This window comes from Melitaea cinxia, chromosome 24, assembly GCF_905220565.1.
Source record: "Melitaea cinxia chromosome 24, ilMelCinx1.1, whole genome shotgun sequence".
Lineage (NCBI taxonomy): Eukaryota > Metazoa > Arthropoda > Insecta > Lepidoptera > Nymphalidae > Melitaea > Melitaea cinxia.
In genome coordinates, this window is record NC_059417.1 from 4864564 (window position 1) to 4978436 (window position 113873).

Here is a 113873-nt window from a genome sequence, read left to right on the forward strand (position 1 = left end):
GCGGTTTAGAGCAATGCCAACGCAACTCACTAGCTACTGAAACTTTCAGAAAACTCAAAGCAAATGTAGATTGAGATACTTAGTGAAACGGTTATTATTGTTTGTGCGAAATAAGATTTCTTTTATGTCTCATGAGAACTTTTTATAAAACTTTACTTTCTATTTATTGTCCGACAAATATTATTTTTAAGTTTCATTTGTAACACTTATTCTTTAGCAATTCTGAGATTTTGACAAAATTTGTCGAAATCTCGAGGACCGATATTTATGTATGTTAAGTGCAAGTCAAATATGCATTTTTATAATAAAACTAGCTGACCCCGCAAACATTGTTTTGCCATATATGTTATTAACCTCCTTAACACCCCCCCCCTCTCATATAACTTAGGGGTGTGAAAAATAGATGTTGGCTGATTCTCAGACTTTCATAAAAATCGGTCCAGCCGTTTCGGAGGAGTATTGTAACTGACATTGTGACACGAGAATTTAAATATAAGATTTGTTTTCATCATTCATGTTAGTAAGATACAAAAGTATTACACGACCAAATCAAGAAGACGCTGAACAAACATTCGAAAGTAATGTCACGAATGATAAACAAACTAAAATCGATATAAAGCCGATGACACGTTACGTAGAAGTATAATATGGGATGTGTAATAACATAATCACACAAATATACAATAACAGAAGACTTTAATATATGATATTTAAAGAATAAGTAAGTTAATATTTAAATAAGCTTTATAATACACGAAGGACAAATACAGTATATTGACTTTTACAAATGAGTCTTAACTATGTATATATATGCAATTGACAGCTTTATCGCTTACTATACGAGTATATCTCCGGCAACCGTATTGCGGAGGTCATTATGACCAGTGAATATTGATTGGAGTACTTATAATAAATAAAACATTATAGTTATTTATTTTGAGTAAAAATATATCCGTATACAATGTATATAAAATATTTTTATTTAGGTTCACTTACATGAGAATAGCATAATAAGTGTACCTAGTATACAATTAAAATAGTAAATATTAGATATACATAAGCTAATGTAGGCCTTAATATGTATCACAAAATGATGGATCATTTTAATTAGAATTAAGTAGATTAAAGGTAGAATAAAATAATGATATTTATTTTACTAGCTGACCTATCGACCTTTTTGTTTATTTATTTTTTATACTAAACATCATTTTGACAATAAGAACTCAAAAATATAATTATCAAATTTGGTACATTGTCGTTCGTAAGCTATGCACGTACACATATTATTGCAAATAATTTATATTTATACATGTAGATAAATTACACCAATAAAATATTACCAAAAGCTATTTTTTTTTTAATTAATTTGAAGGCACATATAATAAGACCTACTTACGAGTAAATATGTGAGTATAGTAGAAACAATGTACAAGTATGATACAAATTAATTTATACTTGTATTACACGCCTCCGGCTGTGCTTGACTCTCGCAAAATGAAATATACGGGAAGGGCTTACTTTTAAACCTCTATATTTTTATAACAATGCATGAATATGGTATAAATTATACACTTTTATACAAAATACACATGGAGCTATAAAAAAAAATTGACTAAATAAATATTATGTTGTACGTAAACATTTTGGATGTACATATGATAGCAAAATAACGCGAGAACCAATTAACAAAATAAGTTGATTTTCTATTGTCAGAAAACTATTAACTAGAAAGCCTAATTGAATATGAGGAATGAAAAATTCTTAATTTTTTTTAAATAAATACTATTAGTTTTACCATAATAAAATCAGAGCAATCTGTGATTTTCTGCAAGAACATAATCAACGATCGAACGGTCGATCATTAGATAGAGAGATAGAATATACTTTATTGCACACCCCTCAGATTTTTTTTACATAAAACAGCTATTTACACATAAAGATAGTAATGTAAAAAGGCGGTCTTATCGCTTAGTAGCGATATTTTCTGTATATAATTATATATCATCAGTTCCTAAACGAGCTACTAGAAGGCATGGAGGTATACATTTTTTTTCCAAATATTTCTGTTTACTGTACACAATATCTTATTAAGCCGGCGTTTGGTTATTGTCACAGGTGGCGAATCTCAAACAAAATGACGCTATTACTCGTACTGATTGCAAGCTGTCCAATTACTGATGTCGCTTGTTACACTTGTAGCTTACTAATTATACTCAGTTAATTAGTTTTATTACCAAAATGTACTTCAAATCAATTATTCGCCTTATGGCATTACTCGACTAGAAAAAAGGTCAGGCTCAACCAGATCATGTATCTGGACCGGATCAGGATAGAATGAGGCATGCCAGATCCGGCAAGCTCTATCAGGACCGATACGATTTTTCCTCAAAGTACGCGGGTGAAACCGCGGGGCACAGCTAATAACATATATAAACAATAAATAAATAAATAAATAAAAAAGCCTTTTATTCCATGCATTTACAGAATATTTAACAAAATTTAATTCAAAAATTACATGCTTGATTATTATTTGATTATTATTATTATTATTATTATTATTAATATAAATCTAAAACAAAAAATTAACAATCAACAATAAAATTAACAATTAACAGTATATAAAAAAGATTCAGTTGTATGTATCTTATAGAAAAATGGAATAATCAAATATATTATAATATAGGTAAATTATTAATATTCAAGTTATTATTATTATTATTCAAGTTATTATTCTATTTATTATTTTAGTTTATTCCTATTATTATTTTAATTAATTCTTTTCATTATTATTATTCCAATTTATTATCATTTATTATTTTATTATTATTTATTATTTTAATTTTTATATACATGGACCCCTCTCAGGTGAAGGCCTCCTCCAAAGATTTCCACTTGTCTCTGTCTCTGGCGACATAAATCCAGTGCGGTCCAGCGATTTTTTTAATGTCGTCCTCCCAGCGTGTGTACGGTCTACCTACTCGCCGCTTGCCCTGTGGACCGTCCCATGTAGTTATTTTTGATGTCCATCTCTTGTCGTTTAGTCTCGCTACGTGGCCAGCCCACTTGAATTTCAATCTTTGAGCATATTTGACAGCATCTACGGTTTTGGTTAAGCTTCTTATCCTTGTATGACGGATTCTGTGAGATTTTCTTATATTCAGCATACTTCGTTCCATTCCCCTCTGGCGCGTTATTATTTTATTCTTGATGTTATTCGTAAATTTCCATGTCTGGCAAGCGTATGTAAGACATGGTAAAATGCAAGAGTCCATCATTTTTCTTTTCACTTCTATTGGCATGTTACTTTTCATTACTTCTCTGTAACTCCAGAACTTATTCCACGTAATTCTTGTTCTGCGCTCTACCTCTAGTTCGTTGCTATTGCTGGCCATTGTTATTTGTTTCCCCAAGTAGATATATTGTTCCACGTACTGCAAAGGTTTATCTTCTAGTGAGATGATTCTTTTAAAACTGTTTGTCATGGTGTTTGTCTTTGTCAGGTTTATTTCCAATCCAACTTGTCTGCTGGCTTTGTGTAATGACTGTATCATTAGCTCTAAGTTGCCGCCGGTTTCAGATAGCAGTACCAAGTCATCCGCGAACCTTAAGTGATTCAGGTATTCACCTTTGATATACAAGCCGTACTTTTTCCAGTCTAATTGTTTTATAATAGATTCTAATACTGCAATAAATAGTTTTGGAGATAGCGGGTCCCCTTGTCTTACTCCTCTATTGATGCTGAAATCAGGGCCAGTTGAATCCAGTTTGATTTTACTGACGCTGTTGCTGTATATATTTCTTATTACTTGTATGTACTTTTTTTCTACTCCTTGTTTACTTAGTGCTTCCAGTATACTTGTGTGTGAAATTGTGTCAAAAGCTTTCTGGTAATCTATGAAGGCTATGTAGAGTGGTCTTCGTTTCTCTTGGTATTTTTCAATAATAAGTTCCAGAGTGTGTATGTGGTCTATGGTTGAATATCCCTTCCGAAAGCCAGCTTGTTCTATGGGCTGTCCCTTTTCTAAAGTTTCAGACAATCTTCTATTAATTATAGAGGAGAAGAGTTTGTAAACAGTTGGTAGAAGGCTTATTGGCCTATAGTTGGCGATGTCATTGGGGTTTCCTTTTTTATAGAGCAAGATTATGGTGGATTCCGACCATTGTGCAGGTGTATTCGCAGTTTTGAGTATTAAATTGAATAACGAGGCCAGTGGTGATGCTAGTATTTCGCATCCATATTTAATTGCTTCATTGGGAATGAAGTCTGGGCCTGTGCTCTTCTCCAGTTTTAACTTATTAGCTGCTTGTATAACTTCCAGTTCGCTGATATAGTTTATATTATTTTCTAGGTTTTCGTGATTGTTGTAGGCTTCCTCTTTATTTTCAATTGTCTGTTGTGTATTCAAACTGTATAAGTTTTTGTAGAATTCTGTAGCAATATTTATTATTTCTCTACGGTTGCGTGTTGTTTGTCCTGATTGGTTTAATCCCTCAATCCATACCTCATTTGTTCGAAGTTCTTTAATCGCTTTTTTGAAGCTTTTTCCTTGTGTAAGGTATGTTTGTATTTTTTGATTCCGGTAATTTTTATAGTCATATTTGATATATTTACTTGTTAGTTTATATAGTGCGCTAAGTTCGTTCTTTTCTGATCTGGATTTGACTGGCTTCTTTTGTAATATTTGTCTCCTTTTTAGTAGCGTAGTTGTCCTCTCTGAGAGAATTTTGTGTCTAGTGTGGGTAGGCTTAACTTGTCGTGCTTGTTGTAGACTGACGTTGATTACATGTAATAATTTGTTATAAAAATCCTGCACTGTCGTTTCCAATTGATAATTAACTATGTTGGATATTTGATGCCTCAGATTTTGGATATAAGCTTCAATTTCTTCTCTCGTTTTTAAAGTACTACTTTGGTTGCTGGTGAATCTGATTCGGCTTTTCTTGGTTTTTTTTAAAGTTATTGTTGCTCTTACTATTCTATGGTCTGTAGAGAAGTTAAGGTTCAGTGTTTCTATATTTAGGAATAACTTAGGTTGGTTGGACAGTATATAATCGATTTCATTTTTGTATTCTCCGCTGGGTGAACGCCAAGTCCACCTGTGACTTGGTTTTTTTTTGAAATAAGTATTTATCACTGAAAGTCTATTTTCAAAAGCAAAATCTATTAACCTTTGACCTCTGTCATTTCTATCCCCATATCCATATATTCCCATAATTATATGTTCATCTTTTAGTGGCTGGCCTATTTTTGCATTAAAATCTCCCATTACTATAAGATTCTTTGAAGAAATCTGAATTGCTGTGTCTAAATTTCGATAGAATTCTGTTATCTCTTCTTCGCTTGAAAGGGTTGTAGGGGCATAGGTTTGTATAATGGTTATGGTATATCCTTGAATGTTTAGGTCAAGCAGAGCGACTCTTTCCGTAAAGCCTATAAATCGTTCAATATAAGGTCGTAAGGATTTCTTTATTAAAAAACCCACACCATAAAGTCCTGGCGTGTGGCCTACATAACATAATATTGTACTATCATATTCTTCTATTTGGCTGCCTATTCTTCTGACTTCTGACAAACCGATGACATCATACTTTATTTCTTTTAGGGCTTCTTCGAGTTCTAATAGTCTTTCATATGAAGACAGTGTCTTTACGTTGTATGTTGCTATGTATAACTTGTTTGTTGATAGATTTCTGGATTTTGGACTAATTTCTAATTGTTTCTTTGGAGGGTGGTGGTCAATCTCTTCCACGGTGACCAGCCGGCTTGGAAGATAGTTTACTGTGTTGTGTTTTTTATTTATTTTGCTTTTGAGAGGGGGAGCTGAATGCTATTGGTTCGGATTATTTTTTGGCAGCACTAGGTTAGTTGCATTTTTATAAACAATATTGAATTAATAATTAATTGCTGTACATCTAGATATTATTTATGTACAACACGATTCCTATAATATTACGGTAAGAAAAGTAGCCTACGTCGACACAATAATTTACCAATATAAGAATACAAGAATATTGTAAAATTATAATATCATATATGTTAATACGCTAAGGTTAAGATGTTTGCCTCTCTTTTTAGAAAAAAACCTCAAGAATACTCTACTTAAATTATTTATCTTTTTATAGATAAAAATAAGTTGTTACTCTACCGGCAGCAACAACTAAAAAAATTATTGTTGCTTTTGATTTTGTAAATTAATTAATTATTAAAATTATAAATATGACGGCTTTGATTTTGAAACAACGTCAACGATTGACGATCGGTAAATTTTTTGTTTAATTTCAAATCACCTCACGTATAAATTCTTTTTTGTAATTTTGTAAAGTGGTAATTATTATACTTATTTAGTGCGAATTATTCGCATGGGTATAGAGCTATTATTAGTTATTTAATTATAATAAAAGTCAGATAGTAAAATACCCCAAATCAAAAATACTTATAACCTTTTCATTATAAAACGCTTAGAAACTATTATGTACCAATATTACTACAAACCGGTTAATACCGGTTTTAATACAGCAGACATATAAACTACATATAACTTTATTTACGTCCCTTCAAAATCCTTTGAAACCGGGTTTCGTGATTAATTGCTATGACTCGATTGTATTGTGAACTTTAACATCGACTTGACTTGACACAATACAAGTGGTAGCGAACTTTGATTGCTATACGTCATATGATTTACATTATAATTTCAACTGTAAATTTGTATTTTATAAGTGTTAATTGACTATTTGTTTGCTTGGTATATTTTGTTTATTAGAAAACTACTAAAGCATTTATTTGGGTAAATATTATATCTTAATGGAAGAATAAATCAAAACACATGAGTTCACGTTATTTTTGGCGTAAACTTGTGGAGGCCTATGTCCAGCAGTGGACTGTATAGGCTGTAATGATGAATGGAAGAATAGCGTCTCATTTAACATTGTACTTCTAATATTATTTTATGTCGATTTTTTCGCTAATACAAATAACTTATTTTCATTTTTGATTTCCATTCGTCTTATTTTAAGTCCAGATTGAATTGATCTTCTAGTAAAATTAGATTTATGATATCACTCTCTCGCCACGAGCAAACGTGTAAACAAAATAATTTCGACACATATTTTATTTACAAGGGATAACACAGCGATTACATGTGTGGAGACAATCGTTTTTTCATACAAGGTGGTGAATTTTTCAAGCGAGCGTGGAAGCGTAATTTTGAATCAAGAAAAATAGAAGAATACATTTAGCAGTCTCAAAATTATTTAGAAAAAATATTTTAGTAAGAAATTGCCAAAAATAATTTAAAACAAAAATATTCATAGCTAAGTGGACTATCTGACGGAACTACGAACAAAACAATAATTTTCGTGAGCAAGATTAAAGGCCCTTCCTAACTCTCGTCTCGTCTGCACGCTTAAACTTACCTTATTACATTCAAGTCACCATTCTTGTAATTATAATTATTTGAATGGAAGACAAAACAATATAATCGTGTGACTGACATCTGGCGCAGTGCATTACGTAATATGATTAGGGTCACTCCGAAGTTGCAGGGTGGCTGTCGATTAGCAGTGTGAAATGTGTTTGTGATGAGATGAGAGATGTGTTGAGTATACTTTGTGCTGAGCTGAATTGTGTTGAGCTGTTAAATAAATTTATTTCTCATAAAAAGTGTTTAAATGATCTTACATTATAAATGATGATGACATTAAATAATTGTGTTTGCTCGCAAACGAAAAAAAAAAACCGACTTCAATTACATCGACGAGTAATACAACGTAGATCGACGAAAAAATAGTCAAGTTACTACGCGTTATCAAAGATTACTCGTAAAGTATTTATCAAATCTCAATAAAATTTATATGTGACCACATGACAAACATCAGCTTTCGATTAAACTAAAAATTATTAAAATCGGTACACCCAGTAAAAAGTTATTGCGGATTTTCCAGAGTTTTGCTCGATTTCTCTAAGATCCCATCATCAGATCCTGATTTCCTTATCATGGTACTAAATTAGGGATATCTTCTTTCCAACAAAAAAAGAATTATCAAAATCGGTACACCCAGTAAAAAGTTATTGCGGATTTTCAAAAGTTTCCCTCGATTTCTCTGGGATCCCATCATCAGATCCTGGTTTTCTTATCATCGTACTAAACTTGGAATATCTCCTTTCCAACAAAAAAATAATTATCAAAATCGGTACATCCAGTAGAAAGTTATGCGGTATAATACAACGTAGGTCGACGAAAAAAGCGTCAAGTAAAAACGCATTATTAGATATAACTCGAAAAGTAGTTGTTGGATCTCAAATAAATTTAAATGGGACCAATTGGCAAACACCACCTTTCGATTAAAAAAAAATTGTCGAAATCGGTCCACACGGTCAAAAGTTCTGATGTCACATACATAAAAAAAAATTAAAAAAAATACAGTCGAATTGAGAACCTCCTCCTTTTTTTGGAAGTCGGTTAAAAACTATTTTAATTCAGTGATTCCATTATAGGGAAGTTTACAAATTACCTTTGTCAACGTAATGGCTGAACGTGACCATGATTTATAATGATATAGAAACTTTGATTAAAAGAATTTTCTCAAACGAATATTTATTTAAAGAACTTTCTGCAAATATTTGTACAAACTTAAAAGCGAACAAAGAAAAGGTAAAGAACTCAAAGAAACTAAAACTATAAGAAGACAATAATAATTGAAAACTCGCAAGAAGTTTAAAGGGTGGAACTTTCTTCCGCAGACTCAAACCCAATGGAGAACTTAGCTGTCTAGTACCAACTTCCACACGAATAGAACTTAATCAGTTGTAGTCGTGTAATGTATTCTAATTTCATAAACTAGCCCAAGTTTAATCTATTTATAGATAAATAATTAAATAAATCAATATCTATAACATACACCATCTGTTTCTAAAGTAAGCAAATTAAAGCTTGTCTTATAGGTAACAGCCGACTGGTATAGCTACATTTTTTTTCTATAAACAAACATATAAATATATATATAGTACACCCAAAGTCGGGCTGGGATCGAAACCACAACCCCCAGAGCAGAAAACAGGGTCACTACAAACTGCGCCAACGGACCAGTCATTTTTTTATGACTTGAATTTTTTAACAAAATCGTTAATGATTATTATTGATATGAACTTTAATAATTCAGTACTTATTTTATTTATTTATTTATTTATTCTTAATGTACACCAAAATATAGACACATATAAAGAAAGATACAATACAAGATGTACAAAGGCGATCTTATCGCTAAATAGCGATTTCTTCCAGATAACCTTTGGGTACTGGACACGATACAGTAGCAGCGGTTAGAAGTGTGCACAAATTAAGGAGAGAAATCAATAATAAATAGATAAAAACTACGATATGATAGACTTACATCATGAAAAAAAAAACATATAAATGTGTAAATATTTTAGTGTATACTATATAATACACATATACATACATACACATATAAAAATATATACATACACACACACACACACATAAATATATACATATATGTACACATAAAGTAAACTACAAATCGCGACAGTTATGACTTAATGGGCGACAAATAACTACTAACTAACTACTTACATAGTATGGTGTAGAGGAGAAAAGAGATAGAGAGGTAAGTGACGAGAAAGTGTAAGTGAGCAAAGGGAATAGAAGGGGGGATTGGAGTGAATATAATATAGAATGAGAGATAGTCTCTTAAGGACATGCAAAGAGTATGCAAAGCTGAAATTCATTTGTAAAAAGAGTGCAATTTTGTTACAGATTCCTCTCTGAAACTGGGAATTTGCTTATAAGCATGCTCTCTTAGTGTTCAAATTATTCGAGATATCGAGTTTTATCTCCGATTCAAATGACATTTACTTGTATAATATAAAATTATTTCAATCCATGCACTTTATTGTGTACATCTATATTCAAGTCAATCATTACTTGCTTCACCTCTATATTTGTCATAAAATATTATTCGTTCATATTCACGATTTATTACGTTAAATAATACATTCATCTGAACATTTCTTAATAAATTTATATGTTAAAGCTTTTTAATAAAAAAGCATGCGAAAACGTCAATTTGATACATTTTCTATTTTAACAGTAAATGTTAACAAAGAGCGTCGTTGTTTCAAATGCAAAAGAAAAATCAAACAAAGAATCCTAAAAACGCTCTACAAATATGTACTAATTTTTCATTTAACATTCAAAGAATAATTACCCGTTAAATAAAAAATTCTAGCAAGCGTTCAGAATGAGAGAGAACAAACAAAGAGAACCAACCAACCGTCGGTCATTCCGTCCATCGTCAGCTTCGTTTAACATAACAATCAACGGCTGTTAATTAAAGATTGTTGAAAAATTTTATGGGTAAGTAATGTACACTCTATAAAATAAAAATGAATCACTAAATGTGTTTCTAAATGCTAAAAATAAATAACGCTAAATACGCTAAATATTTCTAATACTTTTGTACGGGCTACACATTGAACAATATGGTTGTCTTGCAAACTAATAACCACTTTTAATTTAGCTTATTTATTATGAAATTGTTATTAGCCTGATGCAGATTTCTTATGAAATTGTCATTGGTCTGATGTGTATGAGTGCGTATGATTCTGTGTAGGTAAAAGGTTCTTAGTTAGTTTATTAAAAGGTTCTCACGGAATAAATGTTAAAGCAATAGCGTAATAAAATACTAATTTTTTTTAAAAACGTAATTAAACTTGTTGCCTCATCGTTGCCTTCACTGGTGACAAGAGGGCTGGGGCATTTTTTGCCCAGAAAATCGGCATAGCGGTTCAACGGGGAAATGCTGCCAGCATTCTTGGCACAATTCCACACGGACATGATTCATACCATAACTATCTGTAAATATTTAGTTCTTAAGTTGTGAATTGTAAATATGTATAGTATTGTAAAATAAAATAAAAAGATATATTTTTTTAACTTAAATTGTTAGCTAATACGCGCAACAGGACCGTTGTCCTGTTGCGCGTATTAGCTTGATACGTTTATCAAGTTAGCTAATATCAAATATATAAAAATCTCATATTTGCATTTTTCTGAGATTGTTCGAGCGATTTTTATGCATTTTTGAGCACATTCAGTAGACCGTGTGAGAATAGGTCGTAAATTATTCTTCTCATTGCTAGGTAATTAGGATGTCCTTATTCAATTTTTTTTTCTTCAATTTTACTTTTATAATTCATTATTTTTTTAATACGCCTTTGTCGCAAATACGCCTTTGCTGCAAGAAGGAAAACATTGGTCGAGTCAGCTGGTAAAAAAAAATATGTTCTGAGGTCTGAATGTAAGTTAAGTTAGAATGAAACGATAAGTTTTTATATACCCCTTTTATACATCCTAAGGGGATATAAAGTTCAAAGCGGAAATTATTAAACTTCTGTTCGTGAGTGTGGTGAGTTTCCTTTCTTTTAAACTTTAAGTTTGTCGTTCCAAGGCGAAGAAGAAAAGGATATTTTTACTTGGATTATTACATATCCTCCTTATCCTGCATCATTTTATATTGTTTTTTATTATGTATAATTTACTTATAGGTAATATATTTATGCCGTGTGGTATCGGCCGAGTAGAATAGCACCATGCCCTTTCTTCTCTTGGGGGTTGTAAAAGACGACCGAAGGATAAGCCTGGCTCAAAGTCATCAGGGTTCTGGAGAAGGAAAACTTCATTTGAAACCGGGAATGGGTTCTCCGTCAAGCATTCGTGGCATAGCTCTAAAATGCAAAAGACTCCTGCAGCCGAACTGGCTCCACACGTATCGACTCGTCGATCCTGTGGGCCTAGCCAGTGAGGTCAAGAGGGTGGCGCAGAGCTTAGGCAACTCTGCGTTTTCCTGAAGAGTGTTCTATGCGACACAGTGTCTGTCTGACACTGTCTAAATCATCTGCAATAGACGGACTAAGGCCAATGATAAAAATATTTACCTAAGTTCTTTTATGTTTAAATTGCTTTAAGGAATAAACAATGGAAGAGCACACTGGTTCATTGTGTCTCAAGTTTTTGCCTATCACAGTAACCAGGAAACTCATTATTGTATGTAAATATTTTTTTTATCAATAAAACATTATTATTATTATTATTTTTAAGGATCGCTTTAAATAAATTCTAATCGATATAATTTTATCCAAAACACATGGACCTTATTTATGATTTATTATAAATTGTGATTACCTATATATAACAGTTGTTTAAATTTTCCACTATAATATCTTCAAACACACACACTTCATGTCTTATATATATATATATATATATGTAGGAGATAAAACTATGCCTGGCCTTAAATTCTTGGAATAACGAAACAGCAACTCCTACGTGAAATTTATATTCAGTAGTTCCCAGGAATTTTGTTAGTGTAACGAAGTTATTATAACTCTATTGTCTGGAAGTTTTGTGATATGACATTTTATGAAAATTAAATGCACCAAATTTATTATTAAATTAATAATACATTAATTTATTTTAAAAATTTTCAGGTATATTGTAACTAAAATGCACTAAGTATAGGAATCTATTTTATCTAAAATAATTGTCGAAAAAATAGTAAAGGTATCAAAAGGTATCAAATTCCGTAAATTTCCAAACAGAAGCAGTACTAAAAGTTTCTATATATCTTGAATTATGATTTTTTGTACAATTTTATGCATCGTTTTACTTAAATCACAGACAAGTAGAGAAAGTTTATAAGTAAAATATAAAGTAATTTATGAAACACAAATGTATGTTAATATGTTTTTTTTTAACTATTAAAGAGATTTTAATGCATTTTCATTTACGAAACATCAACTTGACCTTGAACTTAAACATGAACGTGTAAAACACGTGTCGATAAAGTGACTTTGTGAAAAAATGTCATCCCACGAAACAACGTCACACTGGCTGCATTGACGGCTTTGGTGAGAACCTTTTTGCGCCTTTTACAGTAATGGACATTGACATTTTAGTTTAGCGAGCGGACGTGCAATCAATGTGTGTTTGACCAATCTCAGAAAGTAATAAAAAGCTTTTAGATTTTATAAATTACTTTTACTGTGGGCGAACATAACTACAGCTGGCAAGTGTTGACCTTTTGATTTTGTACAAACTGCACTGGATAATATTTTAATGTGACTTAACTTATTTAAATACACACTCTTAACAAAGGCTATTTGTTTTTACCTTAGTTGGATTTTGTCACGAAGTGTTTAACAGCGACGCCGCGTTGGCGCAAAGGTCACAGCTATGGATTGTGCCTGTTGCGCTGGCGGTTGTTGTTGGTTCGATCCCCGCACATGACAAACATTTGTATTGGCCATACAGGTGTTTGCCTTGGTCTGGGTGTTTGTGCAGTCCTTGTGGGTGTCCCCACCGTGCCTCGTAAAGCACGTTAAGCCGTCGGTCCCGGTTGTTATCATGTACACCTGATAGCGATCGTTACTAATAGTAGGGAATATATCCGCCAACCCGCATTGGAGCTGCGTGGTGGATTAAGCTCTGATCCTTCTCCTACATGGGGAAAGAAGCCTATGCCCAGTAGTGGGATATTACAGGCTGAGGCGACGTCCATACAAATGTTTGCCGTGGTCTGGGTGATTGTGCAGTCTTTGTAGGTATCCCCCCCGTGCCTCGGAGAGCACGTTAAGCCGTTGGTCGCGGTTGTTATCATGTACACCACGGATGTATGTATCGGATACACTTCGGAGAATGTGCGCAAGAACTTCATGACCTGATTCCCCCCTCCCCCTTCCATCATCGTACAACCAGACGCTCTGCGTTACGTCACCCTTATATGGTTGACATTCCCCCTATACGCACTAAGCGATTCGCTAGTACATTCTTGATCCGTACGGCCAAAGAATGGAACTCTCTACCAGCGTCTGTGTTTCCTGAAAGTTATGAACTAGGGATCTTTAAGTCGCGAGTGAATAGGTTACTTCTAGGTAAGCGTGCTCCATCTTAGACCGCATTTTCACTTATCATCAGGTGAAATAGTGGTCAAACGCCAGCCTATCTATGTATAAAAAAAAAAAAAAAAACACCTGACAGCGATCGTTACTTATAGTAGGAAATATATGCGCCAACCCGCATTGGAGCAGTGTGGTGGATTAAACTCTGATCCTTTTCCTATATGGGGAAAGAAGCCTTTGCCCAACAACGGGATATTACAGGCTGAAGCGAGCGAGTGAGCGAAATATATTTTAAATTACGTAAATAAAATATGCCGTCTTAGGTTCAAAATCGATTAAACGTCCTTGCCTTTAAAGCTTTAGACTGTACAAATTGATAGAGAGAATACTATCATAATATTATTAATTCAATCTATTATGACTAAAACTTAGTATTGATTGAATTTCGATTTTAGTTTTAATTTTCATTGAATTTTAGTATTAATTTTTGTTTGGTTTTTGATTTTAATTGCATTTTAGATAGAATTTTAGTATTGATTCTTTTTTAATGTTAAATATTGTAACTTTGGTTGAATTTTAGCATTCGTTTTAGTTTTTAATTTTAAATATTGTATAATATTGATTGAATTTTAGTATTGAATTCGGTGATGATTTAAATTTCGGTATTAATTGAATTTTATGTAATTGATGATGATTTTAATTTTAGTGTTGTTTGATTGGATTTTTGATTTAGTATAATTTGTTTTGTCACAATTATTGAAACTAACATAGTTAAGGAAAAAAAATGTAACTAACAAAAATATGGACATACGTCTGAAATAAATTATTATTATTATTATTATTATTATTATTATAAAAGGTAAATTCTTTTACAAACTTGAATGCAAAATATCTAAAGCTACACATGTCATTTTTAATTTAATATCGCATCTTAATTAACTCAACCCTTGTTGTTTATGAATATTTTCGATTTAAATATTGTAATATCAGACTACAGAACTCTTAATTCATAAAGTTGTACTTAAAAATATAGTTAACTATAATACCCCTGGGATTTCACCCTCTTTGATATTTATGACTACTATTTCCTTACGATAAGTTTTTGTGGTATGGGATAGCCGATTTCCTATGGGAACGGCCTTGGCCGATGATAAACACTACCTTTTCATGCATTTATATCTTTGCGATATATTCTCTTTACAACACTTCCTTTATTACATATTATATAAAACTTGGTCCTTTTCCATTGAAGAAAGAGGCCTATACCTAGCAGTGTAATGCCACAGATTGAATCGTGATATACTCGTTCACAGACTACAACTCTTTAACAGAACATACACCAGCCTATCGCAGTCCACTGCTGCACAAAGGCCTCCACAAGTTCGCGCCAAAAGTGGCGTGAACTCATGTGTTTTGCCCATAGTCATCATGCTGGGCAGGCGAGTTGGTGACCGCAGGGCTAGCGCGGCTAAGACGCTAGCAGAAAGACATATTATTTAGATCATAAAAGAAGAGTCAACGCTAACATTAGCGTTGCTAAGATCCAAGTGTGATCCTTACTTTCAAAAAACAGTCTGAAAGACCAAGGCAACACAAAGCTCTTGAGTTTTCGCATCTAATCAAATTCCAATTAGGATAGGAAATCAAGCACGTCAAAGTGGTCCAAAATTGCCGAATTCCGAACAAAGTATTGTGCGACTTCAGACTTTTGTTTGGGCTTAAATAGCGGTTATGAGGCTCTGCCTCGTACAATCACAGAATACCGTTTTTATATTGAAAGCTAAACCATTCGACTATTTTTTAACGCCACTACCACTGCTGGGGATAAGCTTTTTGGGGATGAGTCTACTCCTACTATCCATTGGATAAATCAAGAGGTGAAAATATTAAAATCTCTCAATTCATGTAATATTGGCATACATATAGCGTATTACGTATGGCCACATATATGTAATACAACTTTAGAAATGAATTCATAAAACCTACTCGATTGGACCGCGGGACGTTTATTGTGTTCATACAATAACGTATAAATGAGTGCTTAAATGAAATTTATTTTTACTATTATAAATATGGCAATGAAACATAAAGAAAAAAAAAACGCGTGTGCTTTAGACCACACGTCTGAAGTAAAACTTCTTTAGCAATAGGCCTGTACTGTCTCTTAGATATAAGAAACCTAACTGGCTATGAGAGAAAATGTGTGCTAGATATAACAAACCTAACTGGCTAGAGAGAAAATGTGTGCTCCCACCTCTCTATCTCTCTTGCTCCGTTTGCCCCGCACAATGACACTTCTCGTAACGCTCTCGTCACGCATTCACCTGCTTACACCCCAAGTCAAGCGTGTGTAAAGAAGTTTTAGTTCAAAAACAAACTTACTTGATGTAATATTTTTAAATACTTCATAGATTCCAGAGGTATTTTTAATCACAACCTAACTTTGCCTAGTTGCGCTGGCGGTTGTTGTTGGTTCGATCCCCGCACATGACAAACATTTGTATTGGCCATACAGGTGTTTGCCTTGGTCAGGGTATTTGTGCAGTCCTTGTGGGTCTCCCTACCGTGCCTCGGAGAGCACGTGAAGCCGTCGGTCCCGGTTGTTATCATATACACCTGATAGCGATCGTTACTCATAGTAGGAAATATATCCGCCAACCCGCATTGGAGCAGCGTGGTGGATTAAGCTCTGATCCTTCTCCTACATGGGGAAAGAGGCCTATGCCCAACAGTGGGATATTACAGGCTGAAGCGCTAACTTTGCCTAACGTAGAGTAATAGCAAGGCCTTTTAATATCTACTTAACTTTACTTCCATTCCAATCATCTACCACGGTTTCAATTACGATGTCAGTAGCTTCGTGTTAAATTAGCCCGTACAAAATCCAGCAACTTAAAACAAATGCGTACACACTAAGCTGTTTCACGTACACAAGGCGGCAACTAGGAGTAGATGAATATATTTTGTATATTACAGAAGTATTTGCAAAGAGTTCTAGATAATATCTAAATTAAGTTTAAATTAAGGCCCTTTTAAAAGGAAAAGCTTGGCAAATTAATCTAAGATAACATTTATATTCATAAAATTTTTGAAATAAATTAAAATGACTTTATTTATACAAAATATTATACATATTTACAATTCACAACTTAAGAACTAAATATTTACAGATAGTTTTGGTATAAATCATGTCCGCGTGGAATTGTGCCAAGAATGCTGGCAGCATTTCCCCGTTGAATCGCTATGCCGATTCTCTGGGCAAAAAATGCACCAGCCCTCTTGTCACCAGTGGAGGCAATAAGGCGAGGTGTTATCTCATTTAAAAAATTTTTAGCACTGCTACTCCAAGGTCCAAGTGTTTCGACTGCAAACGGCACAAAGATGTAATTTAGAATTAGTGACGAATATTTGTGCCGTTTAGTCGTTTTAGCTTTTTCCGCTGCGGCTCCCGCTTTTAAGGCTGTTTCCCTGACATGAGACGGAGCAAGTGTGTCAACGCAGGTTGCGTCCCACAAAAGCGCCCGTCCCCTTTCCCAGGGAACCAACGTCAATCCATCAGGTCTCTTGCCATCATTGCGACTAATTCCAGTTGGCTCGATAAGAGCAGGAACGTCGATGGTGGCAAGAGCCCTTTTTATGGTATCGTTTAGGGAACCGTGGCGGGAAAACCTACCTGAACTCTTGTTACAGGAAAGGCCGTGTAGTCCGGAAGAATCGACCTCTTTTCCGCACGGACATCTGTGTTCAAAGCACAGTGGAGCTCCCAACCGGAGACCGAGAGCAATCCTAAAACTTTCATTGTCTAAAAGTGTCCCAAGATTTTTTGACGGCATTGCGTGTAACCAGTGACCTGACTCTTTATTTGACACAGCTAGAAGCCTGGCACGGTTTTTGTCACTTGTAAGATTTTGCGTCAAACTTATATGAGTATTGTGAACTATTGGTATATCCCAAAGTTTTTGTTTTGTAACGTCCTTTGGGATATCGCCATTAGGACACATTAACTTCCAGTTTCAGAAGCAAGAAACGCAGGAAGAGCGACACTAGAAATTTTTCTCACGCCGATGCCACCATCTCTAATTGGTAAAGTAGCTTGGGTCCATGAATTTTCATCAAAAGATAAATTTAGAATTTTTTCTAATGAATTTTTTAAAGTGGCATCAAGTTTTTCGGTCATTCCAGGAAATTTCCAAATTGGGCTTGCGCGTAAAATATACATAAATTTTGGGACAAATAGACAATATTTTAATATAGTGTAGGCAATATGAGAATTTAGAGTGCCCAATTTGTCAGTGTTTTCAACAAATATTTTAATTTTATTATCCAAAATTGGCTGTATGCCTTCATCAAAAAGCGGTGCACCTAGAAGACAAAGTGTACTTCTTTGAAGTATTTTTAAATTAGGAGCAATTTTATTAAATAATTCCGTTGCCAAATTAATTTTGGAAAGTGATAGAATATCTGTGAAGAAAATTTCACATTTTGAAAAATTTAATTTGAGACCAATTGAAATAAATAAATTAATTATTAATAGACAAAATATTAAGTGTTCTCGAGACGAACATACATCCTTTTACCTTTTTGATTATGTGACATTCCATTCTTTACGCTTTTCGTGCATATGTACTGAAATAAATGTTTGTTTTAAATGTCAGTTATATGAAAACGTTCACGTACAGACAACGCCTCGATAAACTTTTGCTAAACGTATATATTTATATCATTCAAATTTTTCACTCAACAGAAACCCACAAGTCGTTTGAAAAGCCGAGGACGTAGAAAATATTAAAAGGATCGTAGCGCTGATATATCTAGAGATTTAAATGAACAAACCATTTGAAACTGTATGTTTAGACAATAAGGTATATTTTCTGTTTATTATTTATTATTTTATTTATTTATTTTATATTATGCTTCGATAGAACAAATACTATTTGTAAAGAGAGGTCCACTAGACAGTCAATACTTATATCATACTTATATTTATTTCCCAAATAATAAAAGCCCATCGAAATGTTTTCATAGAAATAATATACGATGAATCGTATCAGGCTGAAGCCTGTAACATCCCACAGCTGGGTATAGGTCTTTTTCTCCATGTAGGAGAAGGATTGGACCTTAATCCACCACGTTGCTCTACTACGGGTTGGTGGAAAGAAATATTTGTAAATACAAATATCATTTTGAGCGGGAATCGAACCCGCAAACCGCCCGTGTGTAGGCGCCGACACGGCACACGCACCACTACATCAGAGCAGTTAGGCAGAGTAATGTAGGTACATATACTTGATTGTAACATTGGCGGGGTTTTTTGTACAATCTGACCGTACGGCAATCGGTCTCTATCGTAAAATTATTAATATTTAATTTTTACCGGTTTTAATAAAGCAAACATACAAATTATTAATCTAAAAAATGTATTTATGTATCATCAAAAGCCTTCCAAAGCGGGATCTGTTGTCTTTGGCTGTTTTATTTAGAGAAACAAAAATATATTTTCAGTGAAAAAAAAGGTTCTCTTTTTATTATTTTTATAGTTTCTTATTAATAAAATTAAAATTACCTATATATAATTCTTGGTGTACAATAAAGTAGGTATATTTCATTATTCAACAATATAACCTCTTTTTTTCGAACTTCTTTTTTTTTCTTTGTTTTTCATTGGAAATAGTCAGTGAAGAGTATTCACGTTTGAAGCTAGTTTTCGAACGACTGAAACATTTTCCAAATTGATTGATGAACCCGGAATGCTTTTTAAATATTGTGAAAAAAGATTTTAATAGAAATTTATGTGTGCTATAATTATAAAGGAAGATGGTCCAGTAAAAGAATGTGTAGTCAGATAGTCACATTCATTAAAAACTGGTACTGTAAATAATTTTTCAAGCATTTAAATTATAGACAATTGCTTAAAATTATTATATACTAGCTGACCCTGCAAACGTTATTTTGCCATATAAGTATGTTATTAACCCACTCAATCTCCCCCCCCTATTACTTAGGGGTATGAAAAATAGATGTTAGCCGATTCTCAGACCTACCCGATATGCACACAAAATTTCATAAAAATCGGTCCACCCGTTTCGGAGAAGAATTTTAACTAACATTCTGATATGAAAATTGTATATATAAGATTATCACTTTCTAAAACATAACAAAAAATGTCCTTTGCTTGGCGCTAGGCTAGACCTTTTTTCCAATAAAAGGCACTATTTTCAATAATAAAATCATGCATGTGTGTGTGCTTTTATCAGAAAAATCGTTGCTCACAAACGAAAAAAAAAAGATTTTAACTTACATCGACATTTAAATACGCATCATAAAAAGTAACCCAAAAAGAAAAAGGATCTTCAAAATTGGTCATTATCATCATCATCATTTCAGCCTAATTCAGTCCACTGCTGGACATAGGCCTCCACAAGTTTGCAGCACAAATGGCGTGAACTCATGTGTCCTGCCTATAGTCACCGGGTTGGGTTGGTGACCGCAGCAGGGATGGCTAGACGCTGCTGCACGTCTTCAGCCTACGTGTTTCAAAGCCAGCAGTTTGATGGCTATCCCGCCATCGGTCAGCTTTATAAGTTCCAAGATGGTGGTGGAACTGTGTTATCCCTTAGTCGCCTCTTACGACACCCACGGGAAGAGAGGAGGTGGCTATATTCTTTAATGCCGTAGCTACACACTTCAAAATTGGTACACACAGTAAAAGTAATGAGTTTAAAATTATGTTATGACACAAAAAATATACAGTCAAATGTAGAACCTCCTCCTTATTTGAAGTCGGTTAAAAGCAACAAAATTTAACAAATCTATATAGGTATTATAGATATATTTTATATATGGTCTGTTTTCTCGCTGCAGGCTGTAAATATCGTGCCGTTGCTTACAATACGCACGCATTAAACGAACACAGAATAGCCATTTGGCGGGAAACTTGACAGGTCATGTCGCTCCGTTATAATGTTATTTTAACAAACATTAGTTATTAATTTTATGTCGAGTCATTTAATGGTGTAATTGAATAAATGATATGGCTTATTAATATGTTTATGATTATGAAATATTACTTTATACTAGAAAAACTGAAGTTATTACGACGTTTAGGCTTTTTTTATAGGTAGGTACGCTTATAAAAAAATCGTTCCTACTTAATTAAATAATGCCATTAATTCTTGATTAATTATATACCAATATTTATGTTCTTATTATTTTTAGTAAATAAATGTAATATTTATTCAAATTACCTGATAAAGAACCTTATTTATTCGTCCTAATAATAAATCACTAAATTTTCTTTAAAGTAAAGTTTTTTTTTAAACAAGTAGGTACATAATTATGTAGTTTGTTAAGTTCTTAGAAAAGACAGCGCTAAGATATTCTCAAAAGTCTTACAATTATTAGATTACAAAATTTTACAGTGTAAAAAAACTAAAAGATTTTTTGTCAAATTTTTTTTTATAATTTTTTCTATTGAGGTATGTCGAAAAACATTATTTATTAGGTAATATAATCAATTATTAATATATTTTAATTATTACGTCCATGAAAATACACATATCGCGTATTTTAGATTGTAACGAGAGTCGCAATAAATGCCAAGGCTATTGAATATATCGCTACCATTTAATCCAGTCTCTATTGGATATAGGGCTGTAAATGTTTTAAACATATATCATTTGTGATATAAGTATTCTTTTAATTTTATACGATGTCTATGATTATGATACCCAACGATAAAATTTTATTGAGGTAGGTCAGCAGAAAATATCCTGCTCAATCTTTGGAGCAGCCCAATTTGGAAAGAACCTCAACCTTACAGAAGAGCACAGCCTAATAATGTTATTCTTAAGAGGAAAGGGTACCCGAGAGACTTTTGAAAATAGGTAGGTATTTGAATAAAATGTTCCTTACTCGCTGTACGCCGCCGCCGCGCCCCGAGCCAAGAATGGGACAACTGCAGTTCAGACCGTTTCAGGTAGATAATTACTGACCAAAACAGCATTTCGTAGTCGACTATTTTCTCCCCAAAACATACTAATTTAAAAAAAATTATATAACTAAAAAAAGACCTTCAGCTATGCCCCCTATGTTCTCGTTTTTTTTTTTTGTAAATATGCGTAATTTTTTTAATGAGTGTCTGAAATGTATTAAAAATTAGGCAATATTTCTAGTTTTTGAAGACTCCTAATAATAAGACTACACGTTCTATACGTTCACGACTATACGTTCTAACTGAGGTAGGGCACAGCAGGAATTTCCTGCTCAAAATATGGAGCAGCCCGACTGGGGTAGTACCTCGACCTTACAGAAGATCACAGCTAAATAATACTGTTTTCAAGCAGTATTGTGTTCCTGTTGGTGAGTAAGGTGACCAGAGCTCCTGGGCTCATTGGGGATTGGGTCGGCAACGCGCTTGCGATGCTTCTGGTGTTGCAGGCGTCTATAAGCTACGGTAATCGCTTACCATCAGGTGAGCCGTACGCTTGTTTGTCGACCTAGTGACATAAAAAAAAGAATATGAATAAAACCAAGCCATAGGGTCATGGCAGTTAAAGGTTTTATGGTACAAAAATATTTGATCTAGTGTCATTATCCAGGGAGGAAACAGTCGAATACATTTGTATGGAGAAAAAGCCGGTATCCTTTCTTCTTAAGCAGTGTTGTGTTCCTGTGATGAGCAAGGTAGCCAGAGTTCTGTGGATAAGGTCGGCAACGCGCTTCCAATGCTTCTTATCATCCACTTTTATTATCAGGCAGACCGTACGCTTGTTTGCCACTTATTAAATGTATTTTCTTTCGATACATAAAGACCTAATATCTTAATGGCTATTATTAACAAATTTATATTATTCTTATATCCGTATGCATACCCGTGTCTGTCGACAACCCTGTAACGCTGATCCGATTGGACCACAAAGGGTACTGATAGATTTGTGTGCGTCTTTGCACGTTTGACCTTTACCCAGTTCCCGGATATATGGATATATGATTATTTTTTTTATTAAATTATCTGTAACCGTCAACTCATACTGGACATGCAAGTGTGAAAGATTAAGGTTTAGTTCTTTTTTATATAATAGTGTTGCCACTAAATAACCTTTTCAGTTAAGTAGTGAATATAAGTGTATACCTATTTATGTAATGTGTGGGAAATACCCCATAACCTGAGAATTAGTGATTGCATCCGGTGTTGTTTTTAATCCGGCCAGATCCGGTCAGTATTTCGTCAAATCCGGCCGGACCCGGCTGCCCTGATTGATCAAACCATAACAGCCTAACTTTTGTTTTTCATTCTGACATAAGTAGACCTTTAATAAAGCGTAAAATACAGTAGGTACATATTATGTATTTTTTTTTTACTTCTATGTTATGACAATTTTTAACAATACCCAGCAATGAGAATCTCAATTGGAGCTAATTACAAATTTAGTTTGGGAATGACTTTGCAGTTTGTACATTTGTCGAATTAAGCTGTTACTTTATTTAAAAAAAAAAAAAAAAAAACAATTTGTTTTACCCATGAACAGCTCCATTTTAAACACACCGTGTTAACACGTGGTAAGACAAACTAAAGAGCTGGAATCCTAATTTTAGTTCAATGTTTCAGTTTTTTTTTCAAATGTAGGTTATTTATAGAGTTCAGACATCTATTCAGTATTATTTATTAATATTTTTCATAATTTTTTTTTTTATGTATAAGTTGAAAAAAATATATTAGCATTCTGCACTACTTCTCTATATATTATAAGTGTGCAAAATTTTATACTCCTCCGTCCGCGCAATTTTCGTAGAAAGAGATACAATGTTTTTGCTTCAAGTAACAATATGTAGATTATTGTTACTAGTTTTGCTCAAATAAAAATAATATTTTTTTCTTTCAAATATATTAATGACTACCTATGCCCCGTGTTTTTATCTGAGTTTATTTGAGGAAATAACATACTTAATCATATCAAAGGATGGCCTGAAAGAAATTACGTGAACTGAGCCTGAATCGCGCTATTAATATTTTTAAGCGCACTTAGTATATATATATATATATATATATATATATATATATATATATATATATATATATATATATATACAGTTATCAGGACAGTCTAGGAGGAAGTCCATTTATACACAGTGGAGCAGTCGTAAGTAATAGGAAATAGTTAATTAGTAGTTAATTATTAGAAGTTAATGAATAAAATTTAATTAATAATAATAATTAATTAATAACATAAAAATAAATAAAAATAACTAATATTTAAAGTAAAAACATAAATAAATAACATATTGGAAAACATAAACGGAAATAAATATCATAATAATTATGTTAATCATTACAGCCTATACAGTCCACTGCTGGACATAGACCTCAACAAGTTTACGCCAAAAATAACGTGAACTCTCATGTGTTTTGCCCATAGTCACCACGCTGGGCAGGCGGGTTGGTGACCGGTGAATTATGTTAAGTAACATATTTATAATATCAATTCGCTTTTTTTACTTAAACAATTTTTTCAAGAATATACATTCCTGTTTTTTAAAAGGACCGCACCAAACCGGCTGATCAGGATGAGATGAGATTTCCTGATCTGGACCCGATCAGGGAATCTCATTTCATCCTGATCAGGTCCAGACAAATCATCTGCGTTACATGCCTTATCTAGTCCTGATCAGACATGCCTGGTCCGGTCCTTCTAAGGAAGACGAAAAATTTCTACTCGGGATATTCTTTAGCCTTCCTAGGTAAATGGACTATATTATGAAAAGAATTTTTAAATTCGCCGGTAACAGTAATTCCTGTAAAGTAATTCCAGTAAACTCTAGCTAATGTTAGTAGTATAGGTACAATTTTTTGTACAATATCAACATCAGATTTAATGATAAGTAAACCCTAATCTTACTGTACAATAAGTAAATAAATTAGTAGGTATAATTATATTTCCTCTCGTAGTTAGAGTGAGCCTTTAAGTAGGTGTAATTCAGTCTACCGCGTAAGTAGAATATTTTTCAAGATAAGACCTTTGTCCACAATTTAATTACGACAATTTCTCGATTACTTTCTTCATTTTATTCATAGTCTAGCGAAGGGTATTAGTACTTTTACCCATCTTTTATTTCTATTAAATTGTTCATTTTTTTATTAAAATACGAAAATTAGGTTGATCAGATTATTTGCTTACTGTGTGACTTACGGCAGTTTAGAATATAGCCACCCTTTCTCTTCCCGTGGGTGTCGTAAGAGGCGACTAAGGGATAACAAAGTTTCATTACCATCGTGAAACTGGTGAAGATGACAGATAGCGGGATAACCATCCAACTGCTGGCTTTGAAATGCACAGAACGAAGACGGGTAGAAATGTCTACGGTGCAATAAAGCCAACACTACGGTCACCAACCCGCCTGCCCAGCGTGGTGACTATGGGCAAAACTCATGAGTACGCGCCAAAAATTTCGGCCTTTATTATATTATATATAATCCCGACAGCCCCACTCTTCTTGTGGAAGCCTACGTCCAGCAGTGGACTGCAATAGGCTGATGTGTATGTGTGTGATATATTATTTGAATTTATTAATAGTATGGTGTCTTTTGTCATTACACATATGATTATTTTTTTTTTGAAAGTACATTTTATTCTCAAAATTATATTGAAAAAAAAAACTCATATAGAATTATGTAAAAAATAAGATCTTAGTATTTTTTATATCTCGAATTTATAAATAAAAAAATACCTAAGTGAATACGTCTTATATCCATAATGAAAATGTCACTCCTCTAAGATAATTAGACGATATTAAAATAAAAACGACAATTATATCTTTTTAACACCACTGGGGTGGCAAACAAGCGTACAGTCGCCTGGTGGTAAATGGTTAACGTAGCCTATAAACGCATGCAACACCAGAAGCGTCGCAAGCACATTACCGACCCTACACCTGACCTTCCCCAGAAGCTCTGGCCACCTTACTCACCATAGGAACACAACACTACTTGAAAACAGTATTATTTTGGTACGATATTCTATAAGCATGAGGTGCTGCCCTAGTCGGATAGTTAGAAACTGAGCAAATTAATGTAATAAAACAAATTATGTGCTATTTAATTTTATTATCGTACAAAATATACAAATCACATTATTAATGCAAGTTTATTATACAATTTTTTAACATTATAAACATTACAAAAGAAACTTTTTTTTAAACAAACATTTTTGGTTTAATAGCTTTCAATGATACTATAAGAGTGCATGCAGATGATTTCACCAATGTCACTTAGAGCTTAAAAAACATACAACATACATGATACGCGTTTTGACATGTGCTTCAAATATGAGTCAAAGTAAGCTGTCAAAAAATCAGCAATTAATGCTGAAATTTTAAGCCTGCTCAAAAATGAGACTATTTATATAATACTAACTTCGATGTATTTTATTTCACGACATAAAAATTCTTGAAACGATAAACGTCTTTATAGGTTATGTCGTTAGTGTCATTGTAAGTGATATTCGTTTGCTATTTGAAATAGTAAAATAGATAATATTGATTTATATTATAGTTCAACACTATAGTCATTAATTTTATTTAGTTATTTAAACAGCAAACAAAATTACAACGATTAATTATTTTATTGTAAAAAATATATTTCAAAATATAATACAAATAAATCTACACTCATTTCTCAAAAAATATATATAAAAAGAATAATTTTTATATTTCCGATGTCAATAAATTAAATGGAATAAATTGTAATAGGAAAATCAACATGATAATATTATCATGTTGATTTTAATATAAAAATAAACTTATAAATATATATATATTATTAAAATAAACTTATAATAATATATATATATATTTATAAGTTTATTTTTATAATGCGGACACTATTATGTATCAGCTTTAACTAACGTGTCCCAAGTAAATGTTTGGCTACTTGGGCTATAACTTACAACGCATACATACAAAAGCGTTAAAATATATTTTAAAAACATACAATCTTTGATTAATTAAATTATAATATTGTAAAAAAATAGCGTCAATTATTGTTAATATTTATTATACACATTTTTCAATTACACTACAGCTTATACAACTATTTTGAACATATTAACAGCAGATCTGATCAAAAAGTTCGAAAGCCAAACAGGTATTAGTAATGAAAAGAAATCCTTATTATATTTTTTTAAACTTTAGAAGACAGTTTTTACACTAATCTTGAAATCAACCAATTTAAAAAATGTATTTTTTTTATGTATAACCTTTTTTCATAAAGATGTAGATTATCAACAGAACATCATTGATAATTTTTGAGGTCAATGTTTTTAGCTTTTTTTAACGAGAAATCACAAAATGACGATTCAAAAGTGCTTTTGAAACCTAATTTAAAATAGAAAGTATGAATGATTAACTAATAGCCTTAAGCATAGGTAAAAAGAGCTTTAACCGAACTTAAGTTTCATAATCTGCCATTAAAGCATTTAAAACCCAACAACTTACATAGAATTCATATAAACAGTTTGTGTATTTATTTGTGTGTTTATCAAAGTTTATTTGCGTTAAAAAAATGACTCACCTCTATCACTAAACTTAGCCACGTTCATTAAACAATTAAATCCTAGTAAATTCCTGCCTGTCTGAAAGACTTACATCAACTGGTTATATGAACAGTCAGCAGTCAGTCAGCTCAGCCTATTGCAGTCCACTGCTGGACATAGGCCTCCCCAAGTTTGCGCCAAACATTCCGGTTTTCCGCAATCCTCATCCAGCCTACACCGGCAATCTTACGCAGATCATCGGTCCAACGGGCTCGTCCAAATTAGCCACCTTCAAAAAGTTGTAACGTGAACGCCGCGGAAACTAAAGCGACGACATATAGGTTTTTATGTACCATCAGAAAGGTCTTATTGAGACCTTTCATTTGACACCTGTTCTGGATTTTTGTCGCGCTTGAGCGCTGAGAAATAAGCAAAAAAACAAGTATCACGTTTCCACGTGCTCCTACTTCCCGAGGTGCGAGGGAGACGTGCTACACAACAAACGACGCGACGCGGCGAGGTGATTGCAACGGCGTTTTCAGCACCCCAAAAAGATAAGTACTTTTGAAGATATTCAATTTTGAAAATTACGTCGCTTTTCATTTAAATTTTATTCAAAAAGGAAAGCGACGACCCCCCCCAAAAATTTATTAAATTTTAATTGTCTCAATTAGGCCTACGTATATACAAAATTTCATAATTTTTGGATTAGTAGTTTTTATGTTACAAATTTTTGAAGTTAAGGGTGAGCACGAGGGGGTGCTCCCCGCGGTTGGATATCGTCAGAAGTAATTTTATAAGTTAGATATAAGTTAAAATAGTTGCCTCAATTTTTTATAGAATTTTTGTACCATTTTTTGTAATTTTAATTGTAATTTAAGCGTTAAAATAGTAGTTTTTCCACCCCCAAAAATCGGGGGTTGGTTTTAAAATTTTCTTTTTAGTCTAGTTTTGTAGATCATAAGAAGCCCTATCACCTGATACCAAACACGGGTCATTTCGAGTAACGGGGGCCGAATCGGGCAATTTTAATTTTCGTGGCGGCCATATTGGTCGCCATTTTAAAAAACTTAAAATAGCCATAACTCCGTTGATTTTAATCACATCAACTCGGGGTTTTCTATAGTGTTATTGTCGAGTTGAGACCTGTGGCTAGAGGCACAAAGCGGCTCTACGTAGAGTCAACATCCCGATCCTGTTTCTTGGACCGGGAGTGGACGGAGCAGCTGGAGACCAGCACGGAGAGCCGTCGCACGGGTTTCTGCGATCAGCGGTTCCCGAAATATCGAATTTCTGTTTTTTAAAGAAGTAGTTCGGGTCTTTAGGGCCGTTTAAGAACGAAATTAGAAGATAAGATATCTCGGGAACCGCTGGTCGTAGAGCGACGCGGTTTTGACTACCGACTGTCCCTCCTCTAGGGCTATCTCTTTGACCGGGACTTGAGACTCTACGTAGAGTCGCACACAAAGAGTAGAGTTTTCTCTACTTTTTGTTAGTTTTAAGTTAGAATAAGATAAGATTAGGACTCAGGCACATCGGCCTGTTATACAATACGTGTAGGAACAATTTCCGTCTTTAACAACCGCTATTGCGGGAATTATAAATTTCGACATTTCTTTTATTTATATTTTTTATTTGTCTATATTTATTTTAAATTATTTATATTATTATTTGACGCGCCTCCGACATGTTTGGCATACGCACCCCACCCCAGAACAAAGCCAAACTGGCTCAGGCCAATACACCTGAGAAAAAGACGACTGACGGATCAGCCTCGGGCCCCCTGACACGGACGAGCCCTGTCAAAAGGTTCACGCCCACATCGAGTAAACTTAAGGCGGGGGTTTAAGGTGGGGGATTCGGGGTCACCGAAGGAAGTTGTGCTCCACAGTCCTCACCGACTGCCCCGCCAACTTATTGAGGACAGAGGGACGAAGTCCAGGTTGGAAGAAGGCGACGAGTGGGTGCAACTCGGCACGGCGGCCTTAACCACCTCAAAAAATTTAAAACGCAATATAAAGCATGATCTCGAGAACGCTTTGAGCCGCTTGTATGGCCTGCTTAGGAGCAGTGAGGCGGAGCTCGAGGGGCTAAGGGCTCACGAGGCCGAGGGGACCGCTGCGGGGGAGGGGCCGGCGCTCAAGCAAGCCGGCCTCGCTTCCGCGGCGGCCCTAGACCTCTCGCGAGTCAAACGCTGGAAGAGCACACTCGCCTCCTGCACGAAAATGGGCAGCGGCTTCGCGATTTGCAGGAGCAGATCAATAGACGGGTGGCCTTTGAGCAAAGATCATACGCGAGTGTGGCGGCGACTGGTTCCACGCCAAGGGGTCCGGCAGTGTTGCCGGGACGTACAGTCCTACATTCGGTCGTCGTTACCTCGAAAGACGAAACGGAGTCGGGGGAGGAGGTGCTCCAAAGAGTTAGAACGGCAATCGATGCCAAAGAGGGGTGGGTTAAAGTTGAAAGGTCAGAAAGGCAAAAGATAGGAAGATCATTATGGGGTTCGAGTCTGCCGAGGAAAGAAAAAAGGCCAAAGAGAGAATGGGTAAAGAGGGAACGGGCCTCAAGGTCGAGGACATTATGAACAGAGACCCGCTTCTGATCCTCAGAGGCGTCCTGATATCACTCAAAGACGAAGACGTAATTAAAGCCCTGAGGAATCAGAATCGGGGCATATTTGATGGCCTTGGCCCCGGGGATGACCGACTACAAATAAAATATCGTAGAAGGCTCAGGAACCCGCACGTGGCCCACATCGTGCTCAGTACATCGCCCACCCTCTGGAGGAGGATAACTGGCAAAGGGTCGGTTCATATCGACCTCCAGAGGGTGAGAGCGGAGGACCAGTCACCACTCGTCCAATGCACACGGTGCCTGGGATTTGGCCACGGGCGAAAGTTCTGTAAGGACCCGGTTGATCTATGCAGCCACTGCGGCGAGCCGCACATGCGGTCGGAGTGCCCGGGCTGGCTGTCGGGGTCCCCACCCTCCTGCCGGAACTGTCAAAAAGCTAGGTCAGAAAGGACAGAGCATAATGCCTTCAGCGACGACTGTCCCGTCAGGAGAAAGTGGGATGACCTCGCCCGCTCGTCCATAGCATATTGCTAAGGACAGGCCGGTGAACGCAGTGGCTCTCAACATCCTCCAGGCAAACCTCCAGCGCAGTAAGTTGGCATACTCCGACTTCCTGATCGAAGCCTCTAGCCTGCGTACGCGGATTGCTTTGGTACAGGAGCCATACGTCGGCGGCATAAGGCGTGTGAAGAGTCAGAGTGGGATCAGAGTCTTCCAGTGTGCGGACGATGGAAGTGGGACTGTCAAGGCCGCAGTCATCGTATTTGACGCGGACCTTCACATCACACAGTACCCGAAACTCACCATGAATAACATCTCTGTGGTGGGGATCCGAGTTCGCAGCTGGGAGATCATCCTGGTCTCATTTTACTTTGAGCCTAACCTGCCGATGGACTTGTACCTGGCACATCTGCGCCGGGTGCAGCGCGAGACGGGGGGTCGGAGTATTGTTATTGGGGGCGACTCCAATGCCAAATGCGTCTGGTGGGGTAGTCCCGTGACAGATCGCCGCGGCGAAGAACTGCACGGGTTCCTGGAGGACCTCGGTCTCTGCCTCCTGAACCAAGGGGAAACCCCCACCTTCGACACTATCCGGGGCGGCGAAAGGTACAGCAGTTATATTGATATAACTGCTGTATCGTCTGACCTGCTTGGCTTGGTGGACGGCTGGCGCGTGCGCGAAGACCTGACCAACTCGGACCACAACGCCATCACCTTCCTTATTAACACAAAACACACTAACACAAACACCATCAGATACACAACCAGGAAATACTTCACAAAACTTCACGAATTGGGCCCAGTTTCGTGAGAAACTGGGTCAAATTAAAACGCAAGAACACTTCACAATAGACAATTAAAAACATACAGACACAAGCACAATTAGATTCCGTAATAATCCAACTAAACAATATAATAGAAAAAACTTGCACAAAAACTCTACCACCAATAAAACACAGGGAGGTCCTTTCGATGCCGTGGTGGAACGAGGGGTTGGCAGTGCTTAAGCGCGAGGTGGCCACCAAGAAAGGTAGGATCAGATGCGCGGCGCCGGTTAGGCGTCGCAAGGTTGTGGGAGAGTACCTGGAGGCGAAGGAAAGGTACGCGACCGAGGTAAGGCACGCGCAGACGCGCAGCTGGGTCGCCTTCTGCGAACGCCAGGATGGGGAGTCCTTGTGGGGAGGAATATACAGGGTCCTCGGCAGGACCTCCAGGAGGGACGTTGACCCACCGCTGGTGGTGAACAATATAGGGTTAGATGCCAGGGGCTCAGCCCGACTCTTGGCTGAGACCTTCTACCCGTAGGACTCCGAAGAGGATGACTCCGAAGAGCACCGCCGGGTGAGGGTCTTGGCCGGGCGGACTGACATCGAGACTTCTTCGGGCCAAACTGACCCTCCCTTCACTCACATAGAGATGAAGTTGGCCAGTCGGTCCTTTGACCCGAAGAAGGCTCCAGGTGCGGACGGTTTTACTGCCGATGTATGTCTGCACGCGATCCAATCGGACCCGGACCTCTTTTTGTGCGTCTTCAACAGGTGCCTCGAGCTCCGATGTTTTCCTAGGCCCTGGAAGGAGGCGACGGTGAAGTTCCTCCGAAAACCGGGGAAGACTGATTACACAACACCAAGATCGTATCGTCCAATCGGTCTCCTTCCGGTGCTTAGGAAGATATTGGAGAAAATGCTGGTCGCCAGGTTAAAGTACCACTTGCTGCCCAACCTTAGTACTCGCCAATTCGGCTTCATGCCCCAGCGGAGCACCGAGGACGCCCTCTATACCCTAGTGAAGTATATTAGAAACAAGTTAGAGGAAAAAAAGATAGTTGTATTGATCTCGCTGGATATAGAGGGCGCCTTCGACAACGCTTGGTGGCCTAAAATAAGGGTAAGGTTGGCTGAGGAAAGGTGCCCCGAAAACATTCGGCAGCTCTTGGGCAGCTACTTGAGCGACAGACGTGCCAGAGTGAGGTACCTGGGGGAGGAGCACATAAGAGACACCGGGAAGGCCTGCGTGCAGGGATCTATCGGTGGGCCGATTTTGTGGAACTTGCTCCTGGATCCACTACTTCAGGAGTTGGAGGCCAAAGGCGATTACGCGCAGGCGTTCGCCGATGATGTGGTGTTGGTGTTCGAGGGCAAGACGGCCCTCGAGATCGAACGTCGGGCCAATGCCGCCCTCGAACGTGTCAGAGCGTGGGGAGCATCTAATAAACTTCGGTTTGCGCCCCACAAGACAAACGCTATGGTTGTGACGCGCAAGCTGAAGTATGACACCCCGCGTCTTCACATGGGCGGGGTCGACATTGTCCTGGCGAGCGAGATCAAGCTGCTAGGGGTCGTCATAGACCACAAATTGACCTTCAACGCCCACGTCGCGAACGTCTGCAGGCGCGCGCTCGCCTTTTACCACCAGCTGGCCCGTGCAGCTAAGGCCAGCTGGGGTCTCCATCCTGAAGTAATCCGCACTATTTACAGGGCGGTGGTTGAGCCCGTGATCTTGTATGCGGCTGCCGTCTGGGCGCCGGCCGTGGACAAGCTCGGTATTCGCAAGCAGCTGAACGTGGTCCAGCGGGGCTTCGCGCAGAAGCTTTGCAGGGCATACCGAACCACCTCTCTGAACTCCGCATTGTTGCTCGCTGGGATACTCCCCCTGGACCTCCGCGTCCGCGAAGCCGCGAATCTGTACGAGGCGAGACGGGGGGTCCCCCAGCGGGTGATAGGGGATCGAGAGGTGGAGCGGATGTCCTCGGCTCTGCGGTCTCCGCACCCCGCCTCTCATATCGACCTCGAGTTCAAGCGCCTGGCGGACCAAGAACAGTTCACCGCCAACAGCGAGCACGCTTTTAATATCTTCAGCTTTCGCTTATGGGCCGGCGCCGCCGAAACCAAAACCCTCAAGCTTGCTTTGCCGTCCTATTGTCTATTATGCCTTATGTCAAACAATTATTACCTACTGCATTGCATGTTGGGGTGGCGTTGCTTCTTCCGCAATAAAACCGCTGGAAATAGCCCACAGAGCAATATTGAAGGTAGCCACATTTAAGCCTATTATTTACCCAACTACAGAACTTTACAAAACATGGAATGTTCTCAACGTCAGACAGCACTATATTTTACAGACTATTCTTATGCAACACAGAAAGACTCCCTTTATTCCGATCCGAAAACGACGAAAAGACAAGATATGTACTATCCCACAGTCGAATTATGCCTTCACAAAACGATTTAATTATTTTCTCGGGCCATATCTGTATAATAAACTAAATATAAAATTACCTATCTATTCCTTACCCTATGCAACTTGCAAAAGAACCGTCCGTTCCTTTCTTCTTTCTAAAACTTATGACGAAACTGAAGAACTCCTCAAACTGATTGCTTAATTCGGTCACCATGTAGTGCATCCACCAAATTTCCTGATAAAAGACATATCAGCATACTTGCACACACACAAATATACACAGAAACACAAACATACACACCAACACAACCACACAACAAAACATATACCAACACACACTTACATACACGCACACACAAATACATATTGGTAACTCTTAGTTGAAATCATGCAGACATATCTGTTACAAAATTACTATTTTATTTCATTTTTTTTTTTGTTTGTTTTTTGTTTTTTATTATTTCACTCTTAACCTACTTAATATTAAAAATTATGTATGTTATCTTTTGTAGAATGTAATGTAACTTTATAATCTATAATGTAACTTTGAACTCTGAACAACTCGTGGCAAACTAATGAAAAGTAAAAATTGTAGAATTCTTGGGAGGCAAATCTCTTCTCCTTAATACAGATAGCTCAGCTACCTAGCTAGGAGAAGTAGAGATCAAAATAGTAATTGCTTTCAAATTAAACCTAGAAATTGATTGTTCCTTTTTTGTCACTTGTTACTTGAATATGTTGTGTAAATACGGAAATAAATAAATAAAATAAAAATAAATATCATTGTACGGTCGACCAGGCGGAACTCTTGGCGATATGTCGGGCGGCACGGATGGCCGCAGACACCTTGGCTGGATCAGTCGGGATTTACTCCGACTCCTTGTCGGCACTGCTCACGCTGGAGAACCCGGTAGCCCCCCATCCCCTGGCCGTTGAAGCGCGGGGACACCTGCGAAGGGCTCTGCTCCGGGACAAACGTGTTAGTTTGTTCTGGATCAAAGCCCACGCAGGGCTAGAGGGCAATGAGCGTGCCGACCATCTGGCCAAAGGGGCTGCGCTGAAGTCTAAACGCGCTTTTGACTACGACAGCTGCCCGGTTTCGTTCATCAGGCGGAGCATTCGCATGCAATCGCTTGATGAATGGAACCAGCAGTATCGTGCCGGCGAAACGGCTGGTGTCACCAGGGTGTTCTTCCCTGACGCGATAGCCGCATACAGAATCACGAGCAAAATAGGGGTGGACTGGTTTGTCACCCAGGCGTTGACGGGGCATGGCGGATTCTCCGAATACTTGTACCGCTTCAAGTGTAAGGAGAGTCCGTCGTGCGTCTGCGACCCTGGATGCTCCGAGTCCGTCCTCCACGTCCTCCTGGAGTGTCCAACATTTGCCTACGAGAGGCTACGTTTAGAAAACCAAACAGGCGTACATTTAAAAGAAGAGAACTTGTGCGAAATAATTAAAAATAAGTTAACCAGAGAATTGTTCCTACAGTATTGTATAAAACTAGTTAAAGCTGTAAATATAAGAAATAAGACTTAGCAATATTATGTTTTCTCAATATAATAGTATATTAAGCATAACATAAGCAATTAAGACATGTAAGTAGGAATAATAGTAAGAAATTAAAATAGCTTCTATATGTAAAATTAGTTAAATTTCTCCTAAGAAGTAAAAATAGTATTTAAGAGAACCTAGTATTGTACAACCCCTGTAATATAGAATAAAAGTAAAATAGAATTAAGGAAAGTATGTAACATGTATATACAAGAAAAAAAAAAGCCTGTAAATAAATTCATTATACCTAAACCCCACTCATTTCCCAAGTGTTTATTAGTTTAAGTAATATAGTAGAAGTAAGCAATAGATTTGATGGGAATCCACCCAGTGTGTGAATGTGGACAGAATGAAAGAAAGAACTAGTATGAAGAATGAAAGTGCGAGAGGCATAGATGCGAGAACTGGTATGAATGAGTAGATTAGCACAGGCTCCGACCCCCATGTCGGAGGTATAGAGAAAAAAAAAAAAAAAAAGAACGGGCCGGAGGACGTCCCACACTGCGTTTGCCAAGACGCAGTCTCCACTCCAGGACCCGTCTGCTCCAACGACCATCGGTCATGTGAGACAGATGACCAGCCCACTGCCACTTCAACTTGCTAATTCTGTGGGCTATGTCGGTTACTTTCGTTCTCTCGCGGACAGTCTCATTTCTAATCCTATCTTTGAGAGAGACCCCAAGCATAGCCCGTTCCATTGCACGTTGAGCGACTTTAAACTTGTGGAGCAGTCCCTTCGTCAGTGTCCACGTCTCGGCTCCATATGTTAGCACAGGCAGGACGCATTGCTCGAAGACTTTTGTCTTCAAGCATTGCGTTATATGAACACGACATTCAAATTTATCTGAAGTGGTAACAAAACTTCTATTGTCACTAACTTACATAGACAATGTTTATGGTGTTTCTTATAACATGGTACTAATTACTATAATATCTACCTTTTAAATTCCCATTTTCTTCATTGCTTATTTAATCTTCTCCTAGCCTGAAAGCAGGGTTTTTTATATATGCACACAATCACACGAGCACACACACATACATACACACGCGCGCAAAATTCAATATTTTTAATTTACTTGTATATTGATTAACGTTGTAAGCCTCGGTGGGTCAGCCGGGTACCCAGTAATGCGGAATGCCAATACTAATCGATATTGTATTTTTATTTTATATTTATTTTGTCCTCATTACGTTTTTACGCTGTTATTTATGCACTGTCTATCCCGCTATATGACACTCTCATAACGATTGGTTGATAGCAAGAGATCTCTTCTAGTGATAAGTCCACCTTCGCTATTAACCACTACTTACTAACTATATATATTAATCAAGGGGCGTGGCTAGGCTAAGTGACAAAAATGAGTCACTATTTTCTTAACGTAAATACATTATAAGTATACATAAACACTATCAAGTAATTGATTTAATAATATTTCTGTACTATAAAATAATTTCGTGTTTGAAACTCCTCGTGAGATGTTTGTGTGGTAAGACAATTGAGTTCAGAAGTATCGTCTCGGGCGGTACCACTACGCTTGCACCTGGAAAATAATTAATATTTTACGTAAAAATAATTTTTATTATTTTCAAAAAAAAAAAACGACTTCAGTTTACCGATTAGTATAGTAATAAAATATTAGGGTATTATTCAAAAACCATCCGTCAGATATCGCTTAAATTTAAATGGGACCAACCGACAAGCACCGGCATTCGATTGAAAAAAAGATTGATCAAAATCGGTACTTCCATATAAAAATACAGTCTAATTGAGAACCTTATCTTTTTTTGAAGGCGGTTAATTATAATTAAATATTTGAGCCTCACATTGATAATAGAAGGTAATTTTCAAAACAATTCATCTCCATTTTTTCTCATTTCCACTTATACTACCTAAATATTTCAATAATTATAAAAAGGATTTTTTTTTATAGGAACAAACTTCAAATTGTGTTTAAGGAATTTATATCATCATCATCATCATCATCATCATCATCATCATCATCATCATCATCATCATCATTCCAGTCCTATTGCAGTCTACTGCTGGACATAGGCCTCCACAAGTTCGCGCCAAAAATGATGTGAACTCATGTGTGTTGCCCATAGTCACCACGCTGAGCAAGCGGGTTGATAACCGATTTGAATTTATATTATGTTACACTTGATTTGATAAAATTGTTTCCAACAGTCCCAATATTACAAATTTAATGGTGATTACCAAATTTTAAAAATTACCTCCTATATTAACAAAAAACGTGATTTTTTTATGTAATGTTACAACTGTCACCAACTGTTGACTAAAGATCTCTCCAGGAAAAAAAAAAACAAATACTTAAAAAAAAAAAAACAATACAATAATTCTAACCTAATATTGTGATAGAAGGGTTGAGCCTCCCATCGTTGTTGAAAAGCGGAGTATTGTCCATTTTAGCGAAGGGTTTATTGGGGTCTGGATCTGAAGGAGTCCCTTCGACACGAGACCACTCGCCTACTGAAGCGTCTTGACCAACTGGAAGGAAATAAAGTTTGTTATCTGAAATATATTTGATACACTAATCCTAAACTGCAACATATGTGTATTAATGGTAACGTATGTATTTATCTAAAAAACTTGTCAATTTTCTATCTTTAGAAATAATTTGGTCTATACCATCAGTAAAAAAAAAAAAAAAACGATTGTTCTTTAGACCACACGACTGAAGTAAAACTTCTTTAGCTCCATCTACTATATGATGTATATATGAGAGAAAGAGAGAAAGAAAATGTGTGCTCGCACCTCTCTCTCTCACACTCTCTCTCTCTTGCCCCTACAGTAATACACGAAACGTAACTCTATCTTCTATCTTCACTAACGTATTACTCTCTCAACTTCCGTTCGCCTCGCTCGATCACACTTGTCGTAACGCTCTCATCACGCATTCGCCAGCTTACTGTCCAAGTCAAGCGTGCGTAAAGAAGTTCTACTTCGGAAATTAACAAGGTATCGTTTTTGATAAAATTATGTCTAAAAAGTCTATGGTCCATCTATCCTTCATATTGTTACGTGTTAGGGTTCGAAGGATTTGGAGAGAAAGACCTGCTGACACCAACACAAAGCACTAGGTTCAAACACTAAGCACTAACAATGTCCTATGTCGTAGCCAATGTCGTAGGTTTCGCTGGTACCACTCTTGATCACTAGTTTTCACTTTGAAGTCGCCTCGAAGATCGCTCAAACTGAACTGAACTCGCTCGCCTACCTGCGGCTATTTATATCGGCCGACACGAGGCCCAGACCATTCTGGAAAGTTCGTGCATGTACCCGGTTTTCGAGACTATACTTCTATATTGTTCCACAGTAGTTCCTCTAACGCCATCTAGTATTGAGTAGAGAGTTTCATGCTATCGCTGTCTTTGTGTGGTTTCAATGGTTACCGCTAGATGGCGGTAGTTTCATTGTGTGTTCGTAACACCACTCCCCTCTTAGAGATGCTCGACCCGAGCATCGTTGTTACTGCCATGGTAACGCGCCAAACGGTCTATGTGTACCACTTTAAATTTCCTTTTAGGTTGCTTTTGAATCCTGTAAGTCACATCATTCAGTCGAGTAACTACTTTGTATGGGCCGTCCCACTTGGTCTGCAACTTTGGAGATTTCCCTTTCCGGCGGGTTGGGTTATGCAGCCACACCAGTGACCCTTCCTTGAAGCCGCTCGTGTTCGATTTCCGGTCGTATCTGGTTTTCATGTTCTCGCTTGACTGTAACCCATTTTCCCGAACCAAGGCGTGTATATAGTGCAATTTTTCCCTTAAATCGCTGACATAGTCTTGTACGGTATTTGGTTCCTCCGGTGACCCTCCAGTCAATAGGTCTACTGGTATTCGTAATTCTCTACCGTAATTGACATACGCCGGGTAGCTTTTATGCTCTCATGCTCGGCGGTTCGGTACGACAGAAGAAAGAGTGGTATACTTGTCCCAATCCTTTTGTCTGTCGTCTACCAATTTCGCCAAATGTCTCTCAAGGGTCTGGTTAAATCTCTCAACCATTCCATCAGACTGTGGATGGTACGCGGTGGTCCTCGTCTTATGCATGTTCAAAATTCTGCACACTTCTTGGAGTTCTTTTTGTTGCTTTTGTAATTCTTGCAATTTTAAACTTGTTTGCTCTTGTAATTCTTGCAAAGCACCACGAATTTCAGCCTTTTGTTGCGTTTGTGATTCTTGCAATTTGAAATTTGTTTGCTCTTGTAATTCTTGCAAAGCACCACGAATTTCAGCCTTTTGTTGCTCTTGTGATTCTTGCAATTTGAAACTTGTTTGCTCTTGTAATTCTTGCAAAGCACCACGAATTTCAGCCTTTTGTTGCTCTTGTGATTCTTGCAATTTGAAACTTGTTTGCTCTTGCGATTATTGCAAAGCACGAATTTCAACCCTTTGCAGCTCCATTAATTTAATTAAACTTCCTAATTGAAGAGCCACTTGAGAGTCTGTAGAAGCTATGGTGCCGCTGGTGGGCGTGGTAAGGTGGCCGGATCCAGTGGGCGGGGCTTGAGACAAAGTGGGCGGGGCTTGAGACAAAGTGGGCGGGGCCTGAGCCCTAGAGGGCGGGGCCTGCGTCCGAGTGGGCGGGGCCTGCGTCCGAGTGGGCGGGGCCTGCGTCCGAGTAGGCGGGGCCAGAGGGGCGTGGTCAGTGGGCGGGGCATGATAGACGGGGCAGTGGGCGGGGCTTGGTCCACGGTGGGCGGAGCTTGGACCCCAGTAGGTGTGGCCTCCGCAGTTCGTTGTGCCTAGGTCCTGACGCCCTTGAAGTCCTTGAAGTCTTCTCTCGGAGTTAATGGCATCTCCAAATCCCACTTCTGACACCAGTTGTTACGTGTTAGGGTAACGTGCCAACACAAAGCACTAGGCTGAAATACTAAGCACTAACAATGTCCTATGTCGTAGCCAATGTCGTAGGTTTCGCTGGTACCACTCTTGATCACTAGTTTTCACTTTGAAGTCACCTCGAAGATCGCTCAAACTGAACTGAACTCGCTCGCCTACCTGCGGCTATTTATATCGGCCGACACGAGGCCCAGACCATTCTGGAAAGTTCGCGCATGTACCCGGTTTTCGAGATTATACTTCCATATAGTTCCACGGTAGTTCCTCTAACGCCATCTAGTATTGAGTAGAGAGTTTCAAGCTATCGCTGTCTTTGTGTGGTTTCAATAGTTGCCGCTAGATGGCGCTAGTTTCTTTGTGTGTTCTTTCTTTCTTGTCGATCCTATCCTCGACCCTGCCCAAAAGCTCTGTACTTTACTCACCACAGGAACATAATACTACCATTATGTATCAAAGAAGCCAAATCACTCCCATCGTTCAAAAGATTAGTTAAAATACATTACCTTAATACTGAGAGCGATTCCAATTAAATTTATTTATTTATTAATTTTTATTATTTTTTTTTATTTATGGCGAAATTGATTGTAACTGCTATGAGATACTGTTGTTATATTTATTAGTTTATTTTATTATATTAATCAAATGTATATATATATGTATTGCTTGTAAGTATTAATGTGTACATATTTGTATGTAAGTTTATTACAATATAACTGCACCACCTACCCGATCCTCAAATAAATAGTATTCAATCCTATTTCGGGTTGTCTGGAAGAAATGGCTAACTAGCCATAAGACCGCCTCTTGTACTACACATTCTTAAGTTGTCTGTATTATTATTATTTTGTATTTGCATATTGTGGTGTACAATAAAGAGTAAATAAATAAATAAATAAATAATACTAATTGTGCAGTATTATTTATTTTTATCTTTTATTTATTTATACTCCATTGGACACCACAGCCTTTAACACATGGCTTCCCAAGTAACGAAAGACAACCCAGACAAGCCAAGTAACGGAAGATAAATTTATTATTAGCTCAAGACAGGGTACAGGCTACAGGCAAATATATATGTACATTAATTCTACAGGGCGCTGTTGGTTGTGAAGCGTTTATTTATTTACATACCAAATATATGCAGTAGATATTATTTATCTGTGATCTTCTATAAGTAAGCACCTATAGGTGCTTCACCAATCGAGCCGATCCAAATTTTGTCCAAGATATTTCCTGCTGTGTTTTTACCTTTATATTATAACTTTTCTGTTGTCATTTCCTTGGTAAACAATAAATACTTAATAATACTTCAAATGAGGTAAGGCACATCAGGAAATTTCCAGCTCATAATCAGCCCAAATGGTACTGCTTTCAAGCAGTGTTGAAATCCTGTTGGTGAGTAAGGTGACCAGAGGGAAGAGGCGGATAGGGGCGGCAAAACGCTTCCGATGCTTCAATTTTTTTAGGCGTCTATAAGCGGTCATCGTTTACCATCAGGTGAGCCGTACGCTTGTTTGTCGACCAAGTTGTATAAAACTAAATTATATTATAAAGTAACTCACCAACGGAATACATGACAAGCGCATGTTCCCGTATAGTCGCGTTGTTCAGTACGATTGACTCCTTGATTCTCACTCCTGCCTTCACTATCACTCCAGCGCCGATAGACACGTTTGGACCGATCTATGTAACAATAATAATCATCATGATCTTTATATACGATACATTATACAATTCATAGATACGTGATATGTACAATATACAGATATGTGACTTAAAAGTGTTGAACTACATAGAGTTAATAATTGTGATTGCTCATTAACGGAAAAAAACCGACTTCAATTACATAGAAAAATAATACAACATTGGTAGACCTCTCAATAAAATATGTACTGTAATCTTCTAGATCGTTTTACGGTTTGAAACAGACCAAATGTAAACCAATAACACAATAATACAGTAAAATATTTGATAAAAATCATACTATTACATACCACAGCGCTACTGTCGACAACAGCAGTGGGATGTATGAACACATCCGGTATAATATTGCAAGGAGAGTGGGTTAATCTTTCTCGGTAGAGTTCCAAGTAATGACGGTTGGCGTATATCGCTGACCCCGCAGTTTTCACTTGTGACCACCAATTTGATACCTAGGGATATGTATATAACTCTTGTAATAATGATAATAAGAATAATGATGATGATTTATTGCGGACAAAATAGTCCAGTGTTAGTAATTTAAAAAAAAATGTGTGTCCAAAGTGTGTGTCTGTTCCGACACGCGACTGGAGTTCACTCCTTAAGTACGAATACGATTATTTATTTAAAAATATATTTATATCGCTCTCGCAAGAAACGTTGGGTGGTAAAACGTCACTCTTAGGCCAGATTTCAGTATCACTGCTCAGAGCTATTATTTCACACAATTTCACTCTCCACATTTTTATACCATAAGCTTTATATTTTTTGTTAAGGAGTAAACTCCGAAAAAAGAGGAATTAATGTTTTACATACTATTTGAAGTTTGCTAATGATTTACAAAAAAATATTATCTCAATACAAGTTTTAGATAAATACAATTAAAGCAAAGTACATTACAAAACAAAAACTAACAACACAATGTAAATCTTGTAATCTTTTGAATATTTTAGGACTAAATTCATATTTCTTTTATGTATTTAATAATCGATAAGGCCTCCTTTTGTTGTTTTTATTATTATTACAATTTTTTCTCTTGTAATGTTGCTTATCTTGGTGTTTAATAGTTATTATCATTAAAAAATGAGTCTAAAAATGTTATTCTTTAGCTTCGTTGAAATAATCTAAACTATGAATAGGTAATTATTTATTATTATTACAGAGGACCTGACGTAGAGCATAGTTATTATAAATACGATCCTTTAAACCAGCTTGACAAACAAACATTTATAAGATAACAGTTTTAACTAACAGTGATATTAACCTGATTTGCATACAACTTGTTAGTGCCAGCAAGGGGTGCCAATACATCTTGTTCCCACGACATATAACCGGGGTGGGGACTGCCATGACCGTTACCACTAGAATTATACATTAAAATATTGATGTTTTTTTTTTATCAAAACACAAGCAACAGCTAACATTACTGAAATGTGTCTTATATGATTATATATGAACATTTCTCATATATTTCATGTCATGTCAAAGTTTTTATATAATTTAAAACTTTATTTATATAAAAACTTCTTACCTATAAAACCCATCCTGCTTCCGTTGAAACGCATCAGCCATCGTGTGGAACACTTGCAATGAACACACATACACTCCGCAATTGATAAGTGTTGATATATAGCTACTAGGTTTTTCAACATAGTGTGTTACAGATTTAGTAGTTGGTTCACGAACCATGCAACCGTAGTGCACCGACTGCTGTCGAGTTGCTTCTGTTCCCATTATTGTTACCTAAAACATAGTAATTGATGTTATTACAGTATATACAGTTTCACATATTAGAAAAATTGTCTGAAAAACGCCTTTAACATTTCTTTCCTCAATTGTTATGTAAGAATTTTTTGACAGCTACGTCAAAAAATAATTTTTAAAAGCCTTTTTGTCAAAAAATACTGACCGTTCTACGGAAAAGGTGTAAACACTTTAGTGGAGCACCACTAGAGCGTTCACTCCTCAAAATATTTCCGTCTTGTAGTATTCTAGCACTACGCCAAGTCTTAAAGTCCGTTTCCTACCTCGTGCCCTCTCCTTGTTAGTTGAAAATGTTTAGAAAGCGCTTTTTTAGTTAGTGATAAAATCTAAATTCTTGACTAGAAACATTGGTACATATTTAATGTAAATTTTTAATTAATTAAAATTAAACCTTGTTTTGACACCCAACCAGACCGACCCTTTTTTTTCGCTGGGAACATGTTTTACGCACCCTGCCGACGAGGCCGGCTGGAGTGTATGACTCCTGGCCAACTCAGACTACTCACTAAAATCCAACGGTGCCCTCATCGTCATAGCAGGGCGCGACATCGCTTATTATTATTAATCAATTAAATTATTGATTAATTAAAATTTAACCTTGCTCTCTAACTTACTCACCACAGGAACCCAACAAAACTTGAGAGCAGCATTTAGCTGTGATCTTTTGTAAGGTCGAGGTAATAACCCAGACAGGCTAATCCAGATTTTGAACAGGGTATATCCTGTACCCTACCTTCATAAATAGCAATAATAAAATTACCAAAGCATTAGGCCTTTCTTCATGGAATTCCCACAGTTTTTTAAGAGGAAAGTCGGCACAAACATCACCATTAAGCAGAAAGAAGGCAGTGGGATTTCCCGCTCTGATTTGATCTCGGAAATGGTAGAGACCTCCTCCAGTCCCAAGGGGAGTAAACTCTTGTAGATATCTGTAAAACAAATATGGTATCATTACAATTATATTATATAGGTATGGGTATAATAAAGCAAGAGATTGTTGGTTTGATTCAATACTTTTGGGTTTCAAAAAAAAAGAGAAATTATAAAGAAAAGGTTAAAGGCAAGAATTTTTGAAGCACCAAACACATCTAAGAAGCTAGCGTAAATACCTCTTGACAAATTAGACGTTAGAAGTAATAATTAGTAAATTAGATAGTATAGATTTTAATTTTTTTACATTTCTTAATAACAATATAAGAAGACACATTGATGCCATCATATTAAATTATAAAGCTAATTAATATTAACAAAACAGAAATTATAAGCTTTTGCTCCTATACCTAGGATTGTCTGGAGATCACTGATTTAGAGATAGGGCAGTCTCTTGTTGAATTTTCATTTAACTGTTGGTATAAAACCTTATTGGTGTACATTAAATAGTATACACAAGTAAATATTCTACCTTATTATAACATGGTATTCTTTCTGCATCTCACTGATAAAAGGCGCCATTGTTGTTGTGGTGTAGGAGCCAATGATGAGAATCTCCTTACAATCTGCAAGTTTTGTGCATGCTGCTATGTGATGCTGTATTAGTGGCAAACCAGCTATTGGAAAAAGTGGCTTTGGAGTATCTAGCGAGAGAGGACGAAACCTTGTGCCTGGAAAAAATAAAATATATAAATATTACTCATTCTTAACAGATTTTTCAGTTAAGTCAAAAATAGATTTACGCAGTATGTTTGTAAGTGCAATACACACTTAAATCGACATTACAAATATACAGCAGTTTTAATTAATTGATTAATTATAGTTATTGTGAAGTTAACACGGATTAAGAATGCACATTAAGGTGAGAATTAGCAAGTGCTCAACCGTTACTATATTAAAAAAAAAAAATATCAGTCACCTATTCTGCATAATCTACTGAGATTTCAAACTAACGAATTCTTTGGAAATTTTGTTTTTTTTTTCTTTCTTGAATCTCTTTTATGGAAAAGTTATAAATAATTGTAAACGCAAGCTTATAGCATGAAGTTTATTGTAACAATAAAAATTTAACAAATATCTAGTTATTTTAGCGTTTTCTGTTCAAAAATATGAATTTTGGCACAGTTCTTTTCATAATAATAGGCATATAATATAATATCCACGCCTTGGAATTCATATCAGATTGATAAAAGCCGGTGACGTCTAACTATTCAAATTTAAAAATTTACCTTTTTGAGGTCCACCTATAAGTATCACAGCTTTCAACATTTTAATGAGTCTATCTACGAACTTATATATTATTTTTAAATGTGTTCGGATTTGATATACTAATTTTATTTAACTTTTATCGTAGCGATGTAATAACCATAACCCTTTTAACGAATGTTGGCAAACAAAGATTAAAATATACACGTCAGTCAAAGTTAGTAAAGGTGACAATTGACGTTATACAGGCGCGTTCCATCTAAGGCCTACAACGCCATCGATCACGACCGCTGAAATTGCCGTTCTACTAAGTCATTAAGATAAACAAAGCCGCGTGTTGTACTTGTAGATGAATTTTATAGGTGGAATGCATATTTGGCTGCTGTAAGGTGTCATTATAGCGGCATGGAAAAAATGCAGCTGTGGGGGTTATAAGTGAATATTTCGTGAGGATTGGAGTAAAAATTGATCCGCGACTTGACTTCATCCGCGTGGAATTTAACAATGTTTATTCAATTCATAGAGTTATAAAATAAAATAAAAAATCTAAAATAAAAGTAGTCTAAGTTACTCTTTAATACATCTGTGGCGGTTTCTATCTCGCGACATACAAAATAAGAAAACTGACGTATCCTACATCGCGATAAGTTATCAGAGCGATTGAGTATATATACAAGAACCCGACAACAATCGTTGGGGGCCGGTAGCCCACGACACACAACACCCGTTTGATCGGAAGATCCTCCCTTTTCAATGATGGATAAGGAACTATACATCCTGTTCCCCAAACGTCTATTTATATTTTTGCTTATTTAGTAAGAACTACCAACAGAATTACATGTTTAAAAAAAATACAATCAGTTATATGCCAAGGTGTTAAATATATATATACTGACTAGCTGACTCGGCAAACGTTGTCTTGCCACTAAACGCTATTTAAAAATAGGGGTTGGTGGTAGAAGGGTGAAAATTTGGGTTGTATGTATTTTTCAACGCCAAATCATAATAAAATAAAAAATAAATAATTTATCTAAAATTAAAAAAAATTTTAGGGTTGGACTATCCTTAACATTTAGGGGGATAAAAAATACAAAATTTCATGAGAATCGGTCAATCCGTTTCGGAGGAGTTTAACTACAAACACCGCGACACGAGAATTTTATGTATTAGATAATTCCTCTTAAAGGTAGTTACAGCATACGCTTTAGACAATTAAGTCATCTGTATCTTTAAAAGATATAAACGTCAGCTATCTGCCAGTGAAAGTCACGTCAAAATCGGTACAGATCGGTTGAGACATTAGCTGGATTAAAATGTACCTTTATTACATAAATATGAATTTAGTAAAAAGCAGTTATTTTAATATTACAAACAGACACTCCAATTTTATTAATTTGTACTTATGTATAGATATATAATAATTATTATTCATATTTTAATATAGGCAATTAGGTATTCTCAATTCTAATTATTCAATGCAGCCGCAAATTATGCACTGTAACAAACTTTATCAATAAAATACAATAACAAATTAACAATGTTAAGTAACGCCCTTGTTACTAGATGGCAACGACCTCAGTTACATCACGCTATTCTAGTTATGCAGGCGAATGAATATACCAATTATAATGAGAAAGAAACGAGAATGGTACTAGTAGGCTACTACTGTATAACACATCTGGTGGTATACTGGTATTTAGCGTTTAGTTTGGCACACTCTTCATTAAGTGTCCTTGCTGTATCTATTGACCGGTTGCTTTCAAAAGTCTCAGGTTCAATACGACTCTGTATTCATCTCACTAGAATAACCATTATTGTATGCAAAGTCCCTCTTCTTTTGTCTTCCTTCCTTTCTTTTCATCTTGCCGTCGTGTCGTCGCATCGTCTGCTTCGTGTTATCTTGGCGTACCTGTATAACTGACATCTATCCCTTAGTACACTTTGTTAACGCACTATATTTAACAAAGTTATATTTATTCATAGTTTATGCTGTTTCTCGGTTTTTGATTGATCCCAATATAATTCATGTATCTTAATCGCTTTTGTTTATAATTTTATCACATTGCATACGTTTTATTTGTTAACTTCAAACATGATGAAGATCTCATATAAATTGAATTGTAACGTTTTACCCCTGTCTTTCTGTGTACAACTCTCACGCTTCTAACTAATTGTTGAAAGAACTTTATTCATTAAATATTTAAGTACCAATGCACTAATTTTCATAGAACTTAACCAGATAGGAGCGGAGCGAGACGAGGCGGAAGATGTGAATGGATAGAAGATATAGCAATAAATTCTCAAAACCATTTTCAAGTACGGCTAAACGTGCTAATATATAACGATAACGACCGGGACCGACGGCTTAACGTGCTCTTCGAGACAGGGTGGGGAAACCCACACGGACTACATAAACACCGACACCACGGCAAACATCTATATCGCCAATACAATACTGTGTTTGTCATATACGGAAATCGAACCCGCAACCGCCAACGCAACAGCCACAAACCAATGCTATGACCGTTGTGCCAACGCGTCGATCCCCTGATTCAACAAACTGCAAATGAATTCTATTGATACAATGACAAAATTAAATAATAAGTTCTCAAAGTTTGAATTGAGACCATTTTCGTGGAAGGTCAAAGCAATTAGCAATTTCGGGTTTTTCTTGTATAAATTATTCAGTAAACAAAAACCTGTATTTATACAAAACGTTATATAGTATATAATTTTCATTGTTTTTGTTGATAATTTAGAAAAGCCCCAACTTTATTTAACCACGTAAGCGATAGAGTGTCTATTCTATCTGTACCATGTCCGAACAATTTGCTGTCTCACATAGGCATTTTGCCTGTTCGCGTCCACTTAGTGCAGTTGGCAAGTTTGAAGAAGAACATAATAATGTCCCAGCACTAATTTCTATGAAAATTTTATTTACTGTGTTCATTATATAGTCTATTTAAAGATTCAGTTTTGTTCGAAACATCTTGTTATTATTTTATTTAAAGACAAACTTCAGAATTAGGCGATTTACCCAGTTTGCGTCCATAAAATCCAATTTGCGTCCACCCGCTGGACCACTTCGCGTCCACCAGCTTAGAAAAGGAATAAAGAGGTGATATTTTTATGATAATGTAAAGAGAGGTTGGATTTTAATAATTTATTTATTGAAGAATTATAGTTATTTAAAAATCAACATATTAACATTAATAAATCATTATATATCCGAGCGCATAGGCGGTGGATTCGGCACGGTAATCCCAGAGACTACGATGAGTTTTCTATTCTACGTAAGCGACAAAAGAAAATCCAAGCAATATGTTACGATTCGTATCAAGAATATATACAAATAAATCTTAAGAGGAACCCTAAATACCTGTGGTCATACCTAAAAACATTACGTAGCAACAACACAGGATATCCCAACGTACTAACATTGGGTGACAATTCTTACCGCTGTGAAGCGGACGCCTGCGAAGGTTTCAGCCGTTTTTCCGAAAGTGTATTTCAAAAACCAGCTTCTCAATATAATCTCCCACCACTAGCAGAATCAACTGATACAATTCATAGGCTGAGCGTTTCTGAGGATGTGGTTTTAAAATTGCTAAAAAATATTGATCTTAACAAGGGCCCAGGTAGTGATAAGATCCCTCCAACGTTTATAAAAAAACTCTGCTTCTTGCCTAGCTAAGCCGTTGACCTTAATTTTTAATCTTTCTTTGAACGTTTTTGGCACTTTTCCTAGTATCTGGAAAGAAGCGTTAGTTATACCCATTCATAAAAGTGGTTCCCGTGGTCGGATTGAGAATTATCGGCCAATCTCAAAATTAAACTTATTTTGTAAAATCTTCGAAAAATTAGTATACCAATCTATAAGTCCGTTAATTCTCTCTTCGATCCCGGATGAGCAACTTGGATTTATGAAGAGGCGTTCCACTGTAAGCAATTTAATGGTATTCACAGATTACATCTTTTGCTCAATGGATAGTGGTATTCAAGTTGACGCTATATACACAGATTTTGAAAAGGCGTTCGACAGGGTTGATCACGTAATTCTGTTACACAAGTTGCATGCCCTGGGTATAAGAGGTGACCTTTTTAGATGGATAAGCTCGTACGTAACAAATAGGAGTCAAGCCATAACTTTGGGAAGAGTGCAAAGTTCTTACGTTTCAGTTATTTCTAGAGTTCCTCAGGGGTCTATACTGGGTCCATTACTCTACAATGCGTATCTCTACGATATTGGTTCATGTTTAACTTACTCTAAATTTATAATGTTTGCCGACGACAAGAAGTTTTATTTAAAAATTAATAACATCACTGATTGCCACAAAATACAATGTGACCTAAATAATCTATACACATATTATTTAACTAATCGTATCACTGTAAACACAGCTAAATGTCATCAAATTACTTTCACTCGTAAAAAGAATCCTATATTATATACTTATGCTACAAACAATGTCCCCATCGTAAAAGTATATTCTATTCGAGACCTAGGGGTGATACTAGATTCCAAAACGACTTTTATAAATCATATCGATACAATAATTTCTAAAGCATATAGTCAACTAGGTTTCATATCACGAGTTTGCAACACATTTAAAAATATAGGTTGTATCAAAAGTTTATACTTCTGCTTCGTTCGAACTATATTGGAATACGCTTGTAGTATATGGGCCCCTGTATACAATGTACACATCGACAGGATTGAATCACTCCAGAAAAAAATTATAAAACTTTTAAATTTCAAAAGTTACAGAATCTGTCACACCTATGTTGATTCATGTAAACACTACCAAATTGAATCCCTATCCCAACGTCGTAAGCAGTACGATATTATCTTATTGCATGATATCGTGAGTGGGAAAATAGACTGCAGTGAGCTTTTATCCCAGATTGAATTCCGAATACCACCAAGACGCTCTAGACATATTAAACCATTGTTCCATACACCTCGAGTAAGAACTAATTACGCACGTAACTCGGTCCTCTGCCGTATTGTCAATACGTATAATACGCAGTATCCAAACTTAGACCTGTTCTACCTAAGAACGAAGACGGCACTTAAAAAAGAAATCAAAATGATGCATTTTTCATAGTATCATCAAAAATATTCAAAACCAGCACCTACAGATTTATACACAAACCCACACTAATACACCTTCGTTTTACATGCACACCTACACGAACACGCATTCACCTTTTCATGTCTTACACTCACCTCTAACTGCAGTGGAGGGGACGGAACATAGCCATTTACTTTTTATTACTTTCTGTTATTTTTTAAATATAGTGTCTAGTTATGTATTTTATAAAGAATAATATTTTTATATATCAGTGTGATCCTATTTTAGCCATATTTGTACATTATATTGTAACATACTATTGCAACATAACGCTGTCGGATTGCCTATTAAATAAATAAATAAATAAATAAATAAAGAAAATAAAACACCTATTTATAAATATTGATAGAACTTAAAATTTAAAAACAAATTAGGTACCTATGTAGTAAGTAAATAGTAATTCCACCTTTAAAATTCAACAATAATCTGTTCCGTGAATTTTAAAGGGATGTAAGTAAGCTAAAGATCAGCCTGCAATCACAATCACAGCAGCCTTTCGCAGTCCACTACTGGACATAGGCCTTCACAAATTCACTCCTGTGTTTTGCCCATAGTCACCACGCTGGGCAGGCGGGTTGGTGATCGCAGGGCTGGCTTTGTCGCACCGAAGACGCTGCTGGCTGCCTTCGGCCTGTGTATTTCAAAGCCAGCACTTGGATGGTTATCCCGCCATCGGTCGGCTTTTTAAGTTCCGAGGTAGTAGTGGAACTGTGTTATCCCTTAGTCGCCTCTTACGACACCTACGGGACGAGAGGGGGTGGCTATATTCTTTGATGCCATAACCACACAGCACCTCCTCGGAGGGGACTTGTCACTGCCGAGCGTTATCACCGCGATGCTCGGTGACGACGAGTCCTGGAAGGCGATGGTCTCCTTCTGCGAGACAGTAATGTCCCAGAAGGAGAACGATGAGCGGATGAGAGAGGAGGCCGCCGACGAGGCCTCCGTCCGCAGGCGACGAACGGGGGTGCGTAGGAGGCGCTACTTAATGCGTTTCCAGTAACGCCCCTGTGCCCATGTCGGGCCGGGATGGGAACCCGGTCCTGCTAGACATGGCGTCGTCGGGATTGTTCAGAGGTGAGCCGGACAGTCCCATGGAGGAGAAGTCTGGTCTTTTCGCCGAGGCCAGCCTGTCGCTGGAGGTATCCTGTTGCCTGCAGATCCGGGACCCTCCAATTAAAGCGGCTGAAGGCTCCCGCAGGGGTTTTGGTCGGTAGTGCACCTCCAAGTGCTAAGCCGACATACGGTACTAGGAATGCCTACCCGGGCATCCTGGATATCACCCGTAAATGGGTTACCCTGCGATATCAAAAAAAAAAAAAAAACCACACAGCACCACAAAGACCAGCCTTGATTAATAATAATACACAAACTTGAAATTTGGCAGGTAGGCTCCTTATAAGACGTAAACATCCGTTAAGAACGGATTTTACGTAAATCGACCACTGAAGGGGTAAAACGGGGGTTGGAAGTTTATATGAAAGTCCTATGTTTTTGAAGTCAGAGACTTGAAATTTAAAATGTGTGCTCTATAGATAGTGAGGCAGTGTCCAAATAACGTATCTTTAGAAATCACCTCCCTTTTGGGGTTAATACGGGGGATGGTAGGTTGACTCACTCATCACGAAATCTCCGAAACTATAAAGGCCACAAACTTGAAGTTTGGCAGGTAGGTTCCTTATAGGGTGTAAACATCTGTTAAGACCGGCTTTTACGAAACTTGACCCTTAAGGGGATAAAACGGGGGTTGGAAGTTTATTTGAAAGTCCTATGTTTTTGAGTAAGAGACTTGAAATTTAAAATGTATGCTTTATAGATGGTGAGGAGGTGTCCAAATAATGTATCGAAATCTATATATATAAAAGAGAAAGGTCACTGACTCACTCATCACGAGAACTCAAAAACCGCTGGGACCATCCAGTGGTTTTTAATCCATCCAGGATGGACAAAGATGAAGTTTGGTAGGTAGGTAGATTATAGTAAGTAGGCGTCTGCTAAGAACGGATTTTCCGATATTCCACCGCTAAGAGGGTTTAATTGGGGATGATAGTTTGTACGAAACATAAACAGCAGCTATAAGTTCGCCTGATAGGTTATTTATACTGCAGCCTGAAAATAAAGCTAAAAATGTGGTGTATAGAGAGGTTTTATAAAAATAACTATTAAATTATACTAAATTGTGCCTTTTAAAAAGTTACTCAGTGTGATAAGCATTTCAAGTGACTGAAATAAAAAAAAGTTTGCGTTAAACATCTTAATATAAAACAAAGTCCCCAAAAGCGTATGTGGTCGATTCCCTCAAAATCTACTGAACGGATTTTCATGCGGTTTCACCAATGGAGAGAGTGCTTCAAGAGGAAGGTTTACGGAATGAATAAGCCGATTTTGATGAAAGTTTCACTGGAAGTTTGCCGGTAAAACTTTTTGAAACACTGATTTCAACGCGGGCGAAGCCGCGGGCACAGCTAGTCTATAATATATGTAAACGCGAAAGGTCACTCATCACGAAATCTCCAAAATTATAACATCTAAAAACTTGAAATTTGGCAGGTAGGCAGGCTCCTTATAAGACGTAGGCATCCGCTAAGAACGGATTTTATGAAAAACGACCCCTAAGGGGGTAAAACGGGGGTTGGAAGTTGGTGTGAAAGTCCCATGTTTTTGAAGTAAGAGACTTGAAATTTAAAATGTATGCTCTATAGATGGTGAGAGGGTGTCCAAATAATGTATCTTTACAAACCAACTCCCTTTTGGGGTTAAAACGGGGGATGGTAGGTTGACTCATTCATCACGAAATCTCCGAAACTATAACAGCAATAAACTTGAAATTTGGCAGATAGGTTTCTTATAAAGTGTAAACATCCGCTAAGAACGGTTTTTCGATACTCGATCCCTCAGGGGATTAAACGGGGGTTGGAAGGTTGTATGAAAGTCCTATGTTTTTGAAGTAAATGACTTGAAATATAAAATGTATATACGTATATATAGATGGTGAGGAGGTGTCCAAATAATGCATCGTAATCTATATATATTAAAAAGAAAGGTCACTGACTAACTCATCATGAGAACTCAAAAAACGCTACAGGGTCAATCCATCCAGGATGAACCCTCCAGCCATTATAGTTAGTAGACGTCCGCTATGAACGGATTTTGCGATATTCCAGCGCTAAGTTGGGTTTAATTGGGGTTAACATATTTGTATGAAACATATACAGCAGCTATAAGTTCGCCTGATAGGTTATTTATACTGCAGCCTGAAAATAAAGCTAAGAATGTGGTGTATAGAGAGGATTTATAAAAACAACTATTAAATTATACTAAATTGTGCCTTTTAAAAAGTTACTCAGTGTGATAAGCATTTCAAGTGACTGAAATAAGAAAATAATTTGCGTTAAACATCTTAATAGTAATGCATAGCTTCTTAGCCACTCGGATGTAGTCGCGGACAACAGTTTTAGTGTATTATAAAACAAAGTCCCCAAAAGTGTATGTGATCGATTCCCTCAAAATCTACTGAACGGATTTTCATGCGGTTCAAGAGGAAGGTTTACGGAACGGCTAAGCCGACTTTGGCGAGATTTTCACTGGAAGTTTGCCGGGAAAACTTTGTAGCACACTGATTTCAACGCGGGCGAAGCCGCGGGCGCAGCTAGTCTTATATATAAAATTCTCGCATCACAATGTTAGTTAACATACTCCTCCGAAACGGCTGGATCGATTTTTATGAAATTTTGTGTGCATACCAGGTAGGTCTGAGAATCGGCCAACATCTATTTTTCATACCCATAAGTTATAAGGGAGGAGGGGCATTAAGGGGGTTAGGTTAGGTTAGTTTAGATTATGACATAATTATATGGCAAAACAACGTTTGCGGGGTCAGCTAGTTTTATAAAGTTTTGAGTTTTATTAACAAGTGAGTTACACTTAAAGTTAAGAGTTTTGAAAAATATTTACAGTTCAGGTATTTGTTAAGTTTCTTAGGAGTTTTCTGAACTGAATCAGCATGTAAACATCACAGCTGGGTTAAGGCCAAGTCCATGGACGTACTTACCCTAGGTCCTAAAAGGCTATGGCCTGGAGCGGCATTCTGGGCGATGTGACGCAAGTCGTGTACGAGGGGCGGTAAAAGCCGAGCATATTAGGAGATGAAAAATAATCTATATCTATATTCTATACTATTATAAAGCTGAAGATTTTGTTTGTTCGTTTGTTTGTTTGTTTATTTGTTTGTTTGAACGCGCTAATCTCAGAAACTACTGGTTTGACTTGTAAAATTCTTTTTGTGTTAGATAGCTCATTTATCGAGGAAGGTTATAGGCTATATACCATCACGCTAAGGCCAAAAGTAGCGGAGCACCAATGAAGAATGTTTCAAAATCGGCGGTTCTTTTTTCCTTTTGAGAGCTTCCGCTGTGTGCGCTGTGAAACAGTTAAAGTTTCGCAAAAATCCAATTCGCGACAGCATATATCTATCTTTTAAGGTTGGCGCACTATAACCTTTTTTATGCTAACCAAGTTTGTTCTAAAATAATGCATTATCTGCGAAGAGGTTTTTATAAACATGATATTATTCCTTATCTAAATAAATACGTTATTCATTACAAGTATTTCATTTAAAACAAAATAGCCTTTTACATAATTCGATTTCAATGAGTATCTCAGGAGATATCGCAGTTTTAAAATAACATCGCAGCAAAATAATGATCAAGTATTGCGCGCGCCTCTGTCCAACGCGGACAAAGTCGCGCGCAGAAGCTAGTATTATATACGACATTTATTGGCTATAAGCGAAATTTACCTAAAGAAACGCCAACCGAAATATAATGCGTATTGTTATAGCATTAGTTTCATCGAGTATTATTAAAATTACAATTTACAACATTGTAAAAATTGAATGAGTAGCTTACAAAAAAAAGGTCAGCCGAATTTTTTTTATTAATCAGTTACATTAATTATTAATCGATTTATTTTAAAAAGAAAATATTTTTTCCGAAAAATCACATCCAGCTGCATTGGTATTTCCCTTCATTTATGGAGTGGCAAACTTAATTGGCCCGGGGCGCTAAATCCTAAAATTCGCCATTGTTAAAACCTGGTATTTATGTTCATAAGCGATTCCTGTTGTTCACGAACCGTAAAAGTTTGATCACGACATTTTCTAAATTTAATATTAAATTTTGAATACTACGTGTTCTAATTTAACGGTAAGTAACCAAAACGAACCGTTTTCTGAATATAGGAACCGAGCACCGGGAGATGGGTTAAAGCTTTAAACCACAAACTGCTCTACTGCTGTTTGGCGGATAACTTTCTTAGCACGAGGAATCATCAATAAAATTTAATTTTTCAAAATAAACTCGGTCATGTACTGGCAGTATCCAGTGATTCCCTGCGAGCAATACGTTAGTTACATAATGTTTTCTTTTTCAAAGAAATTCTATTATAGGTAACTAATATAAAAAGTTGTTTTCAAACGTTAAATACTGTGCTGTGTGGCTACGGCACTAAATAATTTAGCCACCCCCTCTCTTCCCGTGGGTGTCGTAAGAGGCGACTAAGGGATAACAAAGTTCCACAACCACCTTGGAACTTAAGAAGCCGACCGATGGCGGGATAACCATCCAACTGCTGGCTTTGAAATACACGGGCCGACGACGGGCGGCAGCGTCTTCGGTGCGACAAAGCCAGTACTGCGGTCACCAACCCGCCTGCCCAGCGTGGTGACTATGGGCAAAACACACGAATTCACGTTATTTTTGGCGTAAACTTGTGGAGGCCTATGTCCAGCAGTGGACTGTATAGGCTGTAATAATAAACGTTAAATACAAATTTTATTTTATATTTATTGGAAAGCTCATTTCACTTTAAGCTTGTTTCACTTGTTGAAGCACCTCCTTCCTTGTTATATTTCGTGATGTTTTTCCGCCCCCCGGGCGTATAAGTAAATCCCGTATAAGTGAAAGCTTTGAAAATGATCTGATATCATGGGCCACCAGTATTCAGTGATTCCCCGCAACACATTAATTAAGGTCGTCTGTGTAACGCTAACTAGTTATGGGCAGCCCATTCAGTAGATTCTTTCTAGGTTGTCTCTTTTGCGTCTGAGGTTAATTAATAAGCTCTTTGAACCTTTAATTCATCTATTAAATAATTGAAAAAAAAGCATATTTCTATGAAATCTATCAAATAATAACAATTTAGTATGTAATTAACGAGAAAATTAATTTAATTTATCTTATATTATATTTAGTTACATTTTATATTTTTTGTGTATTTTTCGAAACTAAAATTTCTCAAATAATTCTCAAATAAAACTTCTCACGAATATAAGCATCACAGCAAGTGGCTTGAAGTTTGAAAAAAAGAAGATTAATATAAGGAAATTAAATTTAAAATATTCCAGTATTAGTTTGTAAAAATTATTTGAATTAAATATTTTCACACTGTAATGTACAAAGTACTGCAAGTAAAACTATGAGCAATCGCGTTATTTTATAATGATCTATTTGTCGACACTATTTTATTGAAATACGAGAGACCGGGAAAGTACCTCGACCTTACAAAACAACACAGCTAAATAATATTGCACTGAAGTAGTCTTGTGTTCCTGTGGTGAATATGAATATATTGTTGAATATAGCCAGAGCTTCTGGCTACCATATTTTTTCTAGGTTAGATCGACAACGCCTTTGCAATGATTCTGGTGTTACAGGCGTCTACAAGCTACTATAATCACCGGTATGAGCCGTATGCTTATTTTCTGACCCAGTTGTATATAAAAAAGACTAAATTTATTATATTAATTACAGGAAATTTAAATTACCTATGTTATGAATATTTTTTACGTAGAACGGCAAAATGCCGGCGATTATGTATAGGTATAACATCAAGTTTGATAAAAATATTATAAAACTACTTAAAATATATTTTAAAATAATACTGTGAATGTTATCAGTATTCAGAGCTCATTTCCTGCTATACGTTAACGGAAAACATAGTGAAAAAACTGGCAGGTCTTTGCAAAATTCTAAAATATTTAGATATTAAATTGTGCCAATTTAGCTTCACATCGTAACTAGAAAAAACGTCCGAAAGTTTACCATATATGCCTGATCCTGTTATTATGCGACTGGTCTGTTCGCGAAGTTTACAGTGACCTTGTTTTTTTTCTCTAGGGAGTTATGGGTTCGATTCCCGCCCCGAGTCTGGTTCTCTGGGTCTCTTATGTATATTATATAGCTTTTATGTCTATTTTTTAAATTTTCATTTATAAAAAACGTATTGTTAGTAACATAGGCATTAATTTGTTTATCTAAGTAACAGCAAACCATGTGTTGAAAATTGCATTATTGCAACTATATTGTTTTTATATATGATAAAATTTGGTCTATTTATTTTTTAATTTTACAATATAATATAAGTAATTAAAACATAAATAATTTCTTTCATGTTATTATAATTAAAAATTTAAAACTAAGATTAAATTAAAAGTCATGAGACATAGGTATATTGTATATGATACATAGGTATATGGTATGTGTATACTAGCTGCGCCCGCGGCTTCGCCCGCGTTGAAATCAGTGTGTTACAAAGTTTTCCCGGCAAACTTCCAGTGAAAATCTCGCCAAAGTCGGCTTAGCCGTTCCGTAAACCTTCCTTTTGAACCGCATGAAAATCCGTTTAGTAGATTTTGAGGGAATCGATCACATACACTTTTGGGGACTTGGTTTTATAATACACTAACTGTTGTCCGCGACTACATCCGCGTGGCTAAGAAGCTATGCATTACTATTAAGATGTTTAACGCAAATTATTTTTTTATTTCAGTCACTTGAAATGCTTATCACACTGAGTAACTTTTTAAAAGGCACAATTTAGTATAATTTAATAGTTGTTTTTATAAAACCTCTCTATACACCACATTCTTAGCTTTATTTTCAGGCTGCAGTATAAATAACCTATCAGGCGAACTTATAGCTGCTGTATATGTTTCATACAAATATGTTAACCCCAATTAAACCCAACTTAGCGCTGGAATATCGCAAAATCCGTTCATAGCGGACGTCTACTAACTATAATGGCTGGAGGGTTCATCCTGGATGGATTGACCCTGTAGCGTTTTTTGAGTTCTCATGATGAGTTAGTCAGTGACCTTTCTTTTTAATATATATAGATTACGATGCATTATTTGGATACCTCCTCACCATCTATATATACGTATATACATTTTATATTTCAAGTCATTTACTTCAAAAACTTAGGACTTTCATACAACCTTCCAACCCCCATTTAATCCCCCTAGGGATCGAGTATCGAAAAACCGTTGTTAGCGGATGTTTACACTTTATAAGAAACCTATCTGCCAAATTTCAAGTTTATTGCTGTTATAGTTTCGGAGATTTCGTGATGAATGAGTCAACCTACCATCCCCCGTTTTAACCCCAAAAGGGAGTTGGTTTGTAAAGATACATTATTTGGACACCCTCTCACCATCTATAGAGCATACATTTTAAATTTCAAGTCTCTTACTTCAAAAACATGGGACTTTCACACAAACTTCCAACCCCCGTTTTACCCCCTTAAGGGTTGAATTTCGTAGTAAAATTCGTTCTTAGCTGATGTCTACGCCCTATAAGGAGCCTTTCTGCCAAACTTCAAGGTTGTAACTGTTATAGTTTCGGAGATTTCGTGATCAGTGATCCAACCTACTATCCCCCGTTTTAACCCCCAAAAGGGGTTGCTTTCTAAAGATACATTATTTAGACACCTTTTCACCATCTATAGAGCTTACATTTGAAATTTCAAGTCTCTTACTTCAAAAACATAGGACTTTCATACAAACTTTCAACCCCCGTTTTACCCCCTTAGGGGTCGTTTTTCATAAAATCCGTTTTTAGCGGATGCCTTCGTCTTATAAGGAGCCTACCTGCCAAATTTCAAGTTTGTAGGTGTTATAGTTTTGGAGATTTCGTGATGAGTGACCTTTCGCGTTTATATATATTATAGATTTACATAAAACCTTCAACCTTGAGTAAATTAATGCGCAATATTATGCAATATACATTTTAACATATTAATAAGCTAATGGAGTATAAAACACATACATAAAATTAATATTTAGATTTTGCCAAGGAATTCGACACGAAATGATTTTAAGTTATTTTTTTATTATTAAGGGAAAATCGTGGGTAAAACCAGTCATAAAAGCCTTAACATTGTTTCTACTGCTATGAGATTACAAAAATCTAAATAATATAAAACAATGCTCAAATAATATAGCAATTATTACAGTAATAATTGTGTTTGCAGGCAAACGAAAAAAACCAAATTCAATTATATCGACAAGTAATACAACGTAGGTAGACAAAATAATTGTGTTTGCTCACAAACGAAAAAAAACCGACTTCAATTTCATCGACGAGTAATACAACGTAGATCGACGAATAGTCAAGTAACTACGCGTTATCAAAGATAACTCAAAAAGTAGTTATCAGATCTTGATAAAATTTATATGTGACGACGTGATAAACATCAGCTTTCGATTAAATTAAAAATTATCAAAATCGGTACACCCAGCAAAAAGTTATTACGGATTTTCGAGAGTTTCCCTCGATTTCTCTAGGATCCCATCATCAGATCCTGGTTTTCTTATCACGGTACCAAACTAGAGATATCCCCTTTCCAACAAAAAAAGAATTATCAAAATCGGTACATCCAGTAGAAAGTTATGCGGTATAATACAACGTAGGTCGACGAAAAAAGCGTCAAGTAAAAACGCATTATTAGATATAACTCGAAAAGTAGTTGTTAGATCTCAAATAAATTTAAATAGGACCAATTGGCACACACCACCTTTCGATTAAAACAAAATTTGTCGAAATCGGTCTACCCGGTCAAAAGTTCTGATGTAACATACATTTAAAAAAAAAAAAAAAAAAAAAAAATACAGTCGAATTGAGAACCTCCTCCTTTTTTGGAAGTCGGTTAAAAATGTCAAGTAAATACGCATTATCAAACATTACTTCAAAAGTTGTAATCAGATCTCGATGTAATTTAAATATGACCACATGATAAACATCGGCTTTCGACTAAATTAAAAATCATCAAAATCGGTACACCTAGTAAAAAGTTATGGAGATTTTCGAGAGTTTCCCTCGATTTCTCTGGGATTCCATCATCAGATCCTGGTTTCCTTATCATGGTACCAAACTAGGGTACCTTTCCAACAAAAAAAGAATTATCAAAATCGGTCCATAAATGACGAAGTTATCCCCGAACATACATAAAAATATATATATGGTCGAATTTAATTATTGGTCGAATTATTAACCTCCTCCTTTTTTTGAAGTCGGTTAAAAATGTCGATAATTGGTGCATTAGGACTTAGAAAGTCTTAGCTTTTAAGTCCCGGGAAGTCCCAAAACCTCAAAACTACTTAGAATAAAATTAACCCAGAGTGTTTTACCTGCTGTATGTATAAATTAATAAAACAGTATACAGAGGTCGGTATTTATTTTATTTACACTACAACTAAACAGGTGTTTATAGCAGCAATTTATGTTATATACAACATAAATAGCTGTATGTATGTAATATATATGTATATAAAAGGTGAAGTGCATTTTATTAGAAGAAGTTTTAGTTTACGAACCACAGATTATCTAATACATTAAATATAGTAACATAATTATGAGAACATTCCATTTGACAATTTTTTTACTACACTGTGGAATAAGTGTTCTTGAATTTCTATTTTCTATGGATACAGGCTACCTGACAGAGTTCTGCTTTTACAGGTTTTAGTTTTAGGATATACCTACTACGAAAAACGCGTTTAATGATATTTATACCTATCGGGTATGTTTTAGATAAAATTATACTCTGAAAAAAGAGTTAAGGACTCATTAGTCTTCTCTCTTATTAAATTATCGCTTACGCGCTTCAGCCTGTAATATCCCACCGCTGGGCATACACCTTTTTCCACATGTAGGAGAAGGATCAGAGCTTAATCCACTACATTGCTCCAATGCTGGATGGTAGATATATTCCCTAGTATGAGTAACGATCGCTATCATATTTCGGAAAACAAGCGTGAGGCTGCAAAACCAGAAGCACCACAAGCGCGTTGCCGGCCCTACCCCCTTTCCCCTCAGGAGCTCTGGTCACCTTACTCACCACAGAAACACAACACTACTTGAAAGCAGTATTATTTAGCTGTGATCTTCTGTACGGTCGAGGTTACTTCCCCATTTCCAAAGAAAAACTTGAAATACTAAGTGAGGTAGTAAGGTGACCAGAGCTCTTGGGGGGATTGGGGATTGGGTCGGCAACGCGCTTGTGATGCTTCTGGTGTTGCAGGCGTCTATAAGCTACGGTAATCGCTTACCATCAGGTGAGCCGTACGCTTGTTTGCCGACATAGTGACATTAAAAAAAAAAAAAAAACTTTCCCCAAAGAAAATATTTCATGATTATTATTCTCTTTATACCTAAATGAACTAAAAATTACAGGTAAATTCTTATATTTAATATTAGTACTGACTTTGTCGCACCGAAGACGCTGCTGCCCGTCTTCGGCCTGTGTATTTCAAAGCCAGCAGTTGGATGGTTATCCCGCCATCGGTCGGCTTCTTAAGTTCCAAGGTGGTTGTGGAACCTTGTTATCCCTTAGTCGCCTCTTACGACATCCACGGGAAGAGAAGGGGTGGCTAAATTCTTTAGTGCCGTAGCCACACAGCACACCTGCGGTCACCAACCCGCCTGCCCAGCGTGGTGACTCCATAGTCACCATTGCCCATGCAAAACACATGAGTTCACGTTATTTTTGGCGTAAACTTGTGGAGGCCTATGTCCAGCAGTGGACTGTATAGGCTGTAATGTAATATTAGTAGTCTTACGGTCCTGAAAGGGTTAAAGTGTTAGGGCAAGTAAGTTGCATTATTAGGTTATAATATCGATTCTGATATCGCAATTAAATGGAAAATACAAACTATCGAAATTAAAGATAGTAAAATTAATCTCTATACAAATAACTAAATTGAGCGTGTCTGTTTGAAATATTTAAATAACCGCTTTTTACTAAATGCATATAGATCTATACACGGTACCTATACCAAAATATATGTCTCTCTGTCTGTTTGTTCCGGCTAATCTCTGAAAAGGCTGGAGCGATTTTGACGGGACTTTCACTGGCAGAAAGCTGATGTAATAAGGAGTAATTTAGGCTACTTTTATTTTAGAAATTTATTAATTTTATAACTGCGAACTGAAAAATACCTTTTTTGTTAAATTTCACGCAGACGAAGTCGCGGGCCCAGCTAGTTTTAAATAGACGTAATAACCGTGTTGCAATTTCGAAAAGAAATTAAAAAAACTAATATCGATAGTTCTAGAATGGACAGTAATTCGTGGCTTAGATTCCGTTTTAAAAATGGAATCAATTGGAATCCGGTTGATTACAATTAATGTTTATTTCTTAAACGAATGCACTAGCAACATTTACACTAGCTCTGTTTGTTATGCGTTCGCCTTGCATGCGTGCAGTCTTTTGTTTTTTTTTTTTTTTTTTTATTTTTTTTTTTTGTAAGTATCGTGAGTATAGTGGATTTTTGTTATATTTCTTGTGGATATTAAATTTCTTTTAAAAAAAACAACGCTGCACAACGATGTTGGTGCAGTGTTCAGTATTGACTGTTGCGCTGGCGGTCGCGGGTTCGATCCCCGCTCACGACAGATATTTGTATTGGCCATATAGATGTTTGTCGTGGTCTGGACGTTTGTGCGTGTGTATTGTTTGTGTTTCCGGATCCCCAACACAGGAGAAACTCCTACTGGGGGCCGTTGAGTGTGAATCGTTTATTATTGCTTTGTGTTTTACCTACTATATACATGTGCATATTATTTATTTTTGTGTTACCCACACATTAGTGAATTCTAAATATTTTAAATGTCGACCGTTCCAGCGGGGATCGAACCTGCATCTCTGACTGGCCATGTCTGTGATCTAGCCAATTAAGCTATGGAACGATGTGCCCGTTGGATCCAAACTATATATACATATATACAAATATGTATACATAGTCTTGCTCTAAATATTGTTACAAAGACATTTTTTCTATTGCGCGTAACATTTATTACCATTACTTACAATGTGTTAGTTTAATACATTGATATAAAACCATTATAATATAATTATGTAATACAGCTTACTCGAAGTGGTCTCCATTAGCTGCAATACTGTCCTTTAAACGTTGAGGCCAGTTATCAATAGAGGCACGCACTCTTTCCATGGGAAAATTCTTCGCTGTTAATCGTATGGATTGTTTTAGGAACTCCAAATTATCATGGCACTTAAAGCTAGCCATGCTCTCTAAAACTGACCATAAATCATAATCCAGCTGATTAAGATCAGGAGTAGATGACGGCCAGTCTTCAGCTCTAATGAAGTCCGGACCGTTGGTTTCTAACCAAGATTGGGAGCATCGAGCTTTCTGACCTGGTTTCGATTCTTGCTGAAAGGAATATTCTTGGTTATTGAACATAATGTTGTTAAGGGGCTTAAATACCTTCTCAAGAATGGTATCTTGATAGACTTGTACCAATATTTTGATACCTTTTTCACAAAAATATGGCTCAATCACTCCTTCATAGCTAACACCCTACCAAACATCACTGAAGTCGGATAGGTAATGCCCACGTTGTAATCTGTTGACTAATTGTGAAGCTTCCTTAGAGCTTTGTGCATAAATACGGTCATTTTGTTTGTCAAAATCTTACTCAATCGTAAAAATTTTCTCGCCGTAAAAAAATTCTGTGACTTCCCTTTGCGTACCGCTTATGTATTCGTTATGATTTTACCGCCCTATTCTTTTTTTAAATTATCAGTTAAGAAAGGACCAGTGCGTTTCTTAAGTTTTAAAAATTGAATTTGGCTTCATACCTACTTTGTATAATGCAATCTCAGCGATTCAATTCTCTTTATCACCCCACTCTATTTTAATATCACCAAATATTGTATTTTTTATTGGCGCGAAAATGAAAAAACACAATGTACAGTGATATAAAAACGACAAATTCCAAAGTCATATATAATATTTTGTTTATTTTTAAATGTAACAATATTTATGGCCAGACTATTATTATACGTACATAGATTTAAAAAAAATCTCTGTTTCATTTATAGTATATAAATTAAATTAATTAACTACCGTATTTCATGCGTTTTACATTTAACTTTTACAAGTAACTTTAATAAGTTAAAAAAGTATTTAGCGCTTGATAAAACATTTTATTTTTTGTTCACTAAGTTAAGCTAGCCCATAAACAGGTAGTTAACTTTTGCTTTTTTAATGTTTTACTTATTTAAGTAAAAGTTGAACGTCACGTTGAATTGATATTTAAATTTATAATAAAAAAAAATGTTTATTACTACACTAAGTAGATACTTTACGACCTTTATTTAAAGAAAATAAAATACAATTTAGATAAAAATATCAAAATTTACGAAACAGTGTAGTTTAACTGCACCTGTACTCATATCGCATCATACGTGATCACACATTCAAAAAAAAAAAAAAAAAACATTAAAAAGACAACAATGTTTGCGTGTAATATTAATATTGCGAAACATGATTGACGATATAAAATACAGAATATAATATTTTTAAACGTAAGTTTTATGAGACACTCTGCTTGTAAAAACGTTTGCTTTAGTAGGTATATATTTGAAAATAACTTTCTTAAACGAAATTAAGTTTATATAAATTATTAAAAATTGGTTTTAAGTCTGTTTTGTAGTGTGAAGAATTGACTGGAAATTTTCAACGTAACGAAATCATAGTCGTAATAATTTGTTCTTATACTATGTTGCTAGACAGAGTTGATGAAAATATTTTCATTTTAATTAAATAAAGTTGTTTGTTTCAAATAACAAAAACTGTAATAATTAGTTTTTTTTAACAATCATATGATATAGAGCTTTAGTTAAGTGGTAGATGTATGGCATGGCGCATAAGATATAAAAAAAAAATAGTTATCCTACATTATAAAGTAATAACAGCTTTAGATCTACCAAACCATTATGAATGTCAGATAATCCATTCCATCCATACCAAAAGTCCAGTATTGTAAATCACGCATAAATTGATGAAAATTATCCAGCATACAAAGTTATCATGAAAACAAACCACGATCATGACTCAGACTATATGAAAATTTATTTTACGTATTACTTATAAAGTGAGATATAAAATCGTAATATAGCCGTTTTAATTATTTTTTATATGTACGAGCACATCATGAGATTTAAAAAATTTCATCAATCTGTAGGTCGAATAACATAGTATTAAAATCTGTTAGATTTAAAGTTTTTTTTTTTTAGTATACAGTGTACCTACAGAATAAAAATATGACTAGAATAATTAATTCAGTTAGGAATTAAAATAGTTAAAATATGGTAGAAGTAAATTACAAATTTAAATCAGTTAAATTAGTAAATACTTTTAAGTATCTTAAAAATCATTAAGATAGTTAAACAATTACAGTTTTAATATTGTATACCAATAAGAGTACAATAGAAAAGTATCATTGACGTTACAAAATATTAATTTACTGAATGCTTTTAAGTTACAATTTATCAAAAAATTAACTAATCGGCACCATGAAGTGATTTAGTTACATTATTTAAGTCAATTATCGGAATGAGGAACGCAACGTAAATAAGCGTATGTTTTTTACCATCTTCAAATCACCTACCTTCGCACTCAGTATCAAAGAAGACACAGCAGTGTTTGGATGGATATTGTATAAGTGACAAGAATATAATTTTAAAGAAAAAGTTTTTATATTAAAATGAATATTCTTATTTCTAAACTAATGTGGCAGAATGGGACCCGGATAAACCAGTATTTATTCGCGATCATATGTAAGTTTTTTTTAAATAATATTAAAAAAAAGTTAATCAAAATATAACTTTTTTTGTGCTAAGCTTTGTGATTTTATTAAACGAACTCGATACACGTAAAACCTGTAGCAATAAATGTTAATCTAATTTAATCGAGTTTGCATATATTTATGTATTTTAGACGTAGTGTTGTCAGATTTAGTTTTTCATGTTTACATTGACGGTACGAAGTTGAAATTAAATGCGGTCATAACAGAGAATCAAGCTCAATTAAGTAAACTTCATTAAGAATGAAATAAAATTAAGTAAATATTTTAAAAGTATTCTTGTTTATTTTATATCCATTCCGCAAATAAACGTTTACTTTGTTAACTTATAAAGCTAGCGTTTTATTGATATTGACAACGATTTGAGGTGCTCAAAATATAATATAATATTTAATACTAGCTTTACATAAATGAAATAGCAGTTTTTAACTATCATTTTAATTGATTATTATTTACTTATGAATAAAACAAATATAAATTTCTTGACAATTTATTTTTTACCTAAGAGTACAACTTTTATATTAAATTAAGTACAATTAAGTAATATTGAATTTTGAAGATTGGCCTGATTTGAATTATTACTTCGTCATTATGTACGTTTATTTAGAAGTAATAAATTATTTTTTATTCAGCTTAGTAGAACAGTAGACATAAACGTCAACCCAAGTGAAACCACGGTGTACTTTAGTGTGTTAAAAAAATGGCTTTGAATATGGAATAAAAACAAAATAACGAGTTTATTCTCAGAGTTTTAACAAAAAATAGTCGTTTTTAACTAACTTTAACGTAGATGTTGCGTCGTTAATTTTTTGTAAATATTTTTTAAAGTGTTAACTAAAAACTTTTTTAAAACAGACTGAGAGGAAGATATTTCATTAATTTGAATACGGAAAACATTAAATTGTTAAAGTAATGATATATTTTTTTTCTAAAAGAACTGGATACATATTTTATGTATCAACCTACTAACATTTTATTTACGGGACATCCTTCGAGAATCATCCATTTAAATAATTAAAATTATTTTAGATAAATAAATGAAACAAAATAATTCTAGATGAAAATCAAGTCCATTAATTAATAAGCGAGTCTCAAAAGATGAGTTGAAAATCAGTTGGTTCTATTAATAAACGAGTCTAATATAAAATACATTAGTACCTAATATCATAAATTAAAACCTTAATGAGTAATCTTAAATTAATTAGAAACATTAATTAATTAATTGCATAGTTGCTCATTTAATTTTTTATCCCTTTTCCTAACCCAAACTGAACTGAATTTTGGAATAAAAGTAGGTAATCAGTGCCCTAGTTTGTATTATAATATAAACTTAAAAGAAGGAAAAGTTTATTAAAATGCATTCAGTAGTTTTGGCGTTTATATGTGGCAAAGATTCAGAAAAGACACGACAGTTTGATCTGTTATAGTTTCATAATAAATAAAAATAAAAATCGCGTATCTCATTAACTGTAAAATACACAATTGTAACAGGTTTCAGAAATTAGTTTGACCATACTGAATTTGTATTACGATTACGTAAATGTTTCAATATTTATTTAATATTTTATGAAAACTTATCAATGATTTCATGCATAGTAATAGACCTGGTAGGTAAATAAACTTTTACTGTTTTTTTTTAAATAATATTTATAAGTATATACCTACAATATAGGTTATAAAATAAACTTTGTATACAAATATTCATTGATAGGTTTAATGGCTTTCAGTTGTGCCAGTGGAGCACGGTTCACTCCGCCAATGTCTTGTAGAATGGAGAAGACACGGAGGAGATTGATCGGTGTAGTTGAGATAACAGTCTCAATCTAATTTTGAAAACAGGCATAATAACCCGACTTTTGTTCTTAATTTAAAACAAAACAAACGTTTAAAGTTAAACTATAACTTAAACTAACATCATCTACTAATAAAACACACTAGGTCAGACGCATGATTTATTTACGATTTCCAAATATTATGTTGATGACAGAAATATGTTTGACAACTCGTTGGCGTAGCGTTATAGCACTGGCTGCCAGACTGGTGATTGCGGGTTCGTTACTATACCTATATGTTTGAGTGGTCTAAGCGTTTGCTTTTTTATTTTATTTTTACATGTTTCACTCTTTTTGTACTTCGAAAAAATTAGATAATTAAGTCATAAAAACGGGATATGATGTCTGTCGATCATCTTTCTGAGTTCTTCTAGATAGATTTCTGAGTTCTTCTAGATAGATAGTTCACCTCACAAAGTTTGAATAACATCAACAAAAAAGTGATGAAATATTTCGGCTTTAATAACAGTGTTAATAAACAATAAGTTTAAAAAGTTACAACTTTAGATTAGAAATTAAATTTGAGAAAATGGCTTCACCTTTTTCTCTTAGTAACTATATCTTGATATTTTACAGCGTAGAACCTACCACAATGAGGAAGCAATTTTTCGAAACAAAAAATAAATGCTTGCTTACGTTTCTGTAGTAAATAGTAACAAGTTCGTCTTCATCTGTTGTTAATACAGATTATTTGTTATAGCTTTTACTTTTGATCATCACTTCAGCCTATAAGTTATTCAAACGCCTGTCTGAATAAATAATAATAGCAATAATTTGACGAAACATTGGTGTAGCGGTCACAGCACTAGCTAAGTCTCTGCTTATGTCAAACATTTGTATATTCCATACATATTAAGTGATCAATTTTGAAAAATATCTTCTTAATAAATATATTTTTTAATCAAAATCGATCAACACCAAAATAAACAGCCCATACATTAAATAACGCACAAAAACCACCACACTTGTAAACTCCATCTTCTTTTCATTTTGTTTAAAATATCATCGTCATTGTAAACCAGTTTATACAAACTAGATAAAAATTATCAAATCACTATCAAAAGTAAAGTAAGCTGTGTGGCTATGGCAGTAAAGAATATAGCCACCCCCTCTCTTCCCGTAGGTGTTGTAAGAGGCGACTAAGGGATAACACAGTTCCACTACCACCTTGGAACTTGAAAAGCCGACCGATGGCGGGATAACCATCAAACTGCTGGTTTTGAAATACACAGGCCGAAGACGGGCAGCAGCGTCTTCGGTGCGACAAAGCCAGCCCGGCGGTCACCAACCCGCGTGCCCAGCGTGGTGACTATAGGCAAAACACATGAGCTTACACCATTTTTGGCACGAACTTATGGAGGCCTCTGTACAGCAGTGGACTGTGATAGGCTGAAATGATGATGATGATGATACGGACTGTTGAGTTGAGTTGACATTTTGGTTCAATTCCACTCCAAACCGTTCCTATTAAACAAACTACTATAGTTCAACATCTATATTTGGTTTCGTCTAACAAAACAAAAAACAAACACATTTTCAAATCGGCTCATAAATTATTTTCAGTCGAATAAAGTACTACATTCGTATACTATATAATAACTGAATTAATATTTCTGACAAAGTCAATAAAATGAAACTATTATATACTATGGAATATTATAAAGCTGAAAATTTTGTTTACTGTGAAACTGTTTCGAATTGAAAGATTCTTTTTGTGTCAGATAGGCCATTTACAGAGGTCATATAGGTTATCTTTTCCTCAAATTACGCGTGTGAAACCGCCGGGCACAGCTAGCATACTATAAAGCCTTAATACTTTATAAGTACACAAATATTACTGAGTTGGGGCGCAGCAGGAAATATCCTACTCAAAATCTGGAGTAGCCTGGCGAAGTAACTGGACCTTACAGAAAATCACAGCTAAAGAAAACTGCTTTTAAGCAGTGTTGTTTTTGTGGTAAGTGAGGTGACCAGAACTCTTGGGCGGATAGGTGGTAAGGTCGACAAAGCGCTTGCGAGGCTTCTGGTGTTGCAGGCGTTTATAAGCTACAGTAATGGCTTACTACCAGATGAACCGTACGCTTGTTAGTATAAAAGAAAATGTTGTTAAATTAAAAGAAAAAAATGTACTAGTATATGGATAAAGCAGTACTCAAGCATTATAAACGCACACATACACACAAACAATACACGTATTACAACAACCAAAAAGTTTTTGAAATTGAATGGTCAGTAACAATATGATTTATGATTTACACATAAAAATAATAATATTTTTGCATATTTATGTTGTTGATGGTCGTTTTGAGTAATCGATATTATGGCACTATTGCAAACGCCATAATCACCGGTTCACGTACATAAATCATGTCGTAATTATGGTACAGAAATTAGGAAGAATACGTACTGGATAAAAGGTATAAGGTAGGTAAGCTGTTTAGCGATAAAACCGCCTGTTGTCTGTTGTAGGTACATGTCATTTTGTGTATTGTGTTACTAATTGTAAGCTTCATAAATATAATAATACTTTACTCATAATTGTACAAAAGCATTAAAAATATAATAATACTTTACTCTTAATTGTACAAATTTATATTACATATATATTATACATTTATATTACATATAAATGTGTACAATTAAGAGTAAAGTATTATTATATTTTTAATGCTTTTTGCAACTTATAATTATAATTAAAACCTTGTATAATATTAAAAGTTTCTAAAAATATATGTCTATAATGACGTCACTTGTGTTTTGGTTGCTTAATTTGTTTTACAAAAAAGAATGGTTTGTCTTATGTTGAGCTAGTTATAAAATATACAATATTTTGTTATCATTTCACCCACATGCTTACTTATCGAAAATACTACAAACATTAACTAGTGCTTAAGTTTTTGATATTTTGTATACTTTGTGACATTGGCGTAGTGCTTAAAGAAACTATAGATGATGCACTAGCAATCACAAGTTCGATTATACAAGCGAATCAATCGTCAAGTCATCATATGTCCAACATATGATTGTGTTGTTTGTGCTTCTAAAACCATAACACCTTCACATACTGCGATGTATATATATATATATATATATATAGGCCGTTGAGTGTTAATTGTTTGTTTGTTTATTTTAAAAAATTAGAACTGCTTTGAATTTCCTATTGTGAGAATCTCATATAATGAGATGGCATGTCGGATTCACATCCGAAACGCCTGATTGTGACGTCATTTGTTATACATGAAAAGAGTAGCAACCAAGCTTACGGCCCACCTAAATGGTAAGTGGTTACCGTAACCTTTTGACGCCTGCAAGTCCTACAACGATAGTTCGGCTGCTCAGATTATGAACAGGATATTTCCTGTTATAACCTACCACAAAAAATTATAACGTTTTTGACGTATTGTTTACGTACGTACACGTTAAGTGACGCTAAATACTTCGTGTCTGCATTATGCCGTATAAACAAATAACATACATCATATATATGTACGATTTTATTTTTATGTTACCCACACATTAGGAATCCTAAACATTTTTGAATATTATATCAAAAATGTATACATCATATATTTTAAAAACTGCTCTTTATTACATAGGGCCAATATATCATTAGTGATAGGCTGAAATGATAACGATGATGATGATGATGATTACATAGGGAAATCATTAAATTTACAGGCACCAAAACTAAATATTTAAATAGGCATTACAAATGGTGTATATAAGTGAAAAGTTTAAAAAATATACGTAGACAATATGTGCCAAGCTGTACCTAGATAGATAATGTATTGCTATAGTGCCGTCTTCAAACTTGTTAACGCCTTTGAAAAGGTAAATAAAGTGTTAAAGGTCATAGTTTATAAAAATAATTGAAATAATTAAATAATATTACCCATGACTCGATATACCTAAGTGCTACACCACGCTACTCTTCTGCCGACTGGTAGATATATTCCCCAATAGGAGTAAGAATTGCTATCGGGAGTTTTTTGATAACAGAATGGACCGACGACCTTACGTGCTCTCAAAGACTCGATGGACATTCAAGGACAGACTCTCAGACTAGAAAAGAAATCGTACTAGTATCGATTGCAAATCAGCCTTAAAAACGAAATATGTATTATACCTTCTTTATATTTTTCAATATTTCAGTGATTGGTAATCGATGCTGTGTTTATATTGTACTTTTAAATAGTTCTAATAGTTCGTTAAATAATATTACCCATGATTCGATATACCTTAGTCGCCAAGGCTTAGTGGATAGAGTACATAGATTCTGACCAAAGCGTTCGCTGTTTAGAACTCGTTGCTTAGATGACTTATCAAGAGTTATTTTTTTAAAATTCCTGTCATATTTAACGAAAAAGGATTATTTTATTATAAAGGAAGATTTATATTTCACTGACGTGTCGTGTCGTGTCGCATCAGAACAGAATCGGCACCATACATTTTATATGACAACATTTATGTGTTGTGTCATGTCGTGACGGCTTCTGATGTGTCGCATCAGAACCGATCCCGATTCGCGTCAGATAAGCGGGTTGCGGGGGCTGCTAAAACGGCGCTATCACGACACGTCAGATTGATATGAACAGTGTTGTGTTATGACGCATCAGCGTGGCTTGTTTATTTATAATATAAAACATAAACAATATAATATATAATATATTTGTCTATTGATTGGATGAATCCTAAATCGCCTACTCTTTCGTTCTTTTTTTAAAAGAGTGGCGAGCATTAAAAATTGAATATCCACTCCAAAATCTGAATCAGAATCCGATAACTCACAGTAGGAAATTTCAAACGTTTGACCTTTTCTAGAGCTGCAGCTGTATTGATTCAAAATATCGTTCTGTTGCGTCAGAACACGACATAATAATGTAAACGCTAGCCATCACGTCATGACACGACACGACACGGTACGACAGTCAAATATAAATCCACCTTAACTTACATGTTTTAGAAGAAATTCATTCAAAGGTATATGTAAATATATCTATAAATATTATTATCTGAAAATATTTGATTCCATCACGTTTTCATATGATACTAGTTGATTCGGCAAACCTTGTTTTGCCGCTAAACGCTATTAAAAAATAGGGGTTGGTAGCAGAAAGGTGAAAATTAATGGTTGTATGTATTTTTCAATGCCAAATCATACTTAAATAAAAATATAAAATTTTGTTTAAAAATAAACATTAAGGGTTGGGACACCCTTATCATTTAGGGATATAATAAAATAATTTTTAACAAAAAAAAACCGACTTCAAAACGGAAACTAAAAAGTGTAAAATAAATTTATTTAGTACAAAGTAATTCGTATTTTGATTTAGTTAATCAGAAATGATTAAATAAATATTTTATAATTTTGAAGTCGGTGCCAAGTAAAACAATAACTACTCTAGTATCTACTCATAACTTGTATTCAGTTTTCTTTCATAATTTGTTTCATTGACTATAAGGTTGAATACTGTTATTATTCTGTTATTGTTTTGACATATCTAATAATATTTTTTGTACTTGTTTGTTGTGTGTGTTGTTTGTATTTGTTATTGTAGCCAGATTGTTGTAGTATTTACTTGGCACCAACTTCAAAATTATAAAATATTTATTTAATCATTTCTGATTAACTAAATCAAAATACGAATTACTTTGTACTAAGTAAATTTATTTTTCACTTTTTAGTTTCCGTTTTGAAGTCGGTTTTTTTTTGTTAAAAATTATTTTATTTTACAATTTTTAGTGATGGGAATACCTATAACAAGGATGCTTTTTTTCTTATGTCGGGGGTTGGGAAACATACACAATACACAAGTACAAACACCCAGATCATGACAAACATCTATATGGCCAATACAAATGTCTGTCGTGCGCGGGGATTGAACCCACTAACGCCAGCGCAACAGCCGGTGCCGTGACCGCTGCGCTAACGCGTCGACATACTATGAGTAAAGTTCGCTATCAGGTGTACGTAATAACAACCGGGACTGACAGCCTAGCGTGTTCTCCGAGGCTAGGTTGGGAGAACCACAAGGATTAACAACTAGACCGAAAATAAATATTTGTATAAACATAAATATCCACTCCGAGCGGGAATAGAACCCGCGACCGTCGGTGTTTAGGCGCCGCCGACACGGCACATGCACCATTATATCAAAGCGGTCGTCAAACAGCAAAAGGTAACTGCTGTAAATTGTTGAGAAATTCCCTCGAGTGTTTATGGATGATCAGGTAATTGCTATAAATCGTTGAAAAGTTCCCTCGACTATCTATCGTCTCCATCATCAGACTTTAATGGCACTTGTAACTCATATAGGTGCAAAGTTCTCATCAATAGAAACGAATTAAGTTCAAACAGCAGGTAATTGCTATAAGTCGTTGAAGAGTACCCTCGACTATCTTTCGTCTCCATCATCAGACTGTAATGGCACTTATAACTCATACAGGTGCAAATTTCTCAACAATAGAAACGAATTAAGTTCAAGAAGCAGGTAATTGCTATAAATTGTTGAAGAGTTCCCTCGACTATCTTTCTCCTCCATCATCAGAACGACTCCAGACCTTTATTAAATAGTAGTGCTTTATAGTCCTTAATGAAAGCATGATTAAATTTACTATTCACCCTTACGATTTTTGAAAGTTTCCCTCGGTTTCTCTGGGATCCCATCATCAGATCCTGGTTTCCTTGTCATGGTACCAAACTATGAATATCTCCTTTCCAACAAAAAAAGAATTATCAAAATCGGTTCATAAACGAAGAAGTTATCTCCGAACATACATAAAAAAAATATATATATACGGTCGAATTGAGTAACCTCCTCCTTTTTTTGAAGTCGGTTAAAAAATAGATGTTAGCTGATTCTCAGACCTACCCGAGATGCACACAAAATTTCATAAAAATTGGTCCAGTCTTTCGAAGGAGTATGGTAACTAACATTGTGACACGAGAATTTTGTAAGTATACATATAAGGTAGCACTGTAGACAATTTAACTTTGCAATGTCTACCTATACCTTCGGAGCAAAACCGAGCGTTAAAAAAAACTGCATAAAATCAAATTAGTTGAGGTTGTTTAAAAGAATAATAATTCAAAACTTCTGGTAAAACCGAATTACTCAATACATCTCGTTGTGTTAATTTCTATACAAATATACGCAAACTTACATACAAAACAAGTTTGTTTATAACTTTGTATATATAATAAATACACCTTTGTCAAATCTTTATTTAAAAAAATAAATAAATACGTGTATTATAAAGCAAAAGAGTTTGTTTGCTTAAACGCTTTTAGTGTTTTGTTTCCTTAAATTAAACACGAGTGAAACCGCACAGCTATTTTAACATAATTTTTTAACTGCTGTCCACTGTATTAACCATAACTGTGAACCTGTTGGAACTATGGATGGACTATAACCCAGCTCTGAAAGGGAAGTCCACGTGAAAGCCTTAAATAGGTACTTAGACGTCCTAAGACTTCTCATCGAGAGGGAAAAAAATCGTTACTTAGCACGTACGTTTCTTATATTTATAACTTCAATATTTCACTATTTACCTAATATGAACGTGTCTTTAGTACACATGTACTACGTGTATACTACACGTAGTCCATGCATGTGTTAAACCAGAACCATACGCTAATAAAAACAATAAATAGTCATGCACATGACGTCAGTGATCAGGTTACGAAATATATTCAGCTTTTCAAGTCCAATGACCTCTTACTGATAAGTCGCTTTCTCGAATAAATACGATTTATTTTCTATATTTTTATACAAATACTTGTTCAAGAACTTACTTACTTATGATTATTTAAGTTATCGTTTCTTTATTAAACGAAATAACATGCAAGATTTTATTTTTAATTAAAAAAGATCTGTTCAATTTTTTTTTTTTATATATGCATAAAAAGTACATTAAATCAATAAGAAATCATTACACACACTAAAAATTTTAAAATAGTTTCTTTATTTTCATTATTTTTTGGTTATCTTTAAATACATTTTTTTATTATGGTCGAATTTCGACCTCTGGACCACCACTAGTATATATTAATACGCTAAGGTTACGGTTTTAACTGAGGTAGGGCACAGCAGGAATTTCCTGCTCAAAATATGGAGTAGCCCGACTGGGGTAGTACCTCGACCTTACAGAAGATCACAGCTAAATAATACTGTTTTCAAGCAGTATTGTGTTCCTGTTGGTGAGTAAGGTGACCAGAGCTCCTGGGGGGATTGGGGATTGGGTCGGCAACGCGCTTGCGATGCTTCTGGTGTTGCAGGTGTCTATAAGCTACGGTAATCGCTTACCATCAGGTGAGCCGTACGCTTGTTTGCCGACCTAGTGACATTAAAAAAAAAAATGTTTGCCTCCCTTTTTAGAAAAAAACCTCACAATTACTCCACATAAATTATATATCATTTTATAAATAATTGCTTGCTCTACCGGCATCTACGACAAAAAAAAAATATTAATACTTTTTTTTTGTAAATTAACTAATTATTAAAATTAATTAGTGCGAATTATTCGCACGGGTATTGCTAAAAATTAATTGAGCTCTGACAAGTACTTTTCGCGTTATATCTAATAATGCGTATTTACTTGACTATTTTTGTCGACCTTCGTTGTATAGTTGTTTTATACCGCAAAACTTTTTACTCAGTGTATTGATTATTTTAATCGAAAGCTGATGTTTATTTGATGGTTCCATTTAAATTTGATCCAGACCTGATAACTATTTTTTGATAACGCGTATTTACTACTTACCTTTTCCTCTACCTACGTTACATAACTTGTCGATGTAATTGAAGTCGGTTTTTTCGCTGGAATATTTTGCGTATCTTTGGTCTATAAATACAAACAACAGATATACGACACATTTAAATTAAAAAAAATGTGTGTAAGATGTAAATTTACATTTATAGACTATGTGTATAAAAATAAAAAAGAGATCTGAGATTTCCTGTCGCTCTGTTCTCATTAGTCTGCATTCCAAACTAGTAGTAAGTACTTATTAATGAGAATATTTTTCATTTTAAGAATTCATACATACTCATAAAGACATCCTTATATTGATGTTAGATATGTAGATTCTCCAATAGAAAATTGAATTGTGAACTAGATGTCAACCTTGTCATACAATAAAGACAACAAAAATAATTATTCAATTTAGTGCAGCCGTTCGTCAGCATATTCATTGTTAGTGAGAAAATGAAAGCTCGTTTCTGAAAACTTTTTACTTCTTATATTGTTTGACATGTCAGTGTGTTTTACACCGTTCTTTTTCGTTTCAATAAATGTACATACTACACAGAGTTTTTATACAATAAAAAAGGGATTTCAATACAAATACTTTTATTTTGGTGCGATCATTAATAAATACTTGGAAATAAATATAATCACTATTTTTTAAATCTATTTATCATTGAAATTTAAAAACAGAAGCAATTGCAGTGGCATATACGCGCAGACTCCTAGTTAATACACTTTTGAGTTCTGACGTATTAAAATATAAGTTTTTAAAATTATTTAAAAAATCAATTAAAACCTTCTTTATCACTTCAAGTGATACATTTTTAAGGAAACAACAAGTTTTAATTTAACAAAATATTTAGATTAAAAATAAAAATCACAATTTTTCACAATCACAGTTTTATTGTAGCAATAGTCTCGTACAATAATGATTAAAAAATGTATCGATGCGCTAAATTTATAATAAGCAAAACGACTGAAATAGCGAGGAACACCAATCAAATATAGTTATCAATAGTTTTCTAGATGTAGAAACCAAACTGACATTTCAAACACTATTATAATAAATATTAGACTGTCTACAAGTCGTTAGCCATCGATATAGCCATTTATTTAATACTTGACCCAAATTTTATGTCACCAAAATTATCAAAATTGTATGAAACTTGTTTTTTTTTTTTTTTATTAAATGTTGCAGAATATTGATGACCACTTTCTAAATACTAAAACAACTAAAAGAAATTTAAAGAATGTTAGACACTCCTATTAATAAACATAACCTTTCTCCGCTTATGGAATCTATTTTTAGATAAAAGTAGATGAGGCCCTCGCCTGGTCTCGTCGACTAGACGGTCATACATTTATAAATCATATATATTAGATAAATGTGAATTAATCGCCGAAATTTGTGAACGCGCATAACTTCCGAACGAATTTGAATGTTTTTTTTACCGACTTCCAAAAAAGGAGGAGGTTCTCAATTCGACTGTATTTTTTTTTGTGTATTTTACTTTAGAACTTTTGACTAGGTGGAACGATTTCGACAAATTTTCTTTTGATCGAAAGGTGGTGTGTGTCATTTGGTCCCATTTAAATTTATTTGAGATCTAACAACTACTTTTCGAGCTACTAGCTGTGCCCGCGGCTTCGCCCGCGTTGAAATCAGTGTGTCACAAAGTTTTCCTGGCAAACTTCCAGTGAAACTCTCATCAAAATCGACTTAGCCGTTCAGTAGATTTTGAGGAAATCGATCACATACTCTTTTTGAGACTTTGTTTTATAACACACCAACTGTTGCCCGCGACTACGACTACGATCAAGATGTTTAACGAAAATTATTTTTTTATTTCAGTCACTTGAAATGCTTATCACGCTGAGTAACTTTTGAAAACGCACAGGTCGTATAATTTAATAGTTATTTTTATAAAACCTCTCTATGCACCACATTTTTAGTTTTATTTTCAGGCTGCAGTATAAATAACCTATCAGGCGAACTTATTGCTACTGTATATGTCTCATACAAGCCATCAACCCCAATTAAACCCCCTTAGTGGTGGAATATCGCAAAATCCGTTCTTAGCGGACGTCTACTAACTATAATCTACCTCCCTGCTAAATTTCTTCTTTGTCCATCCTAGATGGATGGATCATCCAGCGGTTTTTGATTTCTCGTGATGAGTGAGTCAGTGACCTTTCCGAAAGGTCACTCATCACGAAATCTCCGAGACTATAACACCTATAGGACGTAGACATCCTCTAAGAACGGATTTTGCAAAACGCGACCCTTAAATATTTTTATGTTAAATATTTTAATTTCGATTTGTTTTCTAAAAATATATATTATTTGGACACCTTTTCACCATCTATAGAGAATTTCAAGTCTCTTACTTTAAAAACATACGACTTTCACACAAACTTCCAACCCCGTTTTACCCCCTTAGGGGTCGAGTTTCGTAAAATTACTTCTTAGGGGATGTCTACATCCTATAAAAAACCTACCTGCCAATCATTACAGCCTATACAGTCCACTGCTCGACACAGGCCTCCACAAGTTCTGTTCTTATTCTGTTCTATTCTATTCTATTCTGTTCTATTCTGTTCTATTCTGGTCTATTCTGTTCTATTCTGTTCTGTTCTGTTCTATTCTGTTCTATTCTATTCTATTCTGGTCTATTCTGTTCTATTCTGTTCTGTTCTGTTCTATTCTGTTCTATTCTATTCTGTTCTGTTCTGTTCTATTCAGCTCTATTCTATTCTATTCTGTTCTGTTCTATTCTATTTTGTTCTCTACTCTGTTTAGTTTTGTTCTGTTCTCTACTATTCTGTTCTGTTCTATTCTGTTCTTATCTGTTCCGTTCTGTTCTTATTCTATTCTATCCTGTTCTGTTCTATTCTGTTCTGTCCTTATTCTGTTCTATTCTATTCTATTCTGTTCTGTTCTGTTCTTATTCTGTTCTATTCTGTTCTGTTCTTTTCTGTTCTATTCTGTTCTATTCTATTCTGTTCTGTTCTATTCTGTTCTATTCTGTTCTGTTCTATTCTTTTCAATTCTGTTCTATTCTGTTCTATTCTATTCTGTTCTATTCTGTTCTATTCTATTCTATTCTGTTCTTATTCTGTTCTATTCTATTCTATTATGTTCTATTCTGCTCTATTCTGTTCTGTTCTATTCTGTTCTGTCCTTATTCTGTTCTATTCTATTCTATTCTGTTCTGTTCTATTCTGTTCTGTTCTTATTCTGTTCTGTTCTGTCTATTCTGTTCTATTCTATTCTGTTCTATGCTGTTCTATTCTGTTCTATTCTGTTCTATTCTATTCTGTTCTATTCTGTTCTATTCTATTCTATTCTATTCTGTTCTGTTCTGTTCTTATTCTGTTCTATTCTGTTCTGTTCTTATTCTGTTCTGTTCTTTTCTGTTCTATTCTGTTCTATTCTATTTTGTTCTGTTTTATGCTGTTCTATTCTGTTCTATTCTGTTCTGTTCTTTTCTGTTCTATTCTATTTTGTTCTGTTTTATGCTGTTCTATTCTGTTCTATTCTGTTCTGTTCTTTTCTGTTCTATTCTGTTCTATTCTATTCTGTTCTATTATATTCTGTTCTATTCTATTCTGTTCTGTTCTATTCTGTTCTGTTCTATTCTGTTCTATTTTATTCTGTTCTGTTCTATTCTGTTCTGTTCTTATTCTGTTCTGTTCTTATTCTGTTCTATTCTATTCTGTTCTATTCTATTCTGTTCGGTTCTATTCTATTTTGTTCTTTATTCTGTTTAGTTTTGTTCAAAGGAGAATGATACGATTCCATACATTCTTGGGCCAAAATGTAATGAAATGAAAATGGTATCAATTAATGCATTTAGACTTATTGCTTCCTCGCTGAAAATTATTTATATTTTGGCTATCTGAGAGTGGAGTTATTAGACTTTTTGTATAAGTGAGGTTATGTTACAATGTCTATTAAAAAACGCGATCACTAAGTTCTTGTAGCATTAATATTTATTATATTTAGTGAAGACTGTTTGAAAACTCACTACGAATATTGATATACACTTGAAACCATAAATAAATATCAGGAATGGACTCAGAATGCATCGGAAAACAGTAAACACGAAACGAGTGACGGACACAGTATTATTGTTAGTCACAAGTAGTCAGCTTTCAAAGCTGTCATTAAAAATATGATTTATTTTAAATCGATATGAAATCGATAATAATTTTGGTTTATCAGGTATTAATTGATATTGTCCATATTAATGTAACTTTATTTAAATGCACTTTATTGTTTACAGCTTTAATTGTGCATTAAATATCTTGAATTAATTAACTAGTGCAAACCTTTTTTTTTTAATTCTGTAATCGATTATAGTTGAATCGATACCCAAATAATTTGATGAAAACTATCTTTCTCAATTTTCTCCGCTTCTAGATTCAGAATTGAGCTGATATTTTATATTTTAAAATAAAAAAATATGACCAATTTTTTAAACAATATCTCTACTCATTACATTTTGGCCCAAAAGTCCCATTCTCCTTTCAAGTCTCTTACTTCAAAAACATAGGACTTTCATACAAACTACTAACCCCTGTTTTACCCCCTTAGGGATTGAGTTTTGTAAAATCCATTCTTAGGGATGCTTAAGCCTTATAAGGAGCCTACCTGCCAAATTTCAAGCTTGTAGGTGTTATAGTTTCGGAGATTTCGTGATGACTAAGTCAACCTGCCATCCCCCGTTGTAACCCCAAAATGGATTTATTTTCTAAAGATACATTATTTGGACATCTTTCTCACCATCTATAGAGCATACATTTTAAATTTCAAGTCTCTTACTTCAAAAACATCGGATTTTCATACAAACTGCCAACCCCCGTTTTATCCCCTTAGGGGTCGAATTTCGTAAAATCCGTTCTTAACGAATGTCTACGATCTATAAGGAGCCTACCTGCTAAATTTCAAGTTTTTAGGTGTTATAGTTTCGGAGAATTGTGTTCTGTTCTGTTCTTATTCTATTCTGTTCTGTTCTGTTCTATTTTGTTCTATTCTGTTCTGTTCTATTCTGTTCTATTCTGTTCTTATTCTGTTCTATTCTGTTCTGTTCTTATTCTGTTCTATTCTTTTCTGTTCTTATTCTGTTCTATTCTGTTCTGTTCTATTCTGTTTTGTTCTATTCTGTTCTATGCTATTCTATTCTGTTCTATTCTGTTCTGTTCTATTCTGTTTTATTCTATTCTGTTCTGTTCTGTTCTTATTCTATTCTGTTCTATTCTGTTCTGTTCTATTCTGTTCTGTTCTGTTCTATTCTATTTTGTTCTTTATTCTGTTTAGTTTTGGTCAAATTTCAAGTCTCTTACTTCAAAAACATAGGACTTTCATACAAACTACCAACCCCTGTTTTACCTCCTTAGGGATTGAGTTTTGTAAAATCCATTCTTAGGGATGCTTAAGCCTTATAAGGAGCCTACCTGCCAAATTTCAAGCTTGTAGGTGTTATAGTTTCGGTGATTTCGTGGTGACTAAGTCAACCTACCATCCCCCGTTGTAACCCCAAAATGGATTTATTTTCTAAAGATACATTATTTTGGACACCTTCTCACCATCTATAGAGCATACATTTTAATTTTCAAGTCTCTTACTTCAAAAACATAGGACTTTCATACAAACTTGTAATCCCCGTTTTACCCCCTCAGGGGTCGACTTTCGTAAATCCGTTCTTAGCGGATGTCTACGTCCTATAAGGAGCCTACCTGCCAAATTTCAAATTTGTAAGTATTATAGTTTCGGAGATTTCGTAATGAGTGACCTTTCGCTTTTATATATGTATAGATAGATAGATATCTAATAATGCGTTTTTACTTGACGCTTTTTGTATTATATCGCATAACTTTTTACTGGATGTATCGATTTTGATCATTATTTTTTTGTTAGAAGTGGGATATCTCTAGTTTAGTACCATGATAAGGAAACCAGGATTTGATGATGGGATCTCAGAGATATCGAAGGAAACTCTCAAAAATCCGCAATAACTTTTTACTGGGTGTACCGATTTTGATAATTTTTAATTTAATCGAAAGCTGATGTTTATCATATGGTCACATATAAATTTTATTGAGATCTAATAACTATTTTTTGAGTAATCTTTGATAACGCGTAGTTACTTGACTATTTTTCGTCGATCTACGTTGTATTACTCGTCGATGTAGTTGAAGTCGGTTTTTTTTGTTTGCGAGCAAACACAATTATTTTGGTATTATATTTGTTATTGTCAGGACAACTTTGGTATTAAAAATATATATAAAAAACTACTATATTCACTAAAAAACATAATAGCTGTAAGGATTCATTTTATGTTATTGTATGGCTTATACTCATCCTCAATAAGTAAGCACAAAAAAATCAAATTTAATGATTAAATTAGAACCCTTCTCGTACATGGAAAAGTGGCTTTTGCCCACCTCGAAGAAGTTTCCACACAGGTTACAGTTTGGTTAAATCAATTCTTCATTTCTTTTCTAGTATAAAGTTTATATTACTATTGATAACGAAAAAAATATTTTTTTAATACTTCAAGGTTTCCAAACAAGCATACGACCCATTGATGGTCTGGCGCCTCCCACACCAAAACCACAAGCGCGTTGCCGATCCTAGCCTCTTCCTAGGAGTTATGGCTTCCTTACTCACCACAGGAATTATTTGGCTGTGATCTTCTGTAAGGTTGATGTACTTCCCCAGTCAGGTTACTGTAAGTTTTAAGCAGAATATTTTCGCCTATGCCCAAGCTCGATGAAAATATTGTTTGGTTGTGTAGAATATAAACACACAAATATAATAACTTTTCTTGCTGTTGCATACGTGTAGATTGAGCACTTACTTGGACGAATCAGAAAACTAGCAACGTTTACAATCTATTTATATAAATGTACTATTTATATACACCAGTCTAAGTAGAGAACCTGGAAAGGACGTTAAACCGGATGATACAACTTTTTATTGAAGCTAAGTTTGTCGACAAGGGAGCCTATTTTACTGTTACGTTCGCCTAACAAGGATATCATCGACTTCGTAATATTGAAACTTGAAATTTTACTTCATACGATAAATTCGTGTCATTTTATCGTAATGTCATTTATTGATTTATTTATTTATTGAGTACCATGAACAGTCGCAACACTTTAACATTTTTAGTATACTCGCATTTTTGTAAAACAGTGTATGATTCTTTAAAACGGTTAATGGCAAACATTCATTTTCGGTGTAGATTATCAATATTTTTTTATTTTTGATTTCACTTCTTAATTTAAGTAATAAACAATGTAAATGAACATTTTTTAAACATGTTTTAATATCATATCAAAAATCGACCGTTCCAGCGGGGATCGAACCTGCATCTCCGACTGACCGTGTCGGTGCTCTAGCCAATTAAGCTATGGAATGACGTATTCGGTAGATTTAAATTTTTGATATAATGATTTTATATTCGGTCTAAGCGACTGTGGCGCCGTCTATAGTGAGTTCATTACAGAAACCCGTAACTATTCAAAGTTTCATATTATAATGAAAATCTTTGACAGGAGACGACACCATGCTTTTTTTAATTTGTACGATTTTATTTTTGTCTTACCCAATTGTCATTAGGAAATTCTAAACATTTTTTAATATCATATCAAAAATCGTCCGTTCCAGCGGGAATCGAACCTGCATCTCCGACTGACCTGTGTGGGTAACACAAAAATAAAATCGTACAAATTAAAATGTAACTGAAGTTTATACTAATAACATAGGCCCACAAACAAAAGGTGCTCTTTGCCTTAGACTAGACCCATCTATGTTTATGTATTTCGATGCGCTGAATCCGAATTTAGAATTTTACTTATTTTATTGTGACTTACTGAGATATGTATAGGGACTAACATCACTTCAGCCTATCGCAGTCCACTGCTGGACGTTTTGACTAATTAAAATGAATAAAATTTTAATCGTCTAAATAATTGATTGTTTGAATACTTTATCGTAAAACAATTTTTTTGAATTTAATTTAAATTAGTTTTGCTACTCTTGTTGTTGAAGGTACACCAGAAAATATATTGCTTAAAATCTAGAGTAGCCCGACCGGGGAAGTACCTCGACCTTACAGAAGATCACAGCTAAATAATACTGCTTTCAAATAGTGTGTTGTGTTTCTGTGTTGAGTAAAGCGACCGGCAACGCGTTTGCGATGCCTGCATACATGGTGTTGCAGGTACCTATAAGCTACGGTAATCGCTTTCCATCAGGAGAGCCGTACGCTTGTTGACCAATCTATTTGTATATAAAAAACAAAGGTCTTTTATACATAACATTACAATGCTTAAGATCAAACAAAAACCCTGCAAGGCACTGTAAATTTTATTTGAATTTAGTTTGTTCTAAACAACTTACGACTTAAAAAATAAAATAATAATTTAAAGCCAATGTACGATGTCACTTGAGTCATCATAATCATGTTCCGTCCCACATCCAGTCAACACTAGGAGCAGGTAAATCACCACAATAATAATAATAAGATTAAATGATTTAATATAAAGACCTTATCAAAATAGCAAGCAACTTTTTAAATGTCGTTAAAAGTGATAACAGGAGTATCTCAAAACTTCGGTCAATCACCAATGTAATTCAATCTGTACTTAAATAACTTAGTCTTAAAATTGTACCTTTAATAAGATTTAGTAGTTTCATTTTAGTAGTAAAAGTTTTACTCTATTGCCTCAAAAATTTTCGTTCATCTATCGCATGTGGCCGAAGACGGGCAGCAGCGTCTTCGGTGTGACAAAGCCAGTACTGCGGTCACCAACCCGCCTGCTCAGCGTGGTGACTATGGGCAAAACACATGAGTTCACGTTATTTTTGGCGTAAACTTGTGGAGGCCTATGTCCAGCAGTGGACTGTATAGGCTGTAATGAATGATGAATGAATCGCATGTCGCATGTCGCAAGTGTTCCGCGACATTTGTGTGTTTTGATGTATGTATTAATATAATGTTTTCATTCACTAAAGTTTCACTTGCATCGTGGTTTCGTTAAACCAGACAATCCTTTTATTTTTGTAAATATAATTTAATACCGATATTTTTGACTTTTCGCCAACACAATATTAAATTATAGTAACGTACATTTCAGTGTATTAATTCTTTGGTGTTAATTTAGTTTCGCTCGCTTCAGCCTGTAATATCCCACAGCTGGGCAAAGGCCTCTTTCCCCAGACCGACAGCTTTAAGTGCTCTCCGTGCAATTAGTTTACAATCTTAGAATCTATGGTATTCAATAAATCAGAATAAATAGTTTATATAAAAATTTGAAGTTAAAAAGTAGATGATAATAATAATAATAATAATAATAATAGCCTTTATTTAAACAATCTTATATAATTTTTTAACATACTATTTTAAATATATATATATATATATATATATATATATATTTTGTTCTTTTGTTAATTACTAGTAAAAAAGTAGATGATTAGCCATAAATATCCTATAATCAACATAGAAGTTGTTATGCTCTAACTCAATGACATCGACCATGATAATTGCGATGTTTTTGCGCACATTTCGTGTCCCTAATTCGTTTTATCTGTACATTGCGATCAATTTTTATTCATTACTTTGTGGTATAATTATGTTTGCTATTTATATCCTATTAAGGATAATTCAATATCATTGATTTAATTTTTCTTTGCTATTAGCATTTAATAACAATTGGTGTAGTTATCGGTATGGATATTGTGCGCCGACCTTCACCTTTACTTCAACATTTTATAAATATCTATATATTTAATACGTGAAGCAAATAATTTTAAATAATAAATTTTAAAATATTAAAAAATAAGGTTAATATTTTTTTAAAATCTGTAAAAAAAAACATTACACACTACCATGTATTTGACATACGCATAGGTATATACTTTTTTGTTCTTAATTACAAAAGTTTAGTCTTTGACAACAGAATCTTAATAATGTTCAAATTTATAGTTTAAATTAATAATGGTCGAATTTTGATCACTGAGCGACTACTTACGTAGTAGATATTTAATGACTACTAAATATTTAATTTTTATTTATTTTTATTATTGTACTGAATGAAACTATTTAGTTTGCTACATTGCGATGCAAAACAATACTCTGTTCTTAACTGATCTATACTAATAAATGGAAAGCCGGTTTTTTTTTGTTCGATTATACTGCGAACACTACTGAGCCAATCGGAATAATACTTATACCATAAGATGCAGCGTGTTTCGGAAAAGCCCGACTAGAAAAAAAGTCAGGCTCAACCAGATCATCAACGGGGTAGCCTGATGTAAAATACAATCAAGTATGGTAAGGCATACTGGATCAAGACCCGGTCCGTTCCAGATAAGGATAGCCTGATGTAAAATATAATCAATTATGGTAAGGCATAACTGCATCAGGACCAGGTCTGGTCCAGATCAGGATAGCCTGAAAGAAATTACGTGAACTGAGCCTGAATCGCGCTATCGATGTTTTTAAACGCACTTAGTATATAAACAGTTATCAGAACGGCCTAGCAGGGAGTCCATTTCTACACAGCGTAGTACTCATAAATAGTAGAAAGTAGTAAATAATAGAAGTTAATAAATTAAATTTAATTAATAATAATAATAAATTAATACTTAATCATCATCATTACAGCCTATACAGTCCACTGCTGGACATAGGCCTCCACAAGTTTACGTCAAAAATAACGTGAACTCATGTGTTTTGCCCATAGTCACCACGCTGGGCAGGCGGGTTGGTGACCGCAGTACTGGCTTTGTCGCACCAAAGACGCTGCTGCCCGTCTTCGGCCTGTGTATTTCAAAGCCAGCAGTTGGATGGTTACCCCGCCATCGGTCGGCTTCTTAATTTCCAAGATGGTTATGGAACCTTGTTATCCCTTAGTCGCCCCTTACGACACCCACGGGAAGAGAGGGGGTGGCTAAATTCTTTAGTGCCGTAGCCACACAGCACTTACTAATAATTAATAAATAAAATGAAAATAAATAAAAATAATTGATATTTAATACACAGTGGAGTAATCGTAAATAGTAGGAAGTAGTTAATTAATAGAAGTTAATAAATAAAAATTAATTAATAATAATAATTAATTAATACTTAATAATAATTAATTAATAATAATAATTAATGCATAATAATAATAAATTAATAAAATGAAAATAAATAAAAATAATTTATATTTAAAGTAAAAACAAAAATAAATAATACATTGGAAAAAATAAATAGAAATCTTATATATAAAAATGAATCGCAAAATGTGTTGCTAAGCGCAAAACTCGAGAACGGTTGGACCGATTTCGCTAATTATTTTTTTAAAATGTTTCCTGAAGTACGAGGATGGTTCTTACGGAGAGAAAAATTCTAAAAAAAAATTTGAAATTTCCTGAAAAAGTCTAAAAACAACACTTTTCTATACTCCAATACAAAAGATTTGTGATAATACTTAAAAGTCAATTTGAACTTTAATACCATATGATAAAATTTGTGTTAGGCGATACGAAGTTCGTCGGGTCAGCTAGTAAATATAATAATAATTATGTTAAGTAACATATATATAATATCAATTCACTTTTTTTTACTAAACATTTTTTTCAAGAATATACAATCGAGTTTTTTAAAAGGACCGGACCGGGCATACCAGACCTGGACCAGGCAAGGTATGTAACGCAGATGATTGATCTGGACCCGATCAAGAAATCTCATCTCATCCTGATCAGGTCCAGACAAATCTTCTGCGTTACATAGCTTATCCGGTCCAGATCAGGCATGCCCCGTCCGGTCCTTCTAAGGAAAACGAAAAAATTTCTATTCGGAAGGTTTTAGTATATAAGTAATATGTTGGTGATTACTTGTCATGTAAAAAAATATGGATGGACAGAAGTCACTAGTTATACTATAAAATTGATACGTTCCTTTAGAAGTCGTGAATTTGCTACCTTATTGATTGTACATGCGACATTCATAGGCGTCTAAGACAGTTTATATATGGTGATTACAAAAACGACAATATCTTAGCTTGAATAGTATTTCTCTATGAATATAAGGCAGGTGATTTGCATCTCCACTAAGGACTCCTTTACCTCTGTAAATTTCTAAGTACCAATTTTATTATACCATCAAAATAAGGGTCTTTATTATAAGGGCCGTATTTATGTTAAATCGTATTTAGCTAAGTATGCTTATTATTGAAATTTTTATTTGCAAAAATGGATTCCAGCACTACACAGTCATTATCAACATTTACTAAACTTGATCATAAGTGCATTAGCTTCGCCCTGGAGGCTTTAAAAACGCTAAGTCTAAATTATAATACTCCTGACGGCTTACACAATATTCAATAATATATATTTTTAGAATTCATTACAATAATTAATTACAAAAAAATAGGTAAAAAAACTTTTTAAGTTAAACGGTTTTATGTTAAACATACATTGCAATGTTTAAGATAAATGTACTAAAAACCAAAAAATAATAAAATAGATACAGTCGTGGGAATTATAAACATATGCATAGACTAGACTAAAATAAAACCGTGGGGCACGTCAATTGTCTACAAATTATCGACTTAATGTGCGATAGAAGAATCGATTAATTCGTCGTTAAAATAGGCAGTTGGCCCGCAGACGGTGAGGAAATTACTTACTATTTTCTTGCTCATGGAAATTCCAATAGTTATACACTCCATGTAAATAAAAGAACTTAAGATAATGTTTTACAATTAAATTCCTAGCTAGCTTGTTTCCACATTCTAGCCCTACTTATCACACGTCCATCGTTGTCGGTTGAACAACTGCCTAATTATAGTGTAACATTACAAAACAAACATTTTAATCAACGATTGTAGACAATTGACGTGCCCCACGGTTTTATTTTAGTCTAGTCTATGCATATGTTTATAATTCCCACGACTGTATCTATTTTATTATTTTTTGGTTTTTAGTACATTTATCTTAAACATTGCAATGTATGTTTAACATAAAACCGTTTAACTTAAAAAGTTTTTTTACCTATTTTTATTTTCTAGTTTTTAGTTTTTATTTCGCATTCTGTTTGATTCATTTAGTGCTTCATTATTGCAAGGCCCATCTTAAATATTGAGGTTGTATAGTGCACTGTATTCTTCTTGTCAAGCCCTTTTATTTGATACCCATATTGGTGGGATTGATAAAAAATTGTTATCAGACATTTGGTAGCGGCGGCCAGCTTAGATTTCAATTTTGCATAGTAAATTGTATTCTACTTGTTGAGACCTTTCATTTGATACCCATGTTGATGGGATTGATAAAACCTAAGTTATCCGCCATTTTGTAGAGGCCGCCATCTTGGATTTTAATTTTATATAGTACATTGATTATACTGGTTGAGCACTTTCATTTGATACCCATATTGATGGGATCGATAAAACCTACGTTATCCGCCATTTTGTAGCGGCCGCCATCTTGTATTTCAATTTTTTATAGTATATTGTATTCTGCTTGTTGAGCCCTTTCATTTGATACCCATATTGATGGGATTGATAAAACCTACGTTATCCGCCATTTTGTAGCGGCCGCCATCTTGGATTTCAATTTTTTATAGTATATTGTATTCTGCTTGTTGAGCCCTTTCATTTGATACCCATATTGATGGGATTAATAAAACATAAATTATCCGCAATTTTGTAGCGGCGGCCATCTTGAAATTATAATGATAATGAATAAACATAATTGTATTGTCACCAAAATCCAAAGTGTAAACAAAATTTCAGATTAATCGGTTGACAGGAAGAGGGTGAAATTTGAATTACTAAATTTGACCCAAGAATAAATAATAAATAAAAAATAAAACAAACGGGGTGAGCTAAATAAAACCGTTTAAAAAAGAAGATAAATGTGTTTACCATCAGAAGTGCCTTCGTGTCCTTGATCTTAATGACGTTGAATAATATTACTACAAGTTTACTATATCGTGCTGAGCAAATAGTATTTTTATATTTTATAACCAAGTTTTATAAGTTACTTGAAATTTCATTATATATTTTTTTATGATTTTTTCTAGCAATAATACTTTAACACCGTTACACGTCAGGCATTCTAAAAAAAATATTAATGCGAAAGTTTATATATATATGTGTTAGTTACTCCTTCTACAAAAGCAACCAAGCTTATCCAAAAGGAGATGAGATTGAGTATAAAACTGAATTTACGCGGGCGAAACCCCGGCTCCCAGCTAGTGTTATACATATAGACAATAATTATTTCTTTTGATCCCTTAGTATATAGACTCAATACACCTGAATTTGTTTTACTTAAAAGTTAAATAAGTAATTAGTAATTACATGGTAAAAAGAGCGCATGAAAACTGTTACAATATAACTCTGCTTTTAAAAGGTCATCAAAAGAAATCATTGTTGTAAAGCTTTTCATTAATAAAAGACAACAATATAAAAAATCTACAAAACATTTGATTTAAAAACCTTTACAGCGTCTTTTAATGTTCTGTTTGTAGTAGTAGTGTTAAACTAATTACGACAGAACGACTTATCGTTTATTGTTTACTTTACTCAAATTACGTTCATAAAATTATACTTTTAGCATATACACACACATATAATAAAATAAAATTTAATTTAAAAAAAAAACTTGTTCTACATTCATGACATTGCAATAATCGTGATTCTTTTTGCTGTCACGACAAAGTTCATTCCATAATACAATAACTAGTAATTAATTAATATTAACCTTAAAATTAAACTGGTCTATTTTATCTATTGCTAGTAAGCCTATCAGTAGCTTATGTGCAAGATAAATTTGAATCCGTGAAATAGGCCTTACGTGTGTATGTAAAATATATACATAATAATGGAAGAAAACGCGACAATATGCATCAAAATACTTAAGGCATCATTACTTTGATATCAATAATCATTTTAGTACTGGTTTTACACTATGTCAGTCAGTTCGTTTGCATATAAACACACTTTTTATAGGTCCGTTATGTTTTATTAAAGGTTTCGACTGAGTCATATGGAAATTTTTAATAAAGAACAAAGTACAAAAACTGCGTTTTCGAAAATTAGGATAAATAACATTGTAAAATACTAGCGTGTTACACTTTGAGTTCGAGAGCTGGAAGTTACCACATTTGCTTTCCTTTTATACCATTAAAGTGACAACCGAGCCTATCGGTCAAGCTAATAAGCGGTTTAACGTAACCTATGGACTTTTACCTTTAACATGATTACTCGATGGCAGAATTTGACTTGGATCTTCTGTATAATTGAGTCACTTGCTCATTTTTTATTTAAGCTGAAAAATGAATTCTAGGCTAAACACGATTATTTCATATATATATTATTTCAACAATTTAACTTTAAATATGTATTAATTAAGTTTCTAAAGCAGGAAAGACATTTGAAGCATTAAGACGTTTTTTGTTTATGTTTAAAACTTGAAATGTAATTCATGATGAGATCGTTTTTTCTCAACTACGCAACAATTCTTTTGAGTAAATCAAATATAAAAAAACGGCTATTAATTTTTAACACATCAAATTATCTCTTATAAATATTTTATTTGTAATATCTCGTGTCGATCTACAAAACAATTGTGTTTACTCGCAAACGAAAAAAACCGACTTCAATTACATAGACAAGTAATACAACGTAAGCAGACAAAAAAAAAATTAACAAGCGCACTAGTCGTCACTACGATTTTCGAGGGTTTCCATCGATTTCTCTGGGATTCCATTATCAGACCCTGGTTTCCTTATAATGGTATTCGGACACTTGGGATATCTCCTTTCCAACAAAAAAAGTATTATCAGAATCGATTCATAAACGACGAAGTTATATATACTGTCGAATTGAGTAACCTCCTCCTTTTTGGAGTCGGTTAATAAAAAGCTTTCTACCAAATAATTACATCGACGTAAAAAACAAATGAAATCTAATGTCTTTTTTATTTCTTGTTTGTTGAAATTATTCTTTTAAATTATTTTATTACTTCTGGCCATTATTCAACAACGAATGTTATATAAATTAATGTAAGAAAGTAATAAAACATAAAAAGCTTGGTTGTTACGCCTAAGAGTAATTTTTTGTCACTATATTTATGACCTACTTTTGTATCTAAACAAATAAAGTTAAAAATTTAGGTAATGTTGCTCCATAATCTTTTTGATCTTCTAGTGAAAGTCCTATAAAAATCGGTTTAGCCGTTCCGCATATTAGCCCGGACAAACAGAAAGACAAACAGAGAGACAAAAACATTACAATCCTTTGTTTCTGTTTAAGTATCGTGTACATAGCTAAATTCACATTACATATATACATTATATATATATATATATATATATATATATATATATAAATCAGCTATTTTGAAATCACAGACAGACAATTCAATTTTATGTATATGTATAGATACTAACTCAATGAACTTCGTGTCGACATATTCGTGTTTTATTCGTGTTATTTCTATACAGATATATATACGAAGAGATAAAGTTAGAATAAATACAATTTATACTAACTTTATCTTTACTGCTTAACTTTATGGACTTTTTGTCTGAAATGAACGTTTTATTATTATAATATATTAAATTAATTCTGTACTTAAATATCATATTTAAATATCCATTAAGATGATAATCTTATAACAAATAAGTTTAATAAACTGCGCATGACAACAATAGACAGAGGTCATGGTCGCAGCATCTCAGTCACTGGCACTTAATAAAATAACTAAGTTGGTGTTAAGATTAATGATTAAATGTCTTTATATCAACTAATCCCAGCTGCACCTAGGGTGATATTAATGAGTAGGTACTTTTCCACTTGTCTTACATTTTTTATGGTTTATGTTTTATAAGCGCGATTTCAAAAATTCGGACTGCGTGATTTTATTTTTTGATCGACTAGGTAAATTCATATAAAATACATAGCATATAAATATAATTTTAATTTGATATAACTTTAAATTGACGATGCATCGGCGCAACGGTCACAGCACAGGTTGGTGACCATTTCGCTAGTGGTAGCGGGTAGATCCCCACTCATGACATACATTTGTATCGGGCATACAGATATTAGCCGTGGTCTGGGCGTTTGTGGTTATGTGTTGTGTATGCGGACCCCGACACAGGAGTAAATTTAAGTGGGACCGTTGAGTGTGCGACGTTTATGTATTTCTTTATATCACTCTAACTTATATATTCTGCTTCCAGTAACAATTCCCCTGCTCAACTTTGGTATGATACAAGGATGGCTGTCTCCAATGATCTCGGTGCTCCGCTCACCGCAAGGTCCAGCACCGTACCCCTACACCAGCACCGACATCTCCTGGGTGACATCGGTGACTTACATCTCAGCTATCATCTTCGGAGCTCCTATGGGCTATCTCACTGATAGATACGGAAGAAAGGTCATGACCCTCATAACTACCTTTTCATTGATTGTAAGTATTCTCTGCATCACCACTTTCTGCATAAGTTAATGTATAAATCAATTCCTCCTAACAATACTATGCAAATTGAATTAATGTACAACTTGCATTTTTAAATCGACACGCTTTAGACGTACTTTTCCATTTGAAATTTGAAAGGCCTCATAAATATCTTCATATTATGTCTCTACCACAACTATGATTTAACTAATATTGGGAATTTCATTAATGATTGCTTCAAAATGTTGAAATTACCGATATTTAGTCAGAAGCTCCTTTGTAATATACCTCAACATTAGACAGTGTGCGGTTAAATCAACAATGATTTTTATCATATCTTTGAATGCTAATATGTTTTATTTATTTATTTTTATTTATTTATTTATACCTTATTGTACACCACAACTACATTTTAAACAATAAACACATTTAAAAAAAACATTTATAGACTGTGAACTACAATGGGCGGACTTATGGCTATTTAGCCATTTCTTCCAGACAACCCAAATTAAATATTTAGATTATTTTGAATTTTTAATAAATAAAAAAAAATAACATATTTTATATTAAATAATAGTTACTGAAGCTTTTCTAAGAGGTTTCGTAATCTAGGTAGGTAATATTAGAAGTTAAGGAAGAGTGGAGAGGTCGAAATGTAACATTGTAAATCACAAAAGAAAGAGGCTCAAAAGATTCGTATTGTACATAAATTTACCTAAATCAAATCTTTAATGATTCTTTATGATTAATAAAATAAAATAAAAACATTTAACTGAAACTAAATTAATTAAAAAAAAGTAATTTTAAAGAAACTTTTTGTGTTAAATTAATATTATTGCTAAAATTATAAAAATATTTGTTTGTATGACATTTGTAACACGAATATTCGAATACGTTTAAGAAAATTGGAATACGTGTAAAGTAATTGAACCCTAATAAATTTGAAATATAAAATAGGACCAATATCATACCCTACAGGGGCACTTTGGCAGGGGAAATTTTTTCGTCTTCCTTAGAAGGACCGGACCAGGCATGCCTGATCAGGACTAGATAAGGCATGTAACGCAGATGATTGGTCTGGACCTGATCAGGATGAGATGTGATTTCCTGATCGGGTCCAGATCAGGAAATCTCTTCTCATCCTGATAAGCCGGTTCGGTCCGGTCCTTTTAAAAAACACGAATGTATATTCTTGAAAAAATTGTTTAACAAAAAAAAAGCGTATTGATATTATAAATATGTTACTTAACATAATTATTATGATATATATTTCAGTTTATTTTTTCCAATGTATTATTTATTTATGTTTGTACTTTAAATATTATTTATTTTTATTTATTTTTATGTTATTAATTAATTATTATTATTAATTAAATTTTATTTATTAACTTCTAATAATTAACTATTTCCTATCACTTACGACTGCTCCACTGTGTAAAAATGGACTCCCTGCTAGACTGTCCTGATAACTGTAGATATACTAAGTGCGCTTAAAAACATTAATAGCGCGATTCAGGCTCAGTTCACGTAATTTCTTTTAGGCTATCCTGATCTGGACCGGACCGGGTCCTGATCCAATATGCCTTACCATACTTGATTATATTTTACATCAGGCTATCCTGATCTGGACTGGAACGGGTCCTGATCCAGTATGCCTTACCATATTTGATACTATTTTTTCTTGTTCGTGGAGTGAATTCACAAAAGTTACTTTGTACATAATATGTTATGAGAAATGAATTTAATGTTTTATATTTATTAATGTTACATTGTTTTGTTTTTAGTGTTACGCTCAAGCCAGCTAATTCTTTTTTAATTTTAGTTTAATTTTTCAATTCAATAAAATTCAAATAATTCCTTTTGTTTTTTGTCTCGTTTACTATGTCTAATGAATTGGGTTATGCCTGTAATATTAGATGTAAGAAATAAAATAAAATAAAATAAAAATAAAAAATAAAATAAAAATATTTTACATCAGGCTATCCTTGTCTGGACCAGACCTGCTCCTGATAGAGCTTGCTGGATCTGGCATAACTCATTCTATCCTGATCCGGTCCAGATACATGATCTGGTTGAGCCTGACCTTTTTTCTAGTCGGGAAATAAATCTGCTTAAACTAATAATAACATAGTTTTCAAGTTTTATTCCGAATTATAATCGTCATAAGATATTTCTTTTTCCTAACTCTGCGATATTTTTGTTTCCGCAAACTTGCCGGTTTTTTCAACTTTTATAATTAAGTTCGAAAAAAAGTAATAAATTTAGTTTCTGTAATGACTAAGCGGATATGCGAATGGTACAAAAATGGCGGTAAGTGATAAGCTGCTTATAATTTACTAATGTAATTAGCTTACTAATATAAACACGATCTTAATTATTTTAATTACTTATTACAAATATCGGTTAAACGGTAAAATTATAGCTCCTATAAATACAAATTACCATAAAAACAGTAATTAATATTAATTAAGACAGCTAACACTTGTTTGAATCACTACATAATTATAGTAAACCAAAACGATATTATTAAAAAAAAAATCCATATAATTGATATATCCTTTGCGTAGGTGCATTATCTTATGACTATAAACAAAAAATAATCTAAAGTAAATATATGCAAATTATTTACGACATAGGCTTAAGTACCTGGGTGACCGAGCTTAGCTCGGTATTTTTAGTAAAAGTAAATCATATATTTAAATACGAATTACATATTTATAAAATACTAGCGACCCGCCCCGGCTTCGCACGGTTGCAATGCTGATACTAAATATACCTACTACAGAATGTCTTTATTTATAGTGAGAAGCTAGTTTAAAGCATGGTTATTAACATAATAACAACAACATTCAAATATGCTTTATGGTTCACTGCTCGTTCCCTGTAGGTGATAAGCGTGATAATTTGTAGCCTATATGTTGACCCGACTTCTTAATAATATTCGTGCTAAATTTGAAGTAAATCCATGCAGTATTTTTTGAGTTTATCCCGGACATACATACAGACAAACAGACAAACAGACAATAATTCTAAAAACTATATTTTTGGCTTCGGTATCGATTGTAAATCACACCCCAAATATTCTTTTAAAAAAATATTCAATGTACAGTTTTGACTTTCCTACCATTTTATTATATGTATAGATATATAAAAGAATTGCTTGAATTGTGATTCGATAAGATGGTAAAGTTATGAATATATTAGTATGATTTTAATATTTAAAGCATATTTTCAGTTCAAGATTACACTAACGACAAAACTGGGTTTAGTGGGGCTGTATTTCATGCAAAACATGACTATATTTACGTTAAACTAGCTGATCCCGCAAACGTTGTTTTGCCATATAGGTTATTAACCCCCTGAATTCCCCCTAATAACTGAACGGTATGAAAAATAGATGTTGGCCGATTCTCAGACCTGCCCGATATGCACACAAAATTTCATAAAAATCGGTCCAGCCGTTTCGGAGAAGTATTGTAACTAAAATTGTGACACAAGAATTTTATATTATATTTATAACTGCGGAGTTTCATTTCGATACCTTTTCTACAATCTATATTTCGAAACGGTAGTAGCTCCATATTACTTAAAATTCTTTTTTTTTTAATATTAATCAAATTATAATTGCGAAACATCGATTGAAGAGTGCCTTACATGCCAACTTAAATAAACTTTTGACTTGATTTGATAGTCAACCCGTATTGGAGCAGTGTGGTCAATTAGGCTCTGATCCTTCTACTGCATGAAGAAAGAGGCCTATGCCCAGCAGTGGGATATTACAGGCTGAAGCGTTTGATAGTCAACTGTATCGTAATAGTCTTCTTTTGCATTCATATAAGCAATGCATATATGATAGCGGATATCAGCTAAATGATTATAATAAAAATGCTTTTTGTAACTCGATACGCTTTAAAAATTCTGTTTACAAAATGCTAATAATATAATCTAAGTATTTTATCACATGACTCGCACAATACTTAATTTGAATATTCAAATATTTATTTACATTATAATTTTAAATGTAAAAGATACAAGGAAGTGGTTGTGAAACCTTGTATTAGAACATTATTATAATTTAAATACTTATAAATTAATATTAGAGGTCAATTTTAGAAATTGTCGTTTGATATACATAAAATGTCTACAAAAACTAATACTTATAAGGCAATTTTCAAACGGATATACAATCTGCGACCGTCAATAGTGTGAATGGTTCATCACCTCAATGGTCGTACATAAAAAATCAATTAAATAAATTTTGAGATTAACAGTAACATACAGACAGCTGTTTACTAGAACAGATGTCTCTGAGTAATCAAATTCCGCGGAAATGGGACAATTAACCTCACATAATAGGTAATTGCACTCTACAAGATGTCGAACTTTTTACAACTTTTGTTTGTCTATAAACAAAGCAGAAAAACCGGTTCCGCTACAAATCTATTATCTGATTGGATTTTTTATTCGCTTTAAAATAACTTGTAAAAAGTGGAATGTTGAACTATAAAAAAATACAATGGCTGTTTCCTTACTATTGACGATTGGTGCATAATTTCCTAGGATCTTTCATTTTTTTTTTTTTTTTTGTAGAGATATTTTACTTCCGTTAACTTCTTTTTTTATTTGACAAATGCTGAGACACAATAAAAATAACTGTTTTGCTATTTGATTTATTGGTGTTTCATTATGAACGCCATAGTTCCGCTAAGTTAGTTATTAAAATTACGCTACATTTGAAAGTGACATTTAAAAATAACAATTATAAACAATCCCGTTTTAAAATAAGGAAAAATTTGTGTTTACATACAACGACGACGCACAGCTCTGGCTAATTTATTACTTTTGCGTATTATTAGCGTGCGCGGGTTCGATCCTCGCGTACAGCATACATTTGTATTGGCAATACAGATGTTTGCTGTGATCTAGGCGTTTGGACTTGTGTATTGTGAGTCTTTCCGGCCTCCGACTAAAATCCTAGTGAAGGCCGTGAGTGTGTGAGATTATTAACTAACATATTTTTTGCTTTTTTTTCAGTTATATTGGCAAATAAAATTGCTATGCCTTGAACCGTGGGCTCTGATACTCGCACGTGCTATCGCGGGTATACCCTGCTCCGCGTGCTACATCGTTCTACCCATCTACTTGAAGGAAATCAGTGATATAGACTTAAGAGGAGCGCTTGGATCTCTGCTAATATTGAATAGGTAATAACACAATAACAAATCATCATATTTATCGCTTTAAAAATTATGAAATAATAGTAAGAACAAAATGACAATTATCGACATATCTAGCTGAAAAATGTAAACCATGAAGCTTGGATATACTTTGTAAACGACCATTATCAGTTCTGAAATACTATAATTATGCAATATACTACATTCTTCTTATTATATTCCCATTTGTGGAGCTTGGTAGATTTCCAAGGAACGAATTATAAACTTATCTGTACTCTACGAGTCATTGGCAAAACAATCACTGCCAATAGATACAACTAAAATCCATCAAAACAAAATTGAATCGAACTTTATCTTAAACTTTTCAATTACAATTTTCAATTATACCTTATGGTCACCATGTTAATTTGAGTGATTCGGATAAAAGTTATTTTTTATTAACAATCTTAAATTAACAGTGATTTCTTTCAGGAATATTGGCTATCTCGCCAGCTATGTATTTGCTGATCTACTGCAGGTGTCGACAATGCTATGGATGGGTCTGCTGGTCCCGACAGTAGTTTTCTTCCTCTTGCTAATAATGCCGGAAACACCAGAATTCCTAGTGAAGCAGGGTAAAGTGGATGTAAGTGTTGATAGCATCGTAAATATTGAATCTTCACTTTACTTAAATTTTTCTGCAATGGCATATAATAAAAACATTGATAATGTTTATTGACGTTACAAAGTCTAATAAATCGATGAACGCTGGCTGCATGCACGAACAAGGATGACTTATTGTAGCGTTACGCTCATTGTCCCGTTACACCCACTGGACGCTTGCGCCGCATCTATCTCTCTTCCACTCGATTGGCCTATGCGTCCGAGGAGATGTTTTGTTATGACATTGCCACGTTAGACTATCGTTCGTAAGCTAATTTTACAGACAATCAATTTTTTTATTAACAAATAACCAATCTGTAGTGTTGTGAATGTTACTAGTCTATGTTTAATATTTGAATTAAGAATGACGTTTAATAGTAATGTATTTTAATTAAGCATATGTGACGTGAAAAACTTAAATTTTATTTTACAGGAAGCTAAAACGGTCCTAGCGTGGCTGCGTGGTGTGACCGTAGTAGACCATTCTCTTGAACAGGAGATAGACAACATCGTAAAAGTAGAGAAACAGACCAAGGCTGATACTAAATCTGTCTGGAGGATAATCTGTTAGTATAATTGTATACCTCTTTATCCAAATTACAATAATTTTTCGTATTATTTCATTTTCTGCAACATCTAAGCAGCATTTGTTAAAGAATGTTGCTTAAACGTTGATTACTAAAGAACTTCTCTTCGTCAAATATGTCAATAAATTATTTATATATAAGATAGATCCTAATGATAAGAATTGATATGAAAATTTCTTCTCATTTGGAAAGAGCTTTTAAATGCTTTTTAAATTTCCTATTTCGAATTAAAATTCAAATTCAAATTGAGACAACAAATTTAACTTTGGTCTGATATATCAAAATGACCACTTAAAGAAAAAATAGTTGTGTCCTATTCATTTGCAATATAAAAACATTTCTGTTTCTCATACTCATATTAAAAGCTAATTTTCTAAGGCTTACAGCCAAGTACACATTTCTAATTGTCTACTATTTAAATATATACGGGAGAATATATCTGTTCAATCTAAAGGACAATCCCTTTTGTAAGCGATCTACCGTAAGTAGGTCAATTAGATATTTGCATAACATTAGCATCCAGTTGGTACATTATTGTATTCACATTTTCCGTCCATTCAACTTGCACGTTTGTTTATATCCTACAAGTGATAGAAATTCTGGCCATGAATTGAATATGTTTTAATTATATTGTTTGGAACAAAACAATGTTCAATGTTCAAAACATGTACAATATGGGTTTTTTTAAGCAATACAAAACTAAATGAATATATCGGCGAATCGAATGTTCAAATCATAAATAATGAAAGTTTTCATTCTCATAATCGCTTTATTCGTTCACAATATATCTAATTTACTTGTATTTTAAGATTATGCAAATAATGGGTGGAATTATTTAGTCAGAACTTGTTATTTATCAATACTAAAGTACAGCCAAAAATAGTCAATAGCCATCAGATAGCCATAGCACATGTTTAAGTTGCTTGATAGCTAATAACTTTTTTATTCCTGCCAATATATCTATTGGCATGAAAGAAGTATTCATGAGCTAACTAGCTAACCGACCAGTACAGTGACATCTCGAATCACTCAAAGATGTCAAATAGGAACTTGTCTACATACCTTATTAACATTATCTCAATAATTATGTGCAATCTACCCACTGAATGTTTTTGCTCTTCAATACTATAACATATTATATCCATAATAATCTTTTATTTTCAGTAAAAGACAAAGCTACTTTCAAGGCTTTCATTATTACCCTCGTGATAAAAATAACCCAACAGTTTGATGGGTATCTTATCGTCCTGATATTTGCTGGATTTGTCTTCGAACGAGCCTCAGAGTCCGTCACCCTGCCGGTGAGCCCGAACAAGCAAGTCATGATGATCGGTGTGGTGCAGCTTCTGGGTTCTACAGTAGCTACTTGTATTGTTGAGAAAACTGGAAGAAAGGTAATCATTATTGGAAAAATCTAAAACATACCTTTCAAAAGTTATGATTTTGAATTAATTTATATTCTATTATTCCCTTTTTTACTTTTTTTTTTTTGAGCTGTTTTCATTTTTATTTTTTCGGAAATTATGTTACCTGTTTTTAATTATACGTTTTATTTTTCTTCTTATTTTTAGCTACTTCTGGTGACAACGTCATTTGCAGTTGGTGTAGGTATGTTGCTGCTTTCCGCGTGGTTTTATCTTACCGACATTGGCTATTGGCTGCCAGGATGGCTTCCAGTCTTCGCCATGTGTCTTTGTATCTTCGCTGATGCAGCTGGGTTCCAGCCCATATCGTATATAATTATAACGGATTTATTCACGTTCCAAGTGAGTTTAATAAACTTGTATTTCTTTTCACCATTTATTTGCGTAAACATTTTTTTACTTTTTCATAACATAAGTCATGACATAATCATTTATAGGCTATGAAAGTTTAAAATAATGTAGTCTATGAGAAAATTAGTTTAGTAATTTTAAAGTCTCGAGAAAGGTAATCAGAATTATGGTCTAATTTTTCATTTATATTGTGTAGTTCAGTTTTTGTTGTCTCCTGTGTTATTTCAGTTTTTTTTTTCTCACATTCAGCTTACATTTGATTCACAAACAAACGATTTTTTTCAGTTACGAGGCACAGTGTCGTCATTTGCAAACATCTGTGCAAAACTCAGCAATTTTGTCCAGATGAAATGGTTCACCAAGCTCTGCGAACTAATCAGCATTCATTGGACATTTTTGTTCTTCGCTGTCGTTTGCTTTTTTGCTTGCATTTACACGTTAATCGCGTTCCCCGAAACAAGACAGAAGTCTGTCGAAGATATTTATCAGAAATTAAATAAGAGCAAAAAAGAAGACAAAACCGATAAAGAGGAAGACAGGATAAAGGCTGTACCGTAATGTACAAGTTACAAAGCGATAATATTGGAATGCTATGTTTTACGAATAGAATGGTATCGCATGTATATTTTGTTGGAGAATCTTAATGGATGTCAATACGTTGCCACAAATATATGTATGCTAATACCATTAGGTACTTTTACTCGTAATGGCTTTACCACTCTGAGCATTTCGCAAATCAAGACTGTAAAAATAATTCCTGTTATGGATTTTTGAATCTCGTCAATTTTAGTATTAAGAAATGCTATTATCTATTAGGTTTAATTAAAACTTAATTAATAAAATATTATTATATTAATGTTTTAAAATGTATTAGGTATTGAAATAATACCGATATATGTAAATGACAAACGAATAGAAAGCTTTAAAACTTTGATTTGAATAATAATTAATGTTTTCTTAAGCTGTTTTTATAATTATAAAATACTGCTATAATAAATTTTGAAAAAAAAACTAATAAAAAAAACTACCTAACAAAATTAATAATAGTTAAATTTTACAAGGGTATTTTCAGACATATTATAATGAAATCAATTTGAAATTTATAGCAGGGTATCTCATTCGCTGAAAATTACAATACTAGAATTAGCCTTAGTATTATGCAGTACAAAAATATTTTTTGTTTACCTTAAAAGTTTTATAACATGACTCGTAATAATTTATTATTTGTCGTTCATTATCTATAATATAAAAATGAGTCGCTGAATGTGTTGCTAAGCGCAAAACTCGAGAACGGTTGGACCGATTTCGCTAATTCTTTTTTCAAAATATTCCTTGAAGTACGAGGATGGTTCTTACGGAGAGAAAAATTCTAAAAAAAAAATAATAAAATTAAAGAATCGACTGTTAGGCGATACGAAGTTCGCCGGGTCAGCTAGTATATCATAATAATGTTTGAACACTGTTATAAAATATTCTATGCAATATTACGTTTGAGATCATTAGTGCCAAATATTAACAGGCGTCGTCGAAGAAATCCTACTATTAAAATCTGATTTTACTAAAATGTTCATAATTATGAAAGTAGTATTAGTAATAAAATGCATTGCTTATTAAATTGTTATTGTTTGTTAGTTTAGTCGACCTAGTATAATATTTATGTAATTAAGTTATATATACAAATGCTGTACATAATAAATATTAATTAAAGTGTTGGTTTTCAATATTAAATGTTAAATTGATTATTTGGTTTTAATTTATGAGTATATCTTAGAGGCGTATTGGTGGAGACAGATGTATTATGATACAGGAAAGGCTAATACAAAAACTGACTTATGTTTAACATGGAGTTGCAACATTTATGATAAGATTGATAAAATACTGTGAGGTCTATTTCGACGGTTGTGAATAACACTATTTGACAGAAGATATCCAACAGATATTGTGATTGATATATTATTATTTTTTACTATCGAATTTAATTCCTCCTTATTTGTGCTACACAGTAACTGACCATTATACTATACTAATTGGTATCAATAACTCTAAACGTCAACTTTTAAAATTTATATATGCTAACAAAAATTGATTGTATGTCCATGGATATTGCAATTAAAAGCTCTGATTTCTGGTATATTCTTAATAGTATATGACCCTGAAACTGCTAGTGGAACCTTACCGCCCTCTAGATTTATATATATTTATTTTTTCATATTATTGATAGCAAATATGTTTCTAGATTTTTCTGTGAGCGCTGAAATAAACAGTAGAATTACTCTATATTTTTTATTGCATATGTCTTCGTTATGATCCCTACGGCTATTTTTGTTTTAATATCATATCTTGGCCTTTTCTTTTATCGAGATTAAAGGCATAAAATACTTAATGTCAATTAATTACATTTAAATATAAACTTGAAAACTTTGTGAAATTATTTTAGTATTGAAATATTTCTGTATTCGGGAGAGTATGAACGCTGTTTTTTTACAGTAATGGTGAGAAGATAAGTTACTAAAAGCGATACAAAATAATAAAACACAATATTTGTTTTTGCTACACACTGTATTCTCACGTTGGACGGGATCCTACGGGTGCGCCTGATGGGGCAAGAAGCGTTAATGCGGAGGTGGGGGGAGGACCTGGCGGAGCAGCCGTATGGCACACGCGTAACGGCTGCCTTGCGCCCGGTCCTTGAGCGGTGGATGCGCCGCAAGCGCAAGCCCCTCACCTTCCGTCTGACGCAAGTTCTCACCGGGCACGGCTGCTTTGGTGGATACTTGTGTCGGACGGCCCAAAAGGAGCCGACGACTGGATGTCACGATTGTGGCGCAGCGGTGGACTTTGCCCAGCATACCCTCGAGGTGTGCCCGAGATGGGCGGCGCTGCGTCGCGATCTGACGACAGTTCTCGGAGGGGACTTGTCACTGCCGAGCGGTATCACCGCGATGCTCGACAAGTCCTGGACGGCGATGGTCTCCTTCTGCGAGATAGTAATGTCCCAGAAGGAGAACGACGAGCGGATGAGAGAGGAGGCCACTGACGAGGCCTCCGTCCGCAGGCGATGAACGGGGGTGCGTAGGAGGCGCTACTTAATGCACCTCCAGTAACGCCCCTGTGCTCGTGTCGGGCCGGGATGGGAACCCGGTCCTGCTAGACATGGCGTCGTCGGGATTGTTCAGAGGTGAGCCGGACAGTCCCCATGGAGGAGAAGTCTGGCCTTTTCGCCGAGGCCAGCCGGTCGCTGGAGGGATCCTGTTGCCTGCAGATCCGGGATCCTCCAATTAAAGCGGCTGAAGGCTCCCGCAGGGGTTTGGTCGGTAGTGCACCCCCAAGTGTTGAAGCCAACATACGGTCTAAGACTACCTACCCCTGAGATACCAAAAAAAAAAACTTAATACAAATTTTAAGATATAAATTTTAAATATGTTAATTAATAGTTGATATCATAGGACAATTAAAAGATTTCCAATTACAATTTTAAAATATATTTTACGTTGTAAACTGTTAAGTGACTAACGATTTTGCAATGTAACTTTTATAGGCTTTGTAACATCACACTGTGACTTAAAAGAGCGAAGCACCAACCACATTTATCATTTTTATGAGATAACTATATTTATATTATTATACATGACATATGTATTAGTAAAAATATTCATTAAATACTTTACGATTTTTTCAAGAATAAACATTATCAGACTTGTTGAGGTCGAGTGTCAAATATTACGCATGTATCTCGTATTTTAGACATTGATACAGAAATCATAGGTCAATATTTTTAGATAAAAGAGTTATCAGATTCGTCTTCCACGATGCAATTCATATCCTTATGACGAAAAATACCAACCACAATCACGACTATATTCTAAAATGATAAGTTATCACTCACCACAGTTCAGCCTATCGCAGTTCACTCCTGAACAAAGGCCTCCACAAGTTCGCGTCAAAAATGGCATGAACTCATATGTTTTGCCCATAGTCACTACACTGAGCAGCGGGTTGGTGACCGCAGGGCTAGCTTTGTCGCACCGAAGACGCTGCTGCCCGTCTTCGGTCTGTGTATTTCAAAGCCAGCAGTTGGATGGCTATCCCGCCATCGGTCGGCTTTTAAGTTCCAAGCTGGTAGCGGAACTGTGTAATCCCTTAGTCGCCTCTTACGACACCCACGAGAAGAAAGGGGTTGGCTACATTTTTTACTGCCGTAACCACACAGCAGTAGACGATAATGATAGTTTATCTTTACTCATTATTTATTCAATCAAATAAATAGATTCTTAAACTATCATTAATTAAAAAGGACATACTGATGTTTACATATTATATAGTGCGATACGGACCCTTGATCGCTGGAGATCGCTGATTGTAAAATATATTTCAATAAGTGTGTTTAAATGTTCCCGAACTTAAAGGTACAAAACCCGTTACGACTAAAACAGTTAAAATTTTATCAACATCGTGTGCCCACTACGTTGTGAGTTCTGATACTAAGGCTATATCGAAATAATGTGTATAAAATACACACACACACTCCTTTGTTTCTAAGCTAGCCAACTATACATATATTAGTATCACACCTACATTCGAGGTGAGAGTCGAACCCACAATCCTGGAACGCTAAACAGGATCGCTGTTAACTGTGCTAACAGATTAGTTAGTTATTAAAAGTAATCAAGTCTACAAATGTTGTAAACAACAAATGTTATACATTACAATTGTTTTTTTAATGTGTACGCGAATTTCACTCATTATAATGAAACAACTTTTTCGGATTTTATCACGGTTTATTAATTTGTTTAGACGCCCGACTTTTCCAATACTCCCGTGAGCACGGTTGCTGTAAAGTATGCGAAACGTCGCGCATCTAAAATACTTAATAAATCGCGATAAAAGCCGAAAAAGTTGTTTCGATATAATTAACAAACTTTTACCAAAGACGAACTGTTATAGAAAATAATATTTAAGTTAGTCGCCAAAATAACGACGCATAACAAGAGCTATTTGACAAAAAATTGATCCTACTGTAAATATTGACTTGTTATTATATTTTTCCATTTTCATTGAAATTCTATTCACATTGAAACAATACTATAAAAATAAGTCGTTTCGATAGGTGACTATTATCATAATTACCTTTTATGGTAGTTTATGTTTACAAATTATATTTATATTACGAGTGCCTAAAAGGCTAAAACTTTAGTTGTGATATTTACAATTGACAAATTCAAAAGTTAAAATAAGTGTGAAATAATAAAATACCCGGCTATAAACGTCGTACAATAGGGGAGACTGGGTAAGGTAGTGCCAGGTTACGGTAGTGTAGACAACATATTTAGTAACATCGAAATTTACGATAAAACTATTTTAACTTCCGATCACTGCAGTCAAAAATTCTCCCTTGAAGTAAAAATTAATATAAATTCGCGAAGAATTACATGTAGAGCGAAAAAAGGGAAAAAAAAACAAATTGTTTTAAAGGTATTGTGGTGATATGTAAAGTAGATATGATGGCACCGGATCTAGATGTACTCTATAGTTCAATTTTAAATTAATTTCAGATGAACTCTATGACATTTATAAACTTTAGATATAAATGTAAACATCAAATTTAGTGAATGGTCCGCGATCTGTGTGAGATAGATGCGAAATCACCTTGGAAAAACAATGTCCATCTAGGTGATTTTGGTATTTCTTTTTTTAAACCTGTCAGTATCGACCCCGAGCACTGACTGTCACAACCGCCTGACTGACACGCCAACTGACATGTGGTCGGTTATAACTTTTTTTTCTTTTTTTTTCTAACTTTCTCCCACGATTTAAACATATTACATAGAAATAAAATATAAGTATAACGTAGCCAAATTCACAATACAAATTATCTTTCGTATTGGTAACTTCTACTAGCACTAACGAAATTATTGTCCGTCAAATGTAAATTGTCACAACCGTACCCAGTCCACCCTACATCTGACGAATATCATCATATATATTAACTGATTGTCATGTAATAAACCCTAAATGTTAAGTGAAGCTTGCCACAATATATTAGTGGAAACCACATCTAAATCGGATAAGCTGTTTCTGAGATTAGCGTGCACAATCGCACAGACAAACAGACAAAAATTCTAACAATCATTGTTTTGGGTGCTATTTGCGTTGACAAAGGTAATAATAATATTTTTCTCACATATTTTCCATGTACAGACAGCGATCCGCTACATTTTATTATATGTATTGATGTGACTGCGGAGCTTCTCCCTGATTCTTCTCTTTAGAATCTACATTCCGAATTGGTGTTATGACACATTACCTATAAATAGTTTACTAAGAACTAGTATATTTCTAATTTGTGAAATGACGATACATAAGTTGTTTTGAAACCTACTTGAATTAAGTTAATTATGATTTATAGCATTTAAAAATATAAATATCAACGAACCATAACGATAAAGAAATTAATATCGTCTGTATGTCTGGAAGCTTCATTGCCAATGTCATATACATTTATTAGATCAATAGCTGCACTCTTTATTGACGTTAATAAGAAATTAATTGTAACATTATTTTTTGAGAACAAATCACGTGTGTAGTAGAGTTGAAAACCTCTTTGTATAGATAAAAATGAATAGCCCAAAAAGTATATATTCTGAGTGATTTTATTTTGATATTTATTTGTAAGATATAAATTTTTTTATATTTTTTTAGTCAGGACAAATTTAGTTTAAATATATATATATATATATATATATATATATATATATACTAGCTGACCTGGCGAACTTCGTATCACCTTATTTTTTTCTGAAATATAATAATAACATAATATATCAAAATAAAATATAGCCTATCTTTTAAGTTGGATCAAACTGCACACGGTGTGCAAATTTGACTAAAATCGGTTAAGTAGTTTAGGAGTCCATTGAGGACAAACATTGTGACACGAGATTTATATATATTAAGATATATATATATATATATATACTAGCGGACCCGGCAGACTTTGACCTGCTCAGAAAATAGCTACCAAATTTGGTTGCTTACATACCGATTGCAGCGCTATCTACCGCATCCGATTGAGATAAAAACTAACATATCTCTCAAATTAGAGCAAAATTAGAGATGCTTACAAAATTGGATAAAAATTTGTTCAGTAGTTTCGGAGCTACATACCGATAGCACCGCCAACTACCGGGTCTAATTGAGATAAAAACTACCCTATCTCACAATTTGGACCAAATTACAGATGCTTTCCAATTTTGATAAAAATTGGTTCACTAGTTTCGGAGTTTATCTGAAACATACATTGTGACATGAAATTATTATAAAATAATGAAGTGGAAAATTGTGAAGAAGTACGAACCGAGTCAGCTAGTAGATTTATAACATACATTTATACTGAAAAGTCAATACCAAACAAAATGCTATAATTTATCTATACTCATAATTTTATTAGGAAGACTTCGAGTTTTGATGTACATTAAATTTTTTGTATATGCAGGTACATAAAAGCAGCCACTAATTTTTGACGTAAAACTAAAACAAACAAAAAGATACATAAGGAACTGTTAAGAAAGTTTTCACTTAAATATTATAAATATAAAAAAAAATATCAACATAAGTTCGTATACATTTCTATTCATTAATAAAGATATTCTCCAGAGTCAATTTATAAAATATATTACAACATTTCCAAATGAAATAGTTCGTTGGAATATTGATGAATCATTAACTAATCTCTCTAAACTGCTAAATTAAAAAAAAAAACATATTGAATCATTGGCAAATGTTATACTCAGATCGTTAAAATTACAGCAAATGTTAATGACATAATTGCCTGATGAATTAACTAATCTCTTTATTATAATTGTGTTTCCTACAAACGAAAAATACCGACTTCAATTACATTGACAAGTAATACAACGAAGGTACACGAAAAAATAGTCAAGTAAATACGCGTTAACAAATATTGCTCAAAAAGCAGTCGTTAGATCTCCATCAAATATAAATGGGACCACATGACAAGCATCAATTTTTCACTTAAAACAAGAATCATCAAAATAGGTGAAAAGTTATGTGGTTTAATATAACGTTCGTTTTATACAAAGCTATTAAATTTAATTATTCAACAACCGAAAATGCTAAATTACATAATACCTATTGCGTCGTATTAGGTTGTGATGTCAGACGACGACGAGACCGGGAACAATATTCAATTAATTTATTCTATTTAAATTATCGATATCGTTTTTAAATTTACGAACACGTGACTTGTTTTAACATATAAAGGTGGCAAGAAAACTAAACTACTCAACATCAGAGGCGTAGTTGGGTAACCAAAAGCCTGGTATCTCAACGGTTAAGATTTTAATAGTATGTTTTATTTGTAAATCTTTGTACCTTACATTGTAAATGTAAGGTACAAAGATTAGTTTGTCAACAACTCTTAAAATAAATCAAAGTTCGAAATCTTTACTGGTACTATCAGTAAAATATAAAATCATAAACTTAAAGAGATCATGTATCATCTATTTGAAGAGATCATTATCTTATCGTAATCTAATAATAAGCAAAATGTGTGAACATTTTAAACAGTGACTGTGATCGATAAGTCCTACCTAATAGTCGTGTTGTTATTATACGTTATTCACGTTCCAAAGGTTTAAGAACTTGTAGCTATTTCATTACAAAGTTAGCTGAACAAGGTTCGAGGGCCTCCTTAATTTAAAGTCCACCATCTAGAGGTTCATGAAGTTGGCACCCAGAATTATGAATTTATAATTTATGATAATTTAGTTTTACTTAATCGTTTGCGCGTTAAAATTTATGAAAAAGAGGATCAATAACATTTGTTTGCGCGTGTCTTCGTTTTTGAGAAAAATCAAAATCAAAATTGGGTGCTACAACGCCAGCACCCAAAAATGAAATCCACTTTTGGCTTAAAAATAGCAGTATTGAATATTTTTATTTATACATATCGACTGCGTATGTCTGCGCGCAGACCTTTTGTACATTTTCTTCTCAAATATATCCTATGTACTGACAAAAACCAGTTACAGTTTTACTGTATGTATAAATTAACACCATTATTAATGATCATATTTTGCCAGGGCCGGATCTACCATATGGCTTATTGGGCTTCAGCCCAGGGCCCCGTAAATTCAAGGTGCTAAGTCAACTAATTCAAGTCAAAAATAGACGATAATGCGAAAGAATCCATAGTTTTATTAAATTAAACAGATCGTATGGTTTGCAGCTCTGCGGATGCTACGATTAATCAAACCCATTCAATAAATTTAATTCAAGTCTACGTTCAGGTGTTGGTACTTCAAAGTGACAGTCAAAATGTTCGGCTGCCATTTTTTTTTTATGTCACTAGGTCGGCAAACAAGCGTACGGCTCACCTGATGGTAAGAGATTACCGTAGCTTATAGACGGCTGCAACACCAGAGGCATCGTAAGCACGTTGCCGACCAAATCTCAATCCCCCCCAGGAGCTCTGGTCACCTTACTCACCAACAGGAACACAATACTGCTTGAAAACAGTATTATTTAGCTGTGATCTTCTGTAAGGTCGAGGTACTACCCCAGTCGGGCTGCTCCATATTTTGAGCAGGAAATTCCTGCTGTGCCCTACCTCAGAAAACACGTTACACGTTCATCTCAACCGTGGTCAAATTAGATGAGCCCCTAATTAGAATTAGCCCAGGGCCCCATTTTCTCAAATATTTTAAACCATTAGAAGTAAATGAAAAAACCTGTTTAAAAAATTGTCATACGAGCAAGCAAGCCTGTCGGGGACGGAAGTGCGTTTTTTTGTTTATTTACGTTTGAGTTTATAACACGAAGCAACGTGACGCCCGGGGTAGTGTGCGACGTGTATCCGACGAGAATGAATGTGTTCGTGCGTGGCTTAATATCATACTCACTTTTCGGTCGATCTTACTTGCGAAAACTATAGTGATTCAATAACTTAATATATTTAAATAATTTATTGAAATTTTACGCATTATTTATAAAATCAGTGTTTAATTTGACTTCTCTCGCAATTTATAGTGAAAATTAAGTGAAAGTAACTCAAATTATTCCGTCTCAAACGAACATTGTGAATATATAATGATCTTTGGGTTTTAAGTGACAATATTATTGTAAGTTTATCTTAGTTTATCTATAATTCATTTATGTTTTAATACGCCCCCTATCCGGCACAAAACGTCTACCAACCTAAGAATTTTCGTTTAATGTGCATCTGTTTAAAATACTAAACATGTTACAACATCTGTTACAGACGCTGTTTTTTATAGTATGCCTTTTTAAATAACCGTAACTTGTACTAGTTGATATGCTAATTTTATTTAAATTATTTTCAATGTTTAAATTTTTATATGTTCTATGTTTTATATTTTATTAGTGCCTCGATAAACTTTTATTCAGTCTTGATAAAATTTAAAAATGATGTTGATGAAGTTAGTATAATCTGGTTTTGTAGGACGACGCGTTGGCTGGTGCAATGGTGACAGCACTGATTTGCGGCTGTTGCGCTGGCGGTTGCGGGTTCGATCCTCGCACATGACAAACACTTGTATTGGCTATACCATTTCTTTGCCGTGGTCTGAGTGCTTGTGAAGTCCTTGTGGGTCTCACCACCGTGGCTGGGAGAGCGCGATAAGCCGTCGGTCCCGGTTGTTATCATGTACACCTGATAGCGATCGTTACTAATAGTAGGGAATATATCCGCCAACACGCATAGAAGCAGCGTGGTGGATTAAGCTATGATCCTTCACCTACATGGGAAAAGAGCCCAGCTGTGGGATATTACAGGCTGAAGCGTGAAGCGATACATCATCA

General features: G+C 34.4%; 2 protein-coding genes across 2 annotated transcripts; one reads left to right on the forward strand and one right to left on the reverse strand.

Moving 5' to 3' along the window:
• Positions 1-36626: 36626 nt before the first annotated feature.
• LOC123665622 (mannose-1-phosphate guanyltransferase alpha) lies at positions 36627-45787 on the reverse strand. The gene is given in 9 exon segments (XM_045599897.1): positions 36627-36798; positions 37623-37766; positions 41686-41806; positions 42118-42276; positions 43089-43185; positions 43332-43567; positions 44349-44517; positions 44991-45189; positions 45748-45787. Coding segments are annotated over 9 exon segments (1266 nt in total). The 3' UTR covers positions 36627-36697.
• Positions 45788-66707: 20920 nt separating this feature from the next.
• LOC123665613 (facilitated trehalose transporter Tret1-like) lies at positions 66708-103995 on the forward strand. The gene is made up of 8 exons (XM_045599891.1): positions 66708-66780; positions 94636-94865; positions 99888-100057; positions 100502-100655; positions 101106-101238; positions 102424-102653; positions 102831-103025; positions 103320-103995. Exons 1-8 carry the CDS (start codon positions 66708-66710, stop codon positions 103590-103592), a joined length of 1458 nt encoding a protein of 485 aa, XP_045455847.1. The 3' UTR covers positions 103593-103995.
• The last annotated feature ends 9878 nt before the right edge of the window (positions 103996-113873 follow it).

Excerpts from the sequence above, each read along its gene's own strand:
- LOC123665613 (XM_045599891.1), top strand. The coding sequence starts at position 66,708 with ATGAATATTCTTATTTCTAAACTAATGTGGCAGAATGGGACCCGGATA. Across the intron at positions 101,239-102,423 it reads ATCTGTCTGGAGGATAATCT|TAAAAGACAAAGCTACTTTC; the intron begins GTTAGTATAATT and ends TTTTATTTTCAG. Across the intron at positions 102,654-102,830 it reads TTGAGAAAACTGGAAGAAAG|CTACTTCTGGTGACAACGTC; the intron begins GTAATCATTATT and ends TCTTATTTTTAG.